The sequence below is a fragment of the Meriones unguiculatus genome, chromosome 4, assembly GCF_030254825.1.
Source record: "Meriones unguiculatus strain TT.TT164.6M chromosome 4, Bangor_MerUng_6.1, whole genome shotgun sequence".
Taxonomy (NCBI): Eukaryota; Metazoa; Chordata; class Mammalia; order Rodentia; family Muridae; genus Meriones; species Meriones unguiculatus.
The window spans coordinates 127,081,288-127,209,371 of NC_083352.1; the positions used below are offsets into that span (position 1 = coordinate 127,081,288).

Here is a 128,084-nt window from a genome sequence, read left to right on the forward strand (position 1 = left end):
GGTCCATGCTAGCCAGCCTGCTTCCTCTGGGCCAGGGGCACAGTGAGGTGAGTGCGTCTGGGGTACGGTGAACATTCCCAGGCTCATGCTGAGGCTTTAGAGAAGAGTGAGGAGAAAGATGGGTTCCTGACTTGCTGTGTGACTCCCAGGAGGTGTTCAGAATAAGATCGTGTAACATCTAGAGCTGTCTAAACCCTTGAGAGATGTCGCAGTGAAGAGTGGCTTGTACACACGATGGGATATAATTTGGTCTAAAAGGGGAGGGAATCCTAACATGTGCCCCACATGGGCAAATCATAAAGACACACAAGCAAATGAAAGAAGCCAAGCTCATGACGACAGATACTGTGTAATACTCTTGCATAATATTCTAGCTCAATTCAACACAGCAGTAGAATGGGTGGCCAGGGGCTGGCTGAGATTTGCTGTTAGTGCCTAGAGTTTTGGTTAAGAAAGACCATAATTGTTGCATAACAAGATAAATTTACTTAATTGTACCAAAGACACTTAGAAATGGTTAAAATGATACACTTTTTTTTTTTTTACAATAGCAATAATAAGTTGGAGCTAGACAGATGGATCAGAGGTTAAGAACATATATGGCTCTTTCAGAGGACCCAGGTTTGGTTCCCAGCACCCTTGCTGCATGGCTCACATCTGCCTATAGTAGTTTCAGGGACTCTGATGCCCTCCTCAGGCTCCCAAGGCCACTGCTCTTATGCACACAAACCCACACACATAGCAGAAACACATTCATAATTATAAATTAAAATCTCAAAAAACTAAAAGAAGAAAAGGAAACAATGTTTCCAGGGTGGCCCCCAAAACCTACACGAACTGTGGCTGAGAGCTAGGGCCACTTTGTGAGATAGACACATTAGCGCCTGAACAGTGTGGTCCCCTCTGTCAACTGCTGCTCTGGGTCTGGACTCTGAGGCAGAGGACACACCTGGAGCTGGTTTGGAATAACTCCATGATAAACAGGATTACGGCTCCTGAGTGACAAAGAAGGGATGCTCTGTCTTCCTCAAGACTTACGCCTTGTGAGACCCTCAAGCCACAAACACTGATCGCCAGAAATGGCTTCAGACATGAGTGCTTGTAGTTGTCTGACATTGCTGGGGTTTGACGTGTAGTAACTGACATCTTTTTTTGTTTGTTTGTTTTTGTTTTGTTTTGTTTTTGAGACAGGGTTTCTTTGTGTAGCCTTGGCTGTCCTGGACTCACTCCGTAGACCAGGCTGCCTTGAACTCATAGAGATCCAGCTGCCTCTGCCTCCTGAGTGCTGGGATTACAGGCATGCACCACCACTGCTGCTAGACTGATAACTGATATCCTGATGTGGGATATCAACGCATTAGATTGCATATGAAATGATGCTCACTTTGCATATGATGACAACCACATCCCCACGTACAGATTCCTCGAATCCTGTCATTTCTTCCTTCACTGTAGAGTCAGAGACTACATCCCCCCTCCCTCCTGCAAAGCCACCCTGGCCATCACAGTCACCACCGTGATCCCTTGGCCCTTGCCTTGACCTCTTTATTTAAAAATTAGATTCACTCAAATTATTTTTCGTGTGTTTTGCCCAAGTGGACGTTTGTGCAGTGTGTTTGGTGCTCACACCCAAAAGGACATCAGATCCTGTGGAACCGAAGTCATGAACCACCATGCAGGTGGGAGGAATGGAACCCAGATCCTCTGCAAGAGCAACAAGTGGTCTTAACCACTAACCATCTCTTTAGTCCTTGTCTTAGCCTCCTGATGGCTTCCTTCTTGGTTTCCATCACTCTGGCCTGTTTCTGCCCTTGGTGGTGGATCTGTGGGAGTGCAGGGAAAGGGATTACCCACAGACCTAGAGCTGCAAGGACAGGGTACCTGTGGGAAGCAGAAGACCTTCAGAGGGGTGGCCTCCCCTGACCATCACCAGAGATATGGCTCCAGCGGTGGTGAGAGAGGAAGTGAGTGTGCACTTCCCACATAGAAGCATCCAAGCACCACATATCCTACTTTGGAGGGCAGCCCTGTGAAAGGAACTTTGACTTCCCCCGTCTCCATTGTTGTCTTGCAGAGGCCTACTGCATCGTTCTGCTAGCCTAAGCCTTGTCCTGAGAGCTTCTAGCCTCTGTGCTAGCCTAGGCCTAGAATGTTTTCAGCACGAGATTTACTACTGAGTAAACTCACTCTTTCTTGATCTTTCTGAGCTCATAGTTGGCTGGTTTCATCCCAGCTGTTCTGGCTCAAACTCCCCTCCCAGGTGATCTATTCAATCTGGCCTCTCTCTTGGCTGCTAAATTGCTCTGCTCGGCTTCAAAGTAACTGCAGCCATCTTTTCTAATCTTCTGGCTTCTTATTCTCTGGTTCGTTCTCTTTTCAGCTGTGTCAATCTTGTTCTCTCATTCAACCTCTCTCTATAAAACTCTTCCAGTAAAACTGCCTTCCCCCTTCCCATTGCCCCTTAAGTAGCAGCTTCCCTTTCCTCTCCCAGTGAGAGTTGGGCTGGATGTATCCTATTCTGTCAAGTCTTTCTCTGATTCATCACTGTTTCTGCCACTCAATTAGACATCACTTTCAAACATGGGTGCTTCTTTCTACAAACTAACTTTACCTTCATTGTTTGGGATTAAAGGCGGGTACCACCACATGCCTGGATCTAAGCTTTTCTTTACCTGAAACTTGTTCTTTACCAGGCTGGTCTTGAACTCAGTTTGCTTGCCTGTCTCCCGGATTAAAGACATGTTTGCATTCCAGCTGGACCACACAGACCTAGAAGGTCTTCGGATGTGACCTCTTACCAGGACAGCCATGTTCTGAATTAAAACTCCTCCCCAGGCCTAAGTGAGTGTCAGTGTGTGCATACCTGATGTATGGATAGGTGCCACGATTTCCTTCGTGCTTGCTCCTAGCAGCTGGGCACTGTGGGTGGCCAGGGTAAGGTTAAACTACAGTGCTCACGCTTTGACAGCGTGGCCTTAGGCAAGAAGCTTCACCTCTCTGTGCCCTATTCCCACTGTAGTGAAAGATCAAAATTATCGCTACTGAGGCAGGAATGCCAGAGCTGGACAGAGAGATTTGGGTTAGCGGGGTTCTCTGAAGAAATCTCATCAGAGATGGCTGGCATAGATCAAGTTCCAGATGTGCCCTGCACTTGTACATGCAGGTCATTTCCTCACCTCCAAAATTCGATGCTAATTGTAAATGAAAAGCCTCGTTTTGGTGTGAGGCCGGCCATGCTGAAGGGCTTCTCTGAGCCTTCCTCTGAGCTTGCTGGACCTGGACCCCAGCTCATTCCCGCCTGGGGGCTCTTCCCCACCCTTCTCTGCTTTTGAGTGGCAGCGACCCCCGATGGCCATATTCCACACTGCGCCCAGGGCAGCCCAGCTGGCTGTTGAGGGAGCAGTTTTCGGGAGGGCTATGCGCAAGCTCACTTACATGCACCCACAGTCTGTGTTCCAAGCAGCCTGACACTTCAGCATGGGGTCGCCGGGAGCCGGGTGTGTAGCTGGGGTGAGACGCCATACCTCCTGCTGACCTCCACTCCTGACGTGCTGCTGCCCCAAGAGTTTCCAGCTGAGATCCAGCGACCGTGGGAATAGGTCACTTTACCCTCTACAGTGGCCAGGTAGCAGAGCAACGGACACGGGACTCCAGGCCTCATGCTGGTCCCTAACTTTGACACACTCTCGAGTTCACACACACATACACACACACACACACACACACACACACACACACACGGAGAAGGAACTTCGGAAATTCTAGCCCATTTATTCCAATGCTTCAAGTTCTGTTAGAGCTTTAGAGTCTAATAAAAATAAACATTTCAAACCCACCTAAAACCCTTCAAGCGCCCTTTCTGTTTGTGTGGGCAGTTAATGCATGTGGTCGTTTGTGCTAACGGTACCCACGGCTACAGATGGGCAGCACAGGACAGCAGCTCCTCACCGGGACTCCATCACTTCAGATGTTGTTCTCTGCCACAGTTTTGTGGGATTCTGGGCAGGGTCCTCAACCCCCATAAGCTCCTGAATAGGGGGTGCCCAAACATGGTATATAAACATGAACTCCCCAAGAAGGGTCCCACTTCCACGTGGCTCATGCCCCATGGAATTACACAGGTAAGGGCCTCTGATTCTCCTTTGCCTCTTTCTGGACCTGAAGATGCTCAGAATCACAACAAAACTGCTTCCACCACCCAGCCCTGGTGTACACCAAGCAGTCTTAGGAGCCCTTTGCTTGTGTCAACACCCATAACCCTCCTAACGTCACAGTGGGGAGCAATGTCACATCTCCCTTTTATTGTTGAGTTAGACGGATGGGGTCTGCTCGTCTGCCCTCAATCCCCAGGACCCAGAGAGGAAAGACAGAACATAACTTCCCACAAGCTGCCTTCTGACCTCCACATATGCACGTGGCCTGTGCATGTCTACATACATACAGTGACTATGAAAGGTGTATCGTACCAGCAGAAAGACAGCCAGTCCTTGAAGATCCATTACAACAGGGAAAGAGGAATAAAAGTCAGGATAAAAGTGTCAAGCCAGCCCAGCATAGTGGTGCACGCCTTTAATCCCAGCGCCCAAGAGGCAGATCTCCCGGAGGTCGAGGTCAGCCAGTTCTACGTAGAGAGTTCCAGGGCAGCCAGGGTTATGTAGAGAGACACTGTTTCAAAAATAAAAATGTCAGTCTATCAGGAAGAGAGACAAGCTACAAGCAGACGCACACACCTCACAGCATAGCTCTAGAAGAGGCAAAGCAGAAATGGGTGGAGAAGCAGACAGTTGTATAGAATTTCCTCACTGTAACCCACACAGCAGATCACGGTCTCCAGAAAGCTGTGCGGACCAATGGCCCAGGAGTGACATGCAAGAGAGTTCTCTTTCTTGTGGTGCTGAGAGTCAACCCAGGCCCTCACGCATGCTGAATTCTGCTGAACTACATCACTAGCCCATGCTTGTTTGTTCATTTGAGAAAGGATCTTACTATGTAGCCTAAGCTGCTCTCAGATTCACAGTGGAGGCCAGGTAGGCCTTAAAGTCATGATCCACCCGCCTCTGCCTCCCAAGTGCTGGGATTGCATGTTTGAGTTAGCGGAAAATTAGCGACCTTTAAGCCAGTTGAGGGCTAGTGAAAGAGGACTTCTTTCAGGCTTTCCCTGTAACGCCAAGGGGACTACTAGCCAAGGCTCTGTCTACAGCAGGCTGCCTTCCTGCTGAGCCTCAAGCCCTGGCATGGCTTCACCCACACGTCTGACCACCGACGCTCCTTTCTGGCAATCTCATCAGCCAGCGACCTTGCCATGTGCTGACTCTTCCTTGAGTTCAGACATGCCTTCTTAACTGAGGTCCAAAGTCTGTGACAGAAGTGGCAAGGCCTGTTGGAGTCTTGGGGCTGGAAAACCCACCATATCGCTTCTTTCACGAGCTTTTGGGCAGAGGAACTCACGTGTCTCATTCAGATTCTGGTTGGTGGAAAAACTGGCATGGGCACCAGTGAGGGATGGCAGGAGTGTGTGCAGGATACTGGGGCTTCAGCAGACTGCCCCTCCATCCCTTTAATTGTGCGTGTTCTGCTCAATCACTTCCTGTTTGTTACAAGGTCTCCAAGAGGCAAGTGGAAGGCTTCCCCCCATGGAGAGCTAAACAGAGGGCTTTATGCTTCCAAAAAGAATCTGGGGTATCCAGGCATGGCCTCAGTCATTCTTCGAAGATTAAATCCACTAACTCTTCGTAGGCACTAGTACCCGGCAGCTGGAAGTGGTAGCTCGTGCCAGCATTTAAGGAGCAGGATGTGGGGGTATTAAGTTTGAGGCCAGACTGGGTTACATGTGAGACCCTTGTCTTTAGGAAGCCAAACCAGGCTGGGAAGATGGCTCAGAAGGTGAAGGCACTGGCTGTTAGGCCTGATGACCTGAGTTCCATCCCTGGGACCTACATGGTAGGAGAGAACTGACTTTCTCATTATTGTCCAGAGTAGAACACAACAGAAGAAAACAAATTAAAGCTCCAGGCATGGGCTGTGAGCACCTGACAAGCATGCATATTCTCATTTTGCTCACCCTGATTCTGGACTCAGGTTTCTTGTCTTACCTACTTTTCCAGTGATGAGATAGGAACCCAAGAGGTACAGCGAGTTCCCTGAGGGCCACACTGCAATTGGGTAGGAAGGACTAGAACTCACTGTATGAGTCCGGTGCCTGGCCACATGCCCAGGGAGGTGGGCACAGTCTCATTTGAGATCATGCTGTCCCCACAGCTTCTCAGAGGAGGCACAGACAAGCATCAGCAGGCCCCGAAGCAAAGCCTAACCCAGCAGGCCAGGGAGGAAAAAGAGGTCAGTCCGCACAGGAGCACAGAGCCCTGTCCAAAGACAGAATTTCTGAAACAAAGAAAGCCCATAGCTCACAGGAAACACAGCCAAGTATTGAAAAGAAAAAAATCTATGTCAGGTGCAGGTGACCTTGGGAGCCCAGCGGAAGCTGCTAAAGGTGGACTAAACAATAGGATCTACTTATAGCCTTCTTCCTTTCTTTAGATTGTATTGAATTTTGAAAAAAAAAATGCATAGCCAAAGAAAAATTCAAAGTACAGAAAAGTGTCAAAGAAAAAAAAATTCACGGGAATGCTTTGTCTCCTCCAGTCCCCTGGTAAAGGGTGGGGTCCTATTCCTCCAGCTTGCTCTAGTGTTTTCTCTGAATCTGTGGGTCCAAGTTCTGCCCCAGCATTTTACTCCTCATCATACCCCTTTTGCCTTACTGTGGTCAGTCCTAGATACAAGGAAGCCAGGGGACTGTGGTCTGTGTCCTGGGCCACTGTGCACGCGGTGAGAAGTCAGGAAGCCAGGCTCAGGTTGCTGGTAGGTGGGTTAGCTCCAAGAGGGGCTGACCAACAGACCCCCAAACCAGGACATAAAGGACAGTGGAGGGTTAGAGACAAGAGAAGGGAGCTTGCCACCAAGCCTGATGAGCTGAGTTTGATCCTCAGGACCCAGGGGAGCATCTGCTACATCTGCTTATGCATTCTGGGTAAAGGGGGCTTTGAAAGCATGTCTGTTTCCTGGCAGTGCCTCGGCTGGGGAAGGCATGGAGGAGGCCAAGGCATGGAGGAGGCCAAGGCAAGGAGGAGGCCAAGGCACGGAGGAGGCCATGCTCAGGCTGCAGCCGGCTCGACCACTCTTTTTCTGAAGACTGTATTTTTGCTTCCTCGTTGGTGCAGCTTAAGTCTTCTTTTTCAAAAGGTTAACTTCTGTGTGGTGGGGATGCAGGTGCCACAGTGTGTGTGGAGATCAAAGGACAGGCTGTGGGAGCTGATTCTCTTTCCTCTCCTTCTACCAGGTTGGTTCCAGGATTGAACTCCAGCTGTCACGCTCCATGGCAAGCCTCTTCACCTGCTGGGCCATCTTGCCCAGTCAATTAAACTCTTGCTTGCTGCCCTGCTGTGTCCTATCTGACGTTTTTTCTTTGGGAACTAAAGAACCAAGACTGGTGTTTAAACAAGGTGTTTAACTCCACTGAGCTTCCTTCCCTTCCTTCTTTCCTTCCTTCCTTCCTTCCTTCCTTCCTTCCTTCTTTCTTTTTTTCATGTACTTGCAAGGGTTTTTGTTTGTTTGTGACAAGAGGTCTCACTATGTAGCTCTGGCTCTCCTGGAACTCACTATGTAGAGCAGGTTGGCCTTGAACTCACGGAAACCTACATGCCTCTACTTCCCAACTCCTGGGATTAACAGTGTGGACTACCATGCCCGCTGAGCTTTGGTTTCTTTCTTTTTTAATTTTTATTTTTTATATTAATTACAGTTTATTCACTTTGCATCTCAGCTGTAACCCCCTCCCTACCTTTGGTTTCTTTATGCACAAACCTGGACTGAATAGAGGAAGCCTTTCAGAGGCTTCTGTGAGGGCAGAGTGAAGGAAGCAGAGAGTAGGGGCCACTCCTGGGAAGGGCCTGCCACAGAAGGCAGAAAGAGTGGCCTCTTGTCCTGGCATGGGGCTAAGCAGGCAAGGCAGCAGGGAAGGCCCTTTAAAGCCATGATGCTGATGGTTGCCAGGGCAGGCCTCTGTAGAGGTGGTGGGTAGGATGTTGGGCAGTTCCAGGGAGGACCAGCCTGTTTCACATGCTGTGCATGTGACAACAAAGCCATCCTGGCCTGATTTTCTGTTTCCATCTTCTTCAGTCTTCTTTCTTCTGGGTGAGTCTGAAGTGTGAATCATGACATTTGTGTCTCAGCTCACTAGCAAGAACTCAGAGCCAGCACCATGTGTCTGTGTCAGTGCATGCCATGTGAATGCAGCTGTCCGAGGCCAGAAGAGGGCATCAGATCCCTTGGAACTGGAGCTTAAGGGGTCTGTGTGCTGAGAACTGAACCCTGGTCCTTAGCAAGAGCATTAAGTACTGTTAACTTCTGAGCCATCTCTTCAGCTGCCTGTCAATCATTTTGTATCCTGAATTTGCACCACCTTTTCCAGGGGACTCTGGCTGCTGGTCCTCTTCTCGTCTGGACCTGAGTGTCCATATCTACATCATGGGATGCTCTGTGGCCATCAGGATGCACAAGGACACACTTTCCAAGAGCAAGGGGCTGTGGGACCTCAAGAGGGAATGCCTTCCACCAGTTTTCTACTGACTGCAAGAAACTGCCACATAGCAGCAGATGTGAAAGCATAGGCCTGGAAGTACAGAACCTTTACCCAGGAGGATGAAGAGTTTGAGGCCAGCCTGGCTTGCATGGGGAGACCCTGTCCATACACACATCAACCAACCGGAATTCAAATTGACTGTAGTTCTGAGGGTTAGAATTAGCCAAGGTCTCCCAGAGATAAAATGAGGGTATTTGCTGGCTGACCTAGGAAAGCTGACCTCTTTCGAAATTTCTATGGCTGTGGTCAGAAACCATGGCACACATTTGCAAGATGAGATTCTGCTTCCCGACCTGCCTCTGCATGGGCTCCACTTTGGACCCCAGCCAGCCACCGAGGACTCCAGGTGTTTCTTGTTGGCCCTGGTCCTCTATGCCTTTCCTTCAGCATCTGTTGTGATTCTCTGAGTGCTGAGGCTGATGTGGACTTCTGGAGTCCACTCAGGCAATTCCACATAATCCTCAATTTTAGGACCTGCCCTCTTGATCTACTTGCAAGGTCCTCCGTGCCTGCATGTTCCCTAGTTCCAGGAATTAAGGCGTGCATGTCCTCCATGACCCTTCTCAGGGCGAGGCAGGGTGGAGTACAGGGGAACGGTTCAGCCCGGGCCTGTTTCCGTCCACAGGCTAGCGCACGCACACACACACACACACACACACACACACGCACGCACGCACACTAAAGCTTTTAAAGGTGTAAGTAAGGCCACACCCAGCAGCACTGTTTTGTCTTACAAGGCTTTGGGTTGCCCCAAGCCAGGAAGGAAAGACCAGCTGGGCAGGAACTGGGTGGGAACCCAAGATTTCTGTGCAAGACTTGCCTAAACCAAAGGTAGGCCTGGCTGGGTCAGGCTTTCCAGGGAGCCAATGAATGGGCTGATGTCTGGCTCTGGTTTCTTCTGGGCCATTCTGAACAGCTCCCTGGGGGAACAACAAAATGTCAGGACAGACTGCCTCCAGGAGAGCCCCCCACCCCTCGAGGGATTGCAGTGGTTCTCAATGGAGTTCCTGAAACAGAGAGGAACCCTCATTCCAGCTCTGGTGCACATGTCCCCTCACTTGTCACATCTGCTGGCCTGGCTGTTCTGGAGTCTCTTTGTTCCAGGGGTCACCAGGTCCTGAAAGGCATTCCAGCGAGAGCAGAAGGACAGAGTCCACATTTCTGTGCTGTGCTGGCTCTTGCCCAGCTCACCCAGCCGAGGCCCTCTGCCAGGGTGGCACTTTCTCCCCAGATCACCCTGGTGGTGTCTTAGCTACCTCACATCTCTGTGGTCCTTTCAAGGTTACCCCACAAAACACACTTAGGGCAACACACTGCTCTGCTCTGAATGCTCAAGGATGCACTTCTGTGAACCCCCGGTACTTTCTCAGGTGTCACCCACTTTGTCCCACCTGCCTGGCGGCAGCATCTTTAACCAAGCTCCATGCCAACCCGAGTCCTGATCTCTCGCTCTTAAACTGAAAAATAGACAGGGCCTTGTCATATTGCCCAGGTTACCTGTAAGCTCCTGGACTCAAGTGATTCTCCTGCCGCGGGCTCCCCTGCAGCTAGGACCACAGGCCCTCTATGCTGCTACTTATTGTTGGCTCGCCATTCCATGGGATACAGAAGCATCCCACATCTTGGGCTGGCCTCAAGACTGGACTCACAGGGCTGGGGAAGTGACTTGTAAGAGCGAGAACCTGAGTTCAACCCCCAGACCCCATGTTTCAAAAATGTTGGGCATGGTGGTGGTGAGCGATTGTAATCCCAGGGCTGAGAAGGCAGAGTCAGAGGGTCCTGAAGTTCACTGGCCAGGCAGACTTGCCCTGGGGTGTGGGCAGAGGCATTGCTCAGGGGCATCAGGAGTCTGTGGTGAGCAGAGCACTTACTGTTGGTAGAGATGGCACTGAACACTGTGTCCACACAGCTGCTCAGTCTCACCCCTAAGCATCCTGGGAGTAAAGCTCTCCCCTTCAGTATGCTGAGAAGCTGAGCCATGCTGACTCGGACCAGTTTACAGAGACTCCTAAGATGGGGTGACAGTCAACCCAGACCAAATCCCCACAAATTCTCAAATGCCAACACACCCTGTGCTATCTCCCTCGACAGTGTGTGAGCCAGGATGCCACCCTGTGCGTGTGCCCGTCACGCACCTTGGATACTCTTAGACCATCTTCCTCACTGGATACCCATGGCCACATCCTGATTGGCCGTGTAAGGAAAAGTACAAACACAAGAGTGTACTCTGGCTGGGGGAGAGGATAGCTCAAGAATGGAGCTTGCCTAACTACAAGGCCCTAGCTGCCACCCTCCAGCACCGCCAAGGAATCAGTTCTCCCTCATACACAAAGGGGAGGTGTGTGTGGAGAAAACGCCTGAGCTCTGTCCCTTTAAGCCCTGGGTCTACTTGAAAGCTGAAGGAGCGTGCCGTGGTTAGTTTTGGTTGTCAGTGTAATAGTCAAGTCACCTGGGAAGAGTTTCAACTGAGGTTGCCTAGGTCAGGTTGGCTTGTGGCCATGTCTGTGGGAAATCATCTTAATTATTGATGTGGGAGGACCCAGCGAACTTGCGATATCACCCCTGGCAGGTGGCTCTGGATTGTATAAGAAAGCTAGATGAACATGAGCCAGAGGGAGCCAGGAGATATGATTTCTCCTTGGCTTCGGCTCCAGCTCTCTGCTTTGACTTCCCTCTGTGACAGATTGTTGCCAGAAGTGTGAACCGGATAAACCCACCCCTGCTCAGCTTGGTTTTGGTCATGGTGTCTTTCATAACAGCAGAAAGCAGACTGGAGCAAAAGCCTCTTGCCTATCTTACAACCAAGGGCTGCTGTGCTGAGGACCTGAGGCCTTTAGCAGGAGCATCAAGGAAAACTGCAGCTGGTCACCCAGTCCCTGGGGGGGTCAGACATCTAGCTCACGGCACCACACTGACCTGAGGACATCTTCATAAAGATACGAGGCTTGGATAAGCATAGTCAGCTGACGTAGATGACCACTCTATTACCAGGAAGAGTCCAGAATGTGCTGTGTGACCAAAGGCCTTGTCTAGTCATCTTCCTTGAGGATCACTAGATGGTTGAGAACATCTTTGTGAAGTCTCATATTCACCCGGCTGGGTAGAGGGATTTTCTGTTTACTATTTCTGGAGACTTTTCTCTTTTAGATCTCTGTAGAAGATTGTGATGCCCACAGCTACCAGGTTTAAAGCTCACTCATTCAATAACACTGCTCTTTCCCTCCTGCCTGTGCAGAGGTTTGACAGATTTTTAGTCTTTATTTTGCTCCTAGTGTCTTCAAATGTGGATGGACAATTTGGCACCCCTGGTATAGAGTACTATCCAGCCCAGGAGGAAAAAAATGTTTTGACTGAACCAAAAGGTGTAAGATGGGCAATGGTTTGTGGCTGTATCTTGAGGTCCAAGAAGTCCCTGAACTTCCTGCCACTTTGGGAGGGCAAACAGGAAGAAAGTGTTTGTGTGTGCACATGCTTTGCTTTGCTGAGACAGAGCTCACCATGTAGCCCTTCCTGGCTTGCCTAACACTCTCACTGTGTCGAGTAGGGAGGCCTCCCAAGCACACGTGTCACCAAGCCAGGCTGGGTTTCTTGAACTCTTTTGACTCTCCTGCATTCAGCCTCCAGAGTGCTGGAATTCTAGGCCTGCACCACACACCAGCCCTCCACCTGAGTATATGTATACACTAAGAGCACCTGGATAAGAACCATTTAAATATTTAGGTCAAGGGACTTAGCCTTAAACATCTGAACCATCTCACCAGCCCTACTTTAAGAGTAAAGAGTGCAGAGTGTGCAAGCCAATAGGACAACAGTCGGGAAAAGTGGACAGACACCAGGCTGCTCTCTGCTCTCGCTTCTTCGGTTCTCAGCCTTGACTAAAAACCAGTTACAATTAATTAGACTGATACAATGTAGCCTTCACGGGACCTCTTGCTGGTGCACAGCCCTTAGTGTAAAAGCATAGAAACTTAATTTTTATAAAAAGAAACAAAATACAAAACAGAGTAATTATAGACAAAACCCCTCCTGCCTGAGACACCCCTCCGAGGTCTTCACTGTCTCCTGGTGGGGTCACTCTCAGAGGCAGGGCTCCCCTCAGCTTTTCTCAGGGTTTCATTATCCTGGGGGACAGAGCTGTATTGGTCCAAGACGCTTGAGGCTTCTACAGGCAATGTCCTGGAGAAGTACATTTCTTGGGACACAGAAAGCAATGGAGGCAGGGGCCCTCGCAAGGCCTCTGGTCACTTCCAGGTTGCATTAAGAAGGTTGTCCACATGGAAGAGAAGTCAGGAGAACCTGCTAGATGCCTAAGCCTAGAAGCTGAAGGCTGTTGTAGCAACAACCCTCTTTAATGAGGAAAGGGAGACCTAGAGAGTCAAAAGACTTCCCTAGGGTCCCACAGTAGGCCCCGGGGCTAGCTTAATCTTCCAGGGGTCCTTCCCCTAACATCCTTAGGCTGCCTCCAGCCGAATGCTAAAAACCACATCTCTCAGTGGTCAAAGACTGAAGTCTGCAACTGGGACACTGTTGGGGGAGGCCTTCCTGCTCCCCAGTCCCATGTCTGTGACCACAGAGGGAGGTGGGGGGAGTGTGAGGGTGGCAGGAGGTGAAGGGTTGTTACCCTCTGTGTCTCTGGGTTCTCCTGGCTTTCAGCTTCGGCGATGGGGCACCTGGTGTCCTGAGGTGGCCAAGTGAGCCTAGACAGAGCAGTCCAGGCTGCAGTAGTCGGCGGACGAGAAGAGTCTCAGCACATTAACCAGCGGGAACATGAGCAGGGCGCCAATCAGCGAGCCCAGCTGCACTGCTGCCCCACACCACAAGAGGGCACTGCGGCTCCGGTCACGCAAGATCACACCCAGCATCACCTTGACGTAGCTGAGACAGGCTGCAAAGAGCACCCAGGAGAGCACCTGCCAGGAGAAGGCCACCAGGGCAGACCCTGAGGGAAAAGGACTCAGGGGCATGTCCCAGGGACATAAAATGATCCCTGTCTACAAAGAGGTCTTACGGAGGTCACCCTGAAGGGCTAAGGGGGCCACGGGAGCTATCCCTCCAGGGTAAAAGGAACCTCGGGTGTTTCTCCCTTCCCCAAAGGATCATATCGAGGTATATGTGGGAGAAGTGGCATTTATGGCAGTCTCACCTCCCCAAGCCCTCACTTTTATGAAGGACACTAAGAAGCCTTGGGCTAACAGAAAGAAAGAGCTATCCTTGGGGTTCCCTCCATTCCTCCCCAACCTTGAGAAGCAAGAATGGGAGGGGATACTTACGATGAGGACCTCTCCACCCCAGTGGCCCTGCAGGATGGGGCAGGGGCTCATGGCAGCCATGGACATGTTGTAGGCCCCAAAGCCGGTCCCCAACACCGTGAGTGCCCCCAGGAACAAGAGTGACCTGTGGAGGAGACGTGCACAGGAGGGACTGAGAAGCCTGGCCTCTGTCCACTCCACCTAGGCCTCAAGGAGTAGCCAGAGCCTGTAGGGTTAGAGCCTGTCAGACCTTTATGGAAAACAACAACAAAAAATCCCAGGCTACTTAGCTTAAGGGGGACACTGAGAGTCAAGGTACCTCATATCTTTATACCAGATCACAGTTCAACCACCCACACCTTAGGACTGATCCTTAACCCATCTTTGACCTATCCAAGCCACCACATGGGCCCAGAGTGAGCACCACCCACGCGAGCCCAGCTTTTCTGTGGGTGTACCTGTCATTCCTTCCCTCTCTTTTTATTGTTGCCATGGCCTCAGGTATCCAGGACCAAGCCTGTGTCCTGCAGGCTTCTTTCTGCCCCCAAATTTGAAGCCTTAGGGACCATTGGTGTACTCTCTAGCTTACTCTCCTGCTCCTGTTGTTGGTCCTAGCTGGATCTGCACTTGCGGCAACTTTGAATGGCTTAGAGGGCAGGGGAGGCGGCCAGGCCAGGGCCCCCAAGCTTTGAGGTTCCAAGGTGGATGTTTTTCCCCAGAGGAGACCCAGAAGTCCTTATGCTTCTGAGCCAAGGCCCAGCCCATCTGGAAGCCTGAATTGCATCCTTGCCTAGATATCTTAGAAGTGGGACATGACAGGGCTGGCTGGGCCAGAGGCAGGAGGGCAAGCCCATACAAGCCCAGCTCCAACTCTTTCTAGGTCTCAGGGTTCTATGTGTCTATCTCAGTAGCTGACTGTTACTCTTTATGGACTGGTGGCCCTTCTGGTGAAATATTGCAAGTGTCAGGCGCTGATAGAGATAGAGAATAACCCATACCACATTCCCAGAGAGCAAACGAGGGAGTACTGTCACCCCATGTTTTTCAGATAGGTGCCCTGGAGGCACAGAGGCAAAGCAACCTGTGCTGCCCCATGCCTCCTGAGGTCATATTACCCAACACCTCACATACTGGCCAGTAGGTAAGGCTTGGCCCTTGGGTTCTGAAATGGAGTGATCCCCACTTGAGTTCCCTGGGTCAGGTGAGGTACCTGTTAGGCAGGAAGATGGGGAGGAAGCAGGCGAGGGGGCTGGCCACGGCGCTGAGGGTAGCAGACAGGTGGTAGGCCACAGGCCCGTAGGGCAGGCAGGAGTAGGTCTGCACCGAGGGCAGCACACCGTTGGTGAGCGCGTTGACAAAGGCCACCACGGAGTAGACGAAGGCCAGCTGGGCTGGGCGAAGCGAGGCTACACCGACTTCCACTGACCCCTTGGCCGGGCTGCCCACAGGAGTGCCCAGTGAGCTGGTGTCCTCTGTGTTTCGTGGCTTGATAGAGTGCAGGGTGACCTGGGAGTGGAGGAGGTCCTCTATGGAGCCTTGTCGTCCCCAGGGCTGCCGCTGGAGGAGGAAGAAGGCGGCCAGGCAGCAGGCCATGAGGAATGAGAGCAGCAGGAAGAAGAGCAGCGGCGAGAAGCGTGGGGCCAGGTAGCGACTCTCCAGGTGCCAGGTGAGGGGTGACAGTGAAGAGGTGTGGGTTCTCTGCAGAGGAACAAAGCTGCAGTCAGCCACATTGGGGGTGGGGGGGCGCGGAGATGTCTGGGCTTGTCCTTAGATACTCATTTCCCAGTCTTCGTGATTTTGTTTGGGGGCTGCCAGGATAACCCCCTAATCTAACTAAAAAGCCAGGATACATCACTCTAAGACAGGTTTCTTTAGTACCGATTACTCCAAACTAGTTGAGTTGGGACAGAGCCATAGCTCCCCAAGGTCCATTGGGGAGGAATGTGGCCCTTTTCAGGACTGAGATCTGCAACCTTTGTTACTTGTCAGATTCTGCCTGAGTTTATGAAGGATCCTTTTGCCTCTTCTCCACTCCCAGAACATGTCTCACACCCCATGAGCCCCAAGCCTCTCTCTGCTGTCCCTGTCACCTGGCCCATCTTTGAATCTCAAACTTTTATGAGACCCCCAACACGTGCACACTCCAACGTCAACGGTCTTTCTATCGTCCACTCACCTTGCACACTTTAATCTGTGGCCCTTAGCTGACCAGATGGCTCAGCAGGGGAAGCCACTTACCAAGCAGAGCTGACAACTGGAGTTCCATCCCTAGAGCTCTTATAAAGGAGGGAAGAGAGAGACGACTCTACAGAGAACAGTGTCCTCTGACTTCCACACTTGCACTGTGGCATGTGGCCCTATGCACGTGTCAGAATATACATAATAAAATGAATGAAACAATGCGTAGTTCTGTCAAAGGACTACCTGGAAACAGACAAAGCAAAATTTCCCTTCCCTCTACTGGGGACCACTCAGCGCAACCACGGCTCTGGGTCACACTAGGTACCTGGGTGATGTTGGTCTCCACAGTGGTCACAGGGCTCAAGGTGGTGCCTGCTGTCTCCGTGGCATTGACACAGGTGGTGATACCAGAGCCTTGGACAAGGGCCACCAGAGCAGGCAGGAGGCCACTGAGCCCCTCGCCTATAAAGAAGGTGGTGAGATAGTAGGTGGGCAGCTGGCTCATGAAGGGCAAGAAAGTGACAGAGGAGGTGCAGTCCACCAGGGCCAGGAAGAAGGTGAGGATGATGAAGGCCACACTGTGGTGTCCACCCTGGATCCAGGATGTCTTGTTCCACAGGAAGGCTAAGAGGACGCAGGCAGCGGTGCCGATGCACAGGATAAGGAAGATCACAGGCACTTCTGACAGGCAGCCGGGTCGGAAGCGGTGCAACAGGGTGACTAGGAGAGGGCCTATATTGGCCAGCTGGATGACCACGGTGAGGTAGGAGGGCAGGTACCAGCCCTCAGGCAACTCAGTCACCAGCAGGGGCAGCTCTACCCAGAGCCCGTTGATGGCCACCCAGGAGCCCATGCCAAAGACGCAGACCAGCAGGTGTGTCAGAAGGGCCATTGCGGGCAGCCTGAGCCAGGCACTGTCCCGTCCTCCAGGTCAGGCTGCAGCGGAGCTGCTGGAGAAGGACACCTGGAGAGAGAGTTCAAGTTCATCGTCAGCGAGCTGGCTCGTATCAGCAGAAAACATAGATGCATTCGTTGACAGATAACTTTCAACTGGGCAAGGTTTTCCTTCCAACTAAGCAGGAATCAGAATTCCCAGCACTACAAAAGAAAAATTGACCTTTTCAACTTCGGAAATGTTAAAACTCACAAATGCAATAAATGCAAACAGACAAACAAAACCAAGAGCAAGGTCAAAAGACAAGTGACAACCTGGGAAAGATATGGGCAAAATAGACAAAAGGCTTGTTTCTTCAATATATAAAGAGTTTTTACAAACCAAGAACTAAAAACTCAAGTAAGAAATTTGCCACAGATATATACAGTTTAAAAGAAAAACACATAGATGGGTCTTTGACCCCATGAACAGGTTACCATCTCTCTTCTGGACGGATGAGAAAATGATTCCAGGGTGCTATTTCTATGGCTGTGTGTTAATTTTCAAGAGTTGGAAAAGTCAGCAGATGTGACTTTTTTTTTTTTTTTTTTTTTTTTTATCATAGCCAAAGAAATTCATGCAATCCCATACTGGTGTCCTTGATGAGCAGGTGAGGAAGAAGAGGCCCAGAAAAGCAGTCACATACCCAAGGCCACCCAGCCGGCGAGTGGCATGTGTCTTTGTGAGAGCTGCATCACCACCCAGCTGGCTCCTCCTGCAAAGAGGAAGGGGGACCCCTCTCCCCACACCATATGCTCTTGATCTGGAACCATGCCAGCACTCACCCAATTGGGTAGTCACAAGCCTCCACACACTCTAACACGGCGTAGAATGGTTTCAGCCCGAGACTTGGGGCTTAGTCTACTCACCTTTTCTTGTTCTTACTGAGCTCTGGACTGTCTAATTCAACTCAGCTGTTCTGGCTTGAACTCCTCTCCCAGATGACTTATTCAAACTGGCTTTTCTCTTTTCCCTTGACTTGTTCTGCTTGGCCTCAAACTAACTCCAGCAATCTTTTCTAATCTCCTGGCTCCTTCTGCCTTCACCTGAGTTCTCTCTCTATAAGCAGCCTCTCTAGGACAGACAGGTCCTGGAAAACTCCTTCTTGCTCTGCTTTGCCCCTTAAGTAGCTTCCCTTTCTTCTCTCTTCTCGTGAGAGCTGGGCGTATCCTGTTCTGTCAAACTTTTCTCTGATTTGTCTCTTTTTCTGCCACTCAATTAAACAATGCTTTCAAACTCGGTGTTTCCTTCTACAAACTGATTTTACCTTCATTGTTTGGGATCAAAGGCGTGTACCACTACACCTAAGCTTTTCTTTACCTGACGCTAGCTCTTTACCAGGCTGGCCTTGAACTAAGAGATCTGCTTGCCTGCCTCCTGGATTAAAGGCATGTTTGTATTCCAGCCGGATCACACAGACAGACCTAGAAGATCTTTGGATGTGATCTCTTGCCAGTCAGGTCACACAGATTTAGAAGGTCTTTGGATGTGATCTCTTGCCAGAACAGCTATGTTCTGAATTAAAATTCCTCTACAGTCTTCTTTTTCCTTTTTTTCTTTTTTGGCTTTGAGACAAAAATCTATTTGGGAGCTGGAGAGTTGATGGTTCAGCAGCTAAGACATCCAGAGTTCAATTCCCAGCAATCACATGGTGGCTCACAACCATCTATAATGTGATCTGATGCCCTCTTCCTGCATGCAGATAGAGCACTCATACATAAAATAAATACATCTTAAAATCTGACTATCTAGTCCATGCGAGAACTCTAGCTCTTCCTGCTTTTGCCTCAGGGGTATGTGTCACCACACTCGTGAATCTCTTTTGTTCTAGTAGTTCTAGAGCTTTCCTGCGGCCGAGCTGCAATCAGGAATCTTTGATGCTTTGTCTACCCCTTTCCCTGGTCCTTACACAGGAATCTGACCTAGGAACAGGAAACTATTTGAGAGATAGGAGGAGAGGCAACCAGACCTGGGCCTTCACTGCGAAGATGCTGCCCTGTGGTCACCCAGGGCTTGCCTGGACTGGCCCCAGGTTTGCTAGAGGACCTGGAGACAGGCCCCTTCCAAGCTGCGCCTGCTCTCCTGCCCCACCTTAAAGTCGTACCGGCCTGCAGCTTCTTCTCCACCCAGATTCCTGCAAGATCCTGCACCAGGAAGCCTTCCAGTGCCCTTGCTGGGCCGCTGCGCCTGGGGGGCAAGAGGACACAGAGCCATGCCAGCTACTGCTCTGCTGACTCTTTCTGACACAGCAAACGATAAAGAGAACAGAGGGAACCAGTCAGTAATTAAAGCAGGCAATTTCTCACCCAGGGCTGTCGTGCGAGAGGAGAGATAAGTGGGGTTCCATCAGGGTCTACACCCCGATCCCCATTTCTATCCTACTCACTTTTCTAGGTCAGGAGACCCTGTGAGGAACAGCCAGTACTGACGGCTGACAGGGATGTTCCAGGCAGAGGGAACAACATAGACAGGGTCAGACTGCTTCTCTCAGAGCAGCGAGTGAATGTCCCTAGTGTGGTGGGGACATGGTTAAAATAGGAACATGAGATGGGGCATAGCTCAAATATAGCCTCTCTACCCCCTGCACCCAGGTATTGAACTCAGGGACACATATACCCCAGGCAAGAATTCTATCACCGAGCTAAACACAGCCTTCTTACTTTTACTTTTGAGACTGCGTCTCACTGAGTTGCCCAGGCTGGCTGTGATCTCATTCCCAGACAGGAATCCCCCTGCCTCAGCCTCCCGAGAAGCTAGGACTATAGGTCTGGGCCATAAGGCATGGTTCAGTATCTGGATTTTCTGCCCTGTCTTCAGTGGCCTTGTGGCTCTTGTTCGCTCATGTATGTAGCCTGCCTTTATTGGGAGCCTACACCTAGGCAAACAGTAGTCTCTACTCTCAAGAATGTGAGTAAATCTGTCACTGGAGTTGGGAGGTGGGAGTATGGGTGTGAGAGGAGTCTGGGAAAAGAGGGTCCAGGGTGGAGCTAGTCAGGTAGGGCAAGGCCATCTCCATGTTGAAAACCCAGCCTTGGGGCTAGTGTGGCTGCAGCTATAAGACTGAGGGCAGCAGCCAGGGCATGGCGGTGCATATCTTTAATCCCAGCAGAGGCAAGCAGATTGCTGTGAGTTCAAGGCCAGCCTGGTCTACAGCCGGGGCTACACAGAAAAAAACCCTGTGTGTGGGGGGAGACCCCCCAAAAAACATTAAGGTAAACAGAGAAGCAGAGGGGACAGCGTGGATGTGTCCTCAGTGACCCCCGTAGGTGGAGGAAGACCAGACTTGGCTGGCTGGCTGTGGGGAGCAGAGCTACAGGGAGCCACAAATGAAGCAGGGCACAGCCATTGCACGTGGTGGTCCTGACAGACACTGAGCTGCCATGGCTGCCTGTGATCCACCTGTACCAACCCCCTCCGCCATCCTCTGCAGCCTCTCTGAGGTCCTGGGTTCACCCTTATTTCACAGAATTAAAAAGAAGAGGCCAGAGGTCACACCAGCGGTTGTGGTATGCTCCACTCCCATACTTTTTGTTACTTTGGGTCAGCTGGTAGGAGGAGCTCTCTTTGAAAAGAGAACCCACCCTCTTTGTTACTTTCACATCAAACACTGGGTGTCAGCAACCCCACACCCCCATTGTCTTGCACTTGGGCTACCTCCTCCCCTGCGTGGCCTGACCTTGGTCCTGGACTGTAACAGCTTCCTGGCTTCTGTGCAAAGCTTCACATCTCAGATCTTCAGAGGCTGGCCAACCGAGGAGCCTATCGGTGCCTATCAGCTGGCACAGAATTCTCCCATGGGAACCGGGTTATGTATGTGTGTATGGGGCGAGGGTGAAGGGAATTATCTTCTATGTGGAGGCAGCATCTGGCTTGCAAGGGACCGGGCCACCCTACACCCTGACGCCATGGTTGGGTGCTCACTCTGCATAGATAGGCTGGCAGCTGGTGAGCACTGAGCGGAGGGGGCCCAGACTGGAGAGAACCAGCCCTGGCCTGCAGGTGGTCCTGGGGATTGGGTAGGACCTGCCTGGCTTTGGGTAGGCACAGCAGGGGTTCTGAACAGGGCCTGGTGAGATGTGGAGAGTGATTGATGGATGGTGGTCAGGGCACTGGGGCCCAGAGAGCCAGCAGTTACACCTGGAAGCCGACAGAAGGAAAGAGGCAGGAAGAGAGGAGATAGGAGAAGCTGAGGCGGAGGAAGTGATCAAGAGGAGCTGGAGGTTCAGGGGAAAGCTACTGGGTGGCCAGGGGCCTGGGCCCTCTCACTTCCAACTGGGGCTGGAATCTTCACCTATAGCCCGTAACTCCCTAACTCAGGCCAATTCAAGTTCCCTTTGCAAAGACTTGTTTGGGCAACCACACGCCCAGAAAGCAGGTAGTGCTAGTGGCACCATGCCCACCCTGATCTCAGAGCTGGATGCCATCAGCGCCTGTGCTCCCTGGCGGTATGAACTCAGGTCACTTGCTGCCCTTCTTTGAACCTCCTGGGAGGGTCCCATCTGCGAAAGGGCCTGGATGTGTTTTGGTGTGGTGGCCCAGGTCTCAGGGAGGGAGGAGGTCTCCAGACTCCCTTCCTTCCCGCCTCCCTGCGGGCCAGGAAGGGATCCGGCCTCCCACCAGCTGAACTTTAGAGGGGAGCCACGCGCGGGCTGGTGGGACCTTGTGTGCCCGGGTCAGGTGGCAGGTGCCGAGAAGCATCTGTGGCCAAGGCCGGGGCTGGGAGCGCAAGGGCGGCTCAGAGTCCGCAGTTGTTCCGCCTGTTCCCTGCCGCCCTCGTGGAGGGAACTAGGGGAAAGGTCACAGGCCACCCGCTGTCCCCAGAGGGACGCCCCCAGCCGTGCTCCACTCCCACTCACCGAGGGTCAAGGAGGGTCCGCCTGCGCCGTGGCTCCAGGAGTCTGCGGCGGCACCTGTCTCCGCCCCGATGGCGGGAAGGTGGGCGGGACCCCGGGATGGCCGCGGCAGACTCCGGAGCCATTGCCTGCAGCCCCAGGACCTGAGCTTTCTTATCCCGCCCTCTCCTTCCGCGGAAACAAGCCAGGGGTTGGGTAGAGGCTTCTGCGGTAGGACCTAGGTTAGCCATTACTCCTCACTCCTGCTTTTGGGAGCTTACTGCAGAAGCTCTGCTGTACAGAGGAGGAAAGTGAGGTCCAGAGAAATGAGGTCTTGAGTGGAGACACACAACTCTGGGTGACTCTCAAGCCTCTGGTGTCTGGCCACGGGCAGGGGATGCTTTTCTGCCCCACTTCATAGATGGGAAAACTGAGACTCTGGAAGAAATGTGCTGGTACCAAGTAAGGTGTAACTGGAATCGATGGGCTGGGACTGGAGTCCTGGGCCAGAACCACAGGAGTGCTCACACTGGAGGGAAAACATGTGTCAAGCAGGTTTTGGACCTCTGAGGCCTCCAGTGAATAATTCAAGTCTTTCTGAACTGCCTGCCACTCTCAGGTCTGGGATCCCCACTGTTAGGGAGACCGGGGGTTCCCCTCTCTTACTCAGCAGGCAGTGTGCTATGGGGCTCGGAAAACATTACTCAAAGTGTACCTAGAAGGTAGCAGCACGCCTTCCGTCCCTTCCCCCCGCCCTGCGGGAAGCAGGCATCTTTAGATCTTTGGTACAGTTTGAGCTGGTCCTTCTCAGGCCTGCGGCAACAGCCTGGGGTGCTGATCTTTGAATCCACATCTACCCATGAAGGCGGTCTAAGAGAGTCACAGTGTATCAAGAGCTGTCTTATCACCAGGACACTTTATCTCTAGGACACGATACACGCGCCAGCGAAGCCTCCCTCATGACCTGGGTGCCACTACTCCCTGGAAAGCACACTGGGCTGGCTCCCACTCCTGACTCTCCTCCATTTTGCAGGGATTCCCTCCATCCTGCTCCCCTCCCTGCTGTGGTCTAGCCAGTGGCCAGCCTCTCACAGGTGCGCTATGTGGTGATGTTAATTGAATTAACAGTCCTCAACCTTGGAGACAGCCTGCTGCCGACCTGGTCCTCCCAAGTAAGTCCTTTCCCAAAGGGGACCGGTAAGCTTCAGCACCTCATGGCTCTCTCCCACCAGTTGCCCTGGCTACTTTTGGAAGTGCATATTGGTACCTTTCGGCCACCCCTGATTCTTCAGTGGAATGCCCTTTCTGCCCACCACTTCCTGGTGGGATCCAGTGTTATTTCCAAGCATGGAGGTCAGGTGCTGCCTCTATCGAGGAACTCTTCCGTCTTGTCTGTAACAGGACACCTCCAAGGCTGCGAAGGGTTTGGACACAGCTCACGGCTCACACTGCACGCGTGAGTGCGCCTGCGTGAGTGCGCCCAGCTCATGGGCCCTCCCTGACTCTGTAATCTGTAGGTTTATCCCTGTTGCTGTTTATTTACCATCCTTTACTTTCCAATGGTTTTCCTCCCCGCCTACGCCCTGCGTTTTTGGTGATGGGGGATGGACCTAGGGTTTAGGTAGGTACTTTACCACTGAGCCATGCCCCCAGATCCTTTGAGCAGTTTAAAATTTACAGAAAGTTTAAAGTTTGTTTGCACAGGCTGGGGTGGGGACCAGGGGCATAGCTCATCGTTTGTATGTTTGTTTGTTTTTGAAATAAACATATACCCCAGGCTGGCCTCAAAATCCATATCTGCCCAGAGATGGCCTTGAACTTCCAGTGCTTCTGCCTCTGCTTCCCAAAGGCTAGGATCATACCACTCCTGGTTCTGTGCAGGGTTGGGAATCCTACCCAGGGCTTTGCTTTGCCAACTGGGCAAACAACTCCTAATGTCAGAGACCTCTTTACACCAGGCATCGTGGTGCACACCTTTAATCTCAAGCACTCAGGAGGCAGAGGCAGTCTTCTCTCTGAGTTCGAGGCCAGCCTAAGCTACAAATCTAAAACAGCCAGGGATACATGAAAAACCATGTCTCCAAAAAAAAAAAAAAAAAAAAAAGTCAGAGACATTGATGCCTCCCTTTGGGGGCTTCGCTATCAACTCCAGTTAATTCAGAAACTCCAGCTAAGCTCCTGCTGTAAGCCTAGAACAGCGGAAAGGGATTAGGGTGTACAGGTGAGCAGGGTTCAAAGTCTGGCCCTTGGCAAAAGACTTTCTAGTAGAGATGAATGAGCCAGCAGCTTGCTCCGGGTCTGTCAGGGACAAGTTGGGTGGGCGGGGAGCCGGGGCGGGGCGTCTTCTGGAGAGGACAGCAGCCTTGGGCCTGCCAGGATGCCAAAGTGCTCCTGTCTGCACTGAAAGCTCTGTTTGTCCTGTCCGGTAGCTTGAGATTCCTTTTCGCCGGGTCAGTTTAGCCCCGCCCACTGCAGGTGCTCAGTTATTTGACAAATCGCGACTGGAAAATCACAGGGCTGTGATTTTAGCTCTCGGGAAGTTGAAGCAGAATCGCGAGTTCAAGGCCAGCGTGGACTGCTGTCTGAAAACAAAACTAAAGGGCCGTCAAGATGGCTCATCCGGTAAGGACGCTTGCCTGCCTGTCTGTCTGTCTGTCTAGTGATTGCGATCACCCCGGGCCACATGATGGAAGGAGAGAACAGATTGCCGAGTTGCCCTCTGACCCCGCCCCACGTCTCCAAATAAATAGTAGAAAAGATCCTGGTTCGTTAAGAAATACAAAAGAACAGCTCATTCCTAACTGGTACCTGCAAATGCGTAGCGCTCCGGGCAACTGGAGGTGGCGCTCAGGTTCCTTGAGGAGCCTCAGAAGCAGAGACCGGCCTGTCCCGCACGAAAAGGTTCTCGTCCCACCACGGGGCGCAGCTTCCTGACCGCACCCTCGGGTGGGAAGGTCAGGAGCGGAGGCGCCGCTGCAGTTCGGCCGAGAAGCCGCCAGGGGGCGCGGCAGCCTGCGTCCTACAGAGGGGGCCTTTCACAGCTACCCCTGTCCGGCCGGGTGCGCTAGGTGGGGCCTTAGAGCTGGAGTGAGAAGAAGACAGGGGGCGGGGAGGGGCGGGGGTCGAAATGCGGGGGTGGCAAAGTGCCACGAGAGAGCAGGGGTAGAGAAGGACTCTAGAGAGACCTCCAGACCAGCCAAGGACCCTTTTGCTCCCTTTGCGGGACGGCCGCACCCCGCAGGCCCCATCAAAAGCAGCTGACCTCACATCGAAGAATAAAGCTCAAGAGCCCAGAACGGCGTGGGCGCGAGCGCTGGGGGTGGGGTGCGGGGGAATCAAAACACACTACGTGAATTTATTAATTTGAAAAGCATCCCCACGAATGAGTCCCACAATTTTTTGTTTGTTTGTTTGTTTCTTGATACAGGGTTTCTCTGTGTAATAGCCCTGGATGTCCTGGACTCGCTTTGCAGACCAGGCTGGTCTCTAACCCCCAGAGATCCACCTGCTCCTGCCTTCTGAGCGCTGGGATTAAAGGCATATACCACCGACGCCCGGCTGTCCCACAAATTCCTTATGTTGATGTGTGAAATTTAAGTACTTGAGATCCATAAGAAACAATCTGCAAGCGTTGGCTGTGTGTGCAAAGGCACAGGATCGGCGAGGAAAGAGACACCAAAGGGAACTTTATCCTTCACTGATAAATTTTAACCATCTGTGCATCTGTAAGCCTGTTGATTGTTTAACCTAAAATTATAACACACTTTAAAAAGGAGAAAGTGAAGAATAATTAACAAAAATATCCAATGCTAACTCATGCTCCACCAATAAAGGTCTCAACACAGGTCAAGGGTGCTGAGGGACAGGTCCTCTGTTCTTGCGTGAAAACTACTGACAATCGGCAGGTATGCCTGCTCTGCGGCCCCGGAGCTAAATGTGGCGAACGTGGCTATTGACAGGGCCCACACAAAACTGTAAACGTATTTACATTATGAGATTTTAATTTTTTGTTCAGTCTATATTGCGCGGATCTGTAGCATGAACTTTGCTGATGACAGTATCATGTCTCAGTGTGAAAGAGTTGCACACACCTGGTTTAGGCATGCCGGGGATTGGAGGTGGAGAGAATCCATACATACAGATCATAGATAAGGGGTTACATACCCTCCAACCAAGCCTGAGGAACAGGGTGGGGCAGAGAGCCGCCCCCCACCCCGGTGTGGAGGCCGGAATGAACACTGCTCTGCAGCCCAGTGAAAGGCTGGAACCGGCAGTGAAAGGGCCGTGGAGCTGAGGCTGAGCATGCCCGCCCCTCGGGAGGGTGTGAGCGGGCGAAACTGTTGGGCGTGGATGAGGCCGGAGTGGGGGGATGGGGTCGGAGTGAGAGATCAAGGGCAAGCCTCACCCTGGTTGCTAGCGCGGGGGAATTTGAGTGCTTGAAGTTTCAAGAAGTTACCACCAGGTGGCGGCGTCTGAAGGATTTGTGAAAAGGGCCCTGGGAACGAGTCCTGGGGTCGGTGTTGTCTTCCTCGGAATTTCATTGCATTCCCGGCAGGGAAGGTCAGCATGGAGCACGGACCACCAACTGGACCTATGATCTTCCCTGTGGACTGCGTCCGTCCGACTGGCCCCTCCAGAGATCCCGTGGGGCCCAGGATTCCTCACGCAGCCTCCTTCATGGCCCATCTGAACGTTTGCTCTGTCTTGGTTCATGGTCCTACCCTCTCTTGATACTCAGCCACAGCGGTGCTGTTCTGTCTGTCCTTTCTCTGCACAGTGCCTCACCGCCTTGTCGGGTAGCCAGCCTCCTGCTCACCTGTCCTCAGGGGGCTGGATGGCTTCGCTGTCCTCCCTGCTAACTCCTAATGGCTTCCTCGCGGTTTGCACCCTGTGACAGACTTACTTCCTGCCTCCGGACCTTTGCATTCTTTGTTCCCTTTTCCGAGGCAACTGCATAGCTCTTTCCTCAGTATACTGGGGTTTCTGTTCAACCTCCTTACACCTCCAGATAAGGCTCCTCTGTCTTCCGAGTGGGATTAAAGGCATCTGCAACCCCCCCCCCCTTCTCCCACCTGGCTTCTCTGCTCACTCTTGCTTCCAGAAGTGCCTCTCTGGTTGGGGTGCTCTGGAATTTTGCACAGCGCCCTTTACGGCGTATTATATGTTCATTCATGCATCTTGTTTGGGGTCTGTCTCCCCACTAGTGTTGGGGAGACAAGGGGCCAGGTTTGTCCTACTCACAGCTGAAGCCCTAGTATCTGGCTCGTGGTTGACAGATAACAGTATCAGGTGTGGTAGTGCAAGCTTATTGCCGTAGCTTAAAGGTGGAGGATCTCCAGTTCAAGGCCAGCCAGTGCTACATGTATCTCCAGAAAACACAAAGCATGGATGAGGAGTCCAGCTCAGGGACAGAGCTCTCCTCTGGAATGGGTTTGGCTCTGGGTTCTATCTGAGGTGCAATTAGACACTCACACCCTGATTCTACAGCACCAGAAGGAACATAACAGATGTTTAAAGGGGCTGGAGAGATGGCTCGGCCATTAGAGGCTAGGCTCGCAGATGTCTAAAGATTGGACTTGGGGGATAAAGGAGAGGGAAGAGGTGAGGGTAATTTGGCTCCTATCTGAGCAGGGCAGAGGAACACAGCTAAGGAGCTGAAGCCTAGCTTGCTGGTACCATAGCCATCCAAGGCCTTGGACCGGAGCCTGTCCCCTACACCTGCCTGAGCCCTGCCTCACTACCTGTCTGCATCCTGGCTGTCTTCCCTTTGACCTGTGTGAGAACACAGAACAGCCAGCCGGTGAGAAGGGAAGCAGGGAGGCTCGGGGACAGCCTGGACCTCAGAGTCTCTGCCAGTCAAAGGAGGACAGACGTGCCAGCCTGGGCCCGCTCAAACGGTGGAGTGGCTGGGTGGGGGAACAAAGCTGCGCCCTGCAGCTCTTCCCCAGCTCACGCAGTGCAGTGCCGCTTGTCTCCAGGGCCTGGGAACAGCCGAGCCGGAGCCTTTTTCTAGCTCAGTCTGATATGTGTGAGAGGATGATTTGGATTGAGCCCCTCAGAGCACCAAATGCCACCGCCAGGATGGAGATTCAGGGGTCCCAGGGGAAAAGGCCACAGGCAGGGAGGGAAGCCCAGGGCTGCGGCATCCTGGAGACAGGGCTGGTGTGTTTATGCAGAAACTTCTTCCTACCTTTCTCAGTCTCCTCTTGTCTTTTCCTATTGAGTCTAGTCGTTATCCAGCACCAGCCAAGATGTCTGTCTTTTGAACGGTCTCTTTCAATCAACATGGTTAGGTTGTATTAGGATCCTTTCAGGCCCGCAGGACACCAGTAATGTTGAGAAGCGCACATCCATCAGCACCTGCCAGGCCTGTGTTGTCTCCTCCTGGAGCTCTTTCTGCCAGTTAGAGCTTTGATCGGACACCTTTGCCCGCAGCTTTGACACCACTGCACTGAACAACAACCGACACAACTCACCTCCCATCGTCCCTCGAGCGACAGTTCTTGTTCTGGTTGACAAGGGGTTTGCTGCAGCTGCAGTGAACTTGACACAGTGTGACCTGTGGGTGGAGCCTGCTCCAATCCTCACAGGGAGATGAGGTCAGAGGGGCACCCTTAAACTGTCTTCACACCGCATCACAGGATTTGAAAGAGCCCTCCCCCCACCCCCAAGGAGCCCCTTGCTCTGAGGAGCAGGAGGTGGCCCCTGCCCTAGGGAAGAGGTGACTATGGCCTCTGAGAGTCTTCCTGGGAATGCCCTGCAGGCCCCTTGGAGGCCATGGACCCACCCGCTGTTCTGCTTTTGCTCAGAAAAGGGAGAAATGATTGCTCAGGACAGATCCCTACCCTGACCCCCTCCCACTGGTCAGGCTCCTCAGAATGATCCTCTCCTCCAGGCCCGGACTTTCTGTCCTCACGGGGTTCTCCTGGCCCGGGGAACCCTTCCTGCCCTGGGTTCGAATATGGATGTTTGAGGCAGGACAGCTAAGGGTGACAGTCGCAGTTCAGCCCCGCAGAGCAGGAGCTCACACATCTGTTGAGGGAGCAGGTGGGGTGTCTGCCTCTCACCTCGCCGCCTTTTCAGGGGAGATATCTGCCTCTCTGGCATTAGGCGTGGGTGTTTGGCTCTCGCCTCCTCTGCAGCCTGTTGCTTCCCTTACGGCTATGTGTGGAGTGCCCACCATGTGCTGGGCTGTATTATAGGCAGGGAAGAGCAAGCTAGACCCATGCATGGGGCACAGGAGGTTGGGACAACGAAGAAGACGGGAAGGTAAGGGGCCACAGTGTTATTCATGGTGTGAGGACCCACTGAGCTCCTAAAAGTGTTAGGGACTTCACCGCCAACTGTTGAAGTGTGAAGGAGAGGCAGGGAAGAGCCACAGAGGACAATGGGAGGTTTAGGGCCAGGAGCAGATGGTGAACTAGAGCCTGCCTGTGCTGGAGACTAATAGGGAGGCCTGGAGGCAGGCCCTAAGGGGCAGTGTCGAGGCAGGACAGTACAGGGGAGTCTGGGCCAGGGGGCTGAGGTGTCCTCAGGCCTGTGCCCCTCTGCACTGCAAGCCCAAGGCAGTATGCAGAGCCAGGCTCTCTTGGGTCTGATTAGCCTGGCTCAAGTTGAAAGGCCTGCTGCTTTGTCTGGGGTCCAAGGTCTCAGGGGTCAGGCTTCTACAAAGGTTCTGTCCCTAGGCAGTGAATTTCAGATGGGAAGGGGCTACTGTCCCCTTTCCTTGTGTTTCTTCCTCCTGGCCCTGCCATCTGGGGTTAGGGAGGGGCCTAAGGAACAAAACAGTTTTCGTTCGTGAGAGGTTTGCAGACTAGGGGCACTGTTCCCTCCTGGCCCCCTTCCTTTGCAAAATGCCATCTGTCAGGGCAGGCTCTGACCGCAACCTCTCCCCTGGTGTGGACAGAGGATGGGGAAGGGGAGAGCCTTCTGACACAGCCCTAGGGAGACACAAGCCTCTCCTTCCAGCCCATGCCATCTGTCCCCTCCTGCTTTGGCCACCTGCTCTATGTACCCAGGCAGGGCCACCCCCACTCCTTATGTTCCTTGACTTCCCCGAAGCGTGGCTTTCCCAGATGTGAGTGGCTTATGATCACCATACCCAGGATCCACCAGCTCTGATGGTGAAATAAAGGTTTGTCAGTTGATCTTAGCTCTGCTTTACTTGAGTAGATTCAACTTAATTAATTCTGGAAGCTCTATAAATGGAAAACTAAATATCATCTGCCACAGTTTAAAAATACAGGGGTGGGATGGTGAGGTAGCCCGGGTGTTAGAGCTATCCTAGGTGCTCTGGGCAGTTTTACATCAACTTCACAGGAGCTAGAGTCACCTGAGAGGAGGGAACCTCAAATGAGAACATGCCTCCATCAGATCAGTCTGTAGGCAAGTCTGTAGGACATGGTCGTAATCAGTGATTGATAGGAAAGGGGGCCCTCCCTGGGCTGGGGGTCCTGGGTGCTACAAGAAAGAAGGCTGCAGAACAAGCCAGTAAGCAGCACCCCTCTATGGCCTCTGCATCAGCTCCTGCCTCCAGGTTCCTGTCCTGTTGGAGTTCCTTCAGTGATGACTAGGATGTGGGAGTATAAGCCAAATAAACCCTTTCCTCCCCAAAGTGGCTTTGGTTCTGGTGTTCTGTCACAGCAATAGTAACCCTAACTAAGACGACAGGTGGCCTTAGATTTTGGACGTTGGCCAAAACTTATGCAAGAACACTGCAAAGCTAGTGAGTTTGATCACCATTCACCTTAAAAATGCATTTTTTAAAAAGGAAACAAAAGTACATTTAAAAACATAGTATCTACAATGCAGCTCTTCCCTGTGTGGACAGACAGTGTGTTCCATCCTCACAGAATGCTCTGGAGAGTGAGCTGCCCCACAGGCACTGCACACCTTTCCCTCCCCTACCTTGGGGACTCACTGGGTTCATTTTTTGATCCCCTCTATTCCTGTCTCCATCTTTTTTTTTTTTTAGTAAATTTTATTATCTTTTTTTTTTTTTCAATGCAGTTTATTCAGGAACCTTGAACAATCATCTGACCCTGGGGAAAGCCAGCCCACAGCTTAAATAGCCTCTGGGTAGCCAGCCCCAGCATGCCACGTGGGCAATGCAGATAGGTCCACATACATGGAAGCAAGCCAGATCCTCAGCCTTAGCCAAATGTGGAGTTGTTCGTGACAGAGAGCACTCTGAGAAAAAGGTATCGGACGGCTCTTTGGGTGGATGACACCTAAATGAACATCAGTACAAAGTCCCAATTTATTTCTAATATCAGAGATCAGACCTCTACTCTTGCCTGATGCGTCTAAAACAAAAAGGGGGAACTGTAGAGAGCTGCGTAATGCCGCGCCTTAAAGATGGAGCTGTCTCCATCTCTTAATCCTCTTACCTTCCTTTGTGTGGGCTGGTGACTGGAGGATCATTTCAGCTGTCCGTGTTTGTGATGTAAGGGTCTAAGGTGCTGGGGTCTTGGGATTTAAACCAAGATAAGTTTAAAGATTCTGTGCTTTGTTTGTTGTTGATGTTGTTGTTTTTCTAGAGATAGACTTTCCCTTTGTAGCCCTGCCTGACCTGGAACTCACTCTGGATCTGGCTGGACTTGAACTCAGAACTCAGAGATCCGCCTGCCTCTGCCTTTGCCACTACTACCTGGCTAGGATTCTATACTTTCTATATTTAAAACTCATGGGCCTGGGCTGGGGAGAGGTTCAGAGCACTTGCTGCTTTCTCAGGGGACCTGAGTTCAGTTCTTAGCACCTAATAGATCAGGCAATACACGACTGCCTGTATCCTCATCTCCAAGGGATGCAATGTCCTCTTTGGGTCTCCCCAGGCACACATACATATAGTATACATACAGAAAGACACAGTTTCATAAATAAAAGACATTCAACTTTTAATTTTATTTTATGAGCATGGGTGTTTTGCCTGCACGTACACCTGTGCACAACATGCCTGGTGCCTCCAAGGCTAGAAGAAGTCGTCGTAGCCCCTGAAACTGGAGTTATGTGTGGGTTCTAGGAACAGAACCTGCATCCTCTTGCAAGAGCAGCCAGTGCTCTTAGTGGCTGAGCCATCCCTCTAGCCCAATTAGAAACAAATCCTAAATAAATAATAAAACTCTTGGACTTAAAAATTCAAACTTCATTTCTGTCTTTGCAACATGATAGTCCCAGTGGGGAGCTGATGGGACCAGCTCTCTTGAGATGCTCAGATCCGTTTGTTCCTGTTTCTCCTGTACCCCTCAGCTGCCAGCCTGTGCCTCCTCTCCCCAAGGACTGTTGGCTGGAAAACATGAATCATTCTGTCTTGGCTTAGCCGGCTCCAGCACACATGCATGTCCTCAGCTAGAGTTTGAGGAGATCCAGAGAGGCACCCAATAGCTGCTTTGCATAATCCTATGTACAATTCAGCTCTTCCCATGTTTCTATCCTGCTAAATTCCTATGGCAAGGCCTTAACTGCCCAGCGTGATGATACTTTGAGATAGGTCCTATAGGAGATGATTAGGGTTGGATGAGGTCATGAGGATGCGACCTTCATGGTGGGATTAACAGTCTTATCAGAAGAGCAAGATAGGCCTCCTAGGCCCCACACCTATACGGCCACACACTGCATCTTCTGAATACATAGGTTTCAACTCCACATCCATGTCAGTGGTACTGACCATTGTCCAGCTGCAGATTTTACCTTCGGAAAGTAACCCTGAGAGCTCTGCTGCTCCATTCAACAGTCCCATGGTCATGTGACCAAGCTGTTGGCTTATAGCCATGTTAGCAGAGATCAGGAGAGTCACCCTGGTACTTGGGCAGGGCAGGGCAGGGTAGAGCAGGGTAGGGCAGGGCAGGGCAGAGCAGAGCAGGGCAGAGCAGGGCAGGGCAGGGCAGGGCAGGAGAGATCTCAGGTGCAGGATGCCTCCCCTACTGAAACTTCCCAAAGAGCCAAACAGAGACCAGAAGAAATGGTGAGCGGCCTTTGAAGAAAGCAGACTTCGGGAAAGGGCAGCAGTAGCACTGCAGGAAGGCAAGGAGGGCAACCGGGAGGGGAGGGAAAGAGCTGGGGTCCGTATCTGTTAAAGCCATTCACTCCATCTCTCATATTGTTGGTTTAACTCTGTAGTCTGTCAAAGGCTGTTTTGTGTGTCCCCTAACTCACGTCAGGTGTATCAGACAGCTATCTGCCTTTATCACATGAATTTACCTTTTCCCTTCTGTCAGCTTTGGGCCAGGAAGGCACCCAGTTACTTGTATTTCTTGTTGATCCTTTAGCTGTCTGACCAGCTGAGGACCACAGGCTGCTCTTCTGCTCTATTTTTAACTTACCTGTGATTAGTGGTTGCAGGAACACTCACCGAGCTGTTAGCATCTGAGGTCTGGCGAGGCGGCTCAGTTGGTTAAGTGCTTTGAGGCAAGCAGGAGGACCTGAGTTCGATCCCAAGAACCTTCATAAAAAGAGAGTCCTGTATCAAAAAACAAAACGGATTGTGCTTGAGGATCTACAGAGGTTGACCTCTGGAACTTTTGCTCAGTTCACTTTCTTTCTTTCTTTCTTTCTTTCTTTCTTTCTTTCTTTCTTTCTTTCTTTCTTTCTTTCTTGCCTTTTTCATAAGAATATCCTGGAAAGCAACGTTTATTTGTAAATAGAGGATACATTGATGGGTAAGATACGGTGATGGGTAATCTTCATGGTCGACTTGACAGATGTTACCGTGGGATGATTGACTAACACAGAGTGGCGTAGTTTCTAGGAAGAAATGAAACAGCCACATATTTTGATTCCAGGAAGTGCCGACCCTGGAGGAATTTGGATTTCTGCTTCTTTATTTTCTAAAATAAAATTTTGCCTTGTTTACTGTTTTGATAGAGGAGACAGTACGTTTTGTTTGTATTTCCCACCACTTCCCCCTTGTTTGCACTTCTCTTTTCTTCCAATTCAGTCAATATTGTCCGGCTTTCCTGTTCCAAAACAACTCACCAGGGACATACGGGTTTGGTGTGATGATACGGGAGCGCTGCAAAATACAGCTGTTTTCAATTAGTCTTTGGATGAACCCTTACACTCAGAGGATCACACAACCCCAGCTGCAGTCAAGGGAGGTGAGAACTGACGCCTTTACCCCTTTCCATTTTCCAAACAAGGCCGTTTACTTCTGAGGTTTAACAACTGATTGGACAGCGCACCAAGTGCCCTTACAAGCGCATCATCGGGAGCCATATTATCAAGAAGGAAAGTACGATCCTGCCCCCTGCCATCACACAGACTCCACCTTCTGCTAACGTCCTGTCTGTGTCTAAGCCTGTTTTTACATGTCATCCTGTTGGTGGCATCCAATCAGTCATTTATACCCTTGATAGAGTTCCGAGTGTAACTTACAAATCCTTGTTGGTTCCAGTACATGTAATAGGTCCAGTCTGTATTCTTTTCTGTCTACATTTTAATTTACAGTGGCTGCCCAGAGTAGCACTAACTCAAGCCCTGAGTACTTGGTTCACAGTCTTAAACTCATCAGTGACTCCTCTTGGCATGCTAAATGAGTGTCAAATGGCTCTTCTGGAATCAGAAGCATCCCTTCTCAGTGAGACAATATGCAATAGTTAAAAGGCTAGATAAGTGGACCAGAGCACAGGTTCCACTCCAATTGGCTGGTGAGAGGATCATTACTGGTCCTACAGAATACCACCCAACTGCTCCCTTGGCAACACACAGGCTAGTGCATGTTGCATCCTCAAAGGCACAGAGGCCCTTCCATCCAGACACATTTCCCAAGAATTCTAATTTCTCCCCTCACCTTGCAAGGCAGGAGCTGTAACTGGTTCTTAACAAGGGAGGTCAGATAATCCTAGGGTGTGTGCCTCAACCCCTAGGTGGTGGGGAACAGAGAAGAAATAGATTTACAAGATGGCTTTCCCCAGGCTGTCTCATTCTGAAAAGGAAGGCCGTGCATTATATCCCTAGGGCCACTGAGGTCCATTGGAGTGGAACAAACCCACCCACGTTTCTGGTCCCCTGGCTGGGCAGGTATAACAGCTGCTCTTATTTAAGGTACTGACAATATTCAACCCACCCCAACCCTCCCCTCACTGCTCCCCTCACCCCAGTTCCAACCTCCATAGTGTTGCGGAAGTTTTGGTTTCTTAAAAAACCTAGTTATGTTGTGTTTTTGTTTTAATCCCAAATGTGGGATGTGGAGCTTCACTTAGTTTGTCCACAGCGATAACAGCCTCCTGTGGCTGGGAGAGGAGTGTGGTCTTTGACAGCTGGAGATAGTTTCTCTGAGGACTCTGAGAGGGTATAAATAACAGAGCATCTCTCTGGGCTCTGGTATTTATACTCTCTGGTTCATCCTGCTGCTTTTGCCATTTGCTGTTGCTGGACTGCTAGATATCCTGAAGACTGAGGTTGGTATTTTCCCAAAGAACCCAAGGACCACAACCAGCTGGAGCTAAGTCTAAAGGCAGCTACATCCCTGTCTCTTCTAACCTTTTTTCTCTCCTACCTAGGGTTGGGGGATTGGAAGGGAGGTAGAGGCATTAAGGAACCCCAAATAAAACAGAGTTTAAAAAATAGTGCCTATACTATAGTGTGCTTTAAATATTACATTTCTACTAACCGTGCCTTTCTGTCAACCCTAGCACGCTGATTTTCTAGTTTCAACAGGGTGTGGCCAGCAGTGCACCAAACTGAACAGTTAGTGCAAAGGTTGTTTTACTTATACCAATCACTAAGTTTCCCACATTTTTTCCCCATAATGAAAAAGGCTAAAGCCAGTTTTTTTTTTTTTCTTAATTTTAATTTCAAAAGGTCTCCTTGTGGTAAGATTCACTGATTTTCCTGGACTCTGCTGTCTTCTTTTCTCGGGCGTAATGTGTCCAGCTTCCCTCAGCCATTCCAGACCTCGGTTTCCCTGGCTAACATCACCCCAAAGGGCCCGTCCCAGGTCAGTTCCAGTTGGTTTTCTTTCTAGATTTTTATCACCATTTGGTCCCCAGGCTAGAAAGGATGAGGTGGACTTTAGAATTGTGGGGCCAGGGTAGGAAGGTATTGTCATCTAAGAGAAATCAACGTGAAAGAGAGGCCCAGCACATAGTTTCCATGGGGGAAGGTCCTTCCCAGGTGAGGCAATCCATACAGGACTGTCCAAGTTCCTTCTGAGGGATGTACAGATTCTAAGCAAAAGCTGTAGGCAGACTCTTAACCCAAGGCAATGAGACCCTAAAATTACCTCAGTAATTTGTGATTTAAGGATCTTACTCATTCTCTCAACTTTACCCAAGGAGGAAGGGAGCCAAGGAGCATGACAGTCCCAGTTAACTTCCAACCAGGTTATTTAGAACAGTGGCAGTAAGATGGTTTCTGCTTCATCTATCGTGGTATTTTCTATGGGTTCTAAAAGTATCTTCATCATACGGTTAGCTGCAGGGAGAGGGAAAGCTTCCATGCAATTAGCTAAGTGGTTTACAATAACCGATAAATATTTCATTTGACCTACATTTCTGTGGTGTCTCCCTGGATACTCAGGGTCTCAGATTCTGAGGTCTCTCATACAATTACTTTTTTTCATCTTCTTGCTTATCCATTGGCAAGTCAGACTTGCCACACACACCTTCAGCAATTGTAGACTATACAATGCTAACGCATAGCCTGGGGTACCCAGTGACTCCCCTCCCCTCCTATGGATACTGTTTGGAGTTCAATCTCTGGAGATTTTGTGGCCTTTTTGACCAAGAGGACAAGTGACTTATTAGAGGGGTCCCCTTAGGCCCGGGTCTTGGTTAACCTTGGAGGAAAAGAGGCTGTCATCTTTTGACCCTTCTGTCCTCATTGGTGTAGGCTTCCGGGCCTTGGTAATTGACCCCCAGAAGGTGGCTTTCCTCCTTATGAAATTCTGCTTCTGTGTAGCATCAAGGTTAGGATGAGACAAAACAAACTAGACAGCTTTAAGTGAATCTTGATTTTTGTAATGACTCCATTTCCCCAAGAAGTTAAATCCTAGCAAAGTTAGCAAAAACGCAAGTGATTCTCTCCAGCAGACATTCATGCGTGTTGTGGTAAACCTTGCCGTGAGTAGATCAGCACAGCTTTGGAGCTTTTCACCACTCAGAGTCTTTGATCATCAGACGTATGTCATCCTAAGTCCCGCCCCTTGGGCTTTGTAAAATTGCCTGCTCAGACCTTCTATGACCTGGCTCTATGCTTTCATGCTTTTGCCCTCATTTCTTATTTTTCATTCTTAGGACAAAGCCATTTTATCATACAAAATCCACCCTTATCTAAAGTACTCTCTATTCTATTTTTTTTAAAACACCTGTTACCAAAATTATAACCTCATATTTACAAACTTCTGGTCAATTCTTTCTTATACCTGTTTCTTACTCCATTTCCCTAAACAAGAGTTGAAGCCAAATTAGATGTGCAACAGGGGTCACAAGGGGGGTTACTTCCTGTTCTTTTTTGAAGACGGGGCATCCCCCCTTGAAATGTCCCCTCATCTCACATTTGTAACATTGTTTTCTCTTTTCTCTCTGAAATTTTTCTTCTGCCCCAGTCCTACTGCGGGTTGTAATAGTTTTGGTTTGTTTTCCTTTTTTTTTTTTTTTTTTTTCTTTTTTTGGTCCTGTTTTGTCAACTTGACATATTCTAAAGTCATCTGGGAAGAGGTGTCTCCATCAGATTGGCCTGTAGGCAAATCTGTGGAGCAGGTTTTGGATTAATGATTGATGTGGGAGGGCACAGCCCACTGTGCGTGGTGTCCCCCTGGGCAGGTAGTCCTGGGCTGGATAGGAAAGCAAGCAGCAAGCCATGAAAAACAGGCCAGTTAGCAGCGATCATCCGCGGTCTCTGCTGCAGTTCCTGCCCTGACATTCACCAGCGATGGACTGTGACCTACAAGTCAAGCAAACACTCCCCCAACATTGATTTTGGTCCGTGTTCTATCACAGCAACAGAGAAGAAAACTGTGGCAGGAGTCCTCTGTCTGATGACACGGAACTTTAGTTCCTGCTCTCCTGCTAGGCTTGTTTTTAACTGACATTATTGTTGCTTTTCTTCCTCCTTTATTACATCTGCCTTTTGGGTTTCAACTTCTCAAGTTTCTGACCTTCCACCCCCTCGTCTTCGTGTCTGGCCGGATGTTAGTTACCAAATGTAATTTTAGCATCCCTTGTCCCAAGGGCTTGTCTGTGCCTAATCCTGAGTACTTTCTCATCTGAACCTTCAGTCTTTCTGGGAACAATTCGTGACCCTCTTCTTTCCCCTGTTGTATAGTAAAGACTTTTTTTTTTTCATATCCAAAGATCCAGATACTCAACTCATCTTATGATGGTGTGGCCTTGAAGAACCTCACTGTTGTTATTTCATGTGGGTCATTGGCTTGGGGAATTTTTCATCTGCTGCCATTATACCTGTATTCCAGGATTTTTTTCTTTCTTAAGAGGCCCTTGTTCTCATCCTTCTCTTTTAACTAGAGAAGATAATACTCAATACAAACATAAACTCAGGCCAGGGGCAGAGTAAGAGCCCCAAGAAATCAATATAGTTGATCAGTCTCCCGATATGATCTACTGTCTCAGCTTCATTTTGTACAGAAACTCTCTCCCCACTAGAATTTGTGTCCCAGAGGACTATTTGGGAGAATATTATTCTTTTTTAAAAATGCATATGGATTGCTGGGTGGTGGTGGATCATGCCCAGTAGTCTGGAGGCAGAGGCAGACATATCTTTGATTTCAAGGCCACCTTGGTCTGCGAGCTAGTTCTGGGACAGCCAGGACTACACAGAGAAATCCTGTCTTGAATCCCTCCCAAAATGTATATGTCTGCACATCAGGAGGCCAGGAGAGAATATCAGATCCCCTGGAACTGGAGTTACTGACAGTGTGAGCCCCTGTGTAGCGGCTGGGATTTGAACCTGGATCCCCGGGAAGGGCAAATGATACTATGTATCTCTTCAGCCCCAAGAATCTTATTACTGTTCTCTTACCTAGTGTTGGGTGGATGGAAGGGATGGGGTAGTGTAGGGAGGCAGGAAAAAGAACCCAAAAGTAGCCAAAAGTGCAGTTAGAGAGACCCTACCCTATCTCAGAGACAGAAAGACAGAGGCAGAGAGAGATCCAAATTCCTCTTCTGGTCTCTCTGCGTACACATATGTGTGTACTAAACACACACGTATGAACACATCACACAGACATACACACAAACAGAAGTTAAAACGTTTTCCCTTGACAGTTTAAGAGTTAGAAATTTACAGAATTTACAAAAGCGTGAATAACAAATTAAGTGCTGCCAGGAAGCATCCTCCCTGCAGGCTAGCTCTCATAGCACCAGACACTGGGCGCAGGTGGCTGGGAAAGAAAAGACATCAGGAGTCTTACCTAGATGTGAAGCCCCTGAGCTGCAGCAGTGACTGGCATGGCCTGAGTGTGATAGTGGCACAAACGAAGTGGGCGTGGCCAACAGCTCTGGGGTTGGATTTAAGTCCAGCTTTACAGGGCACTATATATGCATGGTATTGCCACTCTGGCCAAGAACCCATGGCTGGGGAGCTTGCTAAATGGACAAACTGCCCCCTACATTCATATCTCTATACCGATAAGATTAGTGCAGCATCCAGACCTCATCAGAGAAGCTTCGTTGTGCAATGGACGGCAGCAGAGATTCACTGAGAACAAGCATTGGTGGAGTGCTCAGATAGACATGTGAGATCTGTAGCAAATCGAGGAAGAGGGGACAGAAGAGTGTACAGCCAGAGGTCGGAAAGGACCAGAGCCAAACAGAGCCTTCTGGGTACTTCACGGCCACGGCGCTTGTGAACCACAGCAGCTGTGGTAGTCTGCACTCGGTCAGGCCCGTTAACATTTCAGCACAGAGCGGGAGGGGCTCATGAGCCCCTACGCCCAGCTGAGGAGCTATGCACAGTTGAATGCTTCCGGGGAAGGAAAGTCAGTCTTTTTAAGGATCCAGCTCTTGGCAGTTTGATCATGGTCTGGGGGATGGTCCTACACTCATGAATAGATGAGCAGCAGATTGGACTCGGTGGCTTATAAAAAAACAAAGGGAGTGAGTGAGAAGGTTATGTAGGAGGAGTTGGGAGAAGATGGGTGAGGCAAACAGGATCAAAATACATTGTATCTATGCATAAAATTTTTCGAAGAATGAATAAAAGTATTATATTTAATGTAAAAGGAAATAACTGCTGTTATTATAAATAGAATGTGTTTATTATATGAATAGTATGGCTATGTATTTGATATCTATTTGTGCTATATAGAATGCTTTGAAACATGTTTAAAATGCAACACTTCCTTAGCATTCCTCCATTATTTTTAAATGTTATTTACTGCTCATTTTAAGTTACTGCATAATATTTCTAACCAGAAAGTGGAAATAACTGAAGGTAGGTACCTCAGAGTTATGTCAGGAGTACTGACAAGAATCATGTACAAAGCTCAATGTAGCTTCCTCCCAGGATGGACTTTTACACTATAATTGACCTGCTTTTGATAAGGATTGTGGGAACAACTGGTGTGCACGTTTGAAAACTGACATACTGTGTCAGGAGAACAGAGAGGGAGCAGAGGCTTATGGGAAATCACACAGAGAGGTGGCTGCAGAGCTGGAGGTAGGGCCCAGCTTGGTGACCAGGCATGTAATACCAACTCTTGGGTAGGCTGAGGCAGGTGGATAGCAAGTTTGGACTACAGCAGTGAATTTAAGATCTGCCTGGCCAACTTAGTGAGACCTTGTCTCAAAATATAAAAAGTGAAAAGAAAGCCAGATGTGGTATATGCGTGTAATCCTGGCACTAGGGAGGTTGGGGTAGCTCTATGTCAAGGCCAGGCCTCAAAAGCCAAGAATGTTGGGACTAGAGCTTGTGCAAAAAAACCAAACAAATTTGGGACTAGTAAATCTTGCAGCTGGGGACCGAGGAAATAGCAGCTGGAAGAGAGGAGAAGAAAGGGAATGCACTAGGCATAGCGCCCGGGCAGCCGGAAGGCGGGGAGGCCAGCTGGGCTCCCAGCAGCTACCGTGGGGCCCGCATCTGCCGCTCCTGAGGTCGCCTGGCAACAGGGGTGGCGCGCCGTTCGAACGGAAGCGACGGGCCAATCAGGAAGTCCGGGGCGAACCATTGCGGCGGCGGGGCCGGCGTGCTCACTTCCCTTTCCTCCGGGCTCTGGGGACCGTCTCCCGACGGGATCGTGGGACAACTGTGGCCTCCCGCTCGGAAGGGTCTCTCTACGCGGCGGCAGCCTGTGCGGGAGCCACGCACTCCAGCTGTCAGCCTCGGCAGCCGGCGAGGAGCGGGGTTCCGCGGGCGCTAGCTGCTGGTGAGCACCCGGGTAAGGGGGCGGAGGGACCCGGGGCAGGGTCCACGCACCAACCCAGGCAAGCGTCTCAGCACGGGGGGCCGACGACGGAGGGTTCATGTCTAGTGTCCAGCCCAGGGGCCGGCAGAGGATCCAGGCTTTCCCCGTCTCACCTTGCAGCCCCCACTCCAGGCAGATCTCGAGAGGGCAGAGGGCCCCTGCGGGTCTCTCAGGGGTTTATTGGGAGGCGGTGGCTCCGGGGATGCCAGGGCTAGGCTACCCCTGCCCCACCCGTCAGTGGAGTTCCCCTTCAGGACGTATGCCTTTCCTTCCCCATTGGCAACTTTTCTGCATAAGGGCTCCTGAATCCCAGTGCTCCCCTCTCAGAAGGCCTTCCTAGGGGCAGATTGGATTCGGGAGGACAGCAGATCCAAAGGCCCTGGAAGTCCTGTGGGCCTCCTGGGAGTCTGCTCCTGTGTGTGGTATGTGCTTGTGTGTGTGTCTCTGTGTGTGTGTGTGGGGGGGGGGAGGTCAACCTCTAAGCCAGCGTTGCTGGTTACTGAATGTTAGTTTGGTGGAGGGGAGTGTCAGCCCCTCCCAAGTGGATCATCTAATTTAGGTTAGATTCTGCTCCCCTTTCCCAAGTTGCTGTTGTTGGTCTCCTTTCGTGGGTGGGGAAACTGAGGTTCTGAGAAGTTGAGCCCGTTTCTCAAAGTCACAGACTTAACTATGTGGGAGTCAGTCCTCGACACAGGGAATCTGGGATTTGATGGAGGATCTCCTCTGAAGGGAACTGCTCATCCTCTGCACCTCAGCTCTGGCTCTGGGGCAGTCTGTGTTTGTCCATCTGTCTGTCCTTGTGTCATGCCTCCCACCCCAAGCTCTTGTGTGGTTTAAGCTGGCCTCAGGCTTACTATGTATACCAGGCTGGTCTTGAACTCCCCATCCTCCTAAATCTGCCTCCTCTGATGAACAAGCTTGGGCCACTGCCACACCAGTTTATGCCATTTTCAGGACTGAACCGAGGGCTTCGTGTGTGCTGAACCAGCATTCCACCAACTTCACTAGGCCTGCTGCCTCATTTGTTTCTTCCACACTGTCCAGCTTCCTGTGGCCTGGCCTTTCCCCTGAACACCTTGTTTCTCTCAGTGGCGTCAGCTCCGTGTTGTGCACTAGATATCTTATTAGGCGGTTTATTATCTTCCCCGTTGGAATGTGTCAGGCAGGTGAGATGCTTAGCAGGCCACAAAGTGTCAGGGTGCCCGAAATTTCCAGAATCAAGAGGATCAAATCCAACATCTGTTGACCATTTGCCGTGTATTGCGCTGGGGGGTGGGGGTGGAGCGGGATAGGGTGGTGTCAGCTCAGGCGGACTCTGGCAAGCACAGGCATCACTGTTCCGATACCACCCCCCCACTTCCCCATCCAGCTACGGACAAAATGACAGGTGCTGTGATGCTGCAGTGGCTTGTAGCAAGCAGGACAGGCACAGGGTGGCCATCAGCAGGGGCTGGTGGGAAATCATCAGGAGCACCTTAGGTGACGTGGTACCAAGAGGAGCACAGATTACTGCGCAGAGAGGCTGGGTGGGAAATGACACACACAGCACAGTGCGCTTTGCCAGCCCAAGCCTTGACTGTGGGTCAGCCCAAAGCCACAGACATAGTGATTACATCGACAGAAAGTTATGAGGTCACTGCCCTGCCTGTGATTTGTCAGTGGCTGTGCGACTTTGGGAAAGTTTCCGAATTCTGAGCTGAGGTGCAAACAGTGCCTTGGAGCCCGGGCTGATGGAGGCAGAAGGTACTGGAGGACCGGAAGTGGGCGTGGCCACAGGTCTAAGTCAAGCTTCACCTTCCCATCCTGAGTGTCAGGCCCTTCCCTAAGGCTTTGCTTGTTAGATTCTCTTTCCTGTCTCTCTCTCTGCCACTGCAAACCTGCCTTTGTTTCCATTTTGTCGGGGTACAAACTGAGTCCCCAAAGTTTGAATTAGTGGAGGAGCATGTCAGAGCCTCGTTCACGAAGGAGCTCACTGCCCTGGGCCTCCACACCCACGCCCCTCCCATGGTGGCCCACTCACAACTCCCTCCCTGAGGTTTGTGCAAAGCTACTCTGAGCAAAGCTGACTCCTGGGCAGGCCAGGGCACGATCCTGGTGAAAACTCCAGAAATAGCTTGGAACCTGGCCTGCCCTGGAGAATGGCCAGTAGGGTGTCTGACCTGGACAGCTGGGCTGGCGCTGCCCCACTGCCTGGAGCCTTCTTGATCCTCCTCTGCAGCAGCCAAAGGCCTCCCTATCTACCAAGCCTGAGCCAGGTTTCCTTTGAAAGGACGGAGAAGCAGGTGGGGTGGTGCAGAGTGTCATAAAATGATCAACCCGAGAAATCCCACCTTCTCCTGAGGAAAGGATAGAAGGGAAAGGGGACACACAGCTGTTCCGGCTTAGGGCACTCGCCCTTGCTGAGTTCCTTTCCAGTAAGAGCCGGGATTTCCCTTACCTTTATGGAGTTACTGCTTTTATTCCATGAACACATATGCTACAACAGGCATATACAAGTCAGAGGACATTTGAAGGAGCCAGTTCTCCCCTTCCACGGTGAGGCCAGAGGATTGAACTCAGATCACCAGGCTTGTATGGCAAGCACTTTTACTCCAAGCCATCTCTCTGACTCCAACTTCATCACTTGGAAGTGTACAGAAACTCCACACTCAACAAAGTCATTTCGCACCCTCAAGCTCACCCTTTCCTGGCAGCTTCCACTCCTCCCGTTCCTAGAGTTTTGACTCGATGTTCGTAGAAGCAGTGTCTGCTTCACTGTATTCGGCTCACTGTACTCAGCCTGACTCTTCCATTTCCCTCCTGATGCAGCTGTCGGTCAGCTTTCCCTCTTAAAGGCCGGATAACTTACTGGTCATGTGTCTTATGTTTCTTTACCCATTCATTCGATGATGGGTTGCACCCACATTTTGGCTGGGGTGACTAATGCTGCTGGGGTTTCATCGTGAGGGTTTCTGATGGCATGCACGCTCTTGGTCCTTTGAGAGGAGTCTTTAGAAGTGTGGTTCTTTTGGTGTTGGTTCTGGTCACTCACTGCAAGGAACTGCCGTGTTGTGCTTTTCACTCTCATCCCTGCTGCAGGGGGTTCTAAAGCTGCACCTCTCACTGACACTTGATGCCTTAATAGTGTGTGCTTTGGATAGGATCTATGTTAATGGGTGTGACACTGTGTTGCTGTGATTTTTATTTGTATTTCCTTAAATTCATTGGCTCTTTAGAAAGTGTGTGTGCGTGTGTGTGTGTGTGTGTCCCAGGCTGGCTTCAAACTCATGATCCTCCTGCCTCAGCCTCCTGAGTGCTGAGATTAAGGTATGCGCCCGCGTGCCTGGCTTGTTTTCTTTGTGGGAATGTTGCTTCAAGTGACTGAACTTTCAGCTGTCCCCACACCGCTGCTCTGGTCCTTGCAGCATGCTGGTGGAGGCCTTCCCCAGAGCTCAGCCCTGGAGGAGCGGGTCCATCACCATCACAGCTCTCATTCTGATGGCAGCTGTCCTGCCTTGGGCCTGTTTTATAGTGGGGGAAACTGAGGTATGGAGAAGTTTCCTGCAGCAGCGGTTTAGGTGGGGTGGGCCAGAGCCCTGAAGATTTTGGCTCTGCATCTTTGGAGGAAGAACAGGGCATGGCTGGAAGTATCCAGGCTGGAGCAGGGTGATAGAAGGCTGAGAGAGGGCTGCATGTGGGAAGGGAAGAGTAATGTGGTAGCCTAGGGGAGACTTGGCACTCAGGGATCCTGGTCTCCCCTGCCCCCAGCTAATTAGTAGTTACAAGGGGAAATGGCCAGTCGGTCAGCTGATCACCAAGATCTTGTCAAATGTTCCTGTGAGGTAGGTGTGCTGGGGACATAGGGGCCCTTCTGTGCTCCTTCTTTACTGCGCCCCTCCCTTCCTCCTTGTCTCCTGTGTGTGTTTGATGTGTATATCTTGATGCTGGCCTGTGCCTCCTTCAGCCTCTGGGATCATCGATGTTTTCTCTCGTTTGTTCCTGGGAGGGGGCAAATGTGGCAGAGTGCTGGGGCTCAGCAGTGGGCAGCTAGGAAATGAATGACAGATAAGTGAACACTCGGGATGGCAAGATCAGCAGAGGTGCTTGGAGGAGAGCAAAGGGGGCAAGAAGGTCTGTGGGGGCCTCACAGGGTAGACAGGGAGGGCTCTCAGAGGAGATGACCTTTGAAATAAGGGTTGAAGACAGTGAGGGAAGAGGCTCTAGCTGGTGCAAAGGCCCCAGGGCAGGGAAGACCTTTGTAAAGGACTAGCCAGGAGGGCTTTGCGGCCAGGCCAAGAATGACACCGTGGATGAGGTGGTAGAGCTGGGCAGAGACCAGGGCTGCACAGGGGCTAGGCCAGCACAGCGGTAGTGAAGACTGATCTGCTAGGAAGACACTGCCCCTGTTACTTCATGTTATAGCTGAGGGAGCTGTAGCCCCAAACACAGCTGGATATGTTTCCATAGGTGGCAGCGCCTTACGGAGCCTAAGCAAACTGGCTGGGGGTCTTATGGAATTTCCCAGGAGGCATATTCTGTCTCCTGTTTCTCTCTTCCCCATGTCCAAACTTGGGTTCAAATCCCACTTCTGTCATTTCCTGACTGTGTGATCTCAGACAGGCAACAGCACTCCTCTGTGCCTCCGTTTTCTCATCTGTAGAATGGGCACAAAGGCAGACGCTCCCTCATAGGTGGGTATAAGAATGAAATGAGTTCACATATAATTTGAGCTAGGCATGGTGGTGCACACATTTAATCCCAGAAGGATGGCTAAGGCAGGAGGATGGAGAGTTCCAGAATGGCCTGTGCTAAACTGTAAGACCCTGATTAAAACAAACATTCATCCTCCACTAATGGCAACAACAACAAGCTTCAAACGATGTCTGGTGGCAGACAAATGTGCAGAGACCACTGTGCTTCGCCTTTGACAAGTGCAGTCTTCGTAGTTCCCAGTGCCAGTGCCTGAGGCCAGTTCCAAGCCTGTCCCTTTGCTGTCCTGGAAGGGTCAGGCAGTGAGCTGGCAGGCAGGCCATAGTGGGTTACTTGTACCCCGTCCCTATTAATATCCAGGACTGGGGGGGGGGGGGAACTTCAGTGCTCAGAGGGAAGGAAAGTGGCCCGGAACCACTTCCTGTCGCCTCCTCCCCAGCCCCTCCTGTACCATAGGAGGGCTTTGCCAGGGCTGGGGTCTGAGGCCTTGAAGGCTATCCTTCCCCTGAACCTCACAATACCCTGGAAAGTGACAAAAGCCTTGGGCTGACAGAGGGCACAGGTGGGGCCCTCCTAGGCACCCCCCCCAGCAGGGTTGTAGTCTCCCACTGTTAAATATGGGTCTTAGATTGCTGACCTCCTGCTGTTCAAGCGTTAGCCGGGCCATCTCCTGCCACCCCCGCCGTGGCTGTCCCTCTAGCCTTCCAGCTGGCGCGGAGCTGTAGTCAGCACCCTCAAGCCTTGAGAGCTCACAGTGGGCTGTCCCCCAAGGTCCCACTCTTCTTGTTCATGGGACTGTCGCCTGGCCACCTGCTGGCACACAGGAGGATAGGGTAGCGTGAAGTAGTGGGAGGGAAAGTACCCAGGTTGGATTCCCCCCGCCCCCACCCCGGTTGACTCTGGGCAAGTGACTCAGCCTGGCCTGTCTGGGGTTTCCATTCGTCAACGTGGATGACAATGGAGTTGCCTCATAGGAAGGCTACCCAGACCACAGTAGTCCTCACTATGCCCCGTTTAATCACGGAAAGATTAAATGTTCAGGAAGGGCACTTTCTCGTGCCTGGCGGTGAACATCAAGTAGAATCCCGCACGACTCAAACGTCAAACGTGCTGCCGGCCTTGCAGGCTCCGGCTAGGAAAAGAGGGGGCGCGGTTCCTGGCAGGATCCCTCACCGGCGGGTTCACCTGCCAGGCCCCGGAAATTGCGCAAACGCCGGCTACCTGAGCCAGGTGGGCGGGAGACGTGCCGGCTGCTGGCAGGAGGCGGCCTGCGGAGCCAGGTATGTTGCGGTGCCAGGGGGTGGGGGCGCAGTAGGGGTGTGCCTTCCGTTCCCGCATTCGAGACGTGGGCCAACTCCTGCTCAGAGAGGGACAGCAGATCGTGGGGTCACACAGCCTTCGCCCACCTCAAGGCTCGCCGCCCTATTGCCTCCAAGTGAGGACGGGCCGAAATCAAACTAGGGGCCTTCCTGGCGTCCTGATCCGCGCCTTGGGGTAAGGCTCTGTAACAATGACCAGAAAGGCTCAGGGTTGGTGCATTTAGGACCATTTGTGGCAGCATTTGAAAGCCCAAGGTGAGAAGAGACCCCAGAGGAGACGTTAAATCTCACTTGGTGGCCCGGACCCTAGTTTCCTCTTGGAGGGTCCCCTGTGACGTGAGTTGGTGCGGGTCCGGGCTCATTGTGATCAGCCCCTCCCAGATGTCTCCGTCGTCCCAGCTGGGGCCTGGATCTGCCCTTCTGGATCAGGCTTAGAGACCCCCGGAGGGGGCGGGGTCTGCTCACTCCACAGCCAGAGCCTCACTATATAACAGCGAACCTGGTTTCTGGAGCGCTGCCCATTTTCCAGGTGCTGCGAACCGAACCCGTTTGATCTTTCCAGCGGTGACCCGAAGGCGCAGGGAGGTCTATTTTTAACTGGGTTTAACAGATAAGGAAGGGAACAGAGTCAGTTAAGAGCTGCCTCTTGTGCAAGGTGCAAGCCAGGAGTTGGTGGGAGAACGGGGACCCTGGTGGCTGCCTGGCCAGGCTTGGGAACCCTCATTTGTCCCTGACCCCATATCTATCTAAGGCTAGGGGGTGGGTGTAAAAGCAAGGTGATGGTGGGGGGAGCTTCTGCCCTGGCCTTTCCTCCCTGACCTCCTTCCTCTTTCCCAGGTGATGTCGGGGAGGGAGCTGCCTCTGCCACCACCAACGGGTTGGACTGGTTTCGGTGGCAGAGCAGATGTGGGGGTTAGGGAGGTGGAGCAGATTCTGACTACCTAGGCAGGGCTCTGTGGCAGCTCTGCTGGCTAGGCCTTTCCTGCCCAAGGTCAGCTGGGGTTCTCCTTGAGTGGGGTCAGCCTTCCTTTCCTGCCTCCAGGCCCTTGAGCCTTTGGAGCAGCCCTCCTCCTCACCCCACCCCCACCACTGAGCTGAGGTTTCCATAGGGGGCTGAAGAGAGCGGCTATATCTGCAGACATGCTTGCCCAAACTGGTGCTGGCGTCTGGTCACAGTTACAAATCTAGAGAATGCCCGCCTCTCTGGATAGCCACCTCTAGGGACACTCCTCCCTTCACCCTGAACCTGCCTGCCTGCAGTGGGGGGGGGGGGGGGGCCTTTAGTTCACTGGTGTGCTGGTTCTCAGCTGACTCCCATAGGCATTTCAGTTTAGGACACCCTTGAGGAATATCTAGCGTGTGTTGAGAGCCGCACCATGAAGCTGAGACTTGGTGAACAAAGCAGCCGAAACCTGTGCCCTCGTGGAGCTGATATGTTAGGGAGTGAGGGACAGCAAAGAATGAAAGAACCATATTCACAGTAAGTTATACGGTACCCTGACTATAGTGAGAGAGGAGACTGTGTGTGCGTGGCATGTGGAGCTGTGGTGTGTGATGGGCATTAGTGTGCTCAGGCTAGGCGTGATGGGAGCCTTTTGAATTTCCGCTGGGACCTACAGGAGTCACTTCTCAGGGTCCGAGGTTTCCCAGCTGAAATGGTTACAGGTTCTTGGAGGTGGTACAAGAGCGTGTGGTGCACACAGTGGGGATCCTTGTCTGTGTCTGGGCACACTCTGTGTCACTGCTGTTTGGTGTAGTCACCCCTGCCTCATGCAGCTGTGGAGAACTTGAAGCATGGTTACTGTGGCTCAGGAGCTGGTGCTGAGTGACTTGAACTGCAAATGCTTGTGGGGATCCCCTCCCCCTCTTTATGGACCAGAAGGTTTGGCATTTGAGTTTTACCCTGTGAGGGGCCTGGGTGGTGGGGAAAACTGTGGCACTCTCTGACCCTGTTCCCTTGGAAACTGGTGGACTTGATGCCTGGAATGACCTGACATCCGACTCTTGGATAACCATGGGGGCACTTGCGCACCCAAGACATGGGCCCTAGCAGCCTATGAGCACTGACCGTCATGGTGGTTGGTCGCAACATAGCACTGGTGGGGCTGTGACCTGGACAGTTCCTTAACACAGCATAGTTTGGGGCTGATGCTTGTTTACTCCTGTCACATGCCTGGATCTCCGTGGCTTGGCCTTTGAGACATATCCTGGAAGCTATCCTTGTCTGGACTAGGTAAGGGACTTTCAGCTCCTCCCTTGCAGGCTCTTGCTTTTGTGCCCCTTTCGGGCCCGGCGTGTCCAGGCAGGTGATTGGCACTGTGCCGCTTCCTGCCTGGGCTGGTTGCAGGATGGTGGTATCTGGCCCCTCTGTGCAGTTAGAGTGGATGTGGATGGTGGTCATTCAACCGCAAATGCCCGGTCACTGGCACCCCCTCTCCTGGAAGTAAGAGGTGGCTTAAGAAAGTTCATTGCTTCTCTTGAGTTTCATTTTCCCCATCCCTAAATGGGGCTGTTGAGAGGATGCTGGGCTTTGCTCTCTAAAGTGGACCTGCCTTCTCTACCTCTTTCCTCCCTTCCTCTGCTGTGTGGTTCCCCGCCCACTGTTGGAAGGAAAGGGTGTGGGTGGGGCCACAGCTGTACATTCTGCCTGGTGATTGGCTCTTTGCGAGGCGGGGCGTGCCTTTTACTTTATAATAGCGCAGACTTCGCATCCAGGCGAGCCTTTGTCTGACCGTGCTCAGCCTCAATTCTTTCCTTGCTTGCAGTCGAGCCCGGCATCCAGCTGCCAACTTTGTCCCTGTATCTGTCTCCTCGCCTCTGCCCTCGGGGTATGTAACAGCCATGCCTGTGGACACGCTGAGCCCTGGAGCCCCTGCCGCTCCCTCCCTCCCTTTTCGCCTACGAACCAAGGTCCCCAGCTACCTGCTACCAAAGCCAGCTGATGGGAGAGCCCGGAAGCCGAGCGCTGTGGAACGCCTGGAGGCCGATAAGGCCAAGTACGTCAAGAGCGTGCGTGTGGCCAACACCCGTCAGGAGCCTGTGCAGCCCCCGCTGGCCAGGCAGCCCCTCTTCAGCCCTGGCCCTCGCAGCTCAGTGCTCACGCCCAGCCGCCGAGCTGTGCCCTGTCCCGGACGCCGGCCCCAACTGAACCTCGACATCCTTAGCAGCCTCATCAACCTGTGTGATAGTCCCGTGTCCCCAGCTGAGGCCAGCCGAACGCCTGGGCGGGCAGAAGGATCTGCTCGTAAGGTCTCACCAGCCACTGCTCCTCGTCCACCGCCTAATACGGTCGCGGTGCGCCGAGTGGACGTTCGTCCCCTGCCTGCCTCACCTACTCGGCCCTGTCCATCACCTGGCACTACTGCCACTTCCAGCCCGGGCCGGCCCCCTGGTCTGCAACGCTCCAAGTCGGACCTGAGCGAGCGCTTTTCCAGGGCAGCAGCAGACCTTGAGCGCTTTTTTAACTTCTGCGGCCTGGACCCAGAGGAAGCGCGAAGATTGGGGGTTGCTCACCTCGCAAGGACTAGCTCGGACATTGTGTCTCTCGCCGGGCCAAGTGCCGGGCCTTGCAGCTCTGAAGGGGGCTGCTCCCACCGCAGCTCTGTTACCGTGGAGGAGCGGGCCCTGGAGCGTGTCCCCTACGGGGTGTCTGTGATTGAACGCAATGCCCGCGTGATCAAGTGGCTGTATGGGTTGCGGCAGGCACGTGACCCTCCTGCCACTGAGGGCTAGGCCTCCTGGACTCAGGCTCACCGGAAGGACATCGTGGAGTGACAGTTGGCACCTTGTCCTTTCTTATATCCACTGGCTGACTTCCTGCAGACTCAGAGGCAGCTAGCTTCTTTGGGTAAACTTGGTGTAGAGACCAAGACTTAGGACCTAGACCAGCATCCTCTGGCAAGCAAGGACTGACCTGCAGAGGGTTGCTGTTGCCCTTGGCCTCCCCCACTTCCTAACAAGGTTTGTGACACCAGTGTGCTTCTGCCTGGTTCCTCTGGTGAGGCTGGATTTGGGCCACTTACCTCCCACTGAACTGGGTATCAAGTGCTTTTCCGAGTCTGTCTGCCCCGGGGCTCTGTTTCCTCCTTCCTTCTCTGTCCTCCTTTGTTGACTTCCTCTTCCTCACCCAGTGGGCCCTGGGTTCCTGGAAACTCACCCTGGGGAGGAGGTTGAGAGGGCTGGTCCTGGCTATCGTTTTTCCTGGTCTTCAGCAGTTGGCCTGGGTGGGTAGACTGGAAAAGGGACTGGCTAGAAGCCTGCTGCTCTGACTTCCCTTTGGTTAATAAACACAAATGTTTGTTTCTCAAGGTCGGGGGCTTCAGACTCTTCTCTGTTCACAGGGGAAGAAGTGTGACAAGTCTTGGGTTAGGGCCTTCAGAGTGTAATGCCTGTTGACCCCCCAAGATCTTGTGTGCGGGAGGTCAGTGGCTTGCCTGTGTCAGTGCAGGCAGGTCTCACCTGAGACTGCTCAGCAGGGCATCCTTACCTCCTCCATAGGTGAGAAGATGGCCAGTGAGTGGCACCAGAGCCAGGAGGCACAAGAGTGGCAGAATAGGCTCAAGGCTGTCCGGGGCGTGGAGCCTCTCATCCAGAAAGCTTTGGCCTCCTCTAGCCTCCTGAGTTGCTGAGGGAAGGAAGTTCAGCAAGAGAAACTCTGACCCTAGGTCACCAGGCCGCAGAGTTGGGGCTGGATGTGGGAGTTCTTAGAGGAAGAGGGACTTGAGAGTGAACAGCCCAGAGTGGTGGCCTTGCCTGTGACCCCAGGTGACCATGGACAGGGCGGTCTTGTTTCTGTGCCTCAGCAGAGGGCTCGATGGTACGGGTCTTATATTCGGGAGGTTTTGAACTGATCTGTCTCCCAGTGCCGGAGCCCTGCAGAGAGCCGCTAACCGTGGGTGCTGTGGCCTCACAGTTGGCTAGTCTCCTGGGTTAGTTTTCCCATATGGTGGAGCAGCAGGCCTCCCTGGGTGTGCAGAGCGGGACCTGGGCGATGGCTTGACTGTCCTCTCCGGGGAGGGAGCCCTGGGATGTTTCCTCCCTGCGGGCTGCCTTGGCTCCAGTCCTCAGAAACAGGAAACATGAGGGGTGGGGGCTGGTGTCAGGTCTGATGCTGGTTTTGTTTTAAGTATAAAGAGGTTTCCTCTCGGCTGTTGACAAACATCTGTGTCAGCACAGCTGTCTTTACCACCAACCCCCAAAGTCCTGGGCAGTTTAGAGAAAGAAGGGTAAACTGAGGGCAGGTACTGCCCACTGAAGATACAGATGGAGATAGGAACAGGAGGGCAGTCACCCACCACTGTTGGGTTTTCATAGTTCTCATGCTGGAAAAAGAATGGGATTGGGGAGAGATCCAGGCCAGCCTTGCATAGTGAGGCCTCTCAAGGTGCTAAAGACCACCCCACCTCAGGGTACCCTGCTGGCCTCTGACTGAGACCCTCAGAGCCCTGGTGGGTACGTAAGCTGGCTGCACTTTGCATGTGAAGAAATTAGGGTTCTAACCAGGTAGTGGTGGTTGCACGCCTTTAATCCCAGCACTCAGGAGGCAGAGGCAGGCAGATCTTTGTGAGTTTGAGGCAACCCTGGTCTACAGAGTGAGTTCCAGGACAGCTAGAGCTACACAGAGAAACCCTGTCTTGAAAAAAAAAAAAAAGACTCAGGGTTCTATTCCAGGAACAGTGGGTGAACCCCTGTTACTGGAGGAGGGGTTAGCACTGGCCACACCTCTCTCAAGGTGATGTTTGGAGAGGCAAGGGTGTGGTCTTAGAGTAGGAAGTGGAACACAGTGATGGTGACTTGGCCGTCCCAGGGTAGGACCACAAGACAGCCTGGTCTTCCAGACACTCCACAGCCAGCATCGTCCTCATGCTTCCCTCCCTATGTACCCAGGCGCTCTTCTGCATCAGTTTTATGGTTAAGAACCTACTGGGTACCTTATCAGACATAGTTCTCACCCAATGTGTGGGGAGAGCAGGTAATCTGGCGGAGTCTAATGCAGGAATGTCCGGGGACCTCAGCCCTGAATGTAAAGAGCCGTGCCTTTCCACAGCAGAGCAGGGCTCTGGAGGGCATTACTGGAAATGGCAGTGGGGCTGGACCAGTCTTGATTTCTCCCATACATGCTGCCTGAAGGTTCCCAGTCTTCTAGGAGTCTTTGGAAGCAGCAGGCCATGAGGTCCCCCTCTTCCTGGCAGCCCTAGGATCTGGGGAGCCAGCTCCTCCATTGTAGTGTGAGAATCAGGAGCTCAAGAACTGCTGCTGTTCATTCCTACCGAGGCCCTGCAGCTGCTGCCCTGGCTGCTGGGGCTCCCAGCCAGCCTGGCCCCAGCTGCCACTGCCTAATTAAGCAGCAGTGAGACCTGTTTTCTGTTTCTCCCCACTAGCTGACCATACACGACCTTGGGAGACCGCGGTTTGGTGATCCATTTCAGTGCTGGAGGTTTAAAGGACCCCTGGGAAAAGCCCCGTAGACCTGCCTCAGTTTACCTTTTGGCGGAGAGTATAATGCAGCTAGCTGTAGGGGCTGGCTCTGGGTAAATGGTTATTTATGCTAGCAAGGCATCCGAGGAAATTTAGGGCAGGCCTCCCCATCTGGCTTGGCTTCTTAGGTGAGGGGAGCATAGAGCAGTGTGGATTAGGCCATTGGTTCCCGAACTCTGGATTCCCAGAGCACAGTGGGGACATAGGCTAGAGCATTTCGACAGCCACCTCGACATACACAGAAGGTGTGTGGTCTATCCAGGTGTGGGCAGAGCACCCCAGCTGGCTTTTTTTCCCCTAAGTTTTGTTGTTTTTAGATTTATTTTATTTTTTATAACTGAATGTTTTGCATGTATGTATGTGCACTACATAGATTCCTGGTGACTGGAGGTCATCCAGAGGGCACTGGATCCCAACCCAGGTCCTCTCTAAGAGCAACAAATACTCTAAACTACTGAGCCAAAACTCTAGCGCCCTCCCCAGCTATATGTAACAATATTATACACTTCAAGTACACACTTAGTGGCCTATTTTCCCCAGCTTGTTATGAAAAAAAAAAAAAAAAAAAAAAAAAAACAAACCTTAAAATATGAAGAAATTATACAATGAATACTCCACTCCACCCCCTCAAATGCACTTCCTCTCAGGGTATGATATTATTGTATGTGATGTGTTGTGCGTGTGCATGTGAGTGTGCACATGTGTTTGTGGAGCCGGAGGCCTACCTCTGATATTCTCCACTTTGTTTCGAGACACGGTTTCTCACTGAACCTGGAGTCCCCGTGTTCGGGTGTGCTGGCTAGCGTCGAGCCCCGGGTCCACCTGTGTGTGTCCCTGCAATGCGGAGGATCACGCTTGGGCCGCAGACTCTTCACTCACTGAGCCGTCTCCCCACCCCCATGGACTATTACTATTATTTTATCATTTTTAACACAGTGAGACACAGCTCTTAAAAGGCCACCACTTCCTGAGTTTAGCCAAGAGTGTTCTGTAGCCCCACCCCCTGGGGGAAGTCACCTGTGCCCCTCCCCTCCCAGGTCCTGCTCCCACCTGCTGACCTCTTCCTGCTTCTATGCGGGTTAAAGAACCCCAGGGAGAAGATTCTTCCCCTTCCAACCTCACTCTTCCAAAGCAACCATGTTCAGCTCTTTCAGTGACTTTTTTTCCCCCTCTCTGGTACCTACCTCTATTTCTAAGGAGCTTTTTTTCCCTTGCTACTGCTTAATTTGGGGCAAATGTTGATTGGCTTTGTCATCTTCATAGTGGGTGCAGCAGCCTGCTGGCGGCCGTTGCTTGGCTCTTCCCTTCACTGACCATGTGGCCATTTTTTCTCTGGAGCTTTCAGGTGATTGAGTTGTTGGGAGGACTTGCCCGCATGCACTTAGCCTGCTGCATGGCTAGGTGCTCAGACTTCCTTTTGACCAATATCAAGAGAGTTGGCTTTCATGCACTTACTTCGCCAACTCCATGTGTCAGTTTTTCATTAAGTGAGGATACAATGTTTAGGTAACAGCTCCGCAGATACTGTTTCATGTCCCCTGTCCCCTTTGCAGTTCCTTTCCTGTACGAATCATTGTTTTTCCACAAGTTGCTGTTTGCTTTTCTTGTTTGCCTGGTGCCTCCTAACCTGGCCACACACAATTCCTTCAGTTTCCCCAGGGTTTTGTGACAGACAACAGCTCATTTATTGGTTTCAGTTTCCCTTCTAAAACTCTTCAAGTGCCTTTGAACAAGCTCTCCTCGTGTCCTTTAAATTGGAGCCACTTTTAAAAATAGAATCCGTAGAATAATTGTAAGAAAAAGACTCCGTGAGAACCCACAGTGTGCTAGGAGCTGAGTGGGGGACCAAGTAGTTGGGAGCTAGCTGAGTGACATCTTGGTGACTGCCCTAAGCCTTTATTTTCACCTGGAATCCCAGGTCCTTAGGGAACCCATATGCATTCATATGCAAAACAGGGATCATCTCCTCGTTCTGCAGTCAGTCTTTGACCACAGGATTTGGGGCTGTGTTTTGGGTGTTTCTTGTGCAGTTGTGGTGAAGATCTCCATCCCTTGGGTGCGGGATAGAGAGAGGAGGTTGTAATGGCAAGCAAGCAGGAGAAGGTGGAGCACGGGTTCAGATGAAGTACCATGGATGGGCAGGGGCATACTAAGAATTTGGTTCTATGCTGGAAGGATGGACTGCCTGATCACAGGGCTTGATGGAATGGGGAAGCCTGGGATGCATGATCTAAGATGTGAAGTGTGGGTAAGAGTTAACCAGGATGGAGGTTAGACATAGAAAAGGATTCCAGATGCCATGAGCAAGGGTACTGTGGTGGAAGTATAGGGAAAAGGTGGGTTTGGACCTGGAGCACCAGGCCAGGCTATACGGAGCTGTGGGAGCCCCTCCTGCCAGGCAGCCTGGACTACACTCTCATGGTTAAACTGTGCTTGGTGGGACCTTAACATGACCTTGACCTTGTTTTCTCTCCACACTCCATGCTCCCTAAGCACACTGGACACATTTTTGTCCAGGGCCTTTGCATGTGCAATCCTTACCAAGGCTGGAGACCCACATGACTCATTTTCTCCTTTATTCAATGTCTGTGCTCTTCCCTGTCCGCCCCTAAGCCCACATCTGAGCCATCAGCGGTGCTGGTGGCCTCTGCGCCACCTGCTTTAGTTTTGCCACCTCCAGAGATGGACACATGCTGTGACTCCTGTCTGTGTTCACTAGAACAGTCCCCCCAGGGGGCACGAACTTTGCTCTGCTGGTGTCCCTCAGCCTCTGGGGAGCCCAGGAGAAGGGATGAATGACCGAGTGGGTTCATGTTCCAGCCTGTGGCAGTCTTTTCTCTCCCTGTTTCTTCTTTTTCCAGTTGTGTCGTGAGGCAAGAGAACAACTCTGGACTGGCAAGCCTAGCCCCCCGCTGTGAGGAGCAGAGTCTGGGAGAGGGCAGAGCTGACTTTCTGCCTGGCCTCCGGAGTTTGAAAATAGCTCAGCCCGGCCCCTAGTGAGGCGCCTACCCTCCTATAGTGTCCTGCTGGAGCAGTGGCTCTGTCTGGAGCCTCCTGCCTGGCGCTGGGCTGGGGTCTGCTGGAGCCAGACCACCCGACAGCTGGGTCCACGCACATTCTGAGGCTCTGACCGGCACATGCACAGGCACTCCCCCCCTCCCCCCCACCACGTGACCATGGGGGTGGGATAATCCCTTAATCCCACAGTTTGAAAAGCCTGCTCTTGCCTGGCGTCTGATTTCACTTCTATGCAGTGGAGTGATAGGGGGGCTGCCTTCTGGGGCAGAGCACTGCTTCCACTGGAGTGGAAAGCACAAAGCATGGCTATGTGCGCACATGTGTGTGTCATGCTTTCAGATAATGCTCTGTGGTCCATTGGGACCAGCGAGGTTGGTGCCCAAGAGCATATGGAGTCACATGGGGCTCAGGGTTCGAATCCCACTTTGGTGCCTCTATACAGGGTGCACTGCCCACCCCTGCTGTCAAGTCCAGTGAAGGAGAAGTGCCACCATCCCTTGTCCTGTCAGGACAAGCTCTATATGTGCTACTCGGGGGTGGGGGTGGGGTCTTTCCAACTTTGATTTGTTGTCAATATTTAAATCCTTGAATTGTTGGAAGGAAAACCACATGCCCACTCAGTAATTAATTCCTCTGTAACCACAGACACCCACAGAACAGGGTGGGGTGCAGGTTCAATGTGAAGTAGATGTGGCTTCGATATGGTCTCAGAAGGGGAAGTCACATGCTGGAGGCCACAGGCAGGGAGGGCAGAGGCTCGCTCATGTACACCTACCTCCACTGATCACTCTATCTGGGTGTTCAAGGATCCCTCTTCACACATGTGGGTATGTGATGGTGGTGCCTCTGGCCACTTTCTCCGCCTCAGAGGACAGGCTCAGCAGCACCAGAGCGTCTGAGGTCTCCTGAGAAGTGGGGCTTTGAGCACATTCAGTACTCAGCGCACCTCACAGTTTCAGTGTGGGCAAGCAGCCGAATGCAAACAAACTCCTCCAGCAACAGTGGGATATTCTTTCTCTCTCCACTGCTTATACTAGCAGTAGAAAGTGGCATCTCTGAGACTTTGCTAAATTCAGGCCAAGATGCACCATGAAACCCTGTGTGGCAGTCAAAAGTGCTCTGTGCACATTTGCTGTGCAAGCGTAGAGGAGTGGTGAGGGGCAGTGCTGGGTGTTTGTGGGAACAGGAACATGGCTGCAAAGGCATGAGGGGCCCTGATAAATGCCTCCGCCACGACCCCTGGAGATGGAATTCACTGCATGGCTGCCATCAGTGGTAAGAGGAAGACTTTTCCTTTTTGTGGCTTTGGAAGTTGGGATCATATATGAATTTATTATCTATGCAGAAAAAGTAAACAGCTTTCAAAGGAAGTGGCCAAGAAGTCCAACACAGACAGGCCCAGCTGGACGCCCGGGCTGCCTTTTGGGTTTGACCCAGCTTGGCTACGCGGCTCCACCTTTAGGGTAATATTTTGGTTTTCACACCCACGGGAAAACCCAGCCAATGAGCATCAGGTTCTGTGCTGGGTGTCTGCCAAGCCTGGTTGTGGGTATGACGAAGCCCCAGGAATGGCGTGGTCTAAATACCTGTGGGATGATGCAGAGGAATGGAGAGATGCACTTTTCACAGGCTCCCGACTCGCCACTGTGGCCCTCGGCAAGCCATCTCCTCAGCTCTTTTGGTGGCAGAAGCCTCCTTTTTTCCTTCCTTCCTGTCTTTCTGTAGTCAGTAAATACCCACTCTGTCCCCAGTCCCCTTCTAGGCCATGAAGGTAGAAAGCAACTGAAAACCCCTACCCGTGGGGCTAAGGTAGTGAAACTTTTGGAGAGCTCCATAGATGTGTGCCGCCAGATTTCCTTTCTACAAGCCTCAGTTTCCCCTGTGCTAAAGGATCACAGTGTTTGGGCAGGACTCATTCCTGTAATAGTTGCCCATCTAAAGACTGAAATTCTGTTTCTGCCCCTAGCTTGCTGTGTGGCCTTGGAGAGATCACCTGTGCTCTCTGAGTCCCAGTTTTCTCTGCTGCAACCCGAGACCATCATTAACGCCTACCATGGCAGGAGAGATGCAGGTCCAATGGCACAAGGCCCAAAAATGTCAGCTATCTGCATCATCATTATCACATCACCAGAAAGAACAGTAAACAGAACAGTAATTGCCTCCCCAGGTTGGGAAAAGTTTTGTTTCCATGGAGACAAATGCCATTGGCCGGACTGGACCAGATTTCTGAAAAAACTACTGAACTAGCTAGCTTCCTTCCAGCTCTGTAGCTGTTGGAGCAGCCAGCCCAAGGGTCCTAGCGCTTGGAGCTGAGAGCACATGGGAAATGTGGGGGAAGAAATATACCGTTCCCAATGCCTAGAGTCATCTCCTGTTTCCACTGAGAACACTGGCTCTCACCTCTGCACATGCTGGCTGCATGGGGTGGACGTTGCCCCCAAGGCCCTGCTAACCCCAAATGCTGTCTGTAGCCAGTTGCCAGTTCTCTCTTGGGCACCTGAGTCTTGAGTGAGGGCAGGAAAGCCGAGGTGGGTAAAGGCATGGCATTCTGGTGCTCTGCAGAGGGTAGCCGTGGGCTCTGACTGGTCTCTATCCTGCCCTTGCCGGAGGAGCGGTGTGCCGGACCACCAGGGTTCACCCTGCGCCATTCTGAGATCACCGGCTTGTAACTACAGCTGTGTTCCTGGGTTAGTCACTCAGCTCCCCTTGGCCAAGACTCCCAGAGAGGCAGCATTGTTGCGGGCTAAAGTGGGATACCTTGGTGGCCTCTGGGAAGTGCGGGCAGTCACAGGTGTCTCTGGGGAGAGCACTGACCTCGGAGTCTGGTTCTCCAGAATGTACTGCTGTGTGGTTTGGGGGGTGGGGTGAAAGAATTACCATTTGTATGCAATGGAGCAGTGGGGGTAAGGTGGGGAAACCCAGTAGCAGATACAGGGGAAAGGCATGACACAGGTTTAGGATAGACCCAAGAGGGCCACCCCTGCCTTTGAAGGCACCTTCCTGGCTTGGGACGCTCGTTCCGCTTTATCTTAGGGGCTCTTCTCCCCTGCACCTGAAAACACTGAATTTCTGTACAGTTCCTAGCATCAGTGTTCCATGAGCTGGTTGGGCAAACGGGGCAAAGACACATTCTACGTTATACTGCCATTTCATGTCAGAGGTAGAGTCGGAGCCCGATCTGAGAAGTGGGTGCTCTTTGCTCAGAACTGAAACAGTTGAGACAAGCTGTGAGGAGAGGTTTGTGAACCTGACAAAGGAATTTTTAATTATTTGCTTCTCTGTGGAGTTGGACCTTAAAACAGTAACTAACAGACACCATGTCACATACCATCAGTATAAGTGTGAGTGGAGCCCACCAGACCTTGCATTTGGACTGTGGGTCCTGCTGTGTGTGTGTGTGTGTGTGTGTGTGTGTGTGTGTGTGCGTGCACACATGCTTCGTGCTCTGTGCATTTCCTCCATGTTCACTGAAGCCTTACAATCCTCCAAGACAGATACTGCTAACATTCTCACTTCCCAGGTCGAGCAGTCAAGGCCCAGAGAGATTTAGATACTAGCATCCAAGTCAACAGCCAAGATCTAAGACCAATGACTATTACAGTCATGCCTGGTGAGTTTCGCCACTGGCTCAGGGAAGGAAGGCTCGGAGGCAGCTCTGCTATGCACAGATGAATTCCTGCTGAGCAGAGGCTATGCGGTGCAGAGGCAGAAGGTCGGAAGAAACGTCTCTGTGGATGAAATAGAGCCACGTGTGGGAAGACAGAGCCATCAGCGCGGTTGGGTAGAGTGTGTCATGGCCTGGGGTGGAGTGGCATCCTGTTGACTGTCCCACATTCACTCTAGTGGTGGCGGTTCAGGTCCAGCAGAGCAACATTACCACGTCACTGGTTAACCCTGTCATGTTGAAGATAGGGCAGCATGGTCTAATGGTCAGGGCTGTGCAGGCAGGAGTCAGGACTTGTGTGTGGTATATGTTTGTATGTGTATGTGTGCATGTGGAAGCCAGAGGTTGATGCTGAGTGTCTTTCTCAGTTGCGTCTCACCCTATCTTGTAATTGATTAATGTGTTAATTAATGTTTGTGTGTACTTGATGTATGTGTGTGTGTGGATGTGTGAGTGTGTGTGCATGTGGGCCTGTGCCATGGTGCATGCGTAGGGGTTGCTCTGTGTAGCCCTGGCTGTCCTGGAACTTGCTCTGTAGATCTCACTGCTTTCGAACGCAGAGATCTACCTGCCTCTGCCTCCCCAGTGCTACTGCACCTGGCCCCCACCTTAATTTTTGAAGCAGGCCTCCCTCTCTCTGACTTGGGGCTCACTGTTTAGAGCGCCTGAGGTCTACTCTATGCCCCAGTCTCAAGTACTGAGGTTACAGATGTGCGCTTGCCCTGCTCTTTCCATGGGGGCCCAGACTCCTCATGCATGTGCTTCAGCAAGTACCTCACTTCACCCACTGCACCCTCTCCCAGCCCCCAAAAGTCAGGGCTCTGGTAGCCAATGTGACATCCTTCTTGTCAGGACTCAGGCTGTGGGAAAGTCACCCACCCTCTTGGCCCTTGGTGTGTTTGTCCTAGTTTGACTTCTGTTGCTATGGTGAAACGCTATGGGCCAGAGCAAACTGGGGAGGAAAGGCTTTATTTGCTTTATACCTTCTGGTCACAGGTGCTCAGTGGTTCCATGCTGAGAGAAGCCAGGGCAGGAACTCAAGCAGAGCAGGAACCCGGAGGCAGGAACTGAAGTAGAAGACATGGAGGAATGCCATTTACCGGCTTGCTCAGTTTGCTTTCTTATGCACCCCAGCACCACGTGTCCAGGGTGGCAGCACCAACAGAGGGCTGGGCTCTCTCACATCATCATTAATCAAGAAAATGCTCCACAGGTTTGCTTACAGGACGATTGGACAGGGCGATTTTCTCAGGAGATTCCTTCTTCCCAGGTGACCTAGATGGTTTCAAGTTGACAAAAACCTCAGCCAGTACAGTGTTCATCTCTAAAATAGAATTAGATTAGCCCTGAGCCCTCTGCACTCCCTGCCCTCTGCTTCTTTGTTTCCCCAAGTCTGTCCTCCTCCTCAATAGACTGAAGTGCTTACCTGGTGGTGGTGGCGCGTGCCTCTAACCCAGCACTCAGGAGGCAGAGGCAGGTGGATCTCTATAAGTCTGAGGCCAGCCTGGTCTACAGAATGAGTTCCAGGACAGCCAGGGCTATATAGAAAGATTCTGCCTTAACAAAAAAAAAAAAAAGAAAGAAAGAAAACGGACAGACAGCAATAGCAAGAGTTATTAAAAGATGGCGCAGAGTTCCTGCATGTTCCATGGCACTTCCCCCACCACTAACAGATTAGTATGCCAGGGCCCCTGCAGGGCTGACACCTTTCCATTCAACATAAGCTTCATGTCAGGACCCGAAGAAGGGCTTGTCGGGAGGGGTCAAGTGGTCCCTGAGTGGTAACTTGATGCCTTTGTTCATCTTTCTCTGCCTTTCACTATGTCTCTTTAAGAGGCCTATTGAGAATGGGGTCCAATCGTGGCTTGTTAGGCTGACAGGGCCCAGGCTCCAAACCTGCGTGCATCAGTAACACTAGACTGCATGTATTACAATGAACCAATATTGTCACAGTATCACTAGCTGATAAGCTCACACCTTACGTACTTCCTAGTCAATCCCTGGGCTGAAGGTCCATCTAGGACTGTTTCTATCCAGCATTTGTGTCTCCTTGGCTCCTCTGGGCTGTGGCAGGTATTCTGTGAATTTTCAGACTACTTCCTTGTATTTGGGTTCCATGCTTGGAGAAAGCCAACAGAGCTGGCCACACCCTCTTCTTGCTGCCTTTGGGTGTGCTCCTGGAAAGATGTCAGTCCTTTGCAGGATGTCCATCATGATGCTACTCTGTTTCTGTCCTAGGTGCAGCCCATGTTTTGGGAGTGGGCAGTTCCATCCGGGTGGCCCCACATGTGTACACAATCTGCTTCTTCATGGAAGCTTATCACTGCTTATGATCTCGTAATTGGTTTATGTAGATATGACTCATATATATATATATGTATATATATATATATATATATATATGTCTGTGTGTGTGTGTGTATGTTTATTTAGGAAGCTGTAGTCTACAGCCGCTCTCCAGGCTTGTGCAAACAATGCTGTCTGGTGTCTCCAGGCCTCAGCTGGCTGGACAGACTCCTTGACACAGGAGAGGAACTGGGAGGGGGCATCTCTCAGCAGCAGTGTGAGAGCCGTTCCATCCACTCACCTGCCTGGTGAAGCATGGTGCTGCAGAGCCCCTCAAAGCCTGGTCCCTCTCTCCTCCTCCTCTCTGACCTTCACAGCTAGACACAGGCAAGCACCAAGAAGCTTAGCCAGGCTGCTGGAGGACAGGATGTGCAGCCGCTCTTTGAGCTGGTTCGCTGAGCTCAGCTGCCCACAGGCGCATGGTCAGTCAGAACCTGCTGGCCTCTCAGAGCCTGTCCAGAACCAGGCGACTAGACGCCAGACCCTGGGCCTCACACACACCCTAGCACTGTACCCTTTTTATACCATAAGCCAACTAAGTGCCAGTGAGGCTTTTTTTTTTTTTTTTTTTTTTTGTATAGCAGATGTGTAATTGCTAAAAAGGGGCTGTTTGGATTTTTCCTTTTTGTTTTTGAGAAAGGGTCTCACTCTGTAGCTCAGATTAGCTTGGGCCTTCCTGCCTCAGCCTCATGAGTGCTGGGATCACAGGCTTGTGCCACCGGCCTTCTTGAATGCTCCATTGCATGCAATCCAGCCTAACAGTAAGTGGAGGCGATTACATTTCTCTGGGGAGGAAGAGTTATGAGAATCAAATTCCTGAAGCAAGTCATTATTTATGACTGTAGAGTTGAGGTAAGTAATGATAATTATCATCACCATCTTAATAATTATGCATAATTTGGTAGAAACTGAGAGGGAGATGTGTTGGGCCAGGAGGAGTTGGAGGGAGGGTGTGGGAGGTAAATATAATCACAACACAATGAATACATACATGAAATTTTCAAAGAATGAAAAAACACACCCTGGCATTTATTAATTTTTTTAATAAGATTTATTTATTTATTTTATGTATATGAATGCTCTATCTGCTGTATACCTGCATGACAGAAGAGAGCTTCTAGATCCAAGTATAGATGGTGGTGAGCCATTATGTGGTTGGTGGGAATTGAACTCAAGTCCTCCGGAAGGGCAGGAAGTGCTCTTAACCACTGAGCCATCTCTCCAGCTCTTACTCTGGCATTTATAATATTGATGACTTTGTTTCAGTCTGCTGAGAGCTCTAGGTGGAGGGACTGATACCTCATTTTATTATATATATGCTATATATTAATACGTTTAACTTATTTTTAATCTAGGGATTTTTAACCTAGACTATAACCCATAGGGGAACACCTTCACAGTTTTTAATGAGAAGGATCATTGAAGCTGCAAAGGAATGATGGCTAGGGACCCCTCACTGTCAGAAAAACAGTCTTGGTGAAGGCTTGTGATGGGGTCTGGCCCAGCTAGGTGATTGCAAAGAGGGTTTGGGGAGGAGCTTTGCTCTGGGTTGGGTACCACTGAGATGCTGGGGTGATGTGGTGCCTTTGTAAATCTCTGTAGTGGAGGCAGGATTGAGACCAGAAGTGTAACCCACATAGAAACAATGGTCCCTCCTCCCAGGCACATTTTGGAGAAACAAAGCCAGGTTGTGGCCCAGACAAGGTCATGCTGGGTTTTGTACAGACACGGTGGTGGAGAGGACTTGTTTCTGTCCAGTCGTCAGTCACAGGGTATTACCTGATGATGTCACGTGAGATCCTCATGTTCCACGCAAGCAAATCTTTCAGCTGTGAGCCTCAGACTGTCTGGCAAGTCTGTCAGACACCTCAGCCAAGCAGTCCGCTTCTGGATTCAGCTTCCCGAAGTCCGTATGCTTTCCTCTTTCTTAGCTGACATCAACACAAATTTGAACAGACTTTTTCCCCTTTGAAGAGTGGGCTGGGTGTGGCTCAACACAAAGAGAAAGTGTGAGAGTTTGAATGGAGCCACCAACAAGCAGATTCTTACTCCGGACCAGTCATATAGAAGCTCTGTCCAGCCTGGTGTTCAAGGTCATCCTACAACAGCCCCTGCTCTAGCATTCTGAGCAGTCATTATTCTTCAATGGGGAGAGGACAAAACAGTGAAACACCCCTTGATGGGGGACTGTCAAAAAATGTACAGCTTTCCTAATGTGTGTGCACACACACATGAACACACACACATGAACACACACACAAATACATACACATACACACAGAGCACTACAGGTGATATTCACACGCAGAAGTCACATTCCCGTATATGCAGGCATGTGATTAGGCTCTGCAGATAATTTTATTTATTTATTATTTCTTTTAAAAATATTATTATTATTATTTTATTATTATTATTATTTACTTTTGATTGATTCTTTGCTTTTTTTGTTTTGTTTTGTTTTGAAACAGGGCTTCTCTGTGTAGCATTGGCTGTCCCAGAGCTCACTTTGTAGACCAGGCTGGCCTTGAACTCACAGAGATCCCCTGCCTCCCAGAGTGGTGGGATTCCAGGTGTGTGTCACTGAACCCAGCTTTCTTATTGATTCTTTGTGAGTTTCACATCACCCCAGTCCAATTTATATCCCCTTCTCCTTGTTGCCCTCTGCCCTTGCAAATGCGTGCGCGCACACAAATAAAGCGAAGTATAGAAAGCATCTCATTCTCTAAGCTACTGTGTGCCACGGAGTGTCTCACAGTCTAGCCTCCTGCCCATACATCTTCACCTACAAAGGCTCATCGCAACGAGTCATTGGTCCAGTTCCAGGTCTTGGCTTCTGAGGCACTGTCAATATTGAATCCTCACCAGGACTCCTCTGGTTACACAGTTGCCCTGTGGAGATCCTACAGTTTTGGATGGGCAGGACGGGCCCTTTCAATCACCCCACCATTTTGCAGATGATGTTGATTTTGGGGTGGGCCAACTCAAAGCCCCGGATCTGGGCCTGGGTGGTAGCTCAGCTGGCCGGCCCAGCAGCTCTTCCTTATTCACACCACCAGGGCGAGTTCTCCAGCACTGATCCTTCAGCCAGGCCACCCGATGCTGCCATCCGAAGGAGGCAGGGTCAGCTCTCCCCTGCTCATGCCCTCAAGGCCAGGTTCCTGGACTGGCTTCTGTGTTTGAAATGGGCCCAAGAACCTTTCTGAGTTTCAGTAGTGACAAAGAACAAGAAGCAGGGGAGGATGGGAAAACACAGTTGCACCCTAGGCCACCCTTAGCACAGTGGTCATCAATTGCATCGTGGTTTTGGATCCTAATGTGCTGCTCTCTTAATCTGCTCTATTCCCAGCCCTGGATGGAAGAGGCAGGTGTTGGCCACCCAGGAAGGGGCTGGGGCAGCCAGGAGGCACTCAGGGTCACACAACCCTCCCCTGCTGCCAGGTCAGAAACAACACTTGGGCTGCTCTGCCAGGACTGAGAGCATAGTGCAGCAGCAGGATGCCCGCCTGGCATGTGCCAGTGTGTTCTGAAACCATGGCAGGACAGTCAGGAAGCCAGAAACCTGAGCAAAGGTCCTGTTTATTGTGAAGCACGAGGGCCTGACAGTGAGCTTCATTTTCTATGGCGAGTTCCAGCCAATGCTGAATGTTTAGGTCACAGGGGAGTGAGATGGAGACAGGGTGCACTCTAAAGCATGTGGTTTCAGGTCTACAGCACCCATGTAGCCCCTTGCACTAGGCCTTAGCCATGTGCTGTCCTTTCCTGTGAAAGGGGGTATACTAGGCTCTCACTGAGTGATTATGGGGCTCTGGGGATATCTGGAGGCAGGTACCTGGCATGGAAAATAATACCATAAGATGCCACAGAGAATGGGATAGTGCCTGGCTCTGTCCCCAGGCCTGATGACTTACTAGTTCACAGGGATCCTACAAGCCCCACCTTCCCTCTGCAAGGGACAAAGCCAGAACATAGTCCTCTGTGTTTCTTACAGGACCCTGAATTAGTGCCATAGGGACATGAAAGTCAACTGGAAATGGACAGTTCTTCGAGGGTAGCTTGTGGTCACCTGGACCCTTACTTCTTCATAGTACGAATCCCGGGTAGAGACAGAGTTACAGAAGTCACGAAGAGCCCTGGCTATAAGCTGAACATTAGAATTTCTTAGAATGCTGGGCCACTGGGGGGCATTAGCCAGGAGGAACACAGGAAGGTGCGGTCCTGTTAGGAGGCTAAGGAATGAGGCTAGCTGGCAGAGTGGGGCTAGAGGCTAGCAGGGTACAAGCCTGATTCCCTTCCTGTCACTTAGGAGATGGCAGCATGTGTCAGTTTCCCTGTCCAGGGAACAGAGCTCTGGCTGCAGACAGCAGAGCTACCCACGAGGCATGGTTATTGTTCCAGGTCTACTGAATCCACTGAATCCTGGCTGCATTAGCTTAGCCTATGTCCTAACGTCTGTGAGCTCGTTTCCACACCTGTAACACAGGGCGGTAGAGCAGCCTGCTGGGGGCCAGGTAAATGGTGTTCGGGGAGTTAGCACTGAGAGCACGCAGCTGAAGGCTGTTACCTCGTGTGTCTCCTGCTGACTTCAGGAATGAGTCCCTCTGTCCTCCTATAGCCGAGGCATTCATTTACCTCCTCTCTCTAATGCCCAGGCCCAGGGCAATGGACAAAGTAGACCTTTGACCACAGCTGATCCAGCAGTGGCATCTGGAGGATTTCCAGATGAAGGCAATGGGAGGGGCCTCAGCTGCTTTAACAACCAAGGTCTAGACGGGCAGATATCTTCGAGAACCGCTGTGAGTCAAGTGAAACAGGGAAGCTGCTTGTGCATGTGTGCCCGAGTGCATTGCGTGAATGTGTGTGTTGTCCTCATGACATGGTGGGAAAGCCACATCCTTCCTTCACTGCTACCCCAGCCAGCAGTCACACTGGCCTCCGGTGGTTACAGAAATTTGCCAAGCTCACGCCAACCCCACGGCCTTTGCATTGTTCGCGCTAGTAGGCTCTTCTCCCTGCAGCTCTTCATTTGCCTCTGTTCTCTGTGCCTCTTCAGGGGCTGGAGAGATGGCTCAGCCATTAGGAATGCTTCAAGCTCTTGCTGAGGATCCCAGATCAGTTCCCAGAACCCACATGGTGGCTCAAAGCCATTTCTAACTCCAGCTCCAGGGGATCTGATATTTTCTTCCGACCTTCTTGGGGGCTAGACATGCACATGGTGCTTATACATACATGCAGGCAAAGCACCCACACATATAAAATAATGTGGGTTCTGTTTGTTTGATTTTGAGACAGGGTTGCTCTCTGTGGTCCTCCCTTTGTAGACAAAGCTGGCCTTGAACTCACAGAGATCTGCCTGCCTCTGCCTCCTGAATGCTGTGTGGCATGAGCCACCACTCTCAGCTAAAATAAATAAATAAATCTTAACAAAAAACATCTCCTTAGGGCTGGGGAGAGTCTTGGTCAATAGGGTGCATGTTACACAAGTGTAAGGACCTGCGTTCAGATCTCTAGCACAACCTAAAAGCTGGGCATGGTGGGGCAGACCCGTGATCCCAGCCCTGGAGAGGCAGAGACAGAAAGGTTCCTGGTGTCCACTGGCAGTCAGTCTAGGAGCTCCAGGTTCAGTGAGGGACCCTGTCTCAAATCACAATGTGGAAATCAACTGTGGAAGCCATCTGCTGTCAACCTCTTGCCTTCCCAGCACACCACACACATCTATCTATACATGCATGAACGCTCTGGTTTGTTATGTGTGTTTTCTGCATTTGTGGTGTACTCTTTATTCACCTCATCTTGAGTATTTTTAATTTGCTCCTTGGTCATCCTGCTCTGAGCTTGTTCAGTTCAGTGAGGTGGGCTGTAGACATCTGTCGATACACTGCTCCATCCCCATCACCCTGCCAGGCCTTGGTCCAGGTAGGTCTTCAACCAACCACAGCTATATGAGCGAATGTGCCCATAAGGAATGAGCGAACGCAGGTGAACCCACCAGGTCCAATGCTGCACGTCTCTGAAAAGCTGTTCTGTCAAAGAGGCTGCTGCTGTTGTTGCCAAGGCAACAATTTGCCTGCTTCCCAAAGCATCTTTTTAAAAGAAGCAGTGGCTCAGACAATGGTGGGATGGAAAACCCAGAGAAGGATCCATTCCTGAAGCCACTTGGGAACCCTTCCACGAGGGCTGCCTGTTTCCTTCCTCCCTCTCCTAAGGGCCACCTTCCCTGTTGCCCTTGGTTAGGTCCCTAGTATAAACACAGTGAACTCCAGTACAGAAACAGCCTTTTCTGGCCACATGAAGTGCTGCCTGGCTGGTTCTACTGGGACCCACCAGGCACCAGTGAGAACAGGCTGGCCTTAGAAATCCTTCCAGAAAGTTCCTTTAGCCCATGTGATGGGCAACAGGGACAGCACTTCAGTGTTTTTATGGAAGGTGGCCACATATCTCCAGAGAGCTTGAGAAAGGAGGCAGCTCAGGGATGCATGTGTGCTGGAGCGGGTGGCTCTATACCTGGACGAAACCCTTTCTCTTCCTTTAGCACAGAAGTGGAAGGACGTTGAGCCCAGGCAAGAGGTCAAAAAGATTTTGGGTAGGAGTTTCAGCTGCAGAAATTCCCAATCCAGTTCCAAGGAACTGCGGCCCCCAGGAGATGAAGCCTAGTCCCCAAACCACCCCTGCCCTCGTGGGGCTCCTCCAGCAGCTGCGGTGACTCCACACTGCTGTCCTCAGAGCTGTCAGGAGTTGGCAGGTGCTTTGTGGGACGTTGGGTCTCAGGGAGGATCAGAATTGTGCCTGGGGGGGTGTCTCTGGGCCTTGATTTCTAAGGTAACTTGGGGCACAACTGGCACCCGAGGCAAGACTTGTGGGGCAGGAGCAGTGGTGGGGAGACAGAGAAGAGAAAGTGGAACTCCTCCTGCCCCCCTGCTTCCTGCAAACAAGGCTTGGTCTGGTCCCTGAGTGGCCCCATCCTGGCCATAAATGATCACGTAACCTGGCTTTGGCCACTCAGAATCCCAGGCCCATGCTGGTCGGAGAGGATCATCTTTGGCTGGATCATCTGGGCCAGAGCTAGCTTCTGGCTCAAGATGCTGAGCTGGGACATGAACTGCGGCTGCTGGAGCCAGCACATCAGAGACCCCCCGCTGAGAATGCAGTTAAGCAGGGTGGGACAAGTTGCAGGTGGAGGCAGGCATCACCGGAGCACCTGGAACCAGCTGCCCCTGAAACCGCCCCTTGTATGTGAATGAACCCTCCTTCAGGATGCTGTTTCTGTGTCTGGCGAGGAGAAAGGAAGGCAAGAGGGGAGTATGGATATTTAGATGCAGGAGTCCAAGGGTTGAACTGATGGAGAGGCTGCCCCCTGGGGCTCAGTGTTGCCTTGCTCTGCTTCTGAGCACGCAGTGCGCTAGAAACATCAGAATACAGAGGTAAGTGCTGGGGACACAAGAGTAGGATGCTCCCCTCCCTGCTTGCCTGGATCAGGAGAAGGAGCACACGTCAGGGAGGGGTGGCCTTCCTCACTCCCTTGGCCTTTGAAGGAATGTGTGTGTGTGTGTGTGTGTGTGTGTGTGTGTGTGTAAGCCAGATGTCATTCCTTAGGAGCTATCTTTGTCTTTCACTTGGATCTGGAGATTGCCGATTAGACCAGACTGACTAGTCTGTAAACCTCAGAGACTCACTGGCCTAGGGTCTCAGAGCCAGTGTGACCCGGAACTCTGCCCAGTCTTATATTCAGTAAGTGCTGAATAAGGCGACTTGAATTTTCTCTGTGTGGCAGCCTGATCCTAAGTCCTTTCCAGGCCTGCTGGAAGTGCCCCTGCATCACTGGAACCCAGGAGGACGGAGCCCATCCTGGCAGGCCTAACTTGCCCAGACTCGAGAAAGGTGCTTCCTGGCTGGGCTTGGTGTCAGGGGATTATAACAGCACTGTGAGGATGGTGGAAGGGGACACAGTGATGTGCCAGTTTTTGGTTAAAGGTTCTTAGAGATCATGAGTCCTGTGACTGCAACACTTCCTTCAGGGACAGAGGGCAGCACCATGTTGGATGATGGTTGGTGTCAGGCCTGACAGTTGCTGGCTGAGCCAGAATGAGCCTTGTAGCTAGCGCAGGTGGGGTAGAGGTGGAGGTGGGGGATGTGTCCCTCAGGCTCCCCCTCATGATGGGTGAGGACCAGCTTTTCCAAGGGCATCCTTGGCCCTGTGATCGAACAAATAGGGCTCCATTAAAAAAATGTGTGTGTGTGGTGCATGTGTGTTTTTCATGTCGTATGTGTACACGTGGAGGCCAGAGGTCAGTTCAGATCTTCCTCCTTCACTTCTCCACCTTCTCTCACCAATTCAGCTAGGTTGGCTGGCCAGCAAGCTCCAGAGAGCCCTCGGTCTCTGCCTCCCCAGTGCTGACCTATAGGTCCTCATGGCCACAACCAGCTTTTTATGGTGCTGGGGATCTGAACTCTGATCCTCATATTTGCATGGTAAGAATTTTACCTATGGAACCATCTCCCCACTCCTCATTTTCAGGCAAATAAATTTGGAGAAAGCTGCTTCCCCCAACCCCATCCTGGGTGGCTTGGGAACACACGAAGGGCTCCGAGAAGTCCTGCAGTTACGAAAGCCTATTCTTTTTATTTAACCTATTATCTCTCTCTCACTTCATCCAAAGTACTTTAGAGAGGAGCCTTAGTTATTACTTATGGAACACACTCTAGGGCACGCTGGAGTAAGAAGATTCCCCTCTCATGCTTCTGGAAACCTCTGGGAGACCAGTTCTGACTGTCAGCCACTGAAGTCCAGGAGCCATAGAGCACCGGGAAATGATGGCTCGCACTTGGGGTGGGAATGGTGTCCAGGCCTTGGGAAGCAAGTCGGCAGACATCTCAAGGCTAGAGAAACTCTGAATTGGAGAATGGAGATAGACTCTCAGGCTCCCCTGGAGGGGGCCACCTGCCTTCTGTGAGACTTTCCCACCCGCTGCAACCCCATCTTCCGAGGTATCAAGTTCAGTCTGCCTCAGGCCATGACAGCGAGTCCCTGCAGGTGGCAGGAGGGAGAAGACTGTGGGTACCACAGAGGCAGGGCTTCACAACAGAGGGGTAGGTGGAGGTGGGTGACTCTTGATAATTTGGCAGCAAGGTAAGCTGGCTCTGATGTCCCAGAATGTCCCAGATGAGCCCTGGGCACTGATTTCTGGGTGGGGCCCAGCTTGCACAGAGCCATCTTGGTTGAGAATCCTCCTCCCACATCAGTCTCTGTAGGGCTGCGTGTCAGGCACCCATTGGCCGCAGCATCATGCGCGTGCCATGCAGTGAGTAGCTGGGGCCCCGGAAGTATTGCCAGCGGATGCCATTGAGCTTGTGCAAGTGTTGCTGAACTGGATAGTAGATGCCATTGAGGTTGGAGAGGCCACAGGCGTCAAACCACCACCCTAGTGGAAGAGGGAGGACAGAGGTTGAGGGAGGTGGGATGTGGTGGCCTGGATTCAGGGAGGGTAAAGCTGATGACTGTCATCTTGGGGTTCCAGCTCACTAAAGGCGGTGGTCTGGGTGTAGGCAGAGATGAAGCTGGGGTTTTGGAGGGTAGCAGGGGCTTCGGTCACAGTTGAGGCTCCTCTGTCACTTTCTATCGTGTCTCTGACACCCCCTTCCCTTTTTTCCCTTGATGACCTCCTACCAGGCTGTCATGCCCTCCTGTTCTTTCTAAGGCTTTCTATGTTTGTGGATGTCCCTCTGTCTGTGTCATGTGTCTCTCTATTGCCCTGTCTTCCCCTGGGGCTCTGTCCCCAGTGTGCTCTGGGCTTTATTCCTCTCCTTGCTGTCTGCTGTCGCCTGCACCTCTCTGTCTCTGCCACTTTGTGTCATTGTTGGCCTCCTTTGGCCCCTGTCTCTGTGACCTAGGTCTCGACCCTTTCTATCTCTATCCTCTGATTTCCCCCCACCCTACCAGGAGCACTGCCTGACATAGAGGTGGGGAAGGGAGCTATCCTCCTGCCTCTGGTTTCCCCAATGCAGTTTCTACCTGCTCGGGGAGTAGGGGAATCCTTAGACGAAAGGGTGGGATTAGTGAGTACGGCGTTTTCCCAGAGATACCCTTGGCATCTCCCAGCTGGTCTCTCAGGCAATCTAGGGGTGTTTCTATTGAAGGCAACCCATGGGGACTCCAATGATCTGCAAGAGGGAGGTTTGGCCAGAGCCTCACTAGGAACACCCAGCTCCAGATATCACGTAGACACACCCTCCTCCACATCCAGATGTCCTCTGGACACACCCACCTCCAGACATCATCTGAGCACATTTGCACATGCAGTTATCATTGTCCAAGTCGATGGTGCTGAACTTGGTGCCCTGCGGAGCTAGGCTGTTCTTGCGCCCTGCTGAGTTGCTGCTCGCATTCACAGAGAGGCTGGAGGCAGTGGGGAGGCAGGGTAAGAAAGGGTCAGGTTGGGGCTCTCCCGAGGGCTTTGTTCTGGCAAAGTTCCCTTCCTGTTGTTTCTGCAGGGGAAACCCAGCCTGCTCTGATGCCAAGGCCATGGGCGCTCCTGGTGGCCCTCCTCTCTTGCCACGCTGGGATCACAGCACTTACTGCAGCTGGGCCCTTTTTACTTGCTGAGTTTGGGTCCTAGAGAGCGCTGAGTGGGAGACACAGAGTAGGGACAGCAGCTAACAGTCTTTTGAGCATCTTCTCTGGACCAGGCGTCCTTACAGTGTCTTGAGGTTAACTCATTTTCATCTAAACCTCATAGTCCCCTTTTCTATGCAAGGGAATGAGGATGCCAAGAGCCAAAGGAATCTGCTCAGGTTCTCAGGCCCAGTAGCCAGAGTCCAGTGTGCAGTGGCCTGGTAGGGGGAGGGTTACATGCCTTTTGCCTACAGCCCTGAGGGCCCAGCATAGCAGCTGCTCCATTCCACACCTCTTCCACAAAGCCTTCCTGGCCATTGCAGCCCATGTGGATCAACCCTCAAGAAACCCCCATCCAGGGGACAGAGACCTTCTATTTCTTTGCCAGACTCTGTGAATATGTCCAGGCCTCCAGGGTTGTGATGGCTGTGGGGACTCCTACATCAGGGCCCAGGAAACCTCCCTTTGATCACCTGCGCCTGAGGAAACCCCGATACTTGATTCTCTTGAGAACCCCAAGTGAGAGCATGAAGTGTGTCCCTCCTGTGCTCAGTCATTGCATCTGACAAACAAGGGCGCCTCCTGCCTGTTGCTGCTAGTTCTTTCATCCCTGCCTCTGGGCTTCTCTGTGGATCCTCCCACTTAGCTGCTGACCTGGAGATGGCGCCCAGGGCAAGCTGGCATCCTTCTCCCCCCCCCCCCCCCGTTCCTCCTTTGGCAGTTTCCAGGCCTCCCAGTGGTTTCCAGGACCCCCACCCGTCTTCCAGGCTTTCCTGTGTAAGTGGACACCTTATGGCCTCAGAAGCCTTAGTGAACATTCGGGTTTGGGGAGCACACGACCCAGCTGGATGCCGTTTTTTAAATGTGTGTGTGTCTGTGTGTACAAGTGCACCTATACATTTGTGTGCATGTAAAGGCCAGAGGATAATCTCGAGCATCTTTCCTCGGCTATTTTTTTTTTTTTTTTGTGACAGTATATTTTATTGGCCCAAGGAGCTCCAGTGAGCCCCCTGTCTCCATTTCCCTAGTTCTGTGTGTATAAGCACATGCTACCATGCCTGGCCTTAAAATTCTGGGTTCTGGGGATTAAACTTGGATCCTTATGCTTGAAAGGCATAAACTTAACTGACTGAGATATCTCTATAGCCTCTCTCTGCCATTTTTGAGAACACCTGACTTCCCAGGATTCCCCTACAAAAAAGACACATATACACACACACCCCCAAGGGGACCTCTTTGGCTGTCCAGGATCTCTAGGCCACTGGATATTGCCCCTAGCAGCTACTGCCTCCCTGGGGAAAGTGGGCTGCCTTAGGGACATGTCTGACCCCTACTCACTACCACCATGTTAGGAGACGAATGGCTCTGAGGTAGGTCCAGGCCAGAGTCTTTCCCAGCTTATGCCTGGCACAGGGCAAGTTTCAATACCCTGTCATTAGGCCTCTGCAGCGGATTAAGTCCACACTGCTTTTTGAGGCATGACAGAGCTGGTAGCAGGGAGCTATCCATGGTTCAGAGACAAAGCTGGAGGTGTACACCCAGTTTACGTGCAGAAGAATAGGGGAGCCTGGGAACTGAGCACAACTTTGCCTGGTGAACACAAACCTTGTGGATGCTGTCGGAAGGATGTTGGGTTGGTGTAGTTTTGCCTTTGAATCTAGCATTTAAAGATCTCCAACATTCGCCAAACACTCACTACATGCTAGGTGCCTTACCATCGGTTGTCTGGTTTCGGATGCCAGTCTCTGGCTCTCCCAGAGCAGGCCAGTGCCACACGAAGGCTGCAGCAGTGATAGCGATTTGGATGGATCCCACATTTGATCAGGATTCGGGGTATGCTCGGGGCTTCCACTCAGCAGACGAGAGGAATTTGCTCAGGGTCACGCAGAAAGGGGTGCAGAGGGACATAGTCTTTCCTTTAAGGCCAGTGTCTTCAGTAGGCACTGAAGACAGGTCATGGCATATTCTCCCTGGTCAGCTCCGAGGATCTGGAGCCCCTGGGTCAGCCTTGCACAGCTCAGCCCTAGGAATGTTCCCTCCAGCTCTGCCTCCTGCACCTCAAGCATCGGGGTGGTCCCACCAGGGAGGATGGCAGGCCTACCCTGCTGGAGGAAGCAGGGGCACTTAATAAGAAAATGGAGGCATGTGGGAGTGCCAGGGATGTCCCTAGGAGCACATTTATGGGGAGACAGTCATTTAGAGGTTCCTTGAGAGCAACCAAGTGCCTCCCTGGCTTTCTGGAAGTTGTCTGCAGCTGGAAAAGGGCCAGGTGCCAGGGGGCATTCTTGCAGGCCCATGAGTGAGCTCATGAGCTCATTCAAATAATTGAGCCGGGCTCAAAGATAGCTAAGACACAGGCTTAATCCGAAGACCAGTGAGTGTCTCAGAGATGTGACATCACCGAGTGGAGATACAGGGAGAACTGAGTTCAAGTCCAGGATCCACCTAATTTGTCATCTTAGACTAAGCACTTAGTGCCCCAGTTCCCTTTTCACTAAAATGTGTATAAGAATGTGTTTAACCAGTGTCCAGAACAGAGTAGGTACCTGGGAAAGGCTCGCTTCTTTTCCTAAACACACACCATAAACCACATAGAGGAAGGGGTGGGAAACCATGATGACTTGACTGTAGCCTTATGCCCAACACAGAGCACAGAGAATGCTGACCTTCATGCACCCAGGTTCCACTCAAGGCTGCAAATAGCAGTGCTGAGAGAGGTTCTCTTTTGTCCCAGGGTGGGGACTTTAGCACCTCACCACAGAGGGCATCAGACAAACTGAGATCAATTCCCCACCCCTGCTGTCTGTAAATGGGGCGACTAACTTCTTGCTCTAGGCACAGTGGCGTCAGTGACAGTCTTTCCACCCCACCCAGGGTCCAAGACTTGCTGAGTGCTAAGTAGCCACCTCCAGATCCCGTGACGTGCGCCCAAATTTGGGCCAGATGGTGGAAGCAGGAGACGCCCAGGGAATGACCCTGGGTGCAGGCTCTGTAGCCACTTGCCTTGGGACCCCAAGCCACCCACAAGCCTGGGCCCCGGGCCCACCTGTACCGCTGCCTCTCGTCGCCCAGTTGGAAGTGCTCATACTGGATGGAGGTCTGGCGGCCCTCCCAGTCATGCAGCTCCACACGCAGCAAATAGGCTGTCCTGCTGGTGAGGCGGTGCACGGCCTCGTTGCCCAGCCAGTGCTCTCTGGCCACATTACCAAAACCCTGTGGGGAGGACAGGAAGGGGTGGCTGTGTGAGGAAGGAGGCAGCGTCTGTGGCAAGCAGCTGGGCCAGCCCAGGCCCCGCGGCCGCTTATCCGAGGTCAGTGCCTAATGAGCAAGTTTGTAAGAATAGTGCACACAGGCCTGGAAGAGGAGCCTCCCTTCCCGGAGAGCGACGATAAGGTGTTGGTAAATTACAAACCCACTAAAAATAACTGAAATCGCATTCTCCTAAAGTCAGAAACACTCAACTCATTTGTGGTGATAGAAACTGAGAGAGCCGGGGGACCGGCTCAGTGGGGAAGGGCAATCGCTGTGCAGGAGGAGAGCTTGAGTTAGAATCCCCAGTCCCCATGTATGGTGAAGCGGGGAGCAGAATCAACAGGGCTTGATGACCACCACCCTAGCTCCAGCTGTAGTTAGGGACCTGGACTCAGGACACAGCATCCTCCACCGGCCTCCCAGCATGAATGGAAGCACAAACATACCACACAGGTAAACTAACACTCACAGATAATAAAATTAAAATAAAAAGAAGCAGCCCCAGCCTCTGGGGACACTCCTAGGGAGAGGGAACACGGGGGCCTTCCAAGTGCCAGGAAGCCGGTTAGCTGTGAATGGCATGGATGAGCTTGTGCTGCGCTTTCTGCTGTATTCAGCTAAACGCACGTTAAGCAGGAAGGAGCCCACTGAGCCAGCTGCCAGGCAGGAGTGGCAGAGCACATTTTCTCCAGCGGCAGGACAGAGGCTGGACAGACAGTTTCAGCAATGGAAAAATGTGAGGTCACAAGTCCTCACAGTATCTTTGTGGCTTAAGCTCCACGTTGTCAAGAAACCAATGCCCTTTGGCAGAGCGACCTCTCAGGACCAAGGACAGGGGCTCAAGTGTCCTCTTGATCTGCTAGTTGCTTAAAGCCAACCACTGTGAGCCCTTCTCTGGTGGACACTGGTTGCTTGATTCCCCATGAACATCTCTTTCTATTTCCTTTACTTTTGAAAATTTTAAGGGCTTTTAAGTGAGCTTGCCAAAATCTTGTGTTCGGAATTTAACCTTAAGCATAAGCCAGGAAGGCAGCTGGGCCCTCTTGGCCATCCATATGTTCTTTGAAGCAGCCCCACTTTCAAGAATTTGTCTTAAACTGGCTGTGGAGGTACACCCTATAGTCTCAGCGTTGTGAAGGTGGAGGCAGGAGGATCAGAAGTTGAGGGTCATCTCCTGCTACAAAGAGAGTGTGATGTCAACTTGCAATATGTGAAATCCAAGAAGATGAGGAGAAGGAGGAGAAATTTGTATTGTGGATATATTAGAGACATATACAAACATGAGGAAATTCAGAGAGCCTGGTAGCGCACACCTTTAATCCCAGCATTCAGAAGGCAGAGGCAGGTGGATCTCTGTGAGTTCAAGGCCAGCCTTGTTTACCCAGTGAGAGTTCCAGGAGAGCCAGTGCTATTAGACAGACCCTGTCTCAAACAAACAAACAACAACAAAAGACAACGAAGAAATTCATTTAAACCATATGGTCTGTTCACCTTGTTTCTGAGGTAGGCCCTGTCCCTAGCCTGGAGCTTGAAATTCAGCCAGGCTGGTCTGTTAGCTCCAGGGATCTCTCTTTGCCCCCTAACCCCAGATCTGGAATGACAGGTGCATGCCTCCCTTCTCAGTCTTCTGGGAATCAAACCTAGGTCCCCGTGTTCCGAGACGCCACCCTAGCCCCTCCTTTGAAGAGCATTGCCAACATGCATGTGTCACTTCTCCAAATGTTAACACAAAGTTAAGTTTCTCATATGTGACAAATGTCAAAACAAATGTCAATTTGAGGCCAGGGTCTGGACCGTTGGCTTTAGGTGAGCTGGGCTTTCATCCTGGGGTGAGGTAAGGGGTAGCAGTCCCTACCCACAGCACTGGCCTGCACAGGCCCCTGGCCGGGAGCCCCTGGGACGGCACATTACCTCTTTGTATTCCTCCCAGGTCCTCTGGAAACTCACACTTCCATCCTGCCGGCGCTGGATGAGAGTCCAGCCGCCTCCATCGGTCTCCATGTCACAGTACACCTGTGGGGAGGGAAAGAGCACAGCTGGGAACTCTGCCCGATGCCACCAGCCAACTCTCAGGCAGCCCAAAGGTAACTTGGCTGAACTCTCCCTCCTCCTACATGGTGACCCCGAGGTCAAGGGCATCAGGAAAATCCAGGCGCAGACTTCCCACCCACTGCCATCATCTTTCTAGGAGGCAGGTGATCGACGGCCTCTCAGGGCCTCATCCTCATTTGCGACTGCACAAGCTCTTCTCATTTGTTATTATGACAGGGTGCAGCCGGGGTCAGAGTTTACATTAGACACCTGACAGGAACAACTTGCAGGAGGAAGGCTTAAGAGTATTTTCAGGTCACAGTTGCTTGGCATTCTGTGCTGGGAGAAAACGTGGTGGTGTGAGTGAGTGCGTGAGTGTGTGTGTGTGTGTGTGTGTATGTGTGTATCTGTGTATCTGTGTGTGTGAGTGTGTGTATGTGTATATCTGTGTGTGTGATTATGTGTGATGTGTATATGTGTGATGTGTGTGTGTAATATCTGTATGTGTATATGTATATGTATGTGTATGTGTGTATGTGTGTGTGTTTATGTGTGATGTGTATGTGTGTATATGTGTGTGAGTGTGTAGTTGTGTGTGTTTGTGTGTGTGTTGCTTTTACTCATGGTAGACAGGAAGCAGAGAGTGAAGAAGGAATGAGGTTTAAAAGGTGTCTTCTTACTGACCCACTTCCTCCAAGTAGGCCCTAAGGTCTACACTTTCCAGACCCTTCCAAAAGAACACTGCCATCTGGAAACCAAGATCCCTGCAGCTCATGACCTCACAAGGGAGGGTGCAGCAAGCAGAGAGAATCTGGACACAGTGTGGGCTCAGGAAGCGCTATTCCCTGGACGCAGTGCGGGAGAATATCTTCTGAGCCAACCTGAGCCAAGCTCTGTTCAAGGCAGGGTTGTATGGGTGAATAAGACAAAGGGTCCTTTGGTTCAAAGGGCTCGACGCCTCCCACAGCTGACTCTCCCAGCCTGGATTTGCTCAGACATTCCAATGGCTTCTTCAGTACATTGTCACCTGACAGTGAGCGCAGGTATGTTGCCTGGCCCTGCACTGAGTGAGTTGTTGGTAAGCAGGAAATAAATAAATACACTCATAGGGCTAGCTCTGCAGGAGGCTGTGATAGGACAAACGGACGTCTGGGAATGATTGGGTAGCCACGAGGAGGAAATCCCTGGAGACCCCTGGAAGGTTTCTTGGAGGAGGTGGTTTTGGAAGAGGGCGTCAGATGAGGACGTACCTCCAAGTAGAGGTGGATGGAATTTTCAGAGGGGAGGGAAGGAGGGAGAGAGAGAGAGAGAGAGAGAGAGAGAGCAGGAGTAGGGTCCAGTAGACCTGCAGAAGGAGGGAAGGTGGGTGCAGAGGGTACAGAAAGTCCAGAGAGGTGTGCAGCTAAATGAGACCTAAGACACGCTGAGGCCCGAGCTCAGGATTCTCACCTCCCAGGCCAGCTCCCACCTACCCATCAGTAGCCCTAAATTCCAGCTGTTCACATCTGCCCTCATTCCACCACAGCTGAACTTATTCATATAAGTAAATGCATATTTACTTTCAACGTGCTGGCGTTTCTGTGCTCACACCCAGAGGGTGCATGCCTGTTGGAAAGGAAGCCTTCTCAGTATTGTAAAGGGAAAGTCAAAGATGCTCACTTATCTAGATGGCAGTAAACAGGAGAAAAGCAAGGGTATTTCAAAGAACAGCTAGACATTTGCCAGGGCGAGCCCTTGGCTTGATCTCTTCCTATAGGGGACTTTAGCAGGTGATGTGGGAAGCACAAAAGCCAATCAGGGGTCAAACAAGGCTGCTCCCCCCAACATATGCAGAAAGTTAGACTGGGACTGTGAGAAGACCTCTCCCGTTCCTTCTGGTCTGCCCCAGACCTCACTTCTGACATCCATACTTCCCCTGACCCCTATTGCAGGGGAACGGTCAAGCTCAGTGCAACCTTGGACCCTCTCACTAGATGGTGGCACCCCATCACCCTGTCACCAGCTTTACCGATCCAACTCCTGCTTCTGGACTGTGTGCAAACGGAATAACCTGCTTGTGCAAAGACAAAATCGGAGCACCCAGGATCATCAGCTACACAGATGGCTGCCATCTTGACCAACATAGAACAGTTTCCTGAGATTCTGCTTAGAAGTCTGGTCCCAGAGGAGATGGTGACAAAGGTAGACTGCTGGCTTTGTGAACTTCCATTTAATCCGTTCCTCAGAAGCCTGTCTGGGGAGAGGTTCCAAAAACAGTGTTCCTGCCTTCTCTGGGCCCTCTGACGGTGGATACAGCCTTGTGTTGATGGGGAGGGTTGGGAGGGTCTGTTAGGAAGCCCCCAACTCAGCTCCATCTCAGAGACCCTCACCTTGAGAGGCCTTGTCATGTTGGCCCCACGGATGGTGTAGACACCACTGGTGTTGGCCCCGGAGTGCTTGATCTCTGCACAGTTCTGGAACAGCTGCTTAGGTACCTTTAAGGAAACTGCAGCGGGACAAAGCAAATGTCAGTCAGCCAGAAGGCCAGGCAGGCATAGCAGTGTGCCTCCCTGCATCCAGGCAGCAAAGGTAGGGAGATCTTGAATTTGAGACCTACCTGGATCATAAGCTCTTCTTTCAAAATAAAGGAAGAAAGGAAAGAAAGAAGGGAAGGAGGGAGAGGGAGAGACTGAGAGAAGGAGAGAGGAGAAATCATCAGCTGGAAGGGAGCAAGGAGGGAAAGAAGAGACTGGACAGGCACACCTGCCTGCTCTGTGCACATTCTGGCTGGGGAGGTATGGAGACTGGAAGCTGAGGGTTTCTTCCGGGAGGGGGATGGTTAGCTGGGACCACCCAGGTGAGGGGGGTGGAGTCTGTGTGGAGAGAGCAGCATGTTGTCAATATCCCTGGCTAGGAATAGTTCTCTGTACAGGGGGTGGTGTGAAGGAAGGGTCCACCTTAGTGACCTAGCCTTGAGGTAAGGGTTGGGGGCAAAGACAGGGGGAGGAAGGAAAGGACAACAAGAAGCCTGGGCTTCTGCAGGGTCATCTGAACCGAATTTGCCAGCTGGAGAAACCTGACTGCAGGGCTGTGGTACTGTGCTTTGCTTGAGTGGAGCCAACTGGGGCAGAAGATGCCAAAGCAGGCAAGCCAGAGCTGGGCTGCCAGGCTCCAGCTCATATGGACAGGGCAGGTGACACCTGCCTTCCCCTGGGTCCCAGAGTAGGAAAGTGAAGCATAGGATGAGGACTGATCCAAGGGCTCCCAACCTTTCTTTCCTGGAGGGTTTTTGGGAGAGGACCTGGGCTCTCTGTGACCCACTGATAATCTGGATCTCCTGGAGCTCCAGTTAGAAATCCTTCATCCTGCCCTTCCTGGAAGCCATCCACTAGCCTTCAAGGGCCTGTGTATACTCTCTAAGCAATGTGTTCCTGAGACCAGGAGGCTGTTATTGTAATGGAATTAAGTGAAGATGGAATCTATCATAACCCCAGGACATACAGGGAGTTAAAAATCCGCTGTCCAGCTCACTTAGTAGGCTTGGGATGGGATTCTCCTAGAACCCAATCTCTCTGAGGGGTAAGTACCTAAAGATGGAGCTAAAGTTGTGGACAGATGGTTATCAAAACTTACAGGATGCTACTGGGGACGGGACTTTCTGTTTGGGCCTTACACCTAGGTGGTGCTCCCGGATGCTGGCGTTGGTAGATATATCTGAAGGATGCTGTTCCATACTACAAATAAAGTGTCTATAATGTTTTCTGGATGGGGGTCTTCAGTGCCAGCATGTTAGCAGCCCCCACATCCCCACTGCCCATAGGGCAGGAGGACCAGACAAATACAGGGAAGGTAATGGCCTAGAGGTAAGCTGGGAGCTGGCCTGGTGTTTCAGCTCCTCTCTCCAAGGCTCTGTCTACAGCCCATTTCCACAGTGAACAGCAGCAATGATGATAACAGTCCAGTAAAAGCGCTTTTGCCCGGAACTACTGTGTGAGAGGGTTTGCTAAGAGCCAGGTTCTGCTGGGACCCCCTCGGGGTCAGGGAAAATGTTTCAGGGGGCAGCATACAAACAAAACAGGACTGATGTGGCCGGGAAACAGTTTGGGTGAGCGTGTGTCCCGGATGCTAATCTATCCAGTTCCACCCTCCTTTGGCTCTCGGCACCGTGCAGAGGCCAGCGTGGCCTTCATTGTACGCTCAGCCGCAAAGTGCTGCAGCAGGGGTCCGATCACGCAGGTGAGAAATCAGTTGTCAGGCTTGTGCGCTGCTCACTCCACTGGCTAGCCCTTCCCCCTCCATCCTGGGGTCGGGTGTCCCAGAGAGGCTGGGCAAACGGACTAGTGCATGCATGCATGCTGCTTTGCCACAATGCACAGCTGAGTGCCTGCCCCTGCCCTCACTTTGTGATCCTGACTGAGGTAGCAAGTAATTTTTTTTTTTTTCAATCTTCTCCCCAGTCACTGCCTGGGAGAAATCTGTGCAGAGTAGCCAAGCTGGCTGCCCACCAGGCTTCAGCATGCCCTGCCCTGTCCTCTGCTCAGCTCCCATTCACCCAACCTCCCATGGGTTCTCCATCTGGACAGAGGGCAAAGGCCACTCCCAAAAGTCTTTTCCTGGTGACAGTCAGGCAAGCAGACAGGTGTTTGGACAGAGACTGATCAAGTGACACTTGACGCTGGACTCTAGGAACAGTCATCTGGCCTCAGTGGGAGACGGGAGAGCTGCAGGCCTGCAAGGAAAGGCACCAGCTCAGGCCCTGCCCCTGTCTGTGAGAAACCCACACATGGAACTCATTCGGGTTGTCTTGCTGCCAGGGCCGCGCACAGCCCCATAATGGCTTCTGGTCACTGCATATCCTGCGGTTTAGAGGCATCCACCTCCCCACTCATGGCTTCCCTAGCCTGTTGGACTTAGGGTGAAGTCACTGTGGGATCCTCTGCCCCTGTTTTCTATCAGCCTGGAACCCCTTCACATGATTGAGGCTGGGTACCTTGAAGAAGGCCCAGCCTCCCCCAGGGTGTTTGCAGACTGTCCTAGAACAGGAGCCCCTTGGGTTTTTCACCCACCAAGCAAGTATCCACTCCATACTAGTTAGTGCTTTCTGAAAGCAGTTCCTCCCTATCCAGGCTCTCTTGTGCCCCCTACTGGCTCTAGGCTGAAACGCCTTTTCCTGGCTCAGCCCCTTCGCTGTGGAAGCTAAGAGCACCTGGCAGACTGTGGGCCCTTTGCTTCTCCTTCTCACTGAGACCTGTCAAGCGGCAGGAAGTTTTGCAGGGGACAGGAACCATGACAACTGTGTGCTGATGAGCCCCTGCTGCCCAAGCCCCTGCTTGGCACACAGTGGGGTACAATAAACACTGTTGACGGCTCATGGAACCTGGCAAACAGGCCTGTGGAGCAAGTTAGGCATGGTTCTCCTTTCTATGGCAGTCTGGGGATACCGTATTTCTTCCCACTCCCATGTGACTCTCTAAGCCCAGGAGCAGGAGCATTAAAAGGAGAGAAGTCTTGGACTCATTGTGTCCAACTCTTCCATTCTATGGAGAAACTGAGGCCCAGGGAGGCATATAGCAAGTCAAGCTGGATAGCTGGGTATAGTGGCACATGCCTTTAATCTTAGCACTTGGGAGGATCTCTGTGAATTTGAGTCTAGCCCAGTGTACATAACAAGTTTAACACTAGAGCTATATGTAAGGACCTGTTTCAAGAAGAAGAAGAACAACAACAAAAAGCTGGGATACAGGTTTGTCAGGGTAGGCTGCAATTGTCTGTGTTGTTATCAGCATCTCCATTCAACAGATGGAGAAACTGAGGCCAGGAGTAGAATAGGGGCATAGCTAAGGTCTCTCAGGAGACAAGGGCTGAGTCTGAGTTGGCTACTCTTAGGGGCCCGCTGTCATTGCATTTCTCTTCTGCAGATGGTAGGAGAGAGCTGGCCTTTCCCATGATAGGTGCACAGTGGCTGAGCAGGCTACACAGGATCTCCCTTCCCCGTTTGGCTCCTCATCGGGGCCCCCTGCATGAAGCCTCCTGCTCACCTGGTCGCTGGTCCTGGGCTACTATGCGCACCAGGCGCTGTACTAGCTCCACCAGCTGCTGCTGCTGCCGATGGAGGGAGCTGGAGTTGCTGCTGAGGGCTTGCAGATTGTGTTTGAGGTTAGCCAGCGCCCCAGTCTGGTGGCCCAGGAGATTCTGCAGTTGTTCCCTCTTCTCCTGTAGGCTGTTCACCTGGGCCTGATGCTGTGCTTCCAAAGCCTGCAGCCTGCTTTCCAGTGCCCTGCCCAGGTGCGACATACGGGTGAGCCCAAGGTCTCTATCCCAAGCACTCACTTTGATCCCAGTTTCCCCGGGGCTAAGTATGACAGCCTGGGGCAGAGGCTCAGAGACACTCAGTGTCTGGCTCAGGGTCACACAGCCCGGAAGTCTGTGTCCCCTGTAGCTCAAATCAGGGAAGAGAGAGAAGGCAGGCTATGAAGTCAAGTGAACAGCAGTGAGTAGAGAAATGGGGTCAGGATGGAGGGACCCAGCGACAAGCAAGCAGCCATGAGCACAAGTCCGGAAGTGATGTCTTTTGACCTTGTGTGGACAGCCCCAAAGGAGATAGTCTCTATGGAGTGTGGGCCTGATACTGCTTATATGTGAGAAAGGAGAGGCATACTAAATGCCTAACAGCCAGGACTGGCAAGTCTGTTCTGTTCTGGTGTCCCTAGGATGGTGCTACAGCCATGGGGAGGATGGAGGTAGAGGTACTGGCAAAGAGTTAGGAGGAGGAGGTGGGGTCCGACATAGCATGGTAGAGACTTTGGTGGAACCTTAAGTGTGGGGGACAAAAACAGAGAGGAAGAAGAATGGTAGTGTGTGTGTATGTGTGTGTGTGTGTGCGTGTGTGCGTGTTTGTGGCTAAGGACAGGCAGACAGGGTGTGGAAAGACACTAAAAGCCTTAGTGTGGGTGACTAGAAGGAATGACAGAGCACCTTGGTTGGGCTGGGCTTCTAGCGAAACAGAACAGGTACAGGAGACAGGCTTGCTCTTGCGGTGGTTTCTCTATTTGTTTGCTTGCAGAACTATCGGTGGAACCCAGGCCCAGGTTCATACTAAGCAAGTGTTCTGCTTCTGAGTTGAGTGTCAGACGCTTGGTTTTGTATCATGCAGGTCTATTAGCACAACAAGCACGGGGCATATTCTGGTATAGAAAGCAAAGACCTGGCTGAGAAAAAAAGCTTCCCACTCAGCAAATCCTCTTTAGGCTTTTCTCCCTTCAGTGCGAGGGGAGATGTGGGTGCACTGGCCAGACCACTGGACAGATAGTGGACAGACAGCTGGAAACAACCTTAATGTCCACAGACTGGGGGCCGGGAAACAGACACTGAGGAACTCTGGGAAGTTGGAGAAAGGGAAAAAATGTGCAGAAACAAGCTATGGGCCTTGGGTGCCAGATTTTCCTGCCTTGTCTCTACACCAGGGCTGTTTTTATCTGGGCAAGTCCCAGTGTCCCCAAAATGTACTTGTATAAAACACTAGACTGACAGTGAGGACGGATGCTGGGAACTGCTTTTCTCCAGGAGGGGGTACTTCAGGCTTGTGTACCCACAGTTATGAAAAGCGGTTAAGGTTCACAATGTGGATTATAGGGCATGGAATAAAAAATAATGACGTTTTAAAGCAGAAAGAGAGATGGGTGTGGTAGCACAAGCCTATCATGCCAGTTCCAGAGTCTGAGGCAGGGGGATAGTAAGTCTGAAGCCAGCTGGGCTACGTAGTGAGAATCTGTCTCAAGCAAAACAAAGCAAAACAAAGTGACAAAAAAGAAAAAGAACAACCACAAGAACGCCAGACAAGGGCAGTGTGTGCATGTATGTGTGTGTGTGTATGCGTGTTTGTACGTGTGTCTGTTCACTTATACCCATGCAGGTGGAGGGTGGGGGTGGGGTGGGGGCAGGGTTTGAGGATTGACTCAAGGAACTGGGTTTTATAGGCAGCACCACAAGAAGAAGGAAGGTGGGAAGGAAAAAGAATCAAAGGAAAATGCATGGCCTCTGTTGATACCAGGCCTGATGCTGCCTTGTTTGGACTCCAAGCCTAGTTCTGATCCTTCTCTAGCTCTAACCTCACCCCAGCTTTGTCCCCAGTCCTAGCTCCACCCCACAGTGGTCCTTCACCCCAGTGCAAACCCAGGTCCCACCCCAGCTTTGGCCAGGTCCAGCTTCTTGCCCAGCGCTAGCCTGTCCCTGCTCACCTGTTGCGGCCCTGCAGCCGGTGCAGCTCATGGTTCTGCATCAGCATCTGCCGCTCCAGCTTGGTGGCGGACAGCGAACCCTCCAGCATTTGGACCTTCATGCGTGATGTCTGGTTCAGGACCTGGCCCAACAAGCAGAAGGTCTGTAGAGGCATGTGCTATGCAGGCCTAAGGGCCTGCCACTTTTGAAGCTTGCCAATTCATTGTCATGTCCTAAGCTATGCGTTTCCGTGGTTACTAGCTTACTGCCATTTGCAGGCCCTACCTTACTTATCTGGTTTTTAACCTGCCCTCCCTCATTACTGCTCTTGCATATCAGTCCCAGCTGTTGGGGCTCCAGAGGCATAATCTTGACCCCATATGCCTCCTCAGCCCCATCTTCCTATTGGCCCCTAACTACTTCCCTTCCCTCCAAGGCCTTATTGGATTCTTGGCCTCTCCTAGGTCAATTTGACAGCCCAGAGTTATCTGAGGGAGTCCCCAGTTAGGAGACTGCTTTTACAGATTGGCCTGTGGGTATGTCTTGGGGTGTTGATTGATGTAGGAGCGCCCCCTGCTGTGAGCGGCACCACTCCTGGGCAGGCAGTTCTGAGTCATGTAAGAAAGCAAACTGAGCAAGCCATGCAGAGCAAACTAGTATATAGCATTCCTCCATGCTTCCTGCCTCTGTTCCTGCTTGAGTTACCGCCCTGACCTTCCTCAGTGATGGACTATTATCTGAAAGTATAAGTTAAACAAACCCTTGCCTCCATGAATTGCTTTTAGTCATGGTGTTTACCAGAGCAACAGAGAGCCAACAAGCTCATTGTCTGTCATCCAGTGTCCTGCTCTGGCCTCAGGGCTCTCTGCTCTTGCCTTATCCCCTTCATCCCTTTCCTATGCAGCAGTCTGAGGCAGCCTTTCACACTGTGTCCCTTTTGCTCCCCCTTTGCTCAGAATCCTTGTGTGTGTGTGGAATGTTCATCCTCACTAGGCTCCTGACTCAGTTTCTCTCTACCATCTCCCTGCCCTGTCCCTCGGGACACTGGCTTCCTCTATGTTAGTGGAATAGCTAGCAGACCCTACCTCTGAGCTTTTGTGCATGCTGTTCTCCCTGTCTGGTGTGCTTTTTCCTAGCAACGTGTCCTGTCAGCTCTGCATCCCAGTGTCCTTCTGACCTTGCTGTCTGGCTCATAGCCTCCCATTCTACCCATACATCCAGCATGCCGCTCGCTCTTTCTCTCTCTGCATGCCGGTTCCCCGGTACGGTCACAGAGTAACACACAGGGGCTATGTATCCTGCTTGCCTTCTTGGTTAGTTCCAGGGCAGCAGACCTTTGATTGATTTGCTTATTGTGCTATTCTAGAATCAGGGTCTCACATGCTGTCTGGCATGCAGGAGAGCTTTAGCAAACAGTGGCTCCTTCCTTATCTTTGTCCCCCCCCCCCCACCCCACACACACTTGGCTGCCCTGCTGGGCCTGCTGGGATTACATGGTTTCTTTATCATCCAGTTCTTCCAGTGTGCCCTAATCCCTGGGGCAGGGCTTTGTCAGTGTGGTCTTTGCCCAGTGCCCAGCACAATCTTGGCATCAAGTTAACAGAGGAGTCAGACCCAGTGTGGCTGGGAAATGGCTGGTTATGTGAATTCAGGAGAGTAGGCCAGTAGGCTTCCAGCCCAGAGAAGGACCAGACCTCACCAGGAGAGTGGCAGAGACAGGAGGCCTGGAGGACCAGCCTGGCCTTCTGGTGCTCTTCTCTTACCTGTGCTTCCACAGCAGTCAGCTTGTGGGTCTGAGCCGTGGTCTGGTTCATGAGGTTGGCGCCCAGTGCTAGCATGGTGGTTGTCTGGTTCTGGACTGTGTGCTGCTGGGCCTGTGCCAGGTCTGGCCTCAAGTTCATCCGGATGGACTGCTCCAGCTGCAGGGAGACAGAGGGCTGCGGTGAAAGGGCAGGGGCTGGGGGAGCCTCCTGCCACTCCCTCTCATGAAGCTGTGTGGCAGAGCACAGAGCAGCAGCTAGGGGGTGGACACCCGGCTGAGCATGTGCCATGTCAGGCCCCCGTGCCCCTGCCCCTGCCCCTGCCCCTGCCAGGTTTCCCCTGCTGGCGTCTGTCCTCATTCTTGTTTCAAACAGTTTGTCCCCCGTTGGGCAGCCAGAGGAGTCCACTGAAACCAGGTAAGCCGCACCCCTCCCTTGCCCTGTGTTAACCCTGGGTTCGCACCTCACGGGAGAAGCTGAAAATCTTGACTTGTAGAGCAGAAGTAACTTTCATTCTCCTGTCTCCTTGCTGTGCTCACTTTCACAGCGCACTTTCCTCCATAGCTAGTCCACCCCTCTCTGCATCCTTCCTTCTGTCTGTCATTCAACTCCAGCAGCCATTCCTCCACACATCCCTCCTGTATAACCAAGCACCCATCTTAGGGCTTGGAACCCCTGTACTCCAGAACCCTCTCTCCACTCACCACCTCATGTCATTGCATTGGTGTCACATACTTATCATTCTCTACTTTTATGCCAGACATTTTTTTTTTTAAATCCTTTTTACCCTTCAGAATGTCAAGTGCATAAAGCCAGGGATAGACTCTTTCTCAATATTTCATCTCTTCATCTAGCGCAGCACCAGGTATTCAGAGGGTGCTCAATAATTGTGTTCAAGGACTTGATGGGAAGAGGGAACTGCAGGGATCAGAGTGTAGCCTAACCCTCTGCTTTCCCCCAGGGGAGAGCCAGCTTGTGTCTGCAGGGGGTAAGGGGTGAGGCTCACATCTTTCCCTTGTACAGGTTTCCAGGTTCATTTGCCAAGCTGAACTTTCTTTTAGCAAACCCCTCAACCCCCCGCTGCCTGTCAAGTGCCCTGCAGGGCTATATTCTTCCCGATAGCCCATGGCACTCGTCTGCTGGGAAGCCAAGATTGAGCTGGAGAGGTGAACAGTTTGAGTTCTTGGCTCGGCCGCTCCTCGGCAGCTCCTCGGCAGCTCCTGATTGAATACACTGCTTGGGTCTCTCTGTCTCTCAGGCCAGAACTCAGGCTTCCAAAAGGTTCACTGGAGCTACTCAAAGGGGCCAGGGCTCTCAGGGAGGGGTGGGGATCTTGACTAGGGGTCATGCTCACTCAGGGTAATCCTTCCTTCATTTTCCCCCTCTCAATCCACTCATCTCTTCCTGCCATGAGCGCTTTGGAAGGTATAAGCTCCATTGCCAAGTCCCAATGGAGCATAGGGTGTAAGCAACTTTTAATAGCCAGGTGTGGTGGTACACACTTTTAATCTCAGCACTCAGGAGGCAGAGGCAGGTGGATTGCTGTGAGTTTGAAGCCAGCCTGGTCTACAAAGCCAGACCAGGACAGCCAAGGCTACACAGGGAAACCCTGTCTCAAAACAACAACAGCAAAGTAACTTTTATTCACTTGTTTCAGTTGTTTCAGAAGATTATTGCCTCTGTCTCCTAACCTAGGTCAAGTCCTTGAAGCTTCTAGCCTCCTGAAAATCTAACCTAAGCCTAGAATATTTTCAGCTTTTGGGTGTATTCTATTCTGTCAACTCTTTCTCTGATTCTTCTCCTTTTCTGCCGCTCAATTAGACATCACTTTCAAACATGGGTGCTTCCTTCTATAAACTAACTTTACCTTCATTGTTTGGGATTAAAGGCGTGTACCACCAGGGCTGGATCTAAGCTTTTCCTTACCTGAAACTTTCTCTCTGCCAGGCTGGCCTTGAACTCAGATCTGCTTGCCTCTGTCTACTGGATTAAAGGCATGTTTGTATTCCATCCGGATCACATAGACCTAGGACTTGGATGTGATTTCTTGCCAGAACAGCCATGTTCTGAATGGAAATTCCTCTACAGTAGGGAGATTGTTAGAATTACTCACAGACCAGCCTCACCTGGGAGCTGGTTAGAAATGTGGGTTTCCAGACCTGGCCCAACACTGCTGAATGTGGAGCCAGGAGAGAGGCAGCTGTGTGTTCTGTAATAAACATCCAGCTAAACCTGAGACCTCGAAGTGGAGCACACAGGAAGATGAGTGGACCAGGGTGGAGCTTCTCCAGGGCCCTGCCCTCCACCTTCCTTCTTCCTCTGCACCGCCACTGGTCCTAAGCTTTCCTTGCAGCACATGGAGGATATACACTCAGAGATCTATCTGAAAAGCTAGGACCCCACCCCTTCCAGCTGCCTCCCAATTTCTCTATTTCCAGAGTGTTGGTTCTCACCTTCTATCTTGTTTGAGACAGGGCTTTTTGTTCACCTCTGCTGACTAACTGGCCTGAGGGCTTCTGAGGGATTTTCCTTGCTCACCAGCCCATCTTTCAGGGGTTCTGGAATTACAGACATGTGCTATCTGCATCTTGTTTTCCATGGCTTCTGGGGATGGAAACTCGGGTCCTCATGCTTGTGTGGCCAGTGTGATCTCTACTGGGTTGTCTCACTAGTCCTGTTCATGATCCTTTAATTCACTTTGTCATGATCTCCTTGACATCATATTTTGTAGGGGCCTATCACCAGCATAACTGCCTGACATACACCCAAATGCACTCTCCTTCTGCATTCTGGGCACCCTCCCTCTCCTTGTCCAGTCTTGGTCTTTTTACCTTCTTGTTCCTTCTTTTCTTAAGCCAGGGGTTCTAGTTGATTTTGTTTCTAGGACAATCCATAGGCTTTCTCTGGGGCCAGATACCAAAGGACCCAGAGCTCCAAATACAGGAGGTGCTGCCTGTGTGCTCTGGCTACTGCCGGGACTCTCACGGTTCACGACTCACCATTTCCTAGAAGGGATTCTTCCTGGACACCCTCCATATCTACACAGGTTTAAAACTGGCATCTCTAAAACTGGCAATGGGGAAACACGTCTGTATTTCCATTGATTGGCAGTAGACAAGAGGATGAGTAATTTAAGGCTATCCTCAGCTACATAATGAATAATAATTCAAGGCCAGCCTGGGCTACAGTGAGACCCTGCCTCAGAACGAACGACTAGCTTCTCCAGCACCTGGCATAGGCCTCTGAGCCCCACTTCCCTCTGGGTCCCTGTATCTTCAGCCTGCTCCCCTTTTGTTCATCTTAGCGAATGGCTCCACCCCTTCCTGAAGCCCCAAGCCTAGACGTTAATCTTGGTTCCTCTCTGTTCTGCTCACCCGAATATCTTGCTATTAAGTCGGTTTGCTGAGATCCCAGTAAGAGCTTCCAGTCTGTTCACCTCCTTCTTCAGCTCCCCAGGGATGACACTGAGTGGCTGGCCGGGGCTCACCAGTGGCCAGGGCGCAATGAGCACCGCAGGGTGTGCGCTTAGATGCTTCTGCTCAGCATGAGCCTCCAGGAACCTGGGTCAGATGCAGTCTTCAGGCCCTGAGTTTCTTCTTAGTCAGCAGCAAGTTCATTCCTTGGTAGAGAACTTTCTAGACACCCCTCTACACTTCAGAGCCAAGGTCACCGCTCCTATCCAAGTTATAATCCACATACAGGGAACCCAGGGTTCCTCTGAGCCTCCCTCATGCTTATAGAGCCAGGCGGAGGACTCAGGGCCCTCTTTAATGATTTGAGCTCCCTAAAAACAGACTCATTGATTTTCTCCAGTGGGCCTGTGGCTGTAAGTAGCTGGGTGGGGCATAGGCCATCCACAGCTGGATCCTATTACCCAATCTGTTAGCCCACCCACTGGCCTGGGCCCTGGGCAGATAATCCCAGCCAGATGGCCTAGTTCAGCCAGGCTGGGGTTCTGGAAACCAACATCAGCCGAGACAGGGAGCTGGGGATGGCCCCAGGCTGAGGCACCAGCCAATGGGTGCGGAAAGGAATCCAGTTGAGAAACTGACACAGTCAGTGTCTGTTGTTATCCGGGCATCACTCCACTCAAGGAGCTCGTCAGCGCCTTTCTTGCACCTTGGAGCATCAAATTCTCATATCTGAGCCAGCAGAATAGCCTATCCCCAGCTGACACTCCATCCAGGTCCTGGGCTCAAGGTCCAACTCTGCTGCATTCCTGGGCCCTGGAGGGGTTCTGCATGCCCCTGGGCCTCATTGTACAAACTTGTTCTATGGCGGCAGTAAGCAGAACTCTGTTGGGAAGAGGGCATGAGAGGCGAGAGGAAAGGAAGCATCTGAACAGGCAGAGACTAAGGAAGAAAGAAAGGATCCTCCAGGAAGACCTGGGTGTGTAGCTTCAGCTGCTGAGCAGGTCCAAGCGAGCCTGTTTTGTTCCTGTGTTATCTATATAAGTGGATCTTAGTTGGCAAATAGCAGAATAGCTGAGGGCTATTTGGAGGTCACCCTGTGGACTCCACTCTGCCAGGAGAAGGAACAAACGAGTCCTTAGTGTGCCCAGTCACAGTGACAGATTTCACTGAGTCTGTGAAAAACAGACTCAGTGTCTGCAAACGTGGGAATGTACCAATGCAACCTTTTAGCGAGTCATTCTACCTTCACCAGGCCTTGAGTGGGAGTATGTGACTCCAAAGGAATATGGGGATATTTATGGATGCTGGCAATGCCCTATACCATGGGATGCAGTACATGGATTTTTCTATATGAGGATTATGCCTCAATAAAAAAGAAGCCTGCCAGCCCAAGGTTCTAGAATTGTCCCAGATAAATATACTTATATTTATAATTTGAACTGTTTTCTTACACCAATGTGGGACTTTGAGTTTCTGGCACACACCCACTCAGGAGTATTTGTTGAACCTTTGCTATGTACCATGTCTCTCTCCTGGGCACAGGGATGAGCAAACAGATAAGTATTCAGATGGCAGGGCTACTTCCAGACAAATGAGCTAAACTGAAGTAGTGATATGAATCATGAACAAAACCAGGCAGGATGGACATTCAGGGAAAGATGGCCAGGGTCATCTGAGCTGAGAGGGTGAGACCCCAACTGCTGGAAGAAAGCCAAGAGGAAGGAGCTTCAGGTGGAGGGAAAGCAAGGACAAAGGCCCCGATATGGTCTGTGTGTCTTTTCTGGGGAAAAGGTACATGAAGCTCAGCATTCAGAAGAGCAACTGTTTACCGTCAGAGCAGAGTGGGTGGGACCTCGGGTCAGCGGTGGCCACCCTCCGCCTACAGCAGGGCTGCCTCAGACAAGTGTGTCTACCTACCTTGAGCTTCTTCCTTGCAACCCCTAGGGTTGCTGGGAACACGCTGAGGTGACTGGGTGAGATAGCGCAGTACGGTTTCGTAACCAGCAGGTGACAAGCCCCAGTGTGTGTGTTACAGGTTACCTCCTGGCAAAGCCAGCATGGCTGAGTTTCATCACTGCTGTTTTTACAGAGATGTGCCAGATGCATGTGGGTGAACACAGCCATGATCAAAGCCCCATCAACAGTGTGGACCCAATCCAGTTGTGGTGGTGGGACCCACTCTTGTCATGGCAGGCTCAACCCTGTGGGAAAGATGCTTGCGATGTATTCTGTGTGTGCACAGATAGAGGACAAGGATGGCCAGCTGTTAGCCATGGTGACTGGCCTTGGGTAGGAGTGACAATGGGGAGACCGCGTCTTCTGTTTGTTCTGCACATCTCAAATATGTTTGGATTTAAAAGTACAATGAAAGGCCAGAGAGAAGGCTCAGTGGGCGAAGAAGCTCTCAGCCAAGCCTGATGAACTGGATGTAATCCCAGGAGCCCAAGAACCAACTCCCCGCAAGTTACCCTCTGACCTCCACCCATGAGTACACACACACACACACACCTAAAACAAGTAAATGTTAAAAGTATAATGAGGACAAATGCAAGTATAATTAATGTATTTAGCAACTATATGCCGGATATTCCTGTTTCTTTGAGACAGGGTCTCACTAAACAGCCCAGGCTGCCCTCAAACTCATGATCCTCCTGCCTCTGCCTCCTTAGTGCTGGAGTTCCAGGAAGTTGTGAGCTGCTTGACACAGATTCTGGGAATTGAATTTGGGTCCGTTTTGGAGAACAATGTGCACTTTGATCTGCTGAGCCAGCTCTCCAGCCCTACTACCAGTGATTCTTAACTAACGTTCCTGGGCCTTCAAGGATCTGTTGGTAGAAGTCAGGGAATCTGAAGACTTGGGTTTTAAAAAAATGACCCGTACTCCACTCCCTTGTTCCCCCAGCTAACTGCTTGCTAAAATCAGGAACTACCAGAGTGGTGGGCACTGTGGGTTAGTGCTTGGTCACCAGCAAAAATTCATGGGTCACATGTTTGTGGGTGTGTCCCCAGCTCCCAGTGATGGAAGGGACATGAGTCTGTCACTGGACCATTGTGTGCCTGTGGACGCTGCCATGTCTGCAGGAGCAGCCCTGCTACTAGATGCAGGTAGTTCAGGGACAGATAGCGAGGCAGGATTCTGGTGTACCAGACAGAGATCTGTTTGTAAGGACCAGCTGGATTTCTGTGCCACAAGGCGATTTGCCTTGTCTCAAACCATTTAGTGGTGTGTGTGTGTGTGTGTGTGTGTGTGTGTGTGTGTGCGTAGGCCACAGGTCAACACAGATGTTGTTTCTCCTCAGGTCCATTTCTTTCCTCCCTCTCTCCCGGCTCCCTCATGTCCAGCATTTAAGTGTGGTTCTGGTGAGCAGACTCAGGTCCTCGAGCCTGTAGAGCACAACCCTTCACAGCCCAATTGCTAGCTATCCTCCCAGCCCTATATATTCAAAATTTCCCTATTTTTCTTTTTAGTGCCAGGGAAGGAGGGAACCAGAGGCCTTGTAGGTGGCGAACACTTTCCTACTGATGCTGAAATCTTTAAAGGCCACGCTTTGCAGTACATGAAGCCAGAAGCTATAGCAAGAGCTTTACTCTGGAGCTAATGACCAGGTGTGGTCTGAGAATCTGGGGGGACAGAGCTCTCTGGGCTGCATGGTATGTGTGTTTTTTAATTTCAATTTATATGCCTGTAATTTTGACTCTCTCACACACACAGACACACATATATTCGTATGTCTGTATATACTAATAAAGTCAGGGTCTTATGTACCCAGTCTGGTGTGTTGGATAACCAAATTTCTCTTGTCTCTACTTTCTAAGTGCTAGGATTACAGGTACGATCCACAGCAGGCTACAGTGTTAGCTTTTTGAAGGCAGACCCAAACACATGGCTCAAAATCCCAACCAGCCAAGAAGAATGGTGTGAACAGCCCTTCCTCCCTGCCCAGCTGTAATTCCTCCTGCAGTGGCCACTGGGAGAAAGGTCCCAGTGGTCTTCCACATAGCTGAGCCTGCCAAGGCCCCCTGCTGTGCATCCCCTCAGCACTCACAGCTGAGTTACAGGACCGCCTTACCAGGCCACACTTCTGCAAGGTTCCCTGGGTGGGACCCCTCAGGGCCGCTGGGGGGCACTGAGCGAAAAGAGCGTTTTGCTCTGGAATCTGGCTGAAGCCTTCTCCCTGCACCTCCCACAAGGGATGATAGTTCCAGCACAATGAACATTGACCGAGAAGGTTGCCAACATACAGACAGCATTCTTCTGATATGGAGATGTTTTCAAATAAGAAGTCAAAACAGTGATGAGTAATGCTTAAGGTCTAAGCACACATGGCCTTTCTCTTTTCCCCACTGCAAACCTGCAATTTCCTAGGAATCTCACAAGAAATGCCATTTACAATCAAAGGAAATTCTTAAGCCCCAGTCAACCCCTGTGACCCATGCATCTATCTTACAAGATTGTTTCCCACCTACAGCAGCACCCCAAGAACTACCTTGCAGCCCTTGCAGCCCTTCCTTCTTTGCTTAAGAAGGAAAAGAAAAAAAAAGTTTCTTAGCCAACCTTTGAGACACTAGAGCCATCAAAAAACAAAACAAACAAACAAACAAAAAACACCACAGTTTCTGTTGAGCTACTTCAGTGAGATTGTGAGTGTGCCTTTCTTTTCCCAGACTGTCCCTCTTTCTACTAACCCCATGCTTAATGTCTCCTTTTGGAATAAAACCCAACTGTGCTTCAAACTGCCTCATCCCTGAAGTGTTTTCGGCAGGAGGTCAAGACCTGCGAAGAACTCAGAAGTTCTCTGGCCTTGTCCCCCCATGCTTGTGATGTCACCTTGTTGTTCCCCAACAGAAGAGTGTCATCTAGAAAGGAAGATGCCTCAGCACCCATCTTCTTCCCCACTCAGATCCAGTGCAAGGCTCTTCTCTAATCCGGTCCCCAGCAGCCCAGAGAGAAAGGGTGACAGTCTCTACTTGGCAAATGAGTAAACTTAGGGTTGGAGAGGCCAACCATTGTCTGAAGCCAGGAAATGAAGCTTTTAATCTGATGGCAGAACTCTTTTTCAGGCCTGGCCTGAGTCATTAGCAGCTGAGGCAGGCCCTGTAGACGGCCTTCTGGAGGTCAGAGTGGGGTCAGCTTACAGGGTCATGGAGGAGCTTGATGTGACTGAATGTGGCAGAGGTTGTACAGCTCATGGGCAGGGGTTGGGCCCAGTGGCTTAAGAGACAAGAAGAGGGTATGGATCCTAGCACAAGGTTCAGAATAGCTTTTTGTTCTGGGAGGAGGGGAGCAGAGACAGGAGCATGATGGCCTTGGTGATGCTTTGTCTTATTAGCTGGATGCCTTCTCTCTCTGGCTTTTCATACACTTGAACGATTTCAGCAAACAGTTAAAGTGCCCAAAGGAAAGCAAGGAGCTGGAGCTGATGGGGGTGGGTGGGGCAGGAAGGCTTTGTGTGTCCCATAGCAAGCTGAGCAAACAGAGAAAGATGCTGGCAAGGAGAAGACTATGCCAGGCCGAAGGATGCTGACTGTCCATCTCTCCTGTCTTCTCTCTGTAAGACAGAGTCATACCTGTGTAGTGCTTTCTGAGAGAGGAGCCCACAGCTACTCAAAAATGATCTTCCCTCCCTCACCCCTGCACGGTGGTCCTGTTGTATTCTATAGACCAGTGGAGAATGGGCTAGGGTCAGAAGTAGGGGTCCGCAAGCCTCTGCTGGCCTAATTTCCTGAGGGTGGTGGCTGTGCTTTCAGCTTCAAGGTTCCTGAGGTATCTCTATCCTGAGAGCCCACTAGATATTTTCAGGTTTTGCTTTACCTTGTCTGTAGTTGAGGAACTTATTACAATCCTCACTTTGCAGATGAGGAAATTGAGGCTCAGGGAGTTAAAAAAAAAAAGTTCTTGTGCAAGTGGAGAGACAGGATCTGACCTGTGTATCTGACTGCAACCGATTCCCTGCCTTCTCCAGGCTCCACGGTGATATTTCCTGGGAGACAGCCCTGCATGTGGATCAATCTTTTTGATCACCACACTTTAGCATCCCCTCCGTTGATAGAAATCCGAGGCCCAGAGAGGACAAGTGATTGCAAAGACAGAGATAGCAAGCATGTAGCTAGGGTTCACAAGTCACCTCTGTGGCCCGGCCGAGGATGGGGTGTTACAGTTGGGTCCCCCTGTGCAGAAGTTCTGCACCCCTTGGCTTTCAAGCCTCCACAACGCTGAGAGATTGGCTTTGGTGGTCAGAACATGGCTCTCGTTTGACCTTACACTCCCCGGCACGTGATGTTGGACAGGTCACCCCCCTCCAACCTGCCCAGTCTCCTCCTTACTGATAATCTCTAGAGCCACCATGAGAATAAAATGCTAAAATCTAAACAGTATACAGAGCAATGTATGGTACCCAGAAAGTGCCCAGGAAATGCCAACTATAATCTCTCCCGTCCTTAGCCTTTGGTTACATTGGAAGGCAGGAAGTATGTCAGCCTCCACTCCCTAGAGAAGCCAACCATATAGATGACTTCCCCTACTGTCCCACAGCTGGCCAATGTACCCTAGGATGTGCTCCTCAGTATAGCTGTATGTGGCTCAGGCCCTGGGTAGCCCTTAAGGTTAACATGGATATACTCCAGGGCCACTCCGCAGCTGATGTAACTGATGTGGCTGAGGTTGAGGTGACCGAATGCTACAGAGGAAGTACAGCTCACGGACATGTCTGGGGCTTGCATTTCTGGCTCTGAGAGGTGGCGAGGATGTGTATCCTTGCCTGAGCACTCTAGGCACTGGAGGAGAGAGAGCTAGACACAGGCGGCCCTGGCCCACAGGCTGACTGGCCAAGCCACACGAACAAATAAACCTGTCCCTCTGGGGCAGGACGGGCCTTAGGCAGCCACTGTTGCTGCTGCTGCCTCCAGTTGAATATCAGCCAATTGCTCATCCCCAGGCCAAGACTTCTGGAGCAGCAGTTTTTAAGGCCTTCTTGGAAATATCATCCTGTTCCTCTGAGAAGCAGAGGCCATTTGCTCCACCCCATCCCCCGCGCCGACTGCCCAGAAGGCCAGTGGAGAGGTTAGGAAATCAACCCCGAGCTATTCCATTCGGCAACCAAGATTTATTTCTTGTGGCAACCGAGATTTATTTCTTGTTTGCATAACCGAAGGCTGAAAATGCCAAGAATTTACAGGCAGCCTGAGGAGGCCAGGGCAGCTGGGAGCCCCGTCATCCTGGGAGGGTCTCAGGCGGGGCCAGGACCCCACACTAGGCTCCTGCTGAATGCCTTCCTGACCCTTGGTCTGCAGGCCAGGCCACTGAGCTGAGGGGCCCAGCTATTCTTTTCACTGCCAGGGGCCCGCATATCAGTGGAGGCTGACTCCTACATCCCCTCCCCTGTGGCTATGGACAGAAGGGCAGAGAGACCCCAGCCTAGAAGCCTGGCTGAGGATGGGCACTGGCCTTGGGGTTCTGGGTCCAGGGTCTCCAGATTGGACACCCAGGGAGGTAGAAGCAGGAGAGATAGCTTAGGAACTTTGGGGGAGGGGAGCATCTGAAGGGGACAAGAAGAGTCAGAGAGGAGGAGTGAGATGCACAAGGAGACAGACAGACCGACAGACAGAGACAGATAGACAGAGATAGAAGCAAAAAGAAATAGACAGACACAAAGAAAGAGACAGAGGAAGAGAGAAACAGAAAGAAAAAGGGGGAGAGGAGACAGAGACAGAGTCTGGTGCAGTGGGCAGGCCTCTGAACCCTAAAGCCCCACTTAGAGAGAAACGGTAAGGAGGAACAGAACCTGAGTTCCATGGGTAGTATCTGCTCTTCCCCTGTGGCCCTAGAGGCTTGGGAAGAAATGCTGCTCTCAGGCAGTGGACGTAGGCGAGGGCACAGCACTGGTTTCTGGACTGGCTGTTTCTCATTCACAGATAGAGAGATGTAGGGGCAGCAGGAAGTCAAAGATGGTACTCTGTGGCTGAAAGGCCAGAGACCTGTGGACACTGGAATGAGTAACAGAGAACCCTAGTACTGAGAGGGAGATCTATGGAGTAGCCACTGGGGGCAGGCATTTCCCTGCCAGGTCCAAGGTTAGGAGTAGCTGCCTTTGTTGTTGTGCCCCTGGTCACCCTGGGAGATCTGACGCTACGCTAACCACTGAACAGCACTGCTCAGCAGGAACCCCTTTCACTTGTTGTCAGTGCCTGCCCCCTCATCCCTCTCGGCCACAGTAGTTGACCCAGATGGAGGCATGGAGCAGGGAGCAGAGCTGAGCACTGATGTACAGACCGCAACAGGAGCTGTGGGTCATGAGTCGAGCTTTCTGGGTGAAGACAGGAGGAGAAGAGAGGGCTGGGGAGAGCAGGGTAGAGAAAGGCAAAGGAGGGGTACAGGGAGGAAGAGTGAGAGGAGAAAGGTGAGGCTGGGGCTAACGTACTGTGGGTAAGATCCCAGAAGCCACATGCTGGGGGGGGGCTGACTTACAGGCTCCCTCTAGCGTTATCCCAGCCCCCAGCTTCCATAGTCAGCAGAAGGCATATGCACCTGGAGGAAGAACGGCTGCCTCCCTGCCTCAGTTTCCACAGGTGCACTGTGGGAACAGGCAGGGAGCTGAAGAGCAGCTCACAGCAGGGAGGGGCTACCTGTGGCTTTAAGAGGACCAGCTTTGTGATAGGGAGCCCAGCCAGGCTTGTGGTGGTGGTTGTGATCATGAAGCTGTGGTCAGGGAATGCTTTCGGACTCTTGAAAAACAAAAGCTAGAGAGGAGACAGTTTCAGTGGTTCTGAGGCAGGTAGGGATGGGAGCCTAAGGAGAGGCCCAGCCGCACCCACAGAGGCCACAGCATCCCTGCCGGGGATGCGAGCCAGTTCAAGGAGCGTGAATGTGTGTAGAATGATGTGTGTGTATGTATTTGTGTGTGCATGTGTGTGTATGTATTTGTGTGTGCATGTGTGTGTGTTTGCATATGTATATTTGCATGTGTGTATGCATGTGTATATGTATGCGTTTGTATGTGTATGTTTGCATGTATTTGTGTGTATGTGTGTGTGTGTGTGTATGTGTGTATGTGTGTGTGTGTGCATGTGCGACTATGCAGAGAAGCCAGGAGTTACACCTCTCAATTTCGGGTAATGAAAGACTAAAACCTGCTGGACATTTATTTGCAGAGAGGACTCTGGAGCAAATATTCTGCACAGTGAGCCCAGTGAGCAGAGGATGCCCTGGGCATTGTCTGGCTAAATCTTCCTGGAGGAAGGCAGTGTTTTCACTTAGTGAGGCTTGGGGAGGCAAAGCCTCTAAGCTCAGGAAGGGAGGGTATGACTGGAGCTTCAGGGTCAGAGTTCTCCCTGCTGGGCTCTGCTCCTGCCCAAGGAGGTGACATAATTGAGCCAAGCGACTTCTAGGGGTATATAGTTCCATGGGTCTGATCTGTGGCAGGCTCTATAGGCACTGGGTGACCTGGCACGAGGAGCATGAACGGCCCCTTAACCAGAAGATGGCCAGAGGCTGGAACCTGTAGAGAATATGGCACTGGTAGGTGACATTCCTTGCCCCAAGAGATAGCTCACCGCCCTTTGGCCCATGTGATTAACAGGTGCCATGACTGAGTTCAGTGTTGGGGTGACTCAGGTGTGGACTGTGCTGAGCGGCTACAAACTCATCAGTCCGCTGCCTCTGTGCCCGGTGAGCTGCACCATGCTGGTGTGGTTCATGCAGCTGGATGCAGCAGAGAGGGGCTCCAGAGAGTCTCCCAGTGTTCCCAGCACCATCTGGCCTTCTGGCAGATGAGGAGACAGGCTGGTTCATCCACAGTCACATGACTAGTCAGCGCCTTCTGGCCCATCAATGTGCGGTCAGGCTGGAGGACTCTCCCATTGCTGCTCAGTCCCACAGGACTCCCTGAACTATCAGCCTAGGTGAGTGACACCCAGGGGGATCCCAAACCATAGAAAGAGTTGAGCCAAGTGACCGTCTGTCTAAGAGATCATCAACCCAAATTCTTGTGCTGGCTCAGCTGTTTCCCAGACATCGAAACTAAGGGATTCAAGGGACAAGAGGGTAGAACTTGGGGCAGGGAGCTAGCAGGAAATAAAGGCAGTGTCAAAAGGAGAGATGGCAAGTTCTGGACCAATGAGCACAGAGAAGGCCACTGCAGGTCCAGGTAGGGCCATGAGAGATAGATGGGGTACAGGAAGAGTGCTTCTGCTCAGAACCAAGAGAATGATGCTGGCTGCCAACATTATCTTGGGATCTAGGAAGATTGTCCGAGATGTGGTCATAGGATTTAGGACCTTGGAGGTGACCCAAGGAGGAAGAGGGGAAAGAGCATGGGCTGAAGACAGCTCCATCTTGCTAAGCAAGGGGGTGCTTGTGGCTGGCTGATGCTGAGGAGAGAGAGCAGCAGAAAGAGGCAAGTCCATGTGGGTAGGGGGAGATGAGGAGGCTGAGGGGCCCTGTACCCTCTGAGCCCGAGGAAGATCTGGGGGCTGGGAGGCATAGGACAGTCCCCATAGCTTCTGCTGTTTGCTATAGCTGGAGACACATCTGGTGAGAGGTGGATGGAGAGAAGGGGAAGGTTAGGGAGGAAGGCTTGGCTTAGACGGCTCATAGAACTGGGGACAGCTGCCTACAGAACCAGGCTCCATGTAGCCTGGAGCAGTCAGCATGGGAGCCTGGGGACACGGACACAGGAGGGGGGTGGGCTGAAAGAGCTGAGGGGCAGGAGGCAAGGAGTGGCAGCTGGGATGCAATGTGGGGGGCAGGCTACATATGTGTGAATGGGGTGTGAAAGCATGTGGGGACAAGACTTCAATGCATGTTGTACAGTCTGCTCACTGCAGGGAGATCACCTAGGGGGGTGTGTTGTGTTAGTATGAGTTCGTGTGTGTAAATACCAAATGCGCATGCTCTATGGGAGAGCAAACCTTTCCTACCAACAGGGTCTGGCAATAAGGCTCGGCAGGTACAGGTACTTGCTGACAGGCCTAACGACCTGAGTTTCAACTTGGGAACCCAGATGCTGGAAGGAGAGAAGTGACTCCCACACATGTGGCGTGTACATGTGAACACGCATGTACACACAGGTAGATATGTTAACAAATGTAATAATAATAACCAAAAAAATAGCAACAGTGTGGACGGCACAGGGCTAAGAAAGTCATTTCGGACGGCCATCATCCTACCCGGCTCATCGTCTGTCAGGCATATCTGCTGTCTACCTTGTTTTAAACCTCCATGTGTTGGTTCAGTCCCCACCCCACATGGCTCGAGGTCTCCTTTGAGACCTCGGGTGGGTGGCTCTCACTCAGAGACTCTGTTCCCACAGGAAGGTGCCCACACACTCATAGCCTCACCCGCATTCTTCAACTCTCTACCAAGTGCTTACCGAGGTATAAAGTGTGCTCGGCAGTTGGTGAACGCGTGGGAAGATGACCAGATACCCATCCCTGGCCCTGGCATTGGGCCCAAACTTCAGTGGTGTCCTTGGTCACCTGACTTCCAGCTTATCAGAGCTCCCCAGGGTAAATCAAAAGCAGACAGCCATCCCGCAGGCCTCCAGACCCTCATGTACGGAGCCTGCAGCATCTTTGAAGACCTCACACCTGGCCTCCCAGAGGCCATTCTATACCGTAATGTCTTCTACTTAAGCTGAATCCACAAGTCTCTGCCTGTTCACGACACTGTGGGAGCCAAGCCACTTAGAAGGCAAAGTTGCGAATGCCTCTGTGGCTCACTCATCCATCCAAGAATGCCCCACGCTCTTCCTCCCCACAACTTAGGTGCTCTCTCTCTGCCCTCCAGGTGTCCATTGCTCTCTTCACTTCCTGAGAGATCCTCCGAGGATCTGACCTGAGAAACCACCCTGTACCTTCCTGTCTCCGCCTCTGCATGTGTCGCTGCCCCACACAGCAGACAACTTTCTCGTGCCCTTTCCCCATTAGATAAGAATGTATCATTCTGTTCCTGTGAGGATGCCCAGACACTGAGGACGCTCCTGACTCATGGTCAGCACTCAGCAAATTCCTCTTAGATGAATGAATGAGCATCTGTAGAAGCCTGGACAAACGGTGCTCAGCCTTGCGTGTGAGGCCTCCCAGCCATCCTCTTCCAGGACCCTTTCTGCACCCCACATCCCAGAGGCTCTGGACCACATAGAGCCTGAGCCCCTCTGTCTTGGGATGAGCACCCCCGGGCTGGTGTTCCACCTGACGACGGGGCCGTCCCTTAGCCCCCCGCTAGCCCATCACGCAACCCCAGCTGTACCTTCAGCAGCCACTGAGTGTTATTCTCTAGAATCTTCTCCAGCTGGCTCACGCGCTGGGCCCGCTGTGCTCGCCAGTCCGCCAGGTGCACCCTGGAGGCAGGCAAGTCCCTCTGGAGGCTGTTGGAGCCCCCGAAAGCCTCAGGTGCCACGGGCGCCAGCTGGCAGATGTCGGGCTCCGGCAGCACGAAGGTGTAGCTGCAGTGGCCATGCTGGACCCGGTGAATCTGGCGGCGCCCACTGGCCGCTGGCCCTCTCTGCTGGGCGGCAGCCATGGTGGCCAGCAGGAGGAGGCCACCTAGCAGCATGGCTGGCTGGCAGAGTATCTGAGACCGAGTGGTGGGGAGGTGGTCTTGTCAGAGGTACCAGGGCAGGTACCCAGCACAAGCCAGCCCTTGCCCAGATGTGCTGTGTAGCTGGGGCCTGTGAGGACAGAACTGGCTGCTGAGTCCTTCTGCTGTAAGTCCTGAGGGCCAGCTCCTCCGGGCTATTTATACCCAGGGCAGCCACAGCTGCTGGCTTCCCCTGGGAGGCCTCGCCTCCTGCTCCCACCCCCCAGGCACCTCTGTCCTCTCTCTCTGTCCCTTCCTGCCTCTTCCTTCTGCCTCTGACGCTTTGATTGTGCAGTGGGGCCTGTCCTCCCTGGCCAGGCTGGAGGCCGCCCATGCACACACACACTCACACACACAAGCACACACACATGCACGCGCACGCAGACACACGCCGGACTACGGCTCATGCAAGGCTCCTGCCCAAGTGGGAAGCATCTAAATCTCTTCCTCCACTCTCCCCAGCTTTCTCTTCTTTCCACCCTCATCCCTGTCCCCCAAAGCCCGCTTCTCAAGTTTCAGCCCCTCCACCTTCCCCCTCTGATTCCAAGTTAGGCTTGGAACACAGGCAGTGACCCCCCAGAGCTGCCCGGGGGAGGGCAGAAGCAAGGCAAGGCTGAGGAAGCAGCCTGGAGACAGAAAGCCTTCCAGGGCTGGAGTGGAGTCCTGTGGGTGCCCAGCACAATTGGCTCCTGGCCTCCCTTCTCCCCTGGGGCCTGGGGCGGGGGCATTCCGCCCTGTGGTGACTCTGGCTTCGTGGTGGCGCCAGGAATCAGAAGTCTCCTGGGTAGGTTGTCCCAGGACTTCCTGTTCTGGGTGGTAAGTCTTGGGCTGGGGGAGTATCCTGGCCAGTACCCCTAGAATCAGAGGTGGCTGGCCCTAAATCTTACACTCCCGCTGCAAAACACAGCAAGATCCAGCTCTTGTCTGAGGAATGCATGGAAGTCCTGGCTCGGGGACCTGAGGAATTTTCAGTTTACTGTTCAAAACCCAGCTCCACCGCTTACCAGCTGTGCAACTTTCACCAAGTCGTCTAACTTCTGTGCCTTGGCTTCTTTCTGAGCAAGAAAAATGCCAGTGCCCACTTTGCCGAGCGTGGAAGTAATTGAGTGAGGCCGTGCTGTGCAGGGACACGCTGGGGAGGCATGGTGTCACCATTTGCTTGTGTTTCTTCCTCCTTAGGATACCACAGTGCAAGCTGAGAGTGAAGGGATTTGTCCCCGGGGCCATGATCACTGGAGGCTGGAAGCTGCTCCTAGTGGCCGCCTTTGAGCCTGCCCCTCAGGGTGCGGGCAGCCCAGCTTTGTGGTAGTGTTTTTTTGAACTCCTGATGAATGAATGAATAAATGGAGCTCATTGGGGCCTGATCCCTGGACCAGATAAGAGACTCTGGTAGGAAAAACAGCTGCAAGAGAGGACAGCAGTCAGCACTCAAGGTGCCTGCCTGCTTGTCAGAGCTCAGTGGGTCAGCTCTGCCTTGGCTGCAGATGGGGTGTGGAGGAGGAAGCACATGGGTTCAGGACAGGAGCACAGTCCTGTGTGTGCCCCGTACCTGACGTGCAGGAATGCAGACTAAAGGGCAGCTATCGACATGACTATTGGCTGACATGCTTCTTTGACCCCCAACAAGGCCTGAGGGAGTCCTCTCCATTTTACCACAGAAGAAACTGAACCTGTCCCAGAGCAGTTGAGATGTTTGCTAAAAGACACATAGTCTGGAAGGCCTTGCACTGGGTGGGGGAGGGGTGAAGAGACGAGGGCAGGATTGACAGCCAAGCAGCGGGCAAGACTTTCCGCCCTCCCAGCCCCTGCCTGCAGCCAACACAGGAGACAGTTGTGGTAGAATGACAGCGGAAAGCCTCCTGCACAGGAGGTGACTTTAACGATGGAGAGAACCAATGAATGAGTGAATGAATGAAACATGGCTTTGCCCCACGCACAGGGTTTGGCTGACAGATGCAGGACCATGCTAAAGCTCTCAGCACGAAGAAGAGACAGTCAGACAGTCAGACAGAAGAACACCGGCAAGACCCACAGGAGAGCTGGGTCTCCAGTGGACATGCCGGGATGGCTGCCTGTCCGTCCTGCTACCTTCAGTACTGGCCTCCTCTCAGGGCCTTTGCACATGTGCACACACCATGTTCTCTGTCCAGAGCACTGTCGCCCACCCATTCTGCTTCTCCATTCATCACAGTACCCACAGGTGACCTCAGTGCTTGGCGGCTTTAAACGCAGTAGCCTGCTAGCGCCTCTCAGGTCAGGAGTGCAGGTGTTCTCCGCCCGCCCCGCCTGACTTTATTTGAAGGCTTCCTCTCTCATCGGTCAGCAGCTGATCTTCCTACGTCTTTTCGGAGATGTCACCAGCATAGTGGACTCAGGTAGCCGGGTTCCTCCTGAGGCTGCTGAAGGGTATGGAGGCACACAGCTCTTGAGAGCCAGGAGAAGATGGTTTGGCCGTTTGGCTTTAGAAATTATTTTAAATATTTCTACCAAGCTGGGCTTAACACTCTATCATGTCTTAAAATTCTCAATGAAAGCATGAAGAGTTTGGCTTGCGTTTTGTGTGGGAGTCTGGAATGTGTAGCTGGGCTTGTGTCTCTCTGCCTTGGCCCCATATTCAGCCAGCCTCTCTTTGCCACTGGCCTTTGCACCCACCTTCCTGTTCCAGTTGTGTGCCCTGATCCCACTGGTCTGTCTGGCCTGTAATTCTGGCTTCTTGTCTCTGTGGCTATGGCCAAGTTATAACTCTTCTTTCACTCTGTTTCTTCTGTCTAATGGGCTAATATCCACCATTGCCTGATAACGCTTACAGTTAGAAAAGGGGTCCCTATAGTCAGTATATAGTGTGTGCTAAATACGGACCCTGTTCTCTAAGGGTTTTTCTGCCCCTGAGGTTCGTTAGTTGACACTTAATGAAGTCTGTGTATCAGACGGGAAGGTCTTGGGGAGGTGACCAGGGCAGGGAAGGGCCTATCCAGGATTAAAACCCTTGGAAAAAAGGCCCAGAAGGGTGTGGCAAGCTTGAGGTCTGCTATTTGGGGTGGTGCTGAGGAGAGATGTGTATTGATATTGAGTGACATCTGGGATTACTGAAGTGTAGAACATTGTCCCCAGATGCCTCTCCAGCTAGCACCTTGCTCTGTGCTTCCTGGAAGAACTCCGGAACTGAGAGTCAATGATTTCTGCTACTTCTTGGACTGTGTAGTTAGGGGCACTCTGCTGTCACTGTCATGGGGCTTCCTGTCACTTGCTCATCTGTTTCCAGCGTGGTAATCAGCTGCTCTCTTCCACATACACACATGGGCCCAACCTCTGTGTTCTGGGCCTCTGGCTTGAAGTCCAGACCAGAGACTCACAGACCCCTGTGGGGCTTCTGTGCCACATGGCTGGGTTGCCTATGTGTGCTCTGCCACCTGAGGCCTCAAGGCTCACATTTCTGCAGAAAGCTGTACCTGAAAGTCACCCCATGGGCATCCTGCATGGTCACTTTCCTTGGAAGGCCTACCTTTCCATTCTTCTACCTTTGATTGTTCCAATGCCAAGGCCAGAGTGTTCCTATCGAAGCATTCCCCTGCCTCATAAAGGCTTGTGTTCAGGGCCAGGATCATCACACCCCAGCTGTGGACATTCCTTCTGTCTCAGAGCCTGGTGCCTGTCCAAGGGTCAGGTTCATAGAAGCACGCACACAATTCATTGGGTGAATAATCTCACCATGGACAGGAGCTGGCTCAGTAAAGTCCCAAAGCAGAAACCTGGGTGTCACCTCTCTCCTTCAGGGCAGGGGTGGCAGAAAGTCTCCATCTGGGATGTTCTAGGTGTCTTACAGAAAACTGACCAACACCTAGGTGTGCTCTCACTGTACCAGCCTGGAGACAGAGTGTGAAAAACACACTTGGCGTTTTAACACATTGACTTTTGCTCAAATAGTTTGTCAAAGAGGGGAGCTGGTGAGCAATACAGCTGAGAAGTTAGGAGGCTTCTTGTCCAGGGTGATTTTCTTCTGTGGGCTTCATCCCCCGACAATTCCCACCATCGTCCCTGTTCTCTTCTATCAATGCAGCAGCCCTCAGAAACGAATACCCTTTCCTGATGGCTTTGGGAACGTCCCAGCTCAGGGCACGTAGCTATCCCTGGACTGGTTGCTCTAGCTGGAGGGCTGAATGGGTTAGTTACGCTGCCCTTAAAGCCTGGAGCAGTGGAACAGGTCCTGGTCTCTTGAGATCCCCGGTAGTCTTCCAGGACACTCAAGAGGGCACCAAATCTTTGTCCATCTACCACCTCCACCCCCAACTCAGCCATCCAAGTGAGTCATTGGGCTTCCTCAGTGAGCCTGTGGGGCCCTGGGTCTTGCCTTGCATTTGTCTCACAGGGAACTGACATCTAGTGCAGGAGAGGGAGGCTGAAAGCCGAACACGGGGCCTGGTGGTCCAAAACAGTTGATTTTTCTGCTCTCAGGAAGTCAGGTGTGAAGTAAGCCATACCTAGTGAGTCACGTGCTAATATGGGCTCCTTAAGTATCTGGAGCAGAAAGAAGACTAATGTCATCCATCTAGGTTCCCACTGACGGTCACCACCCAGGACCTAGCGCCCCGCACCTTCCGGATGACTCCCCTTCCCCCAGATTCTTGCTTTTCATCCTCTTGGTAGTGAGTGTGGGCTGCCACCAGCCTGGCCTCACAGTGCTACCCACCTTCCAGAGGTCATTACCTGGGCGTCTCCCACAGCACTGGTGAGTCCTGGCAGGAAGCTCTGGAGATGATGGCACCCCTGGAGGATGGCCTGTCAGTGTCTGCCAGGGAGCTAGGGGCCACATTTCATTCATCGCACACACACACACACACACACACACACACACACACACACACACACACCCTCCAGAAAGAAAGAGAGGGAAAGCAACCTCCTTCCTCACTCTGTGCAGCCTCAGCTGTTGACTGCTGGCTGGACAGTTCGGTTTTTGATGGCGTGGACTCTCATATACATGGCAGCCCTTTGGTTTCCAAGGCCGAGAATCCCACGTAGGTGGGACAGAAAGCACCTAAGTCCCTCAAGCCCAGGCCATCAGCACTGCAGCCAAGGTCAAGCAGAAAAGACCCTCCACTTAGTGGGGGAAAGGGCGGGAGGTACCACACCATCTCTGGAGGGTATGCTGGCCTCCACAGAGTGGGGTGAGGCAGCCCCACCGAACCAGAGAACTGCATGTGGCCTACTGTCATCATGTTGGTGTCGGAAAGAGCCAGCATGTCTTTGCACCTTCAGCCCCTGTGACATTGAAGGTAGAATTCTTTCCACCTATGCAGCTAGAGAAACTGGCCCAAAAACTGTGTTGGCTCTGACCCAAGCCACCCCTTGTTCCAGCAGCTGCCCAGGCAGATGGGCCCCAGACACAGCTGCCTCTGTGGTCAACAAATGGGCTCTGTGGAAGGTCCTTTGGCTTCTGTCTCCCTCCTGTGCTCTTGAGAATTACCTTGGTCCTGTCAGGCTGAAGACCCTGAGGACCATAGCAGAATGTGTATCCTTTTGGCCCTGGGTAGCCTGGGCCACTGCCATGCCTGTCCTTTCTCAGGCCAGGAGCTCAGCCCCAGCCTGCCTCTGGCTCTCCTCCAGGAGGAGAGGACCAAGCCTGCCAGGTCGGGGTGGCAGTGGGGGTGCAGATCTATTTTGGAACTTGGGACCCTGCAGAGGCCTGGTGGAGCTTGTGACCCAGAGAACCAGCAGCCCCTACTGGATTCTGTTTATTTTCATTTAACAAGCACAGCATGTCCCCGGTGGGAAGTGCCCCCCCGCTGGGGCAGAGTCCGCTGTCAGCTTCATAGTCTTTCCCCCCAGTCATTTCTACATAGGTTTTTAGTGATGTTTTTCGAAACACTAACTCGTGCACATACACAGCATACACACAAGTTCAAGGCTAGACTCTAAACCAGCTTTAAATTTTATTTTACTTGTTTCAGATTTAACTTTTGGAAAAACATTGCAACAAACCACCCTTCCGTGCATGCACCCCTCACGTAGATCAAGAGTTTGCATAGTTGTCTTCAGCTTTGAAAGGACTGACCCAGCCCAGGCTGCGCAGGCATGGCTTTCAGCGCCTTCACAGAGCTGCTCCGTCTCTACAGATCTCTGCAATCAATGTAGATGCTTTTTGTGTTTTCTGAAGGGAGACAGGCAGTCTTCTGTGGGATGTGCTTTTTTTGCCCGCAGTTTTCAGCCCACAGTTTTCAGGTCTGTCAAGATTGCATATCCTGGCTTGGCCTCAGGCCTAGGGTCATTTTCCCTCCTGCTGGGAGGTGCTGGATCCTGTAATTATACCCTGTGTTCCTTCAGCCTTGCAGATGGATGCTGGCTCCGTTCAGGAACTTTCACTTTTCCTAGTGAATCTGTCTCTCCCCCTCCAGAGCGTTTTAGCCCAGAGCAAGGGTTCATGTGTCTGGGGGACTGAGCGAAGGGTGTCCTTGCTGGGATGTGGCTGGCTGCACAGACTGCTTCCCACCGGACTGGGTCATCGCTCTACCTGCCACTGGTATTGTCCAGTTTTATGTTTGTGACAACCTGGTGGTTGGGAAAGGACTTGTGCACTTTTCTAACTCACTGTTCCTACTTGATGACACACAAGGACGTACTTTCCTCAGCACAATCTTCTATAATTGTGTTTAGTAGTGGCCTATGCCTCCAAGACTCCAGCGGGAGAGTTTAAATGCCCCCTGTTGTTGGACAGAGGGTTATTTCTGTGGTAGACCTCCCCGCAAGCCCAGAAGCACACTGTGCTCCCATGCCCCCATGCCCTTAGCTCATCCTATAAAGAGGTAGGCTCTCTTCCCTGTCCTTGAGAATGATGGCTTTGGCCCTGTCACTTACTTTGGCTAGGGGGACACTTTCAAACAGAGACATGAAGAAGCTTGGCTTGGCCTTGTGCCACGGGGTTTGCTTTTCCATTTCCTTGGAACCCCAAGGCCACCTTGTGAGTGAGGCTGAGCTAGCCTGCTAGAGGACAAAACCTATGGCCAGGTAAGTCTTCCTATGGCCCCAGCTCAGACTGACAGGCTAGATCATTCTGAACTATGGCGCCCCAGTGAATCATGGAGGAGGACACTGGTCCTTCAAGGCACACACTCTGGAGGTTTGTGAGGAAGGAGGAACCAAGGCAGTTCTAGCCAGCCAGTGCCCCGCCCTGAGCCTCAGAGTCTGGAACCTGGTGAACACGCATTTGTCCCCAACTGTCGCCAGGATAGATTGAGTGGTGCATGTGGGTGTCAAGCAGGGAAGACTCAATCCCACGGACATGTCTCAGACATGACAAGTGACCTTTTCTACTTTCCCAGAATTCTTCTTGATTGGTCTATTCCAAACTTGTTTGTCTAAGTATTCTGAAAGGTGCAGACACGGAAAGATGAACCTGAGTGTGGAGATCTTCTTCAGGGTGAGCAGCCTTCTCTCCAACTGCAGAACAACTCCCTAGCCCTCCACCTGGAATCCTTCAACAGGCAGGGCTTCCTGTGAGGATGTCACTAAAGATGGAGCAATGGGGCTGCAAGCCGTAGGCAGCCAGGACCATGGCCACCACCAGGGGCTGAGAAGCTCTAGGACGGGGATGGCCTAAGCTCCGGAGGAAGACCAGAAACACAGTGATGGCAAGCTGCTGACACTGAAGCTCTGGGGGACCCCATGTTTGGCATCTTAAGTGTCGGCTTTGTGGCATATCAGGCAGCCTGGGAAAGGGACATACCAAAACTCATTGATTAACATGGCTACCAAGGGGACCTCTTTCAGTCATCACAGGGTGGAGTCTGAGAGGCTTTCTGGGCACTGGGAACATGCTTAGAATGTCACGTCCGTTTTACTCCCGTTTCTGTTTGGCTTGGGGACTGTGCCACCCCCACATGCCCTGCCTTGTTCCCAGGCAGTACCCAGTCTCTACAGACAGGAAGGGCAGGCACCAAGGGATTCCTGTGTGGTGGGTGGCCAGCTTCATCGGAACCTGAAGGAGTCCCCCCATGCCTGTGGGGATTGGTTGCTGTCTGCCTGGAGCTGCTCCTCCAAGAAGGTTAGAAAACTATAGCAAACTCAGGGCCTTCAATATCCTAGAGCAAGACTCAAAGTGGATCATGGGGGCGGGGAACCTCCTAGATTAATCCCAGCACTCAGGAGGCAGAGGCAGGTGGATCTCTGTGAGTTCAAGACCAGTGTGGTTTACATAGTGAGTCCCAGGACAGCGAGGACTACATAGAGAGAGCCTTAAACAAACCACCACCACCACCACCACCACCACTACCACCACCACCACCACCAAAATCAAATCACATGTCACAGTTTGAATCTGTACAGTTCCATACAGGCTCATGGTTGAACCCAGCTCGTGGTACTAGGTTAGCTGTGCAGCCTTTAGGAGATACGGCCTGGCTGGTGGAGGCAGGTCATGAGGGTTGCCTTTGCCAGAAAGTTTTATTTATTTTTTTTACCATAACCCGTTTCTGTCAGGTGTGGTCTCAGAGACACAAAAGTCACAACACAGGATGTGTGACTCAAGTGTTGAGTCACATGTGATTTATGAGTTGAACTTCACCAAAATTAGTCATTTTATTTTTTTTAAATTTAATTTAATTTAAAATTTTTATTTATTTATTCTTCTCTTAGATATTACATTTCGACCACAGTTTTCCCTTCCTCTTCTTCTCCCAGTTTTCACTTCCCCACATACATCTCCCCTCTCCCCCAGCTCCATTCCTTCCCTCTTTCCCTTCAGAAAAGAGCAGGACACCTAGGGATGTCAAGCAAACATGGCATATCAAGTTACAATTAAACTGGGCATATTCCCTCATATCAAGACTGGAGGAGGCGACCCAGTAGGAGGGAAAGGATCCCAAGAGCAGGCAAAAGAATCAGAGACAACCCCCCACCCTCCTCCGACTGTTAAGAGTTCCACAAGAGCACCAAGCTACACAACCGTAACATATATCAGAGGACTTAGGTCAACCCCACAGGCTCTCTGATTTTTTTTCTTCTACCTCTGTGAGCTCCTTTGAGCTCTGGTTAGTTGATTCTGTAAGTTATGTTCTTGTGGTGTCCTTGACTCTGCTGGCTCCTACAATTCTTCTCTCTCTTCCTTGGCATTCTCCAAATTACACCTAATATTTGGCTGTGGGTTTCTGTATCTGTTCCTTTCAGTTGCTGGATGAAATTTCCCTTATGACAATTGCTAGGCTCCAGTATGTGAGTATAGCAGAGTATCATTAGGAATCATTTTATTGACTGCCCCGCCCCCCGTCATATTAGTTCTATCCTAGCTCTCTAGATTACCCAGTCTCTGGTTCTTGACACTGGCTGTCTAGGCAGTGTCAGGCATGAGCTTCCTCTCAAGGTGTAGGTCTCAAGTTGGACGAGTCATTGGCTGGCCGCTCCCTCAAGTTCTGCGCCACCTTTACCCCAGCCAGCACATCTTTCAGGCAGGACGGACTGTGGGTTGAAAGTTCTGTAGCTGGGTTGGTGTCCCAGTGCCTCCACTGGAAGCCTTGCCTGGTTACGGAAAGTGGCCAGTTCAGACTCTGTATCTCCCATCAGTAGGGGTCTTTGCTAGAGTCATCCTCATAGATTCCAGGAAATGTCCATTGCACTGGGTTTCTACCTTGCCCCGAATTGCCCCCTAATTCCAGTCATCTCTCCCAGTACTCTCTCTTTCCGTTCTCCCCCTGACCTCTCCGGTTCCCACCCCACCCCAAGTCCAGCTGCCAAATCTATTCTATTTTCCCTTCTCCAGGAGAGCCTTGCAGCACCCAATAAGCCCTTGCTGCTTGGCCTCTCTGGATCTGTGCTTTACAGCTAATATTCTCTTATAAGGTAGTACATACCATGTTTATCTCTCTATCTCAGTTACCTCACTCAGGGTGATTTATTTTTTTCTAGTTCTATCCATTTGCCTGCAAATTTCATATGTCTCTCCCTCCCCCAAGACAGGGTTTTTCTGTGTAACAGTCTTATCTGTACTGGAACTCATTCTGTAGACCAGGCTAGGCTTGAACTCATAGACACCTGCCTGTCTTTGCCTCCCAAGTGCTGGGATTAAAGGCATGCACCACCATGCCTGACAATGTTATTATTATTATTATTTTAACAGCTAAGTAATACTCCATTGTGTAAGTGTATCACATTTGCTTTATCCAGTCTTTGGTTGAGGGACATGAAGGTTGTTTCCAGTTTCTGGCTATTGTGAATAAAGTTTCTATGAACAAAGTTGAGCAAGTATCCTGTGGTATGGTGGAGCATCCTTTGGGTATAAACCCAGAGTGGTATAGCTGGGTATTGAGGTAGATTAATTCCCAATTTTCTGAGGCACTGCCATGCTGATTTCCAAAGTGGCTGTACAAGTTTGAATGTCCTGGATTGCACACCGTCCTGAAATCCTGACAGAAAACAGGGCTGGTGGCAGTGGTTGGAGGGAGCACACAAGAAAACCTGCTGAACCCGAAGGCCACACTCTCACCTAAGAGGAAACTTCACTGGTCCTTTCACTACCTCTTGGGGACAACAGAAAACATTCTGTAGGGCTCACTTCCTTCCTCAAATCCCCTGAGACCTCTAGGAGGACATTGGTTGGCAAAACAGCCACTCTCTCTCATGCTGACCCCCTCCCACGCTATTCAAGTGAGTCCTTCTGGGGCTTGGATGTGGCTCAGTGGTAGGATGCTTGCCTATCATGTGTGGAGACGTGGGCTCAATCCCCAGTACCTCCTAAACTGGGCATGGTAGTTCGTGCCTGGAACTTCAGCAATCCAAAGGTGAAGGCAGGAAGATTAGAAATTTAGAGTCATCCTCGGCTATCTACCAAGTTCAAGGATAGCCTAAAACACTCAATACTCTGCCTCAAAAAAACCAAACCACCACCACAATGAAAAGGTTTCCTTCTCTCCTTGGGACAGAGCCTTATTTCACAATACATCATGTGGCCAGCAGAAATGCAAATATAACTGACTCCTTGAGTGGCCACTTTTACTGAGAAGATGGGTATGTGTGGACAGTCCCCACAGAGGAGTGAGACGGGGGCCACACTTCCAGTCCTGGGTCAGTAGGGATAGGGAGTGCTGTGTTCCTGGCCTCTAGATTCTATGACAGACTATGGAACCCGGAGGCTCTGGCTTATGGCTCCTTCAGACCTTTCCTTTGGGTGGGATCTCTCTGGGAATAAAGTTTGAGCCATGATTGGCAAATCAGAGGCCAGGACACACAGTGTCCTGAGTTCCAGGCCCCGGCATGGCCTTGCTTGGTCATGGAATCATACTGGTTGTTTATTTGTTTGTTTTGTTTTCTTCCCAGCCCTTGGGATGCTGAAGGCTGAGGATGAATCCTTTCTGTACTCCCTCCCTTCTCCCTTCTCCTTCCCTATACTCCCCTCCCCCATCCCTTCAATCCTTTTTCCTATGGAGTTCTTGGGCCAAATGCACTGGGTTCAAACCTTCCTCTATCCCCATCTCATACAGGTGGACGATCTTTGTGCCACACACCCATTTTCATTGTGACCTGCCCGAGGTGATGGGACAATTGCAGCAAGTGCCTGCCCTGAAGGTCCCGGAGCAGCTGCACCACAGGGACTTGCTGTCTGAGCTCTGCCTAGCGATTCTACTGTTCTGAGACCAGGGCTGGAGACATCTAGAGAAGCAACCCCTCCTTCCCCCAGGTCTCCCAGCGACTCATCCCTAACCTTGCTGAAGAGGGGCTTCTGTCTGGGCCTCAGGCCTCCTTCCCTGTGCTGCTAATTTATGTCAACTTGTCACAAGCTAGAATCATCTGAGAGGAGGGAACCCCAGCTGAGAAAATGTTCAATTGGATTGGACTGTGGGCTAGCCTGTGAGGCATTTTCTTAGTTAATGGGGGAGGGCCCAGGCCATAGTGGGTGGGGCCACCCCTGGGCTGGTGCTCTCGGATTCTGTAAGAAAGCAGACTGAGCAACATATATGGAGCAAGCCAGGAAACAGCACCCTTCATGGCCTCTGCATCAGCTCCTGGCTCCAGGTTCCTGCCCTGTTTGTGTTTCCGCCCTGACTTCCTTCAGTGATAGACTGTGATGTGAAAATGTAAGCCAAGTAAACCCAAATAAACAATCCCTCCCAACCCAGTGTTTCATCACAGCAATAGAAACTCTTCCTAAGATACTCCTCTTTCGCTGGAAGATGGGGAAGACCGAGGTGCCAGAGTTTGGGGGTTGGGTTTGGGCCTGTCAGGGCTACTGGTTCCTTCTCCAGGGTTTGCCATGCTGGACATGGGCAGGGAAAGTAAGCTTTCACGGCGTTTGGTTTCCTCATGTCACCCTGTACCCTCTGCCTGGAGCCCTCCAAGGTGTGCAGAACAATGATAGCCCATCCTAGCGCTTCCTCACTGGCATCAGGGGGCAGGCAGGCAAGAGGTGCCCTGAAGAGCCCTGATGACTGCTCTGTGAAGCCCAGCCCAGGCATTTTTAGAGCCGTCCTTCCCCCCGCCCTCCCCTCCCTGACTGCCAGACAGGCGCCCAGGCAGGCAGAGGGTCTGTCGACGGGACAGGACACTAACTGTAACAAGGGCGGTAATCACAGAGCCACTGCAGCATCCGAGGGCACCGAGGGGCCAGGGCTGGCAAGCCGAGGCCATCCAATCCTGGCTGGGGCAAAAGGGAGACTATGCTGAGGTCAGCCAGCTTCATAGATGAGAGCACAGGGCCCTGGGTAGGCGGAGCCTTCCCTGGAGCTTCCCACTGGCATGCTCTCCCCAGGTCCTGCCTTCAGCATGGTCTGTGAGGAAACACCTGGAGCCTTTACAGCCAAGCTCACAGTAAGAGCAAGATGTGAGGAAACTTTGGACTTCCTGAAGCACGTGGCCCAGCAAGGGAAGGCAGGACAGACATATAGGCAAGTAAATGAACCTGAAAATTTGGTGGGGATGAATGCCATGGATACCCTAAGACACAAGTCAAGGAGGTGCCTAGGGACATCTACATTGGGGACTACTTTTGGTCCTGGAGCTTAGACACTGTGGTAGGGGGAACCCAGGAGGAGCTGGTGAGGGGGCTGCTCTGGGCAGAGGGAACAGCTGATGCAAAGGTCCTGAGGTTAGATAGCTTGTCATCATGGAATAGAGCAATATGATTCAAGCAGAGAAGGTTAGAGTCCATGTAACTGTCAGGCCTGTGACAAAGGCCAGCCCTGGTGGGCAGCAGTGGGAGGCCTTCCCTGAAGGCCAACTGCAGGGGTGTAGGAGAGAGAATCACTGGTGAATAGGAGACAGAGATGTCTCCTTTCCCTCCATGTGACAAGCTGGTCCCTCCTGGCCTTTCTTCTCATGTTTTCACTCTCTGTCTCTGGGTCCTCTGCAAGTCGAGGTTGAGCCCCTTAAGAGAGAGTCTCAGGTATGAATCCAGACCTTCAGAACCTAGGCCACAGTCTGACCTTCTCAAAAAACCTGGTTTGAAAGGGGACAGTCTGAGAGTCCTGCCCTGACTCACTGTGTGACCTGGGGCCGCTCTGTGCCCTCTCCAGGCCTGCCTCTTCTCTGTTCAGGAGCAGGCTAGGCTGGAGCCACACTTGAAGCTGTCTGTCTCTGAGTAGGCCTTGAGCCTCACCTTCACCTGTGGAGTGAATATGGCCTAGTCCCGAGGTCCCCATGAGGGATCAGTCACTGTGGGGTGTTCCCACTCTGCCTCTTTATGGCTGCTGCTGGGGCTGTCAACAGGATAATCATGTAGACAGTGACCCAGGTCCCTTCTGGCTTCAAAGAGGGTGGGTGGCTCAGTAATCAGCCCGTGGGAGGGTGGCTATTGACACGTGGATGCTCAGCCTAGGGTGGGGACGGGGACAGATCAGGCCTGAGTCTTCCCATCTGTCCTAAAGTCTTTCTACCTGGGCACTGCCTCTCCTCTCTCACAGGGAAGCACTTTGTCCTCACATTCCTGAAGGCTGGCCCTGCTCAGAACAGTGACCTGCCTGTAAGCTCTGTGGCCCAGCTCCATTAAAATGCAATTAAAATGCAGGAGGCGCCTCGGTCCAGAGCTCTGGGCTTGGTCCTAATCACTCCCAGGCGTCTTGGCTAAGTGGCCACCGGCTGCTGGCTGCCCTCATCCTCCACTGGAAGGGATGAATGTAGACCTGGAGCCAGGCTTCAGGCCCTTGGCCGGTGAGAGGAGGGCAGTTGGTCATGGCAGAGCTAAGCAGGCACTGAGGACAAGGGCTGTGGTGGCAGCCAGCATGTGTGGCTTGGGTTGCTGCTGGCTGCAAGGGAGGTGAAGTTCTCTAAGATTAGTTTCCCCATCTGGAAAATGGGAGGGTAAAGCTCTCTTGGAAGAATGGCTCTGGCTCACAGCCAACACTCGGTAGGCCCACCAGAAGGTCCCCTTCTCTCCTTCCCAGCTTTCCCTCTTCCTGCTACGGGGAGCTCTGGGGAAGGCGGCTCTAGGCAGAGTTAAAACTCTGAGCATGTATCTGCTCCTCACCAGTTTCCTTCCCTTTCTCAGCTCCCAGCTCCCCAGTTTGCTCCCTGCACACACTGGCCAGCAGCTGCACCCCTGTCTCCAAGGACTCCAAACGTCCTCATCAAACTCGAGCTGCGCCCTCCTGTGCCCTCAATATGGCTCTTAAAAAAAATTCTGATATAATCCTTACTGAGTCACTGAGGAAAGCTCTGGAAGGGTATAAGAGGTTGACTTATAACTCTTTCCATGCATCCCCTCCTGGCCCCACTTCCCGCTCATTCCAAGCTCCTTACGCAGACGGTTCCTCAGGATTCACTCCGCACACGACTGGCCAGCAGCTTCCTTTGTCCCTGGAACAATGGGCTCTGCACAGAGCCTGTCAGCACAGGGACTGTGCGTCAGGCTTTTTCATCACTGCATAGTTTTCTACTTGTGGCTAGGCCACACTGCTGCTGTTGCTGGACAGCTGAGCCGTGGCTAGTGTCGTGTTACTAGCAGGGCTGTGGGGAAGTCATTGTTGGTGCCACTTGGTCCACACAAGCGTGCTTCTCAAAGGGAGCATCCTAGAGAGGAGGCCAGTGGACACTGTGTTCTGTAAGGCTGGAGTCAGCCACATTGTATCTTACCAGCAGGCTGGTCTAGACTGTGCCCCAGTGGGGCGTTCCCAACCCCCTACTCTTCACCCTGCTTCTGTGAGTTACTTTGCTCACTGCTGTGGTCAAACACAAGGCTAGAGGCAGCTTACAGGAGGAAGGTTTATTGTATTTTGGCTCACAGTTCAAAGATACAGTCCACGAATGCAGGGCACCCATGACTTCAGGAGCATGAAGTCACAACTGTCACCACAGTCTGGGGGCACGTGGGGGCGGGTGGGGAGCAGAGTTGGATGAATGCTGCTGTTTAGGCCATTTTCTCCTTTGTTTCATTTTTGTGTTTGAATATATGTGTACATGTGTGTGAACACCTGTGTGTGCTAGTGTACATATGTGTGTGTGTATGTGTGTGTGTGTGTGTGTGTGTGTGTGAGAGAGAGAGAGAGAGAGAGAACTGAGAGCAGAGATTAATGTTAGGTGTCTTCTTCAATCTCTCTCCGCCTTGTTTTTTGAGATAGCGTCTTTCACTGAACCTCAAGCATCATGCTGGACTGGATTATAGGTGCTCACTGCCCTCTCTTTTTAATTGTAGGTTCAGGGGATCTGAACTCAGGTCCTCTTGCTTACATGTGCCCTCCTCTCCTCTTTTCATTTTATAAGAGCCCATGGGATGGCACTGCCAACATTCAGAGTGCGTCTTCACTTCTTTGTGGCTCCTCCTCCTCACCTGTCTCCTAGGTGATCCCTGAACATAAGGCTGACAATAAAAATGAGCCATCACACTGGCCTTCCCCAACCTCCGGGCCTCTTCCACCTTGCTCACCTCCAGTTGCTAGAGATGGCTATTCCTCTGTGGCCTCAGCAACCAGGACAGGTAGAAACTGGTTCTCATCCCCACCTCAGGGTCCTCTGCCACAAGTACCCAGAGAACCCGGGTCCACAGATGTAAAGGATGGTTAAGGAGTGCTGTGACGAGGGCTCCCAGGTTCACATCTAACCTCTGCCCTCTGCAGGCTGTGGTGACTCTGGATCAGTACTCAATGTCTCTGAGCCTTGGTGGGGGCACGAGAGGAACCCACCAAGCTAGTAGGCACACCTGGTTCAGATGGCTGCTCTGCAATGTTCGTGAGGAAGCACACACTGCTTGGGTCTTCCCTGGGTGCCTTAGCTTCCAGTGTGCTCACCCGCCCTGAGGTACAGAGGCCAGGAGGGTGGTGGAGGATGACTGTTGCAGGGCCTGCCTGGCTTATGGAAGGGGACGTGGGGATCTGTGAGGCACGGGGCTGCGGCTAGGCTGGCTGCCCCCTCCCACCTCTCCATGTGGATCTTATGTGGGGCTGCGCTATCCCTGTGGGGAGGGTGGCTGGACCCAGCTGGTACAAGAGATTTCCAGGGCTGGGGCCCAGTCCACAGTTCCGGCTTGATGAGGAGCAGATGTGTACGCACCCAGGTCCTCCTGCCCTCCTCCCGCCCTCCCCTCGCCCTCCTCCACCACCCTTTTCCACTGTCCTCTCTGCCCAGGGCACAGATAGCTTCCAGATGGGCTGGCCTCTGAGCTGGCCCTAAAGTGACTTTGTCGGGGTCTCCCCAGGGGCAGGGAGAACTGAAGGCTCTTGTCCCTCTGGCCTTAGCGGATCCCTGACACAGCACTCGGGGACTTGCTTAGAGTCTCAGTTTCCCCAACTGAGAAAGTGTCTCCATCAAGCTGGGCTGCCCAGAGGATGTGTCTCAGGAAGCAGGAGGAATGGCCTCCCCACAACAGCCTCTGGGCAAGCAGCTTCCTCCATTTCCATTTTCTATTTGTTTTCTGAGGGTGTATTCCCCAAGCACAGCATTATGCCAGCCCCCAACATGCCAGCCTTGCTCCCTTAGGCCACTCTGTGGCCGGTTCCCTGTAAATTTTCCCAGGTGTGTTTTATACACATGTAAGGAAATGCACAGATGGTGAGCTTTGGTTCACACACATGAACCTGTCCTGACAGAACTCTTCAGAGGTGCCCCTATACCCTGCTAGGACAGCTGCCCAACAAAGACGGTTTCAGAACACACAGAGTTCAGCACGGTCACTGATCAACCAGAGTGGATTCCCAGCAGCACACAGCCCTGCAGAGGTACGTGGCAGATGGCCAATACCAGCCGCTGCAGCAGTTTTCCACAGTGCTTGTGGGCCAGCATGTGCCCTGGCAGTCTGCAGGTGAGGGGCACAGGTGGGCTTCATCTTCCACCTTCTTTTTGAGACTGTGTCTCTTATTGCTACTGTGCAGCCTAGCTGCCAGCTTTCTGGCATCCTCCTGTCTTTGCCTCCCATCTTGCCTCAGGAGTTCTAGGATTGCAGCCATGCTGCTGTGTCGACATGCATTCTGGGGATCCCAGCTTCGTCTTGCCTTTACCAGCTGAGCCACCTCCTAGCCCCCATGGAGGATAATTTTTCCAGAAGTAAAATTGCATTTAAATGAGTATTAAAACAGAAAAGAGCCTGAGAGATGGCTCAGCAAGCAAAGGCACTTGCTGCCAAGCCTAAGGACCTGAGTTCCATCCTTGGAACTCACGCAGCAGGAGAGCACTGATGCCCACAACTTGTTCTCTGACATCCTCACATTCGTGTCAATGGCAACACACACATCCACACCCATGCACACACACTCACTCATGCGCAAACACACTCATTCATAAACACATTCATGATTATACACACTCATGTAAACACAAAAATTAAGAAAAAAGATACTATTTAAGAAATGATAAATTAAGGAAAGAAGACAAGCCCACTGCCACCTCACCTCATACACAGGAGTACCTTGGAGAAAAGAGCCAAGACCTCAGTGGTAAACCTAAACAAAATTTGTGGGCTCTATACACAAGAAAAATCACTGTGACTTTTGATCAAGCCAAGAAATTTTAGGTAAAACACAAAAACTATGACATAAAAACTGGAAAGTTTTTACTTAAAATGTAAAGGTTTGGAGCCTGTCCTGGCGGCACGCACCTATCATCTCAGGACTCAAGAGGTGGAGGCAAAAGGATTCAAGTTCAAGTTCACCCTTGGCTATTTAGGAAGTTCAAGGCCAGCTTAGGAAACATGAGATTCTGTGTCAAACAAACAACCCTCCCCTAACAAAAACAACAACAAAATTCCCAGCAACAAAAAAATATAAAAAAGTTCCATTCTAATGGCATTGAGCCTGTTGAGAAAATGAAAAGATAAACCATAGATTACAAGATGCAGGCAAAACCAGCATCTAAAAGTTTGCATCTAGACGTCTATTATCCGTTCACTTACATGTCTCTGTTTCTGTATTAATCTCTGTCTGTGTAGAGAAAGAAAGGAGAGAAAGTTTTAACAACTCAGTAAGAAGAAAGCAATCCAATAAAATGGACAAAATATTTTAAAAGATACTATATTTATTTATTTAGATTTATTTATTATTTATACAGTATTTTGTCTGCATGTACACCTGCACATCAGAAGAGGGCACCAGATCTCATTTTAGATGGTTGTGAGCCACCATGTGGTTGCTGGGAATTGAACTCAGGACCTCTGGAAGAACAGCCAGTGCTCTTAACCTCTGAGCCATTTCTCCAGCTCCTGTATTTATTTATTATCTTTAAAATATTTATTTATTTTTATTTATGTATTTACTTATTACCTGTATATTGGTGTCCCGTGTGCATTCCTAGTGCCTGTGGAGGCCAGCAAAGGGTGTAGGATTCGCCTGGAACTAGAGTCACCACCATGTGGAGGCTGGGAACTGAACCTGGTTCTTCGCAAGAGCAGCAAGTGTTCTTGACCACTGAGCCATCTCCCCAGCCCCAAGGTGCTGTATTCATAAGACATCTTTATTGTTGTGACAGGCCCCCTGAGAACACAACCTAAGGAAGGCTTCCTGTCTTTTGGCTCACCATTTCAGAGGCTTCAGTCTGTGGTTGCTCAGCTCTGTGTGTCCAGGCAGAACATGGGGGCAGCAGGAGAGAGAGAGAGAGAGAGAGAGAGAGAGAGAGAGAGAGAGAGAGAGAGTATGATCTTCACTTCATGGTGCCTGGGAGGCAGAGAGAGAGGTAGACATAGGCAGAGAGGAGGGGAAGGAGGAGGAAAAGGAGGTCTCAAGGATATGCCCCAGTGACCTCAATTCTTCCAGATAGGCCCCACATCCTAACATTTCCAGAACCTCCCCCAATAGGGTCATGAGTTTGGGGCCACACCATCAGCATCTCTCATTTAAACCATAACTCTGTGCTCCAAGCCCTTAACGGCTCCTTTCCATCTGATAATGTGAAGAGCCTTCGGTCCATCCAGGACGTCTGTCTTCACAGCTGCTTGGGCAGCTGCACACTGTTCAACAGCGTAAGTCCAGAGTCTCCTCTGAGACTAGAGTCAGACCCCTGTAAAATCAAAACCAAGGGACACACTGCCAAGACACAAAAGCACGGAATAAGCACCCCCATACCAAATGTGAAACATTAGGAGAGAACCAGGAAGGAGCGGACTCAAGCCAGATTGACAGGACAAACACTGAATCCTGCAGCATCATGGTCCACATCAGGGAGGCATGCACCCTGGAAGGATGTGAGAGCTCTAACGTGCTTGGGCAGACCTGCCCTGTGGCTTTGCCCATTGCAGCCCTCATAGCTTCTATCTTGGGTTGGTACATGATGCCTGCCTTTTTGCTCAGAAGACAGCTCAGGTTCCTGGCATCTTCAGTATCCTGTGGTCTCCATTACAGCTTGGGTTTCAGCCTCACAGGTTTATATGTCAGCCTCTTAGGGGCCACCTTTAAGGAAGCTGACCCTCACATACATCATCTGCTCCCCAAAGGCCTTCCATTTGAATCTAGGTAGAAGTTATTAACCTATAACTCTAGCTTTTTATACCCTTCCTAAATGAGTATCACTTGACCAACACTGAGGTCTGCTACCAGGGTGAGGGGTCCTCTTGGACCATACAGCATTAGCCTCTAAGTACTTGGGCACTGAACACAGTCAGTCTTAGAGAAACAGCTTCCCCAGGTAATCCTGTGTGAGCTGGTGTCCTGCAGGTGCTCTTCTGGCAACGGAGCGCCGTTCAGGTGACTTTATTCTTTCATGTTCTTTAAATTGAATCCCTGCCTCCATTCCTACCTGTATTCCAGCCTTCTAAGGACCTACCAGAATCGGCCTGTGAGTTCTATGAAAAGTGTCCTAGACTGTCTCTAGCCTGCTTATTGAAAGATTTCCTAATTCCTCTCACAAACCAAGTCCAAAGACTTTGGAACCACATGGTCAGACTTAGTCATAGTAATGGCCCTGATATCAGCTTTTTGTGTTGGTTACTTTCCCCGTCGCTGTGTCAGAATACCAGACAGAAGTGTGATGGGACCCCAGACCTTTGCACAACTGAGGCCATGATGGAAGTTCCATGCAGGCCATAAAACAGCATGCAAACAGCGCCACCTGCTAAAGTGAAAAGAGCCCTAATCTATCAAAGTCTGTAGTTCTGGGAAATCTCTAAATGTTCTAGTTCTAACTTTGCTTTTTTTTTTTTTTTCTACTTCTGGCTTACTGTTCTTGTTAACTGAAGTATGTCAACCCAGAATGTGGATTTTGTGCTTAAAAGTTCATCCCCAGAAAAGCTCACTGCTACGCTGGGATCCTGACCACCCACTGTAGTTGTTTGCCAGCAAATAAAGACTTTTTATTGGCTCAAACCCAAGTCTGAGTAGTCTTTTCTGGTGAATACTCACAGCAGGAACAATTCACTTTGGTGGGGATTTTGGAGGTTTTTGTGCAGCATGGTGGGAAAGCAGAGTTCGCATCATTGTAACCAGGATGGAAGGAGCAGGGAAGAGAGGGAGAGGGAGAGAGAACAGGAGAAGGAAGAGGAGGCAGAGAGAAGGGAGGGAGGAGGAGACAAAGAGAGACACAGAGAGGCACAGAGAGACAAAGAGAAACACAGAAAGAGTCAGACCCCATCCCCGCAGAGAGACAGAGACATAGAAAGGCAGAGAGTCAGAAAGAAACAGAGTCAGATACACACACACACACACAGAGAGAGAGAGAGAGAGAGAGAGAGAGAGAGAGAGAGAGAGAAGACACACACACACACACGCACAGAGAGAGACAGAGAGAGAGAGAGGGACAGAGAGAGCAATCCTGCACCAGTAACCTCTTTCTTCTGTTCGTCTGGCCTGAGCATACGAAGTGGTATGCTCCCTCTTGGTTAATCATCCCTGAAAATGCTGTCATGGCAGGAGATATGTGCTGTGTGAATCTCCCAGGCCATTCTCAAGACTGTTAGGTTGTCAAGATTCAGCATCACAGGCACTAATAGAGGATGATAATGAGTAAGCGCATGAGAAGGTGCTCAGAATCAGTCAGCAGAGAAATGCAAATGAAAATCAGCATTAGAATACCTATAATTAAGCATAAATACATTTTGAAAATTTAAATTACGTTTTACTTATTTGCTGTGCGTGTTGTGTGTGTACAACATGTGTGGCGTCCAGAAGACGGCTTGTGAGAGTGAATCCTTTTCTTCCATCATATGGGTCCGGATGCGTGCTCAGTGCTGCTAAGAACCCAGGAGGAATGGTTACAACTGTGATTTCAAAGAGATGTGTGGCCCAGCAGCGGGTCAGTTTGCTCCTCTGTAGAGTGGTTCTTCCTGTGTTGGGCTGTTTGAGAAGGAGACTGCAAAGCACAAAGGCGGTGTTCAGAGAACCAGTGACCTGGCAGCTCCAAGCTTCCTCCCTCTGTCCCTCCTTTCTTCATCCATCCCTGCCAGCTTTCTTTTTTTCCCTAGTTTTTTTCTTCACATTAACTGTGATTTATTATTGATAAACATGCTTGAAGGGGCAATGTGTGCTTGACGCAGACATGTGAGCACAAGACAAGTTAAAGCATATAATGCAAGTTTATTGGAAGTAGTTCCAGTCTACCATGCAGGGGAAAGGGGAGAGAGAGAGAGAGAAAGAGAGAGGAACAGAGAGAGAGAAAAAAAGAAAGAAAAAGAGGGATAAGAAGAGGAGAAGGAGGAGGAACAAGACAGAGAGAGAGAGAGAGAGGAGAGTGAGAGAAGAGAGGAAAACCAAAATGTCAGGATTATACAGTGAAGGGGAGGGGAAGCCCCTGCTCCTGGCCTGGAATGTTCAGGATAGAGGCCAAGGTATGCTAGCCATGCTCTACACCAGAAAAGGACCAAGGGATGTTGGGAGATGCTTAATAATAATTATTGATTATTATATATAATTATATAATATATTAATAATAATTATTATTAACCAAAGCTGGCATACAAAGAAAGCAGCTTAAGTCAGGTGTGGTGGCACACATCTTTAATCCCAGTGCTTGGGAGGCAGAGACAGGCCATCTTTGTGAGTTCCAGGCCAGTTGGGGTTACATAGAAAAGAATTTGACTGAACAAAATGAAGTAGAAAACCGTAACAACAACAAAAAGGGGTTCCCACTGTGAACCCCTTCTCAAACTTGCCCATCATTACACTTTGCCTACTGCTCCCTGCCTCGACTTCCCTTAATGGTTGACTGAGACATGGGGTGCTGGTGGAGAACAGGGTGACTGTGGGCAGGGCTCTCTCTCTCTCTCTCTCTCTCTCTCTCTCTCTCTCTCTCTCTCTCCTGGCCTCTCTCCCAACCCAATTCAGCCTCAAGGTTTACTTTCCCAGCTTCCCAGCTTCTCAGACACTGCTGCCCTCTGGTGACCTAGACAGATACAGGACAAGGCAAGGGTCGAAGTGGGAGCCGGTGGCATCATTGGAGGAAAGAATGGTGGACTAGGTAAGGTTCCTAGAATGGAGGAATGTCTGTGCTGAAGAAGACACACGATTTCACCCAGGGCTGGTGAGAGGATAAAAGGACAGATGGAGCGATGACAGAAAAAGCTGCCTGCCTTACAGAGCCCCACAGTATGCCTGGTGCTCACATCTCACAAGGTGCTTTCACCACGGTCCTGGGGAGGCTTGCTCAGGGTCAAGCAGCCAGCCAGGCACAGGAGACAGGCCCTGTGACTTGATAGCACACTCTGACTGCCTCCACTTCAGCAAGGACAGAGGAGCCTGCTCAGTGGAGGCACAATGTTGTAGTCTGGGCATTTGGACTTTGTCTCAGCAGCACGACACCTAGAGACTGCTTGGAGGTGGAGGAGTGGACATGGCTCCTGTGGACATGAGCAGGCTTGCTGGTGCAGCCTTCAAGGCTGGACCTTTGACAGACAGCTGGAGCTGCACACTTGGGGGGGGGGGGTTGTCCCTCCTTAAGTTCTAAACATCGCCTGAAAGATGAGCCCTTTTGGAATTTTTGCCAAAGCCTTGGTGTCCTTTTAAGGGCATCTTAAGACCAGTTTTCACAGTTTTTTTTTTTTTTTGACCCACTGTTATGGTCAAATGGCTTAAATTCAAAAGGCACAAAAGTGAAAAGCCAGGCCCCTTTCTGCCTCCCTCCAGCTAGAGCCTTTGCGTAGCTCTCTAGAGCCATCAGCGCACTGGTGTCTTCTTTCAGCACATCGCTTAGCTGTGTCACCCATCACAAGGCCCTTCGTGAT

General features: G+C 51.6%; 3 protein-coding genes across 12 annotated transcripts; 1 reads left to right on the top strand and 2 right to left on the bottom strand.

Moving 5' to 3' along the window:
- Window positions 1-12,591: 12,591 nt before the first annotated feature.
- On the bottom strand, window positions 12,592-24,744 carry Slc52a3 (solute carrier family 52 member 3). 3 transcript variants are annotated; one of them, XM_060383088.1, is made up of 5 exons: window positions 24,643-24,744; window positions 16,394-17,032; window positions 15,098-15,585; window positions 13,909-14,032; window positions 12,592-13,548 (listed from the first exon to the last, which is right to left on the bottom strand). In XM_060383088.1, exons 2-5 carry the CDS (start codon window positions 16,958-16,960, stop codon window positions 13,336-13,338), a joined length of 1,392 nt encoding a protein of 463 aa, XP_060239071.1. In that variant the 5' UTR covers window positions 16,961-17,032; window positions 24,643-24,744; the 3' UTR covers window positions 12,592-13,335. The 3 variants fall into 3 exon arrangements, with proteins under 3 accessions (XP_060239071.1, XP_021504938.1, XP_060239070.1); XM_021649263.2 differs by lacking the exon at window positions 24,643-24,744 and adding an exon at window positions 21,859-21,927; XM_060383087.1 differs by lacking the exon at window positions 24,643-24,744 and adding an exon at window positions 17,872-18,136.
- Window positions 24,745-40,946: 16,202 nt separating this feature from the next.
- On the top strand, window positions 40,947-116,630 carry Fam110a (family with sequence similarity 110 member A). Of its 7 annotated transcripts, none has more exons than XM_021649269.2 (2): window positions 40,947-41,155; window positions 49,968-51,509. In XM_021649269.2, the coding sequence occupies exon 2, from the start codon at window positions 50,044-50,046 to the stop codon at window positions 50,932-50,934; it is 891 nt and encodes a 296-aa protein (XP_021504944.1). In that variant the 5' UTR covers window positions 40,947-41,155; window positions 49,968-50,043; the 3' UTR covers window positions 50,935-51,509. The 7 variants fall into 7 exon arrangements, 4 of the variants coding, with proteins under 4 accessions (XP_021504944.1, XP_060239073.1, XP_021504946.2 ...); XR_009591634.1 differs by lacking the exon at window positions 49,968-51,509 and adding an exon at window positions 95,434-95,694 and having other exon boundaries at window positions 41,019-41,155; XR_009591635.1 differs by lacking the exon at window positions 49,968-51,509 and adding an exon at window positions 78,496-79,891 and having other exon boundaries at window positions 41,020-41,155.
- On the bottom strand, window positions 71,300-104,882 carry Angpt4 (angiopoietin 4). 2 transcript variants are annotated; one of them, XM_021649266.2, is made up of 9 exons: window positions 104,210-104,879; window positions 88,556-88,711; window positions 86,813-86,934; window positions 84,614-84,852; window positions 80,966-81,081; window positions 78,477-78,578; window positions 76,360-76,526; window positions 72,967-73,097; window positions 71,300-72,123 (listed from the first exon to the last, which is right to left on the bottom strand). In XM_021649266.2, exons 1-9 carry the CDS (start codon window positions 104,513-104,515, stop codon window positions 71,963-71,965), a joined length of 1,500 nt encoding a protein of 499 aa, XP_021504941.1. In that variant the 5' UTR covers window positions 104,516-104,879; the 3' UTR covers window positions 71,300-71,962. The 2 variants fall into 2 exon arrangements, with proteins under 2 accessions (XP_021504941.1, XP_060239072.1); XM_060383089.1 differs by lacking the exon at window positions 72,967-73,097 and having other exon boundaries at window positions 71,981-72,123; window positions 104,210-104,882.
- Window positions 116,631-128,084: the final 11,454 nt, after the last annotated feature.

Bases quoted from the DNA above. Each gene is read 5' to 3' on its own strand.
- Angpt4 (XM_021649266.2), bottom strand. From the start codon at position 104,515: ATGCTGCTAGGTGGCCTCCTCCTGCTGGCCACCATGGCTGCCGCCCAG. The intron at 81,082-84,613 runs GTGAGCAGGAGG...GTCCCGCTGCAG, and splicing joins AGCCCAGGACCAGCGACCAG to TTTCCTTAAAGGTACCTAAG. The intron at 78,579-80,965 runs GTGAGGGTCTCT...CCCTCCCCACAG, and splicing joins ACATGACAAGGCCTCTCAAG to GTGTACTGTGACATGGAGAC.
- Fam110a (XM_021649271.2), top strand. From the start codon at position 46,835: ATGACAATGGAGTTGCCTCATAGGAAGGCTACCCAGACCACAGTAGTC. The intron at 47,164-49,967 runs GTATGTTGCGGT...CCTTGCTTGCAG, and splicing joins GAGGCGGCCTGCGGAGCCAG to TCGAGCCCGGCATCCAGCTG.
- Slc52a3 (XM_060383088.1), bottom strand. From the start codon at position 16,960: ATGGCCCTTCTGACACACCTGCTGGTCTGCGTCTTTGGCATGGGCTCC. The intron at 15,586-16,393 runs GTACCTAGTGTG...GTTCCTCTGCAG, and splicing joins TGGAGACCAACATCACCCAG to AGAACCCACACCTCTTCACT. The intron at 13,549-13,908 runs GTAAGTATCCCC...TTCTCCTGGCAG, and splicing joins GGGGTGGAGAGGTCCTCATC to GTGCTCTCCTGGGTGCTCTT.